Below are 144179 nucleotides of genomic sequence, written 5' to 3'. Positions count from 1 at the left end.
AGGTGTTACCAGAGGCAAGGCTGCAGGTCATCCCTTTAAGCAAATTACATCCACAGACTCTTTTACGCAGAGCTCCCTGTTGAAAATATACTGTGCATAGGGGAGTGAGACATCGTTTCATGCCGTATGTAAATTATACCTTAAGTAAATCATCCTTAAAAGCTTTTGCTATACTTTACAATGTTATTAAAATTTTGTATGTTATACAATCTACATCAACTGTCTTCTTGCAACAAATCAACATATTCTCACAATTTTATTGCCTTTGCTGTCATTAACTTCAGGGTTAGATAGCATATTATAGATGGTGATTTGATGGTGTCTATTAGTGACAAGCAGATTAATACTGTAGTATTCACAGTCACAAAAATAATTGAATCAGTCAGTAAGCCTGGATACATATTAAAGTGTGTTAATGTGAATAACTGTCTAATATGTTCAACCAACTTTACTCACTATTCTTGCCATGCCTTCTTCAGCAGAAGAATACTATTTAGAAAATTACTCCAGGATGAACTAAAATAGGGCAAACTCTTAATTTTTAAACAGAGAGCAAATTGCCATGAAATTATGAAGTTACTAATGAGCTTTTTCCACACATCATTTGAATAGGTGTACCTATCCCTATATACAGCTCTGGAATACATTAAGAGACCACTTCAGTTTCTGAATCAGTTTCTTTTATTTTATTTTACGGAAAACATTTCTCATAAATTCCAAATAAAAATATTGTAATTTTTTTTTTCTTTTTTTTTTTTTTGCAGAAAATGAGAAATGTATAAAATAACAAAAAAGATGCAGAGCTTTCAGACCTCAAATAATGCAAAGAAAACAAGTTTATATTCATAAAGATTTAAGAGTTTGATATTATATAGATCAATATTGGTGGAATAACCCTGGTTATTAATCACAGTGTTAATGCATCTTGGCATGTTCTCCTCCACCAGTCTTACACACTGCTTTTGGATAACTTGGATCATTTTGGATGCCACTCCTGGTGCAAACATTCAAGCAGTTCAGCTTGGTTTGATGGCTTGTGATCATCCATCTTCCTTTTGATTATATTCCAGATGTTTTCCAAAACTTATCCTTTTTTATTGGTTTTTATTTTTTTTCCAGAGCTGTATGGTAACCACAATCACCCAAAATCAAAATGTAGGCTTTTTTCTTTGCAATTCTTTCTCCTCATGAGAAAGTCATCCCTTTTTCTGTCTGTTATCAGGCTAAAAGTAAATGTTCTCACAAATAAATACAATAAAATCTTCTCCAAATAAACTCCAAACCCGCTACACACAGGCCTGCAGCTCTATTTCACTCAGGCGTTTGGGAAGTCCACCACATGACGTCACTCTGCCTGGGCGAAAAATCTCAGGAACTGCGTCCGTTATCTTTTCTTTCCCCACCTGTATTCCGGCTAATCCCGCCTCTACTGACCTACAATTGGCTGTCGTCGTCTCATATCTAACGCTAGGATTGGCTATTGGTAAACGCTTACAATCAGGTAGCCAATCAGAGAACGGGAGGCGAAGTTGACGGAATGCAGGCGGAGAGTGAAAGATGGAGACGGGAACAACAGTAAGTTGGGAGTAAGTTTATGGAATTTAAAGCTGAAATAGAGGAGTAAAACTGAGTCTGTGGATTACTGGAGCCCCTTTTAAACCTGATCAGTTAGTAGGATTTGGACATGCAGGTCCAGGAAAAGGCTGGATAGCGTATTATGAGGTCAGTTCAACCTTTAATACTAAACTTTCTAACTTTTTTATTTCTTTCTCCACCTTTCCAGCTAACGACTTAGCATTCAAGCTAACGTTTAAGCTAACTAGTTAGCTAAATATCTGTATAAGCTTAGTTAGCTAATTATAAATCTCTTGAGTCAAAAAAGCCCATAAAACAGTAAAGATGGGTTTAAATAAGCTGGTTCAACCTGTAGTTAACTTACTTACATCCGAGCTTAACTGTAATGTAATGATAAGTAGTCAACATAGATAACCTAGCTAAGTAACTGGTCAGTTACCCCTAGTTAACCCTGCCCACATTGCAAATGAAGCAAAATTAACATAGCTAACTTTTTTATTCCAGAATTTTGAACCCTCAGATCTCCAGCTGCTACAAACCCTGCATTTATTACAGTGTAATATGCTGTAAAGAACAATAATGACTTAATACATATGATAATATTAATAATAAGAAAAATAATAAAAACAATAGTACATTTTAGTGATTTAGCATCTTTCATGCATTAAGATGCAGCACAGTCCGGTGAACAGAACACAAGTAAAATTCACAAATTTACAAAATAGAAAAAAACAAGTAAGTTAAGAAATGTAATGTACAACTGCAATAAGAGCAAATAAGATAAGGTGAGAAAGGTAAGATTACAAAAGGTTGTAGCTATAAAATACAGCTCTGGAAAAAATTAAGAGACCACCTCAGTTTCTTAATCTTAATTTGCTATTTATAGGTAAATGTTTGAGTAAAATGAACATTGTTGTTTTATTCTATAAACTACAAACAACATTTCTCCCAAATACCTAATAAACATATTGTCATTTAGAGCATCTATTTACAGAAAATGAGAAATGGCTGAAATAACAAAAAATATGTAGAGCTTTCAGACCTCAGATAATGCAAAGAGAACAAGTTCACATTCATAAAGTTTTAAAAGTTCAGAAATCAATATTTGGTGGAATAACCCTGTTTTTTAATCACAGGTTTCATTCATCTTGGCATGTTCTCCTCCACCAGTCTTACACACTGCTTTTGGATAACCTAATGCCACTCCTGGTGCAAAAATTCAAGCAGTTCAGCTTGGTTTGATGGCTTGTGATCATCCATCTTAGTCTTGATTATATTACAGAGGTTTTTAATTTGGTAAAATTAAAGATTTTTTTTAATGAATCAGTTATTAAACTATGTCTATAGAAACTGCTTTTTAAAACTATTTAGTGATGCTGTTTGTCTGCTTGTTCTGTTAATTGCATAAAAAAACGAAAAGCTGCTTCCCACTTATTATTAACTTTAAGTACTTTAAGCAGACTTTTAAGCAGAGCTTTCTGTGCTGGATTTTAACATCCCAATATTTCCCTGATGTTCATGCATTAGTGAGAGTGTCAACCTGTAAAACTCTGTATAACATAATCTAGGCAGAGGCAGATTATATAAGATTATATATATCTATACCAGAGGTAGATTTTATCAGATTATATCTGCTAGATATCATTTATTATACTTGAATCTCAGAAACACGGAATTGATTATTAATATGAGAACAGGTTGGATTACCTTTTTGAAATCATGCAGTCCTACCTAAAATAAAATCTCTTAATATTGACTTTAATTTTTTTCCCTTTTTTTTATAACATTGACATTTTGGAAGCTTTTGTCTCTGCTTTAGAAGTGATCCATAATTTATTTTTCTTCTGAACAGCGGTTTCAGAATCAGAAATGACAGCACCCAGGCCACGGGCCTTCAGAGGCTTTGAGGATTGGTAGTTTGCCCTGCAATGCCTCCTAAAGTGACCAGCCAGGGTAAGGCAGAGGACACTGCTGTGCAGGTGGCAGTGCGAGTGCGCCCGCTGCTCCCCAAAGAGCTCCTGCACAACCATGAGAGCTGCATCACCACCTACTCGGAGGACAGAAGGGTTACTCTCGGCCATGATCGCCACTTCCACTGTGACTTTGTGTTTGAGGAAAGCTCAGCTCAGGACGAGGTGTATGTGGGATGTGTCCAGCCCCTTATTGAAGCCTTTTTTCAGGGTTTCAATGCCACCGTATTTGCTTACGGGCAGACAGGTTCTGGAAAAACTTACACGATTGGGGAAGCCAACATATGTAAGTTGTTGTTTGAATTTTATTCTACCGTATTGTTACTGCACTGTCCTGTCTGTTAAATTGTCTTGTTTTTTGTATTTTTTGTATTTACTGTAGTGTTATAGTTTTATGTTTTGTGCACTTTGTATGAACACAATGGCCAAATGGTTTATTCCCAATGTCAGTTCATTGCTCTTTTCAGTCTATTATCGCATGGCCTCTGCTCTATGACTCATCCAGCAAAAGACCACAGTGTAATGCACACAATAATATACACACAAACAAATAAGGGTGTTTCAAATGGACATTTAGTAACACAACTAAAGAACCGTGTTTCTATAGCAGGTCTAAAGAGCTTTGACTTGATGTACTGTAATGGTTCTTTACCAGTCAGCAGTCCTACACACTTATACGTCTATTTTAAATGGAGCCACAAGTGGAAGCATTTATAATCTTCATTTTATAAGCTTCATTTTTATCCATGTCTCATAAAAAAATAAAGTAATTCATGTCACTCTCACATATTGCTCAATCCTGTTTGACTATAATCGCAGGCTTTTATAAGTGGAGCGTGACGTGCCTGAAGGTGTTTTATCTTATTGTTGCTTGTCTTACCCTAATAAAGTTTCTCTTTTGACAGCTATAGATTTTCAGTGCTATATCAAGGCCAGTGAGGTTTTGCCTGCTTCTCGTTAAAAACCACCCTATGAGTTCACACACATTTGGGAAGCCAGCAACACTTCCCCCGGTTCAGCTGTCTCTGCTCGAAAAGCACAGCCCCTCTTGCCATCTGAGATCGTGCTTTTTTGGCATTTGGCTGTGGAGAGCTATTGCTAACCCACTGTTGCTTTTTGGCTGCAGCCTCCTTCAGAGATGATGAACAAGGGATCATTCCCAGAGCTGTGGCTGAGATCTTCAAACTACTGGACGAGAATGACCTCAGTGACTTCTCAGTCAGAGTGTCTTACCTCGAGGTTTACAAGGAGATCTTCAGAGATCTTCTGGAGGTTGAGACGGCCAGCAAAGACATTCATATCCGGGAAGATGACAAAGGGAACATAGGTGAGGAGCTTGAGTTTTTTTTCATATGGAGGTTATTTCACTTAGAAATGTCTTTTAGAAATTTTAGAAATTGTTTTTCATTTGTAAATACAAAAATATACTCAATAAAAATTATTGTCAAAATCAAATTAGTCCAGAAAACAAACAGCTACAATAATATATGAATATTTTATTAAGGTTAATATTATTGTGCTTAATATTTTGCGTTTATACTTTAATTATTTTTTTGTAACAATCACTGAAATTCAAGAATCTGATATAGTTCATACAGTGTAAAATAGAATGACGTAGTAACAAGCATCCACTATAGGCTTAATCACTGTCAGGGAAACTGCCCCTATATCTGCCCAATAATGTTAATTTTACTCCAATATTACACACACATAGTGAATTATTCATTTTATGACATGTTGGACTCTGTAAAATCTTGTAAAAAAAATCCCTGTATGTTTCAGTATGCAACACTGAAAAATATTGCACTGTCAATGATACAAATATATCACAGTATCTAAAGACATTTACACAAAACACAATCTATATCCTATTATAATAGTAATATTTTACAATTTCTAACAAATAATAAAACTACAACAATGACATTAGTCTGTATGGCCAGCCAGACACCTACATATTATTTATTGCTTCTTCCCGGGAATACAGCCAGTTGCATTCCTTCCAGGCTCCTCACCACCAACAGCACAGGAGACAGAAGGGATCCAGTCCAAGTTGCACTGTCCACTCTGAAGGCCTTGAATAATTCTCATGTGAAAATGATCTTTCCTATTCTTTCCCATAGTTCTGTGTGGAGTGAAGGAGTGTGAAGTGGAGGGGCTCGATGAGGTGTTGAGTCTTTTAGAATCCGGGAACACGGCCCGACACACTGCAGCCACTCAGATGAATCCTTACTCCAGCCGTTCTCACACCATCTTCACTGTGCTCATGGAGCAGCGGCGCGGAGGCTTGCGGGCAACAGGAGGGAGCCTGCAGATCCTCTCCTCCAAGTTCCACTTTGTAGACCTTGCCGGATCTGAGCGCATCCTAAAAACTGGAAACGCTGGCGAGAGACTGAAGGAGAGCATTCAGATCAACAGTGGACTTCTTGCGCTGGGAAATGTGATCGGAGCACTGGGGGATCCCAAGAGGAAGGGCACACACATTCCTTATAGGGACTCCAAAATCACTAGGTATGAGATCTCATTTGGCTTAACCTTAAGGCTATTTGGGAAGAGAAAGCTGGGAATGGGGATAACTCACTTTGGGCTGCAGTTTGGACAGCTTCAGCTTTTTATATAGCTTAAGCTATCTCCTATAGTAAAGTCAGGAAGGAAATATTACAGAGATGAAGGGAAGAGATGGGTTGCAAAAACTTGTAATGACACGCGAGTTAAATCCATGAGATTTATAGGAAGAATTTATAGGATTCATTTCAGAGCAGCTTTGAAAACAAAAAAATCTTTAGGTAATCTTAATAGTAAAGGGGCTTCAGATTATTCTTTGTAGGCCTGTCATAATAAGCAACAATTTTTTTGATGATATATTGTCCAAGAAATAATTGTAATATTCAGTATTGTCATTTTAAGACTATTTCATTGCACTGATATAATGAAAATATGTTAGTGTTATAATGCATTTACTCATTGCTGTTTAAAGAACACTGACATTTTAATTATTAATAATACTTAGACACTGAAATTGAAATCAGAAATGTTGAAATAATCTCAATAAATAAAACAAATAAAATAAGAACATGCTTTATAAATAATTTAACACAATTGCTTAAGGATTTTGTGAGGTCTACAAAATGATGCTTTATTTAAAAATGCTCACATAGCATAAAAAAGATCAATTAGCATGCTTTGTTTAAGTTGTTCTACCTGATCTCTTTTTAGTACTCTTAGCTCTCTGTGTGATCTGAATGTATAATACAGTTGTTCTTTTCTCTGACTCTCAGGATCTTAAAAGACTCTCTTGGAGGCAATGCCAAAACCCTCATGATTGCCTGCATCAGTCCGTCATCTTCTGACTTTGATGAGAGCCTCAACACCCTCAATTATGCAAAACGAGCACGCAACATCCAGAACCGAGCCATGGTGAACTGTCGTGGTGAGCCTGACCGAGTTGAAGGCCTGGAGCTTCAGATTAAAGCTCTGAAGCGGGCTCTGGAGAACCGGCAGCGCTCAGAAACTCGAATCCTCGCACGTTCAGACACAGAGCGCCGCACACGGCCTCTTGAGCCGGATGTAAGTAAGCTGCAGGCGGAGAGCGCCCACTACAGGACATGCACAGACTCTGCCTACAGGCTGTTTGTGGAGCTACAGGGAGAAGGCACGCTGAACTCTGGGCAGCTGCTGCGGGTAAAGGAGTGGCTTTGTGCCGTGGAGGAGGAGCGCAGTGGACTGACCACAGCTTCAGGACTGGACAGTGGTATCGAAAGCAGTTCCACAGAGGATTCTGCCATGCTTAAAAAGGGACGAGCACTTCTAAAGGGTCAGGTGGGTCATTCAAAAGAATATTCAGTACTGCATGCTGCCACAAAGTAAGTATTTTGTTGTGTTGTGTACATAGAGATTTAACCAATAAATTAAAGTAGGATTGGGCGATGTGGTAAAAATATTGTATTACAATATTTAAATACACTATTTGACACACAATATTAATGACATTTATTTTGGCATAATTTTCAATTAAAGAAGACCCATTACACACTTTGTATTAAAATGCAGTAAGCCAGTTTTTTAAAGCAGTTATGATAGCCACAATATTATGAAAAATCTATATTGTGCATCACAATATCAAAATTCATCATGTTGCAATAAAAAAGTATTATGCCCACTCCAAAATTGTAGGAGTATTTCACCTCAATATGCTAAATGTAAGTATGTAAAGCTAGTAATTGCAAGTAATCATTTTTAAGGTATTAAAACTGGCAATAGAAAAAGGGCAATTCAAAATATGTAAACAGTAGTTCTAACTTGGATCATTTATTTTGTAATTTATAAGCACATCTCTTGTGTTTTAGGACCAAAATCATGTAAAAGACGATTGGAACAGAGAAAAGGAGGACTACATTTCCCAACTACAGGCCCAAATCCAAAAGTTAGAACAGGAAAACACAGACTTCCTCGCTGCCTTGGAAGATGCAATGGAACAGTACAAACAGCAAGTAAGAAAAATTCCTCATTTAGTTGCAATTGACATGGAGTTTAGAAAAATGTAAATGCTTATTCTGTTTCAGAGTGACAAGCTCCAAGAGCAGCAGGATCTCATCACAGAGTTACACAGTCTCCTGGCGCAACCAGGGGGGCTTGGGCTGCTGCACCTGAAAGAAAGACCCCACACAGCACCCATCAACTCAGTGCAGCAAGCAGCAGCAGGCCATTTAAACCATGTCTACAATGGAGACATAAGAGGAAGCCCTTCGCAACAGGTAAATATATTTATAAGACATTTGAAACCAACAATTGTTCTTTATACAATGTATACATTATTTGTGGTGAATGCATAAATATATACCATTAATGCCTTTTCTTGTAAAGTTGCTGTTTTAATATACTGCATATTGTAATATATTGCAAGTAGAAAACACTAACAGTCAAGTACAGATGAAGCTGTTTTCTCATGTCCTCTATCAAAATTAAAAATATATACTTTACCTTTTAATGCTAACATGCTGTGTATTCTTCGCTTTCAGATTGGCCTGGGTGCTTCCATAGATAGCTATTCATTTTCAGAGCATGTCCAGTGGGATTGTGGTCAAGGGGATCACGAGCAAGAGTCCCACAGTGGAGCAGAGGACAGAGATGGAGAAGAAACTCTCAGCAAAGGGAGCCGAGACAGACGGAAGTATGGATTAACTTTAACTTGCTTTACTTTGTTTTAATATTGAGATTGCCACCAATAATACTGTGTATTAAATACTTGGCATATTCTTCACATTTCTGGCGTGAAACAGTGTTCACAATAACACGTTAAAGCCAAGAGAGAAAAGAAGCCTACTGTGTACAGTTTATTATAGTAGCATATTCACATCATTGTAATTGACTCACAATGCAAGTCTTAACTAATCACACATAATCATTAAATTCCTAAATCAAACTGAATATTAGTCTGTATTAGATGCATTATAAAAAAAACATTGAACAGATGTACAGCCTGTGTTACCTAAGCATCTCTACATATTTATTCCTAAATTGTTCTGCTGTATTATTCATGATCCACCAATGCAAATATTGGTCATACTCAGTATAGGGTGATAGCTTTTTTTCCTGATTAAAATATCTGTATTGGGACAGTGCTAACTGTAATTACTGTAATTTTATGTACAAGCTGGTCCACAAATATTTTTGGTAGTTTAAAGGTTTTTTTTACAATGACTTTAAAAATTTTTTACTGTTTTTTTTTTTTTAGATGCATTAATACAACCTGGTCAAAGAAAGACGCACCATTTCAAGCCTTGTCTGGAAGGGCTAGAGCACCTTTGACTCAAGTGCTGGGACCAAGCCAGCCTTCAGTATTATGCAACAGGCGCACTTGTGAGTTACCATTAAAGCTTTACTTGTGATTTACTTTGTTGTTGTGTTTATTTAATCTATCAACAACAGCAGTTATATGTATTTAGAATTAGCACTTCTACATTTGTTGGTTTCCATCATCAGTATATTTCAGTGAAAAGTATTGAGTACTTTTTTACTTTTTCTTTTTAAACAGCTAACAGCAGTATAGGGGAGAGCTCAGTGCTGGAGAGCCTGAGGGGCTGTGTGATGGAACTGGGCTCAGAACGGGGGCTGTTCCTGGCCCAGCAGAAGATCAGGGAGCTCTCCATTACCATCCGCATGAAGGAGGAGCTCATCAAAGAGCTGGTGAAAACAGGTAATGGTGGTAGTAGATGTAAAAATTTGTGTATCAGTACCATACAAAAGTTAAATTCTTTTACGCACATCATAGGTGTTTATCTCAGCAATTAAAGAGATGTTTACAGTCAAAAACATCCAGATTACATTACAACAGATGCAGACAAATATAAATAAAGACAAAAAAATTAAGGAAGTAAATTAAATATTTTAAGCTGGTTAATTCACTTTTTATGAATTAATTGCTAGATCAGAGAAAAACAAAATGTGCAAAAGTGTCGGGAATGGGCTCAATAACGACAGTTAGAAAATAATCATTCCTAAATCACTGAAGTCTTTTTTTGTGTTTTTCTTTCTGTTTACTTTGTTGGTAGTAAATGTATACACTTGGTCTAGAATAGCATTTGCAGCTTTTTTTTGCTGTTTGCTTATAGTGTTTTGGGATCTTTTGGTCTGTTTGCAGGTAAAGATGCCCAGGCCATGAACAGACAGTACAGCCGGAAGGTAGCAGAGCTGGAGCAGGAGGCTGAGCAGGCCCGGGCCGAGCTCATTGAGGCCCAGAAACAGCTGCAGGACCTGGAGGTGCAAGGCAGCCGTGATGCTGCTGACCGCACCAAAGCACAGGAGTGCAGGAGGAAAATCGCTGCCGCACAGAGCAAAGTGCAGGTCAGCCTTTCATGTGTGCCAGTGTTTACTTTGCCACTGGCTATTGACTGGAAGGGTGTTTTAGTAAAGAACAGCTGGTGTGAGCATTAAATGCTTATTTGAATTCAACGTGTTGAAACCCATATTTGTTTGAGCTATGAGAATCACTGCGAGTCCTCCAAAGCTCTGTTAGAAGTAGTCAAAGTTCTGTTCGGATTGGATTTGTTTTACCAATGAGATGGGGTAATGTTTTTTTACCACAGGACTTCAGTAAAATTTATGACCAAATTGAAGGGGATAAGTTACAAGTCTGCATAAATGAGATGGTTGTGACTTCTTGATTTACACACTGATGCCAATATTATAACCCACTTATTATTATTATTATTATTATTATTATTATAACAATGAGATTTTAGTTTGAAAATTGGCAGCTACATGTTTATGACACATAGGTTATAGGCTACATTACTCAAAGACTTGCCTAAAGCTGCTAAACGTCAACAGGATGTCCAATAATAATTACTTTACCCAACCTCCCTAGATAAAACTAATCCCATCGGAAAAAGATTTAAGATTATCGAACCCCGGGGCTCCAAGTGGTCCAGTTGGCTACTTGCTACCACTATGATCAGAAGTGTGCCGGTTTAAATCCAGTTTATGTAGTTTTTATATCGTAACCGAATCACAGCGTTTTCCTCCGACCGCACTGTGATGCTCGGCAATGCTGCATCAGCAGCAGTTTGAAAAGAGGCGGAGTCTGAGTTCACATGTGTTGGAGGAGACGTGCTAGTCTTCACCCTCCTGGTGTTGGGGCATCACTAGTGATAAGAGGAGTCCTAATTGAGTAATTGGCTGTGTAAATTAAAAATATAAATGGTGGAAATTAATAAAAAAATATAATCAAACCAAAGAACACACAATTGCTCATTGTTTTATATAAATATATACTTCAGTGCAGTGACCTGAACTTCTGGTCTGTGTCGTATGTTTGCAGGTGTTGAAGCAGAGACAGCGGGACACTGCGCAGCTGGCTTCACTGTCAGTGCAGAGCGAGCGACGTGTGCAGGAGCTGGAGAGGAGCGTGCAGAGCCTGCGGCAGCAACAGGACCAGCTGCACCGACGCCTGCGAGAGGAGAGTCAACAGAAGAGGAGGTTGGAGAGTGAGATGCAGCGGGGGAAACACAGAGTCAAGGTGAGCACAAGCTTCAGGACTCTGCCTACGCTGTTTTAAATGTTGTTATAATAAATTCTTATACTCCAAAATTAATACAGTTAAATTTACACTTTGGTGATTATAGCATCAAAATGTAACATTTATATTACTGTAAATAAATACAAATTCATTGTGTTCATTTGTGAAATCTGTTAAGGAGCTGGAGATAAAGAATGAGCAACAGCAGAAGATCCTGCGGATTAAAACAGAGGAAATTGCTGCCTTCCAGAGGCAGAGGAGAAGTGGCAGTAATGGTTCAGTCGTCTCACTCGAGGAGCAGCAGGTACAGTCCTGGAGAAGAATACCAGAGACATGAAATATGTTAACATGCCTTGTATTTTGTTGCTGATTACGACACGCCAAGTCTGACAGCTGCTGTTTTTCTCTGTGGTTTCTATGCTTTATAATTGGTAGACTGGGTATTTGTTGCTTGGGGGCATCTTATGACTTGTTTCTGCAGGTTGTAAGATCACACCCTGCACCTGTATTCCCTTGTGACCTGGTATTTGGGTTTTATATAAAGGTGTTGTGGTGAACATGTTTTATTATGTTTCAAAATGTAAACTTCTGCTACACTAGTGGAGAACTGCACATCAAAATGAAACTAAGATTTCATTCTGTTCACCTGTTCTCAAGAGCTCTCAAGAGAACTGTTTCTGATCACTTTTTTTTCCTTCTGTGCAGAAAATTGAAGAGCAAAAACGCTGGCTGGATGAGGAGATGGAGAAGGTTCTGGAACAGAGGAGAAGTCTGGATGACCTGGAGGGGGAGCTGAATAAGAGAGAAGATATCCTGGCAAAAAAAGAGGCGTTGCTGGTAGAGCGCAGTGGCCTAGAGACCAAACGACTCCGCTCTAGCCAGGTCTGTGTGACCAGTACTGTCCAGCATTGTTTTATAATATTTATTGTGTATAAAAGATTGCTTTTATTCACATTGCAGTTGCTGTAATTGTACAAAATCCACACTTATTTCCAACCAAAGAACTTGTTCTTTTCTGAGGGTGTTTTCACACCTGTAGTTTGTTTCTGCTGATTCAAATCGGTTAATGAGTTTAGAAACTTGGAGCATTTTCCAGTTGGACAGGAAAAATCCACCAAAATGCATCACAACAAACTAGATCTAGAAAATGAATAGAGGAAGAAGGTCCTGTGTTCTGGATTAGTACATATTTCTGAGCAGTCTTAACAGCAGAGATTGCATTTGTTCATAGGTGTGGTAATTATTCAAGGTTATACTGCGCCTTCAGAGACATTTAACTCAAACATGCAGAGTACCCCTGAAGGTGGATCAGATTGAGGTCAGATCATGTTCTCACCACAAGGGAAGTTTTTTCTCAACACCCATTGTTCAGTTGTTTGGGTCTGTCCAAATGAAATGAAAACGCCCAGAGTGTTCAGTCTGACAATTGCATTGACCATTTATCAATACAGTTATATGTCTAAAACATGCTTGTGTGTGGACAAATGATGTACTATCTGATGGACAAACACATTCTTGTCCTTGACAGGCTCTGAGTAAAGACCTGGTGACGTTGACGAGTCGCATTGAAACTCTGGAGCAAGAACTGAGTGAGAGGAACGGTCAGCTCCGCAGCAGCAGCGCCCAAGACTCACAGCAGATCCGGCAGGAGATCTCTAACCTCCGGCAAGAGAAAGAACAACTCCTCAAACAGAGAGTAGAGCTGGATGACAAACTGCGCCAGGGCAACCTGCTGTCTCCTGAGGTGGGTTTGAAGCACAGGTGGTCACACAGACAGAATTACATCCTTTTTTTTTTCTTGATTGATGGAGTACTTTTTTTTTTATCTGTGATGGAGCATTAGAGTGCTACATTAGCGCAAACCACTGGAGAGAACATAAAGATAATTGCATATTGTCACTGTCATGCCAAGAACTTGCTTTTACTTTTTGGCATAATGTAAATCCGGCCATGATTCTGTGCAGTATTCTTAATATTAAAGTTAGTTGTACTTATTATATTCTAACTTTTAGGAGGAGCGCACCCTGTTTCAGCTGGACGAGGCCATAGAAGCACTGGACGCTGCCATTGAGTACAAGAATGAGGCAATCACACAAAGGCAGAGGCAGCTGAGGGCATCAGGGAGCATGCTGACACAGTGGGAAATGAACCTGATGGCCAAGCTCACTTACCTCTCCGCCTACGAAACCCGTGCCCTGCTCTGCAAGTACTTTGATAAGGTCTGTTTGTCCAGTATGTTACTGGTCCTCACTTAAATTAAATGGCGCCAGTGGTGTAAGAAACTCTGGTTTTGAGTATTGTTTTGTGTGTGTTTTTGTGGGAAGGTGGTGTCCCTACGTGAGGAGGAGCGGAGGCTGCAGATGGCTCTGGCGGAGCTGGAGATGCGAGCAGGGGAGCAGCAGCAGCTGGTGCAGTGGTTGGAGGCAGCTCTGGAGCGGCAGCAGCTGGACACAGACCGGAGACTCACGCAGCAGCAGAAAGAACATGAAAGGAATGTGCAGCTCCTGTTGCAGCAGTGCAGAGGTAGGACAGCGTAACTTGTAAAGAACTAGAAACAACAGAGTTAGTTAGCACAGCTGATTAGCTAGCTTGATTTAGAAGAAAATTAATAAATAAAAATCTTGCCTCATCAGTCTTTGTCTTATTTATGTAAATTACAAAAATGTTTGCACAAAAATCCTGTATCCTTACAATAGTTATATTTTTGCAGATCAAATGGATGAAGGCCTTGCAGGACGACAGAGGCAGTATGAGGGCCTGATCCACAACCTCAGCAAAGAGCTTAACATGTGCAAAGCAGCCAATCAAGAGCTTAGCTTCAAAATAAGGGACATGTGTGGACCAATGGGCCAAGCTGGAGATCAGAGCAAAGGTGAGTGGTTAGATTAGATTAGAGTGGCACTGACTGCGATTTAGAATAATGTCATTGTCATATAAAAAAAAAATTCGATCTGCAATGTGAAAACTTTTACAGAAGAAGAAGAACTGTCTGTCAGACTATCAGACATTAGATATGTCAAAAAGTGGAGAGACCAGGTTTGTATTTCAATGACAAAATTATATCTTAATATATGTAATATTCCTCATACTTTTCTAATGCATTATCACTCAGTTTGTATTGTCCTTGTATCATTTTTATTACATTTTATTTACAGAACTTCCTTTTAATCAGCTGAATCATTTGACTTTTAGGTGCAGCAGACAGAATTCCAAGTCGAGGAGACGGCGTTAAATGTCCCCCAGAAGCGGACAGAGTTCAAAAATCCAGAGAGGAAATGCGGGAGTTAGTGCATGCACCCCTTCCCCCCACATGGAGGCGCTCTTCACTACCAACAGAGGACCAGCATGGCATGGAGGAGCTTCTACAAAGGGCAGCATGTGAGATTCCTGCCAACCGGATCGTTCAGCCCAGTATGAACACTGCACACTGGATTGGGGCTCCCTCGTTGCCTCTCAATAAACCACGGAGAGAATTCAGGAGATCAAGCCTAAACACAGGACCAATTGGATCAAATTCTTCAATTATTGATGTTCGGAAAAACCCAGTATAGGAAGTTCATCTTTTGGACATTATACATTTTTACTATTGCTTATTGACTCTGCATTTTTAGTGCTAAATTACATGAAACAACACATATTGAGATATTGTTTCATGCTTACATTTTATGTACAGTATAGTAGCACTTTTTTGGAGTGTCACACTTCTTTGACAAATTTTGTATTTTGATGTACCCCTTCTTGGATATGAGTAAACATCCTATGACTATTTTTGTATATTGAAAAATATATGTATAATAAGATGTTTAACATGTTTCAAGTTAGTTTGGAATTAGAATAAACTGGTTTTTACTTTACAGTTTATGTTCATAAGCATAATAAGCAATTTCTCATATCATATCATTCAACTATTATTCAACAGACCAGTGTCCTATTTCTCTGTAATTTTCTATGAAAATGTAATTACTTTTTTCATTCAAAAAATAATGGTAGCATCATGTTGGATCTAGCATTTTTCATTTGGCTGATAAAAGGGCTAGGAATGTGTTAAACTTTTTTTATTGTTTTTTAAAAACAAAACCTATTTCATGTATAACATATCATTGCTGTAAAACAAACCCCTTTTATCTCTTTTGCTTTTTTATGTTCACAGTCTGGCAGTTCTTTAAATTGTCATTAATTGTCTTACATTGTGATTCTCACAATGGGTGTACCAATACAAATGCTCCACAGTTACTTGGAATATTTATTTTATATTGACATCTATTGAAAAATTAGAGTTTTCAGTCTCTATTAAAATTGTCATTTTTAAGATTGATTCTATTTTGTAGGCGAACAGTGACAAAATGTAATTGTTTAAGTACATTTTGTGTAAAGTACCACTCTTACCTATCACACTACAGCCTCTGTCAGTGTAAAAAAAGCATGGAGTTGGTGGACAAAGTAGGTTGACTGGTGCTGTAGCGTCATATTACAGGATTTTACACAAACATAACTTGGGTTATGCAGTGTTGGAACGTGGGGAGAAGTCATGTGCTGCTTCACCAACAACTAAGAACCTTGCTGTATAATGTGTCAGAGGAAGCAGATCCTGAAGGATAAAAGTCCTCTGCAGCTATGGCTCTTGTCTTGTTTGTTACTTTGCACAAGATTGTGTAATTTTTTCAATATCAAACTTCAATAGATAAAAACCTGCCCATAAAAGACATAAAATAGTCAAATAGTCTCAATGTATAAAATCAAACCCCAACTATGCAATGTACAAAAAGTCTTAATGGATGAAGTCCCTTTGGGCAAAACAAGCCCTGCCCATATACAGCTCTGGAAAAAAAGAGATCACTGAAAAGTTTCTTTGATTTTACCAAATTGAAAACCTCTTATATAATCAAGAGGAAGATGGATGATCACAAGCCATCAGACCAAGCTGAACTGCAGCTAAAAGCAGTAAGACTGGTGAAAAACAGGTTTACTCCACCAAATATTGATTTCTGAATTCTTAAAACTTTATGAATATGAACTTGTTTTCTTTGCATTATTCGAGGTCTGAAAGTTTCTTTTTTTTTGTTATTTCAGCTATTTCTCATTTTTTGTAAATAGGTGCTCAATTTGACAATATTTTTATTTGGAATTTGGAAGAATTGTTGTCCGTAGTTTATAGAATAAAAAACGTTTATTTTACTCAAACATATACATATAAATAGCAAAATCAGAGAAACTGATTCAGAACGTGAAGTGGACTCCTAATTTTTTGCCGGAGCTGTATGATCCAACCAATCCCAGTGGAGAGAATCCATCCCGGTCCACACAAGATCTAAGATCCAAACAATAAAATTTAATAAAATTAAACCCCGCCCATACAGTATTAAGCGTCCCTTCTGGACCAGAGCCATAGAGACATCTTTCTACGGCTCTGTTCTGGACGAAACATGCCCTGTCTGATGGAACCAATGAACAAGTTCTAGCCCCGCCCACAGAACTTCCAACCAATCTGCATGAAGAAAATCCAACCAATCCCAATGCAGAAGACCCCAGCCCCGCCCATACAAGGTCCGACCACATTCAAGTCTTCCTCATGCAAGAAGACAAAGTTAACAAGTTAAAATGGTTCAGGACAAAGTACTGCCCATACAGTACCCCACCAATCACAATTAAATAAAACTAAAACCTTTCTCAAAAAAAAAAAAAATCGAGCCAGCCAGGAGTCGAACCTAGAATCTTCTGATCCGTAGTCAGACGCGTTATCCATTGCGCCACTGGCCCATGAAGCTACTGCATCGACACACTGGTTCATGAATCTACGTTGTACATTCGAGAAACACCATATATTAAACACATTGCTAAACTTAATCACGTTGTATTTATTTGTTTTAGTAAACTTCACGTTAGTTGTTAATATGTCTGAACTGCCGTCGTGAGGTGTTTTTCACAGATATTTTAGGTAGTTAACGTCAAACGTAAGTATGTTCAGTTCGTTTCATCAGCTAGTGTTGCGACTGTTTCACCAGCAGCTGAACTACAGCTAGTCTAGGTTAGTAGGTAACGTTAGATTGAGCAACCTTACAGTTTAAATACAATGAACCAATTTCTTGTGACATTTTAATAGTGTAGTACCAAATTATTGTGTTAGCTACTAGTTTTACAAGCTGTTCCTGTGCTCCTGAATCAAACTAGCTAACTACTACTTATGTCATGAATTTTAAGTCTGTTACTTACGTTTGCACAATCAGGCAAACATATAAGTTACTAGCTACAATTGTTTTAATAGTTTTAGCCTAAAATAACAAGTAGTGATAGCGTAACTCACTGATAAACAAATGAGTGTTGAAAAAAAAAAAATAATATATATATATATATATATATATATATATATATATATATATATATATATATATATATATATATATATATATAAAACACTCCGAGCCCTTAAGGTGAAAAACCAAAAGGGGGTTGGCCACAACTTATTAAAGCGTGCGAAACAGACCAGCCTGGGGACACATTTTTAAGATGTGGACATTTAAGTCATCGCCACCACTTAATTATCTAATTAGGATCTTGTTCCCACGCCTTATATCGTGGCCACACATTATTATTTTTTACATGATGCGCCCTTAGGGCCATTGTACATTTCAGACATCAGCTTTGAAATGTCTGAAGTATTACATTTTACCAGTAAAACTCCTATGCAAGATCACTGTAATGTAGTTTTAACTTGTATAAACTCTTAATTACAGGTATCAGCTATAAATTGTGTACTAGTAATAAAGATCTACAGAGTAAATTCATTGCTCATCTTATTAGGACATTTTGACATATGTTATCACTTGATTTTGATGAAATGTCTCACTAATCTAAATGATTTATAATTACATTTGCATGTGACTGACAAGGAACTGAGCATACATGTGTTGGGAGACATGCAATTCTAATTCTAAAACTTTTGAATTAAACTCTTAACAAATATAAAACCATAAACGACATGAATTGTGATCTAAAACCTTTTTATAATTATACAACCTCATATTGTTAGGCAAGATCTTAGCCTTGTTCCTCTACAGGGGAAATGCTCTTTAGCTCTTTACTAAAAACATGTTTTAAAAAAAGAACTAAATAAAGGCACCCCTGCTCTTCTATTAAACAAATACCAGAGACTGTCTTAACATCTTTCCATTCCAGATCATGAAATCTTTTGTCACCAAGTTTCTTTGTAAAGTTTTTTAAAAGTGAAAAAAAAAAAACTGCAGTAAAAATTATGTACTTTGTGTTGTGATCTAACTTCTGAATGTTCAATGTAAACAAACATACACCAAACAATGCTTTATGATGTTAGGCCACTTCTTCTTTTTTTTTTAATTTAAACCTTTATTTTACCAGGCAAATCTAACTTCTAACAAACAATGCCACTCAATCTTCTACCCAACATTGTATTAATAGTAAGCTTCACAACCAATAAATATATATACGGTGGTCCAGGATTTAGTACAGACTGTGAATTTGTCATATAAACTACTTTTTAATGTGGACATGAAAATAAATTAAGCAACGATTGTAAAGATTCTACGCAAAAGAACACAGCAATCATTTAGAGCCTGTGTCCAGTGCATGAACATTTTTCATCTGGACAGACAGGTAATCAAATGTCACACAGTGGTCTTGCAATTTTAACAACATGCAGAGGACGTGGATCATAGCACCAGCATAATCCTCATCATTAGAAATAAACAGTCTGAAGTGGTAAATCAGATATTGAAGAGGTTCAGGGATTCTGGGAAGTTATGAGGAAGGGTTGTGTGTTGATGGGGCAGCACTGCTGGATTTAGATGTATCACCCTGGACTGCAGTTTTGGATGACTGATTCTGTGTTTCTGTGGGCACACAATACAACAAAGACAAATATATGAAACTGTGTAGAGGTACAAAATACAACATATTTTGTCAAATACCAAACAGTGTTAGGTGTAGGATCTTGTCATTCTCATGTAGTTAAAAGATAAGTGAGAGAGAGAGAGAGAGAGACAGTAGAGCACAGGGGAAGGAACTGGCTGTGCCCCATGCATAACCATGGTTGGTAAATGCAGGATTTTGTCATCATTATATAATCATTATATAACTTACAGTGTACTGTACTTAAAATAAAATAAATAAATAAACATGGTAGTATGTAGGTAAATATTTCTATCTATCTACCAGAAAATGTAAAATATGGCAACATTTCAGGAGCGTTTATTGAATAATTTCATCTATTTGTTTAAGCTTACTAAAAAGAAATAAATCATGACGAGTCATCATTCTTACCTGTCTGAGGCTGATTTTCTAGCTGTGCCTCTGGCTGGTCCACCCACAGCTGATGTTTTGGATTGTTTGGAAACTTTCTGCTCAGTCCACAGCTTAGGCATCGTATAACAGTCACACACTGCCTTCTGCGACTCCCTGATATGTTCAGATGAGACAAATCCATGTAGGTATATTTTATCAAACCAACCCATTATTTTTTTATACATTACAAAAAAACTTGAGATAAATCACTGCCGGGATCAGCAGAAAGGAGAGGAGCAGAACATACTCTGTCTGGCAGTTGATGTAACTCCAGGAATCAGTAGAGAGCAGCATCTCTTACATAAGGTTCTTTTCACTGAGGGATCTCTGTAAGAAGGCACAGTACATCTTATACAAGCATCACAAGAGTTTCCAATGAATTACTGTTTTACAATAAACAACCCTGGGAGAATTTTTGCTTAGCTGGTTAATTTAAGTAATTCCCAGTCTAGCTATTGAACAACATAGGTTGTTTTGATGTGTTTTACCTGTTCAACCAGCAAGAACAGCCTATCCAGTGGACCATCAGAGTATCTTTATAGTCAGTTTATTAACCCATAAGAGAGGAGATAAATTCGCATTCATGGATTTTTCTTACTATTTTTGCCATATGACTGTAAAAATTTGGGTCACAATCATGATGTAATAAAGAGCAGAACAAATATTTATTATTAAAGTATTTGAATTGTTAAAATGATTGAAAAAAGCAGTAGAAGCCAAAGAAGGAGCTAGTTTTATCTCAAGCACTAACCCAACATTCCTACATTCTATAAATATAGTCAGATGGATGAACTACACAGATTCAAACAGTGTTATGTTGTGATGCTCTCAGGATGTTCAGTCTGTGTCACTTAGAGACTTACTGAATTAAAATGAAGGAACTCTACACAACTTTTTAAGGGTTTGTAACATGTCACCGTGGGCTCCTCTGGGTTAAAATCATTACCTGCATTACCTCCATTAAATTAAACTGTGTGTAGAAGTGACTGATACTCACTGTCTCAGCACCAGTCGTCTGGCTATTGTTTTTTGGGTGAAGCAGTAGAACCTCGCCAGTTCAATATTTTCTGGGTTTTGGGCTAAAACACAGTGAGCAGCCTGTATTTCAAATGTGGAAAAACGAGATTAGTTATTTAATTTAGCTATTTAGCTTAAGAAAGTTGAGTTTTCTCATCAGGTTACTTACTTGATAGAGGAAGTTCAGCCTCTGGAAAGCCTCTTTATCTTTTATTCCCGCCATGTGTCCAACACTATATTCTAGAGCCTTAATAATCCTTACTGGGAGAGTTTTAGACCAAACTCGACATACGTACACTCACGCTTGTGTTTACTCTCCTTTTCCTCGTTGTTTCTGGCAGACAGCAGCAATTAGTCGCACATCGCCACCTTTCTGTGGGAACTAGCAGTGGAGCGGTAAGATTCTTCTTGGTTAAAGCAGTGCTTCTGAAACTTCTAGACGCTGTGCAAACCCTTGATATAAATCATATAAACCCTCCAGGCACAGCCTACAAAAAACACAGGTCCTCTCTTTTTTCCAACACATTTTTCTCCAAAACTTTACAGATTGTTTAGAGTTAGCTTGCTGTTGCAATCTGCGAGCTAGCTAAGTCAGTACAGGATTCCTACCGAGATATTTCAGGAAGCTTGAGACAGAGGAAAACTGTGAAGTAATCTATGGTGAGTATATAGCATACCCTTGATCCCTATAGATAAATTATTCAGCACTTAAAAAATAGTGAATTATTTGGGAGCATTGTAATTGGTTTAGCATATTGTGTGGCTCTCCACAGGGTTATGTTGTAGGCCAGATGCTATTTCTGTAGAGAGTAAAGAACTTAACCCAAAAAAACCCATAATGACATAAATGTGTGTCAAAGACCATTTAAAAGCTTTGTAAAGTTCTTTGCAGCACTCTGCCCTTTATTTTGAGTCATTAAGTTCTTTATTGACATAAGAACAGTGTGTGAATCTGTTCATCTTATTTACAGGATACACAAGTGATTAAACTAAACTGGATTATGTATTATTTGCTTCTACGTGTATGTTCCAATCATTCAAATTCTTTGTTCTGACCTTATTTCTATAACAAAATGTTAATATTTATGAAATAGTTGTCATTTTATGTTACTTTGTGATTTTTTCTTTAAATATTTAGTCATGTGCCCACAATAAGAAAAACATAAATGAGCTGCTCACTGAATGTATCTTTTTTCATTTTGAAATTGGTGTCAATGTATAGAAATGAGTCTGGGTTCTTATAGGTGTGGGTGTTTATACAGGGTCTAATGGGTTAAGCACTTAATACACACCAATATAGGTTAACGTTACTAAAATTCACGTGGAAACTTTATAGCGTTAGATTTCAGTCCTCGACATTTTTGTGTATGCTGCCATCTGGTTATTAAAATCCTATATTCAAAAGAGAACGATGAATTTTTAGCTAAACAACCGAACTCGTGTTTATTATAATCAAACGTTAATTCACAGATAAGTGCAGTGTCCCCGAGAGGTAAAACAATGATGGCCCGTACGGGGATCGAACCCGCGACCTTGGCGTTATTAGCACCACGCTCTAACCAACTGAGCTAACCGGCCAAACTGTGACACTTCTATTTGTCACTTCACCTCAAAAAACAAAAAATCCCTATCAATCTTCATGAATCTTCTCTACATGGACAGAAGTATTGGAACACAGTTGCACATAATGAAGCGTCATCATGCAGCATGCCTTACAAACATTATAGAAAGAATGGGCGAGTCTAGAGCTCTCTAAATTTCAGCGTGGTGCTGCAATCAGCCACCAGAGCAACAGGTTGGTGTGGAATTAACAAACTAAGTATGGAATCCCATTTCCACCATATAAATAAAACATATTTTTTTCATTATTAAGTACATTGCTTCAATGAGTCATTATTGTGATATACTAGGATATACTATAGATAGCAAGATAGTGGCACAATCGACCAAAGAAACCCACAAATTTGAGTATTTTCCTCGTAATGATAACCATTATATTACTACAGTGTAATTTCAATGTTTTATAGTAATGGTAAAAACAGTTCAACTAACTTTCCAGTTCCACCTTGAATGGTGCAACAGATAACAGAGGCTGCAGTATTTAATGTGAAAAGGAACAATAAAATAAAAGCCAATTGCTCCCCATTACATGAAATAAGGAATGCACAATAATTAAGAAATAATAATAAATTACTGCATCACCTGCCCCCTTTTCGAAGACATACCATGAACGTTTTCAACAAATTAAAAAGTAATCTACCTTCTGAACTCACATGTCAACAGACTCTGTAATAAGTATAAATTATGGGAGGAAGTTCGGCCAAATTTGCATCAAGTAACATTTAGCTGTGCTCATTAATTAACACTAGGTATAACTACAAAGGGAACACCAATTTACTGCTCACAGATTTAAAATGTTATGTAATGAGAAACTCTCTGTAGGTGCCCCAAAACTTTAGTCTAAATAGTACATACAGGTGTACACACAATTGTTTTTTCTGTTGACACCATACATTCCCTTCTTGCATTTCTCCATATTCTTAAAATTTCAGTCTATTTTTGATGATAGATGTCGACTTTTGACTTGACACATAGGCCTACCTGAAGGTCCCGTACACACACTGTAGGCCAAGAATGTTTTTTTAAGCATCCGCTCCAGTCGCGTGGAAGCTTCTCAGCAGTATGCAGGTCAGGGTCAAAACATAGGACACTAAAGAATGTTCTCCTTTATATTTTTCAACTGCAGCAAAGACACACATGGCCCATCAACCTGTATCTAAACTTTACTTACAAAGAATCCAAAGGTAGTTGTGTGTGTTTTTGGTGAGGAGGTAAAAGGGTGCTGGCCCGTACGGGGATCGAACCCGCGACCTTGGCGTTATTAGCACCACGCTCTAACCAACTGAGCTACCCGGCCAAGCTGTCTGCACGGAAAAGGCAATTCTAGGAAAAAATGCAATACAGTGACCTGATTTCGTTTTTACAGTAATGTCCTACTTACAATAATGGCCAAACAATGTGAGACCCCTGCAGAAAACATTGAAAAACATTTTTGCAATTACAAAAGCTTTAAAATACATGTTCATATGTATCTATTGTTTGCAATGTAACAACTCAGATTATAAAATAGTCTCTAAATATTAGGTGTAAACCTTTTTTACTTACTTAAAGCTAATTAAGTTTTACATAAAATAGGTATTCTTTAGTTTGAGATTGACAGCTTTAAAGCTCATAATACCAAGCACACAGTCAGGGGCATCCACTGATTGTTAAACAACCCTTATTACAATGATACAATAATGCAAACAGTATTGCTTTACTCATAAAAGTTCATTGACATATAGAAAGTTTTCTTTACATTTATTTAGAAAAAACACCTTTATAAAGCAAGCAATAAACTAAAAGGAATTCTCCCTGTCGGGGAATTGAACCCCAGTCTCCCACATGACAAGTGGGGATACTCACCACTATACTAACGAGGAATGAGAGTTCAACTTGCCATGTACCCGTACAGTCTATCACCAAGATTAATCACATTTCCCTCCTGCTGAGAAAGCCTGATTTACAGCTGATTTACTATTTTTAGATCATGTAACCTAATAACATAAAATACCACCTGCTCTTGGAGAACTGCTGCCTTGCATTGCAACTCAATGTACAGTTAAAGCAGGCATGAGAACATTAAATTTGCTGCAGGCCTGTTGACAGACACATTTAGTAAGTGTAATTAAAAAAACAAAAAATAAATACAATAACACTGTCAAAAAATGTATAAAAGATACTCTAAAATGACTTCACTTACATTTAATCCAACGGTAGTTGTGTGTGTTTGGCGTGAGGGGGTAAAAGGCTGCTGGCCCGTACGGGGATCGAACCCGCGACCTTGGCGTTATTAGCACCACGCTCTAACCAACTGAGCTAACCGGCCAAACTGTCTACATGGAAAGGGCAACTTCAGGAAAAAAAAATAACTGCAATACGGTGACTTGATTCAGTTCATATGTATCTATTGTTTGCATTATAACAACACCAATTCTAAAATAGTATTTAAGTATGTAAACATAATTTTATTTAAAGCTAATTAAGTTTTACATAAAATAAGTTTTCTTCTACAGAGATTGACAGCTTTAGAGTTCATAATACCAAGCACACAGTCAGGGGCATCCACTGATTGTTAAACAACCGTAAAACATATTTGAAATTTTGAATCCAACCATATAGCTGTGTGTGTTTCAGACGAGAGGGGAAAAAGCTGCTGGCCCGTACGGGGATCGAACCCGCGACCTTGGCGTTATTAGCACCACGCTCTAACCAACTGAGCTAACCGGCCAAGCTGCTTGTAAAAAAAAAAAAAGGCAACTACAGGAAAGAATATAACTGCAATACAGTAACTCGATTCAGTTTTACAATGCTGTCCTACTTACAGCCATGGCCAAACAATGTGGGAGCCCTGCAGAAACATTGCAGAACATTGTTCCAATTACAAAAGCTTAAAGATACATGTTCATGTGTATCTGTTATTTGCATTGTAACAGCACCAATTATAAAATAGTCTCTAAATATTAGGTGTACATACTTTTTTTTTACTTAAAGCTAATTAAGTTTAGCATAAAATAAGTTTATTTCACAGTTTGAGACTGACAGCTATAGAGTTCATAATACCAAGCACACCGTCAGAGGCATTTAATGATTGTTAATATTTGGAATTTTGTTATTGTCCTCTACCAGTATTAAAACAGTCCAAAAAGTAACCAGTGCAACCTGTTGGACAATGCCAACATTATTGCTTTACTCATAAAACAAGTTAATGGACATACAGCAAGTTTTCTTCAGCTCATTTACTGTTTTTAGATCACAAAACCTAATAACATAAAATACCCCCTGCTCATGGTGCACTGTTGCCATGCAGGTGTGAGATCAGATGAGACTAACAGTAAAGTAGCTGCAGGCCTGTGGACAGACATATTTAGTAAGTGTAATTTAACTAAATAATAAAATAACAACACTTTGTCAAAAAAAATGTATAAAGGTACTCTAAACTTGCTAGGTGTTACTAAAAAGGCAGACTATGAATTTACTGCTTTCAAGTTCTATAATACTTCAGTCTGGCTCTTTTTCTCTATTTTGGGTATGATTAAAACTTGTGTGCTTACAGATGAGTATGATAAACATCAAGTACATAGAAACTAAAGGTAGTTGTGTGTGTCTGAAATGAGGGGTAAAAGGCTACTGGCCCGTACGGGGATCGAACCCGCGACCTTGGCGTTATTAGCACCACGCTCTAACCAACTGAGCTAACCGGCCAAAGTGTCCACAAGGAAAGGCAACTTCAGGAAAAAATAAATACAATACAGTGTCTTGATTCAGTTTTTACAGTGCTGTTCTACTTACAGTCATGGCCAAACAGTGTCGGACCCCTGCAAAAAACATTGCAGAACATTTTTGCATTACAAAATTTTTAGGATACATGTTCATATGTATCTATTGTTTGCATTGGAACAACACAGATTGTAAAACTGTCTCTAAATATTAGGTGTAAACATAATTTTTACTTAACTAAAGCTAATTAAGTTTTACATAAAATAATTCTTCACAGTTTGAGATTGACAGTTTTAGAGTTCATAATACCAAGCACACAGTCGGGGGCATACACAGATTGTTAAACACCCGTATAACATATTTAGAATTTTGATATTGTTTCCTACCAGTATTTTAAACAGTCCAACCACGTTACTCATAAAACAAGTTAATGGACATGTAGCAAGTTTTCTTCACATTTTTTTAGATGAACCAGCTTTATAAAGCAAGCAATAAACTAAAAGGCATTCTCCCGTCGGGGAATTGAATCCCGGTCTCCCGCGTGACAGGCGGGGATACTCACTACTATACTAACGAGGAGTGAGTGTTCAACTGGCCATGTACCAATACAGTCCATTGCTAAGGTTAATCATTATCCATCCTGTTGAAAAGGCCTGATTTACAGCTCATATACTATTTATAGATCACGTAATCTAGTAAAATAAAATACCCCCAGCTCTTGGAGCACTGGTGCCTTACATTACAATGCAATGAACAGTTGAAGCAGGTGTGAGATCAGATAAAAAAAAACTGTAAAGTAGCTGCAGGCCTGTGGACCGACACATTTAGTGAGTGTAAATTAAATAATAAACTAACAGCACTTTGTCAAAAAAGTATGAAGAGACACTTAACTTACTTACTAGGTGTTACTGAAAAGGCAAACCACAAAATTACTGCCTTCAAGTTCTAGCAAACCCCAATCTGGCTCTTTATGTTTTGTTATGTGTATGTTGCATACATAATGGTACAGTGGTTAACTAATTTTAATTTTTATAATTTAGATATTCAGGGTATGATTAATTCGTGTGTGCATATAGATGAGTGTGATAAACTCCACTTGCATAGAATCTAAAGGTAGTTGTGTTTATTTGGGGTGGGGGGAGGCTAGTGGCCCGTACGGGGATCGAACCCGCGACCTTGGCGTTATTAGCACCACGCTCTAACCAACTGAGCTAACCGGCCAAGTCTGTGTTAAATGGGTCATTTCAGAGAAAAGTATAACCACAAACCACTTGATTCAGATTTATAGTGCTGTCCTACTTACAGCCATGGCCAACAATGTGGCATTGAAAATATTGCAGAGACCTGTGAAAGACAATCATAATAAACAAAAAATCTGTCCCTCAAAGACCTGTTTTCCTCCTCTTAAAAGTCCATCTCCACTCCACTTATTATTCTAAAATAGAAGCACCTGTTTGAGGTCATAAACAGGTGTTTCATCTTAGGTGCATGTCCACTTATGTCTCATAAAAAAAAAAAAAAAAAAAAAAAAAAATGTGGTTTCTACATTTTTTTTTATGAGATATTGTGTCTCACACAGTGGACATGCACCCAAGATGAAAATGTCAGAACCCTCCATGATTTCTAAGTGGGAGAACTTGCAAAGTCACAGGGTGTTTAAATACTTATTTTCCTCACAGTAAGTACATAAAAGTTTACTGGCCCGTACGGGGATCGAACCCGCGACCTTGGCGTTATTAGCACCACGCTCTAACCAACTGAGCTAACCGGCCAAACTGTCACAAAACCCTTGACCACCCCAGGAAAATCGTCATCTTACAATAGCTTTACAGACAACTAAATGACAAACCCTGGCGAGAGATGATACATTAGATGTACTTTAATAAGCTACTTTAGGTACACAAAATAAGTTTTCTTTTCAATTTGAGAGTCACAGCTTTTGAGTCCATAATACCAAGCACAAAAACAGGGACAGTCATTAATTGTATAAAAAAAAAAAAAGCATATTTAACCAACATTAAAACCATCCAAAAGTCAATTATCCTGTGCAAACTGTGGACAACTGTCAACCTTATTGTTTATTCTGTCATTTAGTCTTCTTTACATTTTTTTTAGATAAAGCAGCTATAGTAATGAATAAACTAAAAGATAAGCAATAAACTAGAAGACAATCTCTTTGCAAAACCCCGGCCCAAGATTAAATATTAGGTGTAAACACTATTGTTTTACTGAAATTAAGCTACTTTAGTTACATAAAATAGGTTTTCATTAAAACAGTGCAACATTAAAACAGCTTTCAAGCTTTGGTTCATCTAAGAAATAATTTTATAAAACAGTCCCCGCAGAGTTTAGGAGGAAAAAAGAAAAGAAAATTTTGCTCTCCCCGTCGGGGAATCGAACCCCGGTCTCCCGCGTGACAGGCGGGGATACTTACCACTATACTAACGAGGAGTGGTCACGACGTTTGCCAGTAGGCTATACAAAGCTGCAGTACAAGTGAAAACGTTCAAAAGGAACAAGAAAATTCACTGTATGAAACACTTCACCAGGATTGGCGTTTTAGTCATTGAAAGGATTGCTTTAAAATAAAGCATTAAAAAAAAAACAGAAAAAAAATAAACCGCGGTCACCCCATCTGCACTTAGAAAATGCTCGGTCGCGCTATCTACACCGAAAACTGGAGTGCGCGTCTAATCCGTGTTTTACTGTAGCAGCGTGTCCAGCGCACCCCGAGGAGCAGAGACTCGCGATTCTCCTGCAGAGATTTAAAATGGAACAGAAACTAGTACACACTCACGTACTGTCCCGCGACACTCACCTACTGTCCTGCGGAGCTCTTTAACTGGCCTGAGAAGCTCAACGACTGTCCTGCGAAGCTTTTTAACTGTACCGTGGAGCTTTTTAACTGTCCTGCGAAGCTTTTTAACTGTACCGTGGAGCTTTTTAACTGTCCTGCGAAGCTTTTTAACTGTCCTGTAGAACTTTTTAACTGTACCGTGGAGCTTTTTACTTGTCCTGTGGAGCTTTTTACAGTTAAAAACCTCCGCGGTACAGTTAAAGAGCTCTGCAGGACAGTAGGTGAGTTTTGCATAAACCACATTTCAAAGTCCTATAAACCAGCTTTTATAGGACTTTGAAATGTGGTTTATGCAAAAGCGAATAGACATTTTTCCTAAGTTTGGTATCCAATTTCTCCAAAATGATACAGCAAAATCACTTGACGTGCATGACATTAAGAGTATGGAATGTCTTTTTCAAGGATTTCATTGTCTGATATGATAACAATTAGATTTTTTTGCACTCCAAACAAATTTTTTCTACAAAACTGAATGGACATTTTTGGTATCCAATTACTCCAAAATGATACAGTAATATCACTTCAAACATATATCTGGGATACGTGAGAATAAGATCTCTAAGAATTTAGTGCTGTGATATGATAACAATTTGATTTGCCTATTTAATAGCTCTCCAAACATTTCCAAAACTTTACACTGTTCTACCGATAAGCAGTGTTCATTCTGGTGTATATTTGTGGATTAGATCTCGTTAAATCATGTTTATTTAGGTATAAAACTAGTTTCTGTTCCATTTTAAGTCTCTGCACGAGAAGCGCCAGTCTCTGCTCCTCCGGGTGCGCTGGACACGCTGCTACAGTAAAACACGGTTTAGACGCGCACTCCAGTTTTCGGTGTGGATAGCGCGACCGAGCGTTTTCTAAGTGCAGATGGCGTGACCGCGGTGAAATAAGGGGAAATAAAAGAGTACTCTCCCCGTCGGGGAATCGAACCCCGGTCTCCCGCGTGACAGGCGGGGATACTTACCACTATACTAACGAGGAGTGAGTGTCATGTCTTCCACTAAACCTGAAAAAACTGTTCATTTCAATGACCTGTGCAACAAAACAATACAGAAATCTATATAAATGTAAAAGAGAAAAATCATAATAACAACGTGTTTAAATGTCTTATCAGGTACTTCGTTCACCAAAGCAGTGAGAGGAGACGTTCCCATGGTTCGCAAGAAGTCAATACAAGGAAGCTTGTGGACTGTGATTTCATAAACTGAAGGAAAAAAAAGGAAAATAAATATTTGATTAACTTTTGCAGCACATAATCGGACTGAGATATCAAAAAATCTTAACTCAGGAGGGGGTTTAAGAAAAAATGTGATGCATTGGCCGGGAATCGAACCCGGGCCTCCCGCGTGGCAGGCGAGAATTCTACCACTGAACCACCAATGCTTCCACGCACAAAGCTATTGGTTGGTGCCACTTCACGATACTTTACGAGACTGAGCTTATACAGCACAGAAATGTTAAGAGGCTTTTGCTGTCATTTTATCAATGCATTAGTATTGCATACAAATGTACCAACACAGAGAAAAACGTCAAGGTAGGACTGGGATTAACAAATGCTTTATGATTTTATCTACCAGGTTAGTGAGGATACGAAAGAAACGAACAAAAATGACAACCCTTTGAAAAGCCATGTGACCACACTACCACCAGGTGGCATAATTTCTTTTCAGATTAAACCCTGCTCCTAGAGCGCCATCTACTTCTCTCCAGATTTCAGTAAAAATACTTTCTTTAACAAAGAACAAGCTAATAAAAATAATATAATATAATATATTATTTTACATATAATTTCTAAATAAAACCGTATATTCTTTGCAACACAACTCAAATTAAACAGTTTCAGACCTTTGCCAGAATTCACCTTAATTCACCAACTTTACATACCGTATATATAACGGTGTATACTTTATATAACTGTATTTTCCTATAAAATGCAATTCAAAAGGTCTAGATAACATTTATTTAACCTCCCTCTGTTGCAAATAACTAACGTTACAAAGATTAGATCACGTTTATTTTACACAGAAGTAAAGTAAAATAACCTGACTAAAACGAAACCACAAACACACAAAGAACATATAACTTAAAAGTAGCTAGAAGCTGACTGCACAGTAATATTCCATAATTAAGCTATTTAGTTAAGTAGATAAGATAGCAACATTATTAAAAACGTTTAATGTCCGAACTCCATTCCATTGGCTAATCTAGGTTAGTTAGCATAAAGGTAAACCTAGCTAAACTAGCGTTAACTAGCTATTCGGACTAACGTTACATTTATAACGACCACTGTGTGTTGTAAACAACTAGAATAGCTTAGATCTCACTCATTTAGGTAATATACACGGAAATAAACGACAATTATTGTTAAAAGAGCAGACAAACAACACTTTAGCCTTTAACAGTTCAGTAGCTAGTTAGCTGGCTAGCTTAACTAGTCGGCTAGGCTAGCTAACTCACAGTAACTGCAGGTTGTCGAAACATGGGCCTCCTTCATGAAAACTCGACGATAAACACATTTCCTTCGATTAGAATTCTGCTAATACGTTACTAAAGTTGTTCGTTTGCTTTGCTTTCGTCCATTCTGTTCGATAAATCCGAAAAAACTGCATTAAATAACATACAGATTAACGTTAACAAAAAAATCGTGGTTTTCCTCCGTTAAATGTTCCTTAACCGACGAACTGACTAGTTAATCAGCTGCGGAGAACAGTGAACGTCCCTGATTGGCTTCTTCTTCTTCTTCTTCTTTCCAATTTTATGGCGGTTGGCAGGCCAATTACTGGCGCATTACCGCCATCTACTAGGCTGGAGGGTGAATCAAGACTTCAGGACAGTGACTACATTGTGAAAGAAAAAAAAAAAAAAAAAAAAAAAAAAAAACTAAATTAAATTATACAACCCAATAGACTTCAAGAACAACAAAACATATTTGTGCACTAATCCCATCCCTGACCCATATATAAGTAAACCCTTTAAAGAAAAATCCTTGTGACCCTTCACTCTGAGTGTGTCAAATAATAACTGTCTCTGCTCAGAATATTCTTTACAGTGTAATATCACGTGCTCTGGTGTTTCCCTTTGTGTGCAGTATCTACATAGCCCCGTGTCATGCTTCTGAATCAGCTGTAAGGAAGAATTCAGTAAAGTGTGACCTATACGAAGACGAGCCAACACCACTTCATTTCTTCTACCCGACCCTCCCATTGAACTCGAACCAACCCCAGGCTGAATGTTAAAAAGATGTCTGCCCTTAGATTGTTGTGTCCATTCATTCTGCCATACTGCCCGAACATGCCTCTTAATAAGAACTTGAATCTCTCCTTTCCTTAGAGGGATGACAAGGTCACACTCCTGGTGATTTAAACATTGTTTAGCTATCCCATCTGCCATTTCATTCCCCTCCACTCCTACATGTGCTGGTATCCACAAAAAGCTGACATGTATGCGCTGCATTTGGAGTCTAAACAACGATTGGCATATTTCTAGAAGTAGGTCTGGCCTACAGGAGGACCTTCCAGTACGTAGACTCTGGAGAGCTGATAAAGAGTCAGAACATATGACCAGACTCAAAGGGCAAATTTCCTCAACCCACTGCAAGGCCAGCACGATAGCCACAAGCTCTGTTGCAAACACTGACAAATTATCAGACAACCTCCTACCAATAGTAACTTGAAAGTCTGGAACAAAGACAGCTGCCGCTGTAATTCCTGATATAGGTTGTTTAGATCCATCTGTGTAAACTTGCAAAACATTAAAATAAGACTGTGCCAAATATCTTCGAACCACAATAGAATACACAGACCTGTCAACATCTGCAGACAGCTGGTCGTGTATAGACAAATCAACAACAGGTTCTGGAAACAGCCAAGGAGGAATTACTGGCCTAGGTACTGTTGTACACAGCGTCAAGTTCCTTAAACCCATACCCTCAGCCTCTCCAGTACCCAGGCATCCAAAACTCCTAGAGATCCCATGCATGTCGTCTACACAGTCATGAATAACCGTAGACATTGGATGACTGCGCTCATGTCCTCTTACATTGACCCAGTAAACAGTGGATAAAGCCAACCTCCGTAACTGCAAGGGCATCTCCCCAGTCTCCACCTGCAAAGATACCACAGGGGACGATTTCACTGCTCCACTGCATAATCTTAATGCCTGAGCTTGAATCAGGTCCAGTTTTTTAAGAGTGTTTGTAGATGCAGACCTATACGCCACACAACCATAATCAAAAACTGATCTCATCAGTGCTCTGTACATATAAAGGAGTGATGATCGGTCAGCCCCCCAGTCACATCCAGATAGGCATTTAAGAACATTAAGAGCACTTTTACATTTGTCCATTATTTTACTGATATGAGTTTTCCATGTCAGTTTAGTGTCCATCCACATACCTAAAAATCTGACTACCTTAACTTCCTCTATCTCCAAATCATATAAGCGTAGACCCAAAGAAGTAGATTTTTTTCGGTTGGAAAAACACATAGCCTGTGTTTTTGACACAGACAGCTTAAAACCCCAATCATTAGCCCAGCACTCCACCCTCATTAATGCCTCCTGCATCTGTTTCAAAACAAAAGGGAGATTTCTACCCCTTTTCCACAGAGCCCCATCATCTGCATAAAGAGATTTTGCAATTCCTGCGCCCACAGATGAAAAAATGTCATTTATCATGACGTTGAACAACAGAGGGCTACAAACGCTACCCTGAGGAGTTCCATTTTCTATGCGATAGACTTTAGACAATGCATTTCCCACCCTTATCTGTATCGCCCTTTCACTCAAAAAATCTAATACCCAATTATACACCCTTCCCCCAATTCCTATCTTACCCAATTTTATCATTAAACCCTCTGTCCACAGCATGTCATAAGCTTTTTCAATATCTAAAAACACAGCCACCACCACTTCTTTGTAAAATTGTGCTTTTCGTACATCTGATTCTAAACATAATACAGGATCCATGGTCATCCTTCCTTGACGAAAGCCACTCTGATAATATGCTAAACTACGTCGGCTCTCAAGATGGAAAGTGAGTCTGTCAGTTACCATACGCTCCATCAACTTGCTCAAATGCGACGTAAGAGAGATGGGCCTATATCCTGTGGGACTAGAGAGGTCCTTGCCAGGTTTGCCAATAGGTACCACTACCGCCAATTTCCATGCCGAGGGAATTTTACCCAGCATCCACAGATTGTTATAAAATTCAAGAATTACAGAAAGGGAAGAGTCTGATAAATGTCTAAACATATCATAACATATGTCATCCTTTCCCGGAGATGTCTGACCAGATTTGTCAATAGCCACCTTTAATTCTCTTAAAGAAAACGCAGAGTCCAAAACACTGCCAAATACTTCTCTCCGACACAATGCCCCAGGATTCTGCAGCCGAATTCTCTTCCTGCACAGTAGCATAGTTTCACTTAAGTTAGCGGAGCTGTGCACTTTGGTAAACTCCTGGGCTAACATCTCTGCCTTTTCAGTGTCAGTAACTGCCTCCTTGCCCCCATCTTGCAACACAGGTATTAGAGTCCCTTTCCTTATTCCTTTCATTTTTTTAATCATGTGCCATACATCCCCCACATGTATGTCAGGCCCGATCATACTACAAAATGACCTCCAGTAGGCTCTCTTTGTTATTTTAACTGTTCTTCGAACTACTGCCTGCGCCCTTCTGTAATCCAGCAAATCACTAAACAGTAAAGTTTTCCGTACCTTTTGGAGTGCTCTATTGCGTATTTTCACTACCTTAGAGCATTCCTCCGTCCACCAAGGAACTGCCTTTTTCTTCTGATGAGGCATTTTAATCGGAATAGCTTCTTCAGCAGTACTATATAAAATATCACACAATTTTTTATTACATTCATCAACATCTCCAGAAACTGTCAAATTCTGTAGCCTCAGATCACAAAGTTCAGAAAACTTCTCCCAATTTGCTTTATCAAAATTCCACCTTCTCAAAAATTCCCCCCTCATTCTGTTTACCTCCATACCAAAAACACAGACAACAGGAAAATGATCACTACCTATAGACGTAGACTGACATACACCCCAACTGCTCATCCCTGCTAAAGCAGCAGAAGAAAAAGTCAAGTCCAAAACTGACATTGTATTATTTACTATATTCAACCTTGTACCACTACCATCATTTAGACATACAAGACCATTGTCCATCATAAAATCCTCCAACACCTGGCCATTACTATCTGTGAATGAGCTGCCCCACAATGTATTATGTGCATTAAAATCTCCACACCACACCACTTTACGATATCCCAAACCAGTAATTCTATTTAACATCTCCACAGTGATTTTCTCGCATGGATTATAAAAATTCACCAATGTGAACTTTCCACATTTGCTCCATATCTCCACCATAAGAGATTCGTGATTCCCACTAATAGGGAGAGATCGGAATACTATTCCTTCCTTTAAAAAGATCGCTACACCTCCTCCATTACTATGAGCCCTATCCCTCCGCACCATAGTATATCCACAAAGTGTAAAACTTAAGTGGGGTTTCAGCCACGTTTCCTGTATACAGATCACATCAGGCACCGGTTGACTATGAGCCACATAATGCTTAAACTCCTGTCCATTAGCAATAAGACTCCTAGCATTCCACTGTAAAATCACCAAACCATCACTAGTCATCACCTAGCTGGGAGGAAACTACTTTCCCAGCCAGGCCCTCACTGACTGACTCCCAAGTCAAACCCCTAATATCCAAATAACGTTCTGCAGATCGAACAATGATCTTAATTTTTTCAGTTCTACTACCTGTCTGGGCCGTACAATTAACTACTTCTGCTATAAACATAATGAACTTTGCCTTTTCAACAATCATCATGTCTGGTGTATTAACACTGCGGGCCTGCCGGTTCATAGCTGATCTATCACGGTCTGCTGTCCTTAGAACCTGACTCGGGGGACTCGACTCCATACTTCTTCCCTTTTCCACTTCTTTCAACGCTTCAGCATACGACAACCCCCTTACAGCTCTAACATTCTGGACTTCCATAGCCTTCTTCTTCTGTTCACAGCCCCCATACGCTGCCTTGTGATCTCCTCCGCAATTACAGCACTTAGGCTTAACACCCTCTCCACATTGCCCATATTCGTGTTCACCGCCACAAACCCCACATCTCTTTCGTGACCTACACACAGAGGCTATATGCCCATACCTCTGGCAATTATAGCATCTCACCGGTGGAGGGACATATATCCTCACCGGGAAGCTAATGTATCCCAGAAATACTCTCGCCGGTAAAGAATTTCCTTCGAACTGAATCATTACCGACAAGCTTTCTGACTGTGCTCCATCTCTGAACCCCTTTAATCTGACAGCTTCAATCACAGTACCACCAGTCAGGGTTTTCTTAATCTGCTCCATTGTTAAATCAAGTGGAACTCCAGTTATTACTCCTCTCATCCTCGTCCTCTCCCTAAACAAACTTGTCGTAATCTTCCTACCTCCCAAGCTCTTAAGTTTCAAGGCTTTGTCTCGTTGCCGGTCATCCTTACAGGTAATCAGAATCTGCCCCCCCCTCAGAACCTTAGCTCCAGCCAGGTCACCTAAAGCTTTCTTTAACTCAGTAGTCAATCTAATTGGATTTAGCGGAGTCCCAGAGTCAGTATCAAATTTTATAAGCACCAAATACTCCTCCTTCCGACGCTTAACCTGCTCAGCACCATTCTCATTTCCAGCTGATTCTCTATCATCTGACAGACGCCTACCTTTTTTTTTCTGAACAGTTTGCCACGGTCCTCCACCACCCCAATTCCCGCTCCTACTCCCTAACCAGTCCGACTCACTCCCCTCTCCTGCGTCACTTCCGTCCATCTCTCCTCCCTCCAGCCTCTTGCCTCCCTGATTGGCTTGTTTAACAAGGCTAATTTAAATAACTAAAATCTAAACTCTGATTGGATGCCCCTTGATGGCGTGATATATTATGGAGCCATTCAGGTGATAGAAAGTGGGAAAAAATTGAATTGATATAACCAAGTCAAAGTTTATATTAAATCTATTAGAACAATACTTTATTAAAATACACATGGTGGAGCTGAGGTAATTACTCTACAGCTGAATACTATGAAATTAGCTAATTATTCATATGTACAGTCCTGCACATTTTCAAATTTTTGCCCAGTGCATCTCATAATACAAGCCAAGTAAACTGAATCAGGCCAGCATTAATTTTAATGCATATGAAACATTTATACATGCATATTGTTGCTGTCCAGTGAAAACAAGTGTATCCATTTTTCTTGATTTATGTGCCTCTTACACTGACAAAAAATTGTAATGAATAGACCAGTAGACATTTTCCATTGCTTCAACCGGTCTAAATCAGTTAAAGCTACCAACAAAGATGGACTCTGTTAACCAGTTTAAGAAGCTTGAGCAACTTAAGTTGACCAGCTGTTTTTCCCCCATTAGAGATAACTTTAGCTGGTATAGCTTACGTTTTAGATTAAACCAGCTGGCAAATATGGTGAATGTTATGTATAGGTGTTAATAACTTATATCTAATAGGTGTTAATATAATAAGCCAAATAAACATCAGTACAACAAAACAAAAGTGAATGGCAACATGTGAATGAATGAAGACCATGCCATTTTATTACAACTAAATTGAGCTCCTGTCAGTTAAAGGCAGGTAAACCATACATAATGTCAAACATTTGCTATAAATAACAATCTGGTAATAAGGTAAGTACAATGACAAGTAAGTACATTCCACAAAGAAACATATTCATAAGTCAAACTATTGCAATTAAAAGAGAGAGAGGAGGACTGTTGAGGCATGAGTGCAACTATCCCCTCCAACTATAAAACCACTAAAATCCATTAATAAGGTAAACAGTCTTTCAAAGTCTATAAAAAGGTGATGAATAACAAAAAATAGTGGATGGAAAAGTCTTCTGGCCTGGAACTTTACTTCACATGTAGCTTGATTTAAAAGGAGGCTCAAATGAAGGGACACAGTAGGATGAAAATAGAGAACAGACTAATTATTGAAGACTTACATATTAAAGATCATACAGTATGTGCCTGTATTAACTTTAAGATTATTCATGATTTATTTAATTAATATTAATAATAATATAAAATATTAGGTTAAAGCTCTACTTAACACTTGTGAAATGATTCGATTGCTGTTCCAGCTGTGGTTTAACATCTATTTCTATAGTTTACTTTTTTCCATAACTGTCCCTGAATCTTTCCAGAAGATAGTCCAGAGCATTCACTGGAGGGTATTTGTTTGATCCATCACAGCAAGTGATCATGGCCTCGTTGTCCGGCTGCACAAAGAAAACCAAACTCTGCCGTATCCCTGAGTCACCTGGAGGAGGGAGCAGAACCCTGTGGACCTAATGGGGTAAAGAAGATGATTAAACTAAACCGTAATTTAACTTAATGTTTGCTTACATAACTGAATTACTGGGAATACTTACAGCTGATACAAACACATCACTGGTCCACCTCTGCATCAAGTCAGCAATGTTCACCAAAACAGTTCCAGGAATGTATGGGGCTAAGATAAACTCCTTGTTACGATTTCGAACCTAAAGGGTGACACACATAGTGTCCTGACATTACTGCTATGAACTATATTACATGAGAATCCTACTGAAAACCAGCTACTCTACTGTCTCACCTGCAGGCCAGCCTGAGGACTTTGGAAAACAAGGGTGATGCTACCATAGTCAGAGTGTTCACCACAGCGGATCTGATCTTTCTTAACATTATCACTCTTCACCAAAGGGTAATACAGGGAGCGCAGAGTACTGTCATTCTCATCACCTTAAATTCAACAAAAACTTCAGAATCAGTTCTCAAGATAGAAAATATATTCAAAATGAAACAAGTGTAAAAATTAAACAGTGTAAAAATGCTAACTTTATCACTCGTATGCCCCCGGAGTCTGTGCAACATACTCTTCAGTGTATTTCAGTGCAATGCAAATGAAAAAAATGAAGAATGATTAGATAAATAAATATAGTGCAGTGATTGGTAATGTTTAGTATAAGTTTTAAGTTTCATATTTTAACAACATATTTTAGGTGTTAATTTTTAAGACACTAAAAATGCTGTGAAACATGATTTAAATGTTAATGCAACTCAGGGTGCATTTACAGGGCAGACAGATAAGTACCTACAAATAAAAGCATAGATGAAAAACCTGGAAATATACACACAACCTCGAGAAGTTATTATGAAAGTCTTTAAAAATAGTGTAATAAACAATACAGTTTTTTTAAGTAACATGCAAAATATTAGCTTTCAAAATAAGAACTTAGTATTACTTATCCTTCAATCAAACTAGCAAACCACAAGTGCAAAGAATATCACCACATTAAATATCATTCTACTCACTTCCAATTAGTTTGTGGGCTTTGATAAAGACACTGGGGTCTAGACCAAGGCCGATAGCCATCACTCTCAGCACACGGAGAGAGAGCTCCTTACATCGCAGAAAGAACTTCTCTTGGATTCCATGAAACCCATCGACACCTTCTGTAGGCCACTCCTAATCAAATCGACAGTGGGAATAGTTTGGCAGAAATATATTAAACATGCAGTTTATGCTTTAGCTGGTAGCAGCTTTAGATAACCTAAGATGGTTTTCGACAAGAGGTGCCCATTCCTGACCAGCATGGTCATGCTGATAAAAAAGTTTGGACAATGATCATATGCTGGTCAAGGGCTGAGATTTATAAAACAAAAAGTGTAATTACTTTTGCACTCAGAGATGTTACATTAAAGGCTTCCTTCAAGTCTCCAGGACAGCGAGGATTCAAACTGTTAAATAAAAGTGAAAGTTAGACCATTTTATGTAGGTGACCATAACCAAGAAGAAGACTCAATCGTATGGAGGCTACCTCTCCTGTTCTAATGAGATCCAGCCATGGTTCCCATTAGGAAAGGTTCCCCGACTGAATGGTCTCTTCTTCTCTTCAGGGAGGAGGAAAAACTTCTCGGTAATGGACATCACATTGGTCACCTACAAAAGTCACATAGTTTGTTTTAATTGCACAAAAATTGTAAGTAAGTCAAGTCAATTACACCAGCAATCCTCTTTATAATACAGTTAACACGCATAAACTATCATTTCAGATATCAGTTACTAGTAATATTATGAGATCTAATAATATCAGAATAATAATACCATTCTTACCACAAATATTACCAGGAGCCACAAACACTTATACTCTTTAACTAATTGACATGACATTTCGTTTTTATTTATAATTAAATTTTATTAGTAAAATCTCCAGTTACAGATATGTACAATAACCTTCTTATCAGTATAAACTGTAATTCCTATTGATCCATACTGTCATCCTTACCAGTAAAAATGCCAGTTTTAAATTAGAATTATATAATTACTAGTAGTCTAAACTACCCAAATTAGATATCTAAAGTTATATTACATAGATCTAAAACTGCACATATCCTAATTTTAGATTAAAACAAGTAAAACCTACATTTTATCTTTTGCTTTAGCATTTATACTAGTCATTTTTTATTTAAAGATATGTGGTCCTGGCCTTTGTGACAATTATACAGTAGATATCTGGAAATTATACTGGTAAAAAAAAGTAATTAAAGATTTCTGTAGACTTCTACTAGAAAAAAAAACTTTTGATGAGATTCTGTGTAAATCACTGTTATTAAAAATATTATTAAAAGTATAAGAATATGTTCTCCTGATAATGTGTCTGATAAAAATGTCTTTATTAATCTGAAACTTTGATATCATTATTAGTACAAAGTTCATAGTTGATATCCAAAATGGGAAGTAAAAATGCATTACAGAGATATGTAATTAGAGTTTACTAGTAAAAACTAGTGTAAAAAAAGGACTAAATATAGTGTTTTTTTTTTACCTCATTATCTTCGATTCCTGAATTCCTCAGGTAAACAAACCCCACTCCGGTAAAAGCAGCTTTGATTTCTTCTCCAAGCTTCACCAGTTTATTGTCAGGGACATTATTAACGCCGAGATTGTACGCATTAAAGTCGACAACGGGTATTGTGTCCATTGTGTTCCACGGTTTGAGCAGAAAAACTAAGAATCAGGAGAACTTATCTAGCTTAATGGACTTCGGCCTGTTTAGGGTAACGCTCCTTTCCCCGCCCAAGGCTAAACGTCACCAGAGTAAAGTCACGCCCCCATATGAAAAAATCACAGAAGTGAATATAAAATAGTGAAGTTTAAATATAAATGATTGAGTAATTACAGGTCACTGTGTCTTACAACAGCATAATCGTCAGCATCAACTTTTAAAAATACACTTTCACCTAAAGAAAGGGTCATTTATATAATGTACATAAACTAAATGAATTTCTGACCCCGAACAGTGTGGAAAACATCTCCCAGATAGCAAAATAAAGTTAAATCATAGTTCATCTCTAATGCATTGACACATCAAAGTTTTATATGTATGGTGTGTATGGTATGGAATATAATAAAGAGGAAGATGGATGATCACAAGCCATCAAACCAAGCTAAACTGCTTGAATTCTTGCACCAGGAGTGGCATAAAGTTATCCAAAAGCAGTGTGTAAGACTGGTGGAGGAGAACATGCCAAGATGCATGAAAACTGTGATTAAAAACCAGGGTTATTCCACCAAATATTGATTTTCGAACTCTTTAGCATTTCAGCCATTTCTCATTTTCTAATGTTTGTTTTACTCACACATATACCTATATAGTTAAATCAGAGAAACTGAAGTGGTCTCTTATTTTTTTCCAGAGCTGTATATATATAGATCTTGTATGTCATTATTTATAGCCTGTACTGTGATCTTGCACCATAGAAAGGGACATTTATATAATAATTATTGATATTAATGATAATTACTTAAAAGCATGAGTGTAGATTCAGAGCCCCAGCCATGCAAAATCTTTAAATAAATGTTGATTTGATGTCAGAATATCAACATTAACCGATGCCTATTAGGCAATATTAAATAATGATTCTTTTAAGGTTATTTAATTAAATATGTAAAAGATGTAATGCAACCAAAAATGTGTTTTATTTAATTTTTTTTTTCTATCAGGGCTGTTTCTGTAAATGAAAAAAAAAAAAAAAAACAGCATCGCCAGCTCAAGCTGGTTAAGCTGGTTGATTTTGACAGGGTATGCTTTTCTTTGAGTTTGATAGTTTAGCTGGTCAACAAGCAGGATCAAACTGACTAAATAGCCAGTATGACCACATTTAAACATGCTGGATGACTGGCATGACCAGCAAAACCAAGTTGGTTGACCAAAATCAAATATACATACAAACATACACTGTGCTGGTCAAGCAGGTTAACATTTTTACATTAGTAAGCAAATATTAAATGAGACACTCTACACTCCATTCAAGACCTTCAGAAACTGATCTGAACTTTACTGCACATGTTCAGGCCCAAAACAGACTAGATTTCTCTTACTGTACAAGAAAAAAAGTACTGAAAGACTGAAATGAACAAAATATTATTTGTATTAATACTAGTTTTTACTGCAAACACCACCACTTTTACTATGTACGCTTTACATTTTTATTTTTTTTATTAATATCTACTCTCACCAGTATAAGCTCATCAAAAAATATAGTTATTTATTTTTTAAAGGAACAATAACATTAGGCTAAATTGATATTAGTCTGTTGGTTTGCCTCCTAAAACAATCCAGTGAATCATGTGGCCCCTTGGGAAAAATAATTGCCCACTCCAATCTAAGCCCATGATTTTTAAATAGTACTGAAAGGTAAAAAGTATTTAGGCATAAACATTTTCCCCCAGACACTGTTGCCCTAGACTCCCTCTCCTCTTCTTAGCTTTGGACCCTGATTATCACACTGCTCTTATATTTATTACTGGAGATCCATACAGTACTCATCATTGCATGTTATGTAAGTGGGACAATTCTCTCTATATGTAAAAAGAAGAAAAACACACTGGTTAATGTTTATCTATAAGCCTCTCATCAGTCAGTAAAAAGAGTACATCAACTCCATGCTTATTGTGAATGGTAATCACTTTTTGTTAATCAAGTTTTTGTTGAGATACTAAAAAAATGCTGTTAGTGGAACAGAGCTGGAACAATTTTTTTTTACTCTTTATTTTGTAACTGCTTTAGATAATTATTTTCTTTTATCTCTGTTTTCCTATTTTACTTGTTTTTCTTATTTTAGAATACTAATCATCTAAACCTATTGCACTACTACAGGCACATGAGGGCTCTACATTCTTTCATGCACACTCTGGTACGCCACTCCAACAGGATAATGCACATCTGCATACCTCTGCTGTGTTAAGAATACATTTTAATAATTATTGCCGGTATAATTTTTTTTATCATTTATTGTTTCTGGTAACTTTTATCTTCCATCTGAATAGCACTGCAATCTGACACTTCATTTGGGTACAACTTTTGATGAGGAATGTGTAAGGGGCTGCCCGCGCCGTGGTCTTCCCACCACTAGAGGGAGGCCACGCTCTAAGCCAAGTGGTAATCAGCGCGATTAACAACAGCTGGTGTCACTACCTTATAAGGGCTTCCTTCCGGTTCCTCGGCGCAGAGTCTTGAGTATTCCTGTCAGAAAGCAAGACCACGCCGGTTTTCCTAGCGATCTCCTTAGAGTTGCCAAGTGGCTCTCTTTTTCTCTTCACCTCTATGAGAACAGTGTATACTGGGCTCAGTTCAGAGAGGTTCTCTTTATTCCTTCTTTTTCTCTTCACCTCTATGGGAACAGTGTATACTGGGCTCAGTTCACAGAGGTTCTCTTTATTTCTTTCGGAGCTACCTGCTTCGCTTTAATCCCTCCACCTCGTTGGTCGTGTCACCACGAGGCTGTCTTTCTTCTTTTCTCTCTCTCACTTTCGTCACAAAAAAAAAAAAAAAAAAAAAAAACTTTCTATCGTTTCTAGCGACCAGAGGGGGAAACCTCTTCCCTTCTAACTTCGCTTACCTTTTTATCTAGCCTTTATTGGTTGGTTCTCACAGTTTACAAATCATTAATCCTGCTATAATTATTATTATTTTTTTCTTTCACTTCGTTTACTTTGCTCGCGCTCCCGCTTGCCGCGAGTCATTTAGTTCTTTCCAGCGCTGACGTCATCGGCTCGTCCCCGGTGGCGCAGTGTGTAGGCAGCGGTCGCTGCGCCTCAGAACCCATTCTCGCGGGTGTTCAAACCCCGCTCTCCGCTATTTTTATTTTGACCTTATACTGTCGCTTTGTGTCTTCTTTTCTTTCATTTCGCCACAGTAAAACAGTTCTTTCTACTCTTACACTTTAGTTTGTTTAATTATTCGGTGTTCTATACCCTGCCCCCAGTGTTAAAGCACCCACAGTCACTAATCACTCATATCCCTCTATAGTGTTGTGGTCTACTCATTGGCCCTTCACACAAACGGTCTGGGTTCAAACCCAGCTCAATGCAGTTCTGCCATATTTGCTTTTGAGTTCATCCTGGTGCTACATTTCACCAGGTTAAATACAATCTGAGACAGCTATCTGGATCTTACCTTTAGGGCAGCTGTCTCATTACAGAATGTATATTTTGTACCCTATATTTTACTTATTTTGTAACATTGTGTTATTGTTGTACTTTTTTACCATTACTAAACTAAAAGTATTTTTTTTTTACTTTATCTCCTTGTATTATTATTTGTTTGAGCCATTTTAATTTGTTGTGTTTTTCTTTTTACACAAGCTCTCTGCTACATTGTAAATCGATGATGACCTATCAATACAGAAACTGTTTGGCACTAAGCAGCACTATTGATTTTCACCATCTATTACATCCTGCAACTTGGATCTTTCTTAAAATTAAACCAAATGTAAACAGGTACATGTTACTGTTTATCAAATGATCTTTAGACCAGGAGCAAATGGTTTATTATTGTGGCTAAAACAACACCACAGTCAACACAGCCATGTTCAGATACAGAGGGACATACTGATGACTAGCTTTGCTGACTAACAGTGTGCTTCAGTAAATATGGCACTTAACACAGAACTGGGTTTCAGATCATTCAGAATAATAATAAAAAAAAAGCTAAAACTGCACAAAATCTCTCTTGGAGACATACGAAACACCTTTAGTTGATGTTGCAAAATGCAGACAGACTCAAAACATGAAAATGTTTGTCTGTTCTGCCATTTTCACTTATTAACAGCTACAGTTACCTTATTATAAAGAAATGTTAGTTACTACAAAAAAACAAACAAAAAACAGTATTCATATTCACAAACATACACAAACAATGTAGTCTAAAAGTGTGAAAATAGACGTCATGCTTCTTTAAATATATAACATACATAATTCATCCCATTCATGAATGGTTTCACTGATGTTAGAAAATACAGTAACAGAAACAGTCCTATTTGTACCAGTATACAATGGTTCATGCTTGAAAAACAAAACGGATAACGAACCACAGCACAAACTGTTTATGCTGGTTTTAAAAAGGTGCCCTCCACGTGTATCAGAGTGAATAAGAATTAGAGGGCACAGTAGAGACACAGTTGAAGGTCATGACTCCTTCTACAGAAATGTAACAAAAAAACACCCCGAATGCATTTTAAATACTTTTCCCCTCAAGTGACAAATGCATCAGTTCTCCTCCATTTGATAGTCAGGTGAGCATAAATGGAGAAAAAAAAAAACACTGAAGTTCTGTGCAGCATAAAACCATGTAGGAAATGCTACAACGGCCTAGAAGAAACAAAATACTTCATACATCCACCTTTATGTTCCCTCAGTCTTAAATGCTTGTTGAAATGTTTTGGCAATACTGTCTGGCTTGTTGGCACAGTGGTAAGAGCTGTGGTACACGGAGTCCGTTCAGCGGTGTGTTTGTTGGGTTCTGCAGCATGGCTTGTCTGAGGAAGACCTAGCGGTTGTTCTTCATGGCGTCCTTGGCAGCCAGAATGAGCGGTGTGAGGCTGGACAGAGGCTTCGCCAGCTTCAGGAAAGGATGCTACAGAAAAAGGAAACAGAAAGCATTCAAATGTAGCAAACTAAGGATACTTCAAAGTACATGTCTGCATTATCCTGATGTATCAGTACTTGGAAATACACTGAACAAAAATATAAACAACACTTTTAGATTTGCTCCCATTTTTCATGAGCTGGAGTTCTCCTGTCAAATGTTGTTCACAATTGGGTCTAAATCCAAGTTAATAAACATTTCTTCTTTGCTGAGATTAAACCAACCACCAGTCACAGGTGTGGCATATCAAGATGCTGATTAGACACAGTGATTTCACACAGGTGTGCATTGGGCTGGCCACAATAAAAAACCTCTGTAAAATGTGCAGTTTCACAGTACATTTTAGAGTGGTCTTCTATTGTGGCCAAGTGTTGCGTTTACATTTTTTTGTTCAGTGTCTAACAGGACAGATTCAGCATAACTATTATTTTCAGTACTGCTAAGCATATCAATAATTATATAAGTACATCTATAACAATGAAGTTTTACAAACATTAGGTCCCTTTATACATTTTTTGTCTTAGTAAACCACTTGTTTTGCTGGTTAACCAGCTTGATATTGAGTAAACTAGCTGAAAATCAGTCAAACTAATCAGACTAGAGGTGCTGAAAGCGATATTTGTGTTTATTTGTTCCTTTGATTCATTTGCTTCTCCAGCTAAACTAAACTGCTACACACATGCAGTTTCTTCCATAAAACCTTGAAGTTTTGCTCATTTGATCATTTTAAATACCTGCAAGAGTTCTTTGCTGCTGCCTCTCTTTTCTACATCCATCTCCAAACACCGAGCCAGAAAGTCACGGAAAATAGGCGACAGCTTCTCAGGACTTTGTAGCTCCGGAGTTCCATTTGTGGCAATAAGATAAAGTGCCTACAACAAAAGAGAGAAAAGCACTAAATAATTATCCACACCAATGTCTTTTGCTTTTCTGCAAAAAACACTAGATTCAGCTGTGTAGATAGGTACTAGGTTTATTTACAGTGTACATCAAACTGTGAGTGTGAAGCTGAGTACGATGCAGAAACTTACCCTCAGAGGATTCTCATTGAGATATGGAGGCTCGCCCTCCACCATCTCGATAGCCATGATGCCTAGAGACCAGATGTCCACTTTGGGCCCGTAAGCTTTACGTGTAACGACTTCGGGGGCCATCCAGTACGGTGTGCCCACCATAGTGCTGCGCTTACTTTGCTCCGGTGTGATCTGAGCACAGAAGCCAAAGTCCGCTACGCAACAGAGGAGGAAAGAAATGAAAATTGAGGGGAAAAAGCAGAAAGAACATTCGTAAGTATATTAAAATTTATAAGTAATCATAACAAATAAAAGTCAAATGCTTTAACAACTCTACAAAATTACTAGTAATGACTAGCAGGGCTAGAGATATGTATGTATATGATATGTATTGGGTATTGTAAATATAGGTGTTACATGACACATACAGGTGTTACAACTGTATTATAACTGTTCAGTCATGCTTGGATTACAGGTTTTTTTAATTATTATCGCTGCACGTTATACAGCAACCCTTCACCGGACATAAACCTGCCTTAACCCTGCTGTCTGCTTGATGGTGGTGTCCATTCATGGTTTCTTTGTTGCCAATGTTGCCTTATTAGTTTGTATGAATAAATTACAATTGAAGTGAGTCTTACACTACTTCAGAAGTCAGGGTTCAAATAAAATATAAAAGAACCACTGTCTACTTACCAATCATTGCATGTAAACTTTTCATAAAAATTTATATAAAAAATATACTGTGTTTTATTAAGTAATGACCAATAAACCAAATGAGTAATAAGAACGTTTCCAATTAGGGCGGACTAGGCAGTATACGTACTGAGTTTGACAGAACCATCCATTCCCAACAGAACGTTGTCACTCTTAATGTCTCGGTGGATGACCTGGTTTGCATGAAGGAATTCTAGCGCTTGTAAACACTGCAACATAATAATGAGGGAAAAACAAGCAGTTGAGCCAGAATTCAAACATCTTAGCATAAGCAGCAATTTTCTGAGATGCTGACTTTTGGGTTTTCATTAGTTGCAAGCTATATTTGTCAACATTACAAGAAACAAACGTGTACAAAGTACAGGTGTACATGTGAGTGAAACACTTGGGTGCAGGTTCCCACAATTGTGCAGAGAACATTATTTAAAACAAGTAGTGTTGTTTAAAACAATGTTTTTTGTGAAATACATTTTTTAGTGATGTTCTAATTTTCGTCAACATAAGTTTTTTCTACTTGGCCAACCCTAAAGGCTTAACAGGTAACATGAAAATGCTGTACAAGCACCGATAAGGGGCCCACTGTCACCCATTATTGGAAGATAGCTACACTGCCCTAGTGCAAAGTTCACCAGTCTTATCCACAAGGAGCCGGTGTAACTGCAGGTTTTCATTCCAGTCAAGAAGAAACAGATCTAATTCCACTTGTTTAAACAGTTGGTCTTTAAACAGCTGATTAGGTATGACCTATAAAACCGCTTTAAGATATGAACTCAGGTCTAGACATTATCTGGAGTTGCCCTTTCACACATGTAGTTTTCTACTCAGATATGTTCCTACTTCACACTGCAAAAAATCCATTGGCAAAAACTAGACAAAATATATGCAAATTAAGACAAATATATGTATATTAAGCAAAAAAGTCCGCGAATGGGGTAAGCAAAATCAGAAAATAACTTGATTGCTGCTTGATTGTGCTTATTTTGAGTTCCAATTACTTAAAATAAGGTACAAATTCTAAGTAAGAATGACTAAGATAATTATCCCTAAAATAAGCAAAATAATCGAACACCTACAATGCTTAGTAAGACAAAGTTTTATCAGAGAAGAAAATAAGATTTATTACCTTAAATCTAGAAAATTTCACTTGCTAACTTTAGTTTTTTGCAGTGCAGAGGCAAGGTAAAATGACCTGCTTTATTCACACATGGGCTAATATGGACATTACCTACACTTAGTACTAATGTCCAGATATTTCTGGGTTACTCTGCATGTTTCAATGGGGATTAACACACAAAAACACCAATACTTTATGGAGAAAGTTGTTGAAAGCGAGGAACACAGTAAACTGTGCAGAATCCTGAAAATCAAGACTAAAGACAAATACAGAGTGATTATTATATACACACCTCTCGGCAAACCGCAGCAATCTGAGCCTCATCCATACACGTCTCCGTCACTACATCAGTCAGTGAGCCACCAGCTAAGTACTCCATCACCACAAACAGCTCCTCTCCAACCAGAAAACTACACAACACACAAAGAGCACAGAACTTAAGGTCCTACCATCAAATCTTAATATTAAATGCAGACTGTTACATGTGTGAATATGTAACGTTTCTTTTTTTTGACAGAATAGGAGAACGGTACCTGTCTAAAAAGTTCACAATGTTGGGGTTTTTCAATTCCTTCATTACAAGAATTTCATTAATGATTAGCTCCTTCTTGGGTTGCTTCTGCAGGTTGATCTGCTTGATGGCCACCTAAGAAATGCAAGGAAAAAGTATGACATGGTACTTCACTTTATTCACTGGCAATTCTAGTAAAATATGAGCAGCAAGCTCTCTGAAAAATAAGAACAAAAATTTAAAAGGGTACTTTATTCATTTTCATTTTGTTTGATTTGGACAATTACGATGCAACCCTAGTAAATATTCACACACTACTGAAATATATGATTTTAAATAATTAAATCAGCTTCATTTACTCACCTCTTGTCCAGTTGCCACATCAATGGCTGTGTACACTGTCCCTGATGCTCTGTGGAAAGGAAAATATATGTTAATGTTTATACTATTTGTTTATGGGTTTTAATACAAATGAAGGCCTAAGACCACAACTCACCCTTGTCCAATCTTCTCATATCTTGTGTACTTCTTTTTAGGATCTCCAATACTAACTATGGTTCCTGAAATGACAGAATGACATGCTGAGTTGGGTGATAATTTAAAAAGAAGAAGGAGAAGTGAAACACACACAGGGAATTGCTCATGGGTTGTGGGTACCCAGTTTCTCAACATCTCCTTGATTAGGCTCAGTTTTTCTCTTTCACGTCCTAAGGAACATCATTTAACAGAAAATGTTGACCCTATAGTAGCATCTTTACTTGGTTTAGGCAGCAGTTTAAAGCAGGTTCCTAATGCTGTTCTGCTGTTCTTCTGATGTGAATTTTGCAATTGTTAAAAATGGTTTGAAATAGTTTTTTCCTTCTCCTGTAAAGCCTCAATTGCATTTTTTGTGAGACAGCAATAATGTCTTGCTGATCATACTGCTAATACTGATTCATAAAAGTACATTTTCATACAGTACCACATACCAGAAGGGTGATCTGTACGACATATATAAGAAGTGGAACAGACTGTAACTTGCACAGCTGTCATTTTATGTTATTCTTACATTATTTTAAATATGATTTCATTGTATATAAACAGACTGTATTTGCACGCTCATACTTAATTTATCCATGATCTCCTCATCAGTCATTTTGCCCTTTTTGGGTTTCTGCTTGTCAGCAGCCTTGCTGGCCACATCTCCATCTGTGGTGCAGACTGGAGGAGGTATGGGATCCAGCACTGACCGTGTATTTGCCTGAAGGACAAGCAGAAAAACATGGAGATATGATTATTTAACAGCTAGAAAGATATAAATAAGTACAATAATACATTTATTTTAGATAATTCTGTAGGGTTCCGTAAGTTTCACACTGTGAAATACATAGTATAGTCATATTAAGGCTTAGTACTGATTTTAGACATAAAAGGTACAAATATGACACAAATAAACATTTAAATTAAATGTTATGTTTTCCATAGGGGCCCTTATTTTGCTGATGGCACTAAATGAACACTAACAGATATAGATTAAAATTAACAATAAATCAATATGGTGAGCTGAACAAAAAGTATACTAATTCATTCTAACTAAAGGTTTTTGTGCATTGTGGCTTTTCTTACCCCTTTAGTGTGCTCCGGCCGTGGTGCAACAACAGGTGGGGGAGCCTCTTCATCGTCATCTTCATCATCGTCATCGTCTATGCTTTTAACATTTGGCGAGGGTGGTTCTGTGCCCTTTTTGGCAGGCTGTGCAGTTTTGGAAAACAAGATTGTGGAACATTGTGATCTTTTAAAGAAATAAAAACATATGATGTTCTGGAAATTATCTATCAAAAGCACTTACTGAATGTTCTCCTGAGGGGAATCCATCCTTCTCTAATTGGGAGAATAAAATGAAAGACAGAATGAAACATTCACTTGTGACACAACTAAAAGATATCATAAGACAATCTGTCACTGTATTTGTGTTAAACCACATAATGACAGCAGGAAATGGTGTTTTTGCACACTCAAACATACAGATGCTTCAGGTGTTGTTTGAGTAATTCCACAGAAGAACAACTTCTTTGAAGTTTGTAATGGAAATGTGTGCGAGTGTGATTAACTTTTTCAAACTGGTAAAGAACCTTTACACCAAGTGACCTTTAAATGATTCTTCACACTCACAAGTCTCTGTAACAAATATACTAACTCACCAACTTAGCTTTCATTAAGATTTTAAAATGTAATAGCACTTACTTATTCAGGATTTGTTCAGTTTACAAGGACAACAAAGTCAAGCATTATAAGAGCATAGCTGTAAACAACTGTACAGTATAAAACATCACACATCTGACAAAGACTTCTTCTTAGGACATTTTCCAAACAACCAATTCAAGTCTTAGAAAGATATTGGTGAAAGTGGAAACCAAATTCTTTGTGGAAACAAAATACTTTTTATATTGCATAATTCAATTATTTTGCACGACTGTCTGTTGAGACCCTAACCTTAAGGGGGGTTGGTGTTCATGTAAAATTACGTTATTATATTATTGTATATTTGAAATATAAGGTTAACCTAAGCATCTATGCACCCTTTAAAGGTTTTTTTATGAACCTATTTCTGTTACAAATATGGGGTCTTTGTCACCAGTGTTTGATATTTACTGTTGCTTTCTTATTTAGGATTGGTTCAATTTATAAGGACACTGGAATCAATTATCGCAGGAGCAGAGCTACAAACAATTCTGCAATTTATCATCCATCAATATGCTTCTAATGCCTATGGCATTATTCAGAAAATCACAAAGAAACCTTTATTTGATGTATTTATTTTTGAATAGATGCTGAGTTAGTGCACACAATTCAGATCGAACACCAAATTAAGAACTTGGAGCTTGGTTTGCTCGGAGATCAAGCTTAATCTATCTGCACAAACAGTTCTATCTATACTACAACATACCTAAAATTCCCTCCAACCAACAAATACACAGTCTCTCTAACCTTCTCTCTAGAAACAAACAGCTCACCTGAGGAGAAGCTGAGGTACTTCTGTCTGCCGTTGCCTGTGGAATCGTAGAACTTGAGGACATCTAGCACAGCTTGAGGGTTCTTCTTTTGTTCGTACTTGGTGATGTTGGAGGTCTGCAGTAATCGTGCCCACTGCTCTGGCATTCCCTGTGATGCAAAGCAAAGTGTGAGTTCCAGATTAACAAAAAAAAAGAGCAGGAGCACTGGGTACCAAACAAAGCAATAAAATCAAGAAATCACTTTTTGACAATGTAAATCTGTCAGTCTTTCTTTGCACTGTCAAGTGTTCTGAAATAGCTTGAAATATTTGTGTATTTTTTGCATTGACTCCCACCGAAAATTAAAAGTAAAGATACTTTTGGAGATACAAGTTTCTGTATGGCAGCAGTGATAAACTATATTTATTGTAAAAATAAATAAAAGTGCCAGTAATTGTAACTTATAGCTCTCCATTATCTCTAACACTGAGCATATATCCATCACCTACTCTCACGCATAACTCGAAACCTGTTTTACATTAGCTATAGCTCCACATTATACATTATGTGCCCATCACCTACTCACACTCATAACTCTCATGATGTTGCTATACTAGCTGTAGCTCTTTATTATCTCTCTGTTTTGTTGTTTTAGTTCTTTTATTTGTCTGTACTGTCCGGGGCGACCAGAGTCTTGGCTCCTCCTAAAGTTTCTTTTTCTTAGTATGAGGAAGTTTTTCCTTGCCACCTTTCCATCACTGTGGTGCTGCTCATAAGAGGCTTGGACCATTTTCTCTATAAAGCTGCTTTGTGACAACTTTTGTTGTAAAAAGCGTTGCTTAAACAAAACTGAATTGAACAACTTGCTGCCACACTTTTGCTCTGACTGAAACTTGATGCTGCAGTGTGAAAGTGTCAGTAATGCAGAAGCTAATCATGGTTTTAACAGATCTGCACTCTGCAACATATTCAGCCGAGGAACAGGAAACATTGTAGGCTTATAAGATGTATAACAAGTTAACCATGTAACAAGTCACGGATGCACTTATTTGCAAAGAGTAAAAAGTATGAGGCTGCTGGAATTAGCAAACGTCTCACACTTTTTTTATTTTGACATAGCGTATATTGTGAACTTATTTCAAAATGCAGAACAGCAAGATTATCGGATAGCACTGATATTGTGGAACATCTTCTAAAAGTAAAAGCACATACTTAACAGAAGATAAAATTTTGATGCTGGAGGGAACACAGACCCACAAACTTTGGTCTTTGCCTTACTAGAAGATTCCTGATTTGAGGAAAGTGATCTGGTTTCATGCAGAGCTGTGCTGGTAATTGAGATGTATGAGTGTGACAAACACTGAGATGCCAGTGAAGCAAAAGTGTTAAAGAACTTGCTCAAGCCTGGGTATTGATCACACACCCCTGTCATCAATAATCAAACCAACCACTCAGACGCCACTGCCCAAGCACACTATACAGTCATGCACTGCAGTAGAATGATATTCAGTTGAATAAATATAAATTAAGTGAATTGAGAGTTAGGTGCCATGATCAAGGTCTGAACCATGACTACCTGGGGATTGAACAAGCAACTGAACTTTCCAATCTATAAACCACTTCTGTAACTTTTAGGACATGGAGGAATGAAAATAGTTTTTACGGCATGGCTCAATGAACTGTTGTTTTCAAGAGCTTGTAGCTGAGCAAGTGATAAGTTATATTAATATTACACAATGTGGCAGCTCGTTGCAGATCTAATAATTAGCACTTCTTACCTGTTATAGTAAACTATAATTTAAAATATATAAACATATAAAAATATAATGTATAATATTTAGAACATCAGTGCATTTTGGCCTCTGACTCACCGTGAACTCTCCAGTGACAGCATCAAAGCCAACATGAATAGTGTGCTCGAAGTCTGAGGGAGGCGAGATCTCAGGCCGCTCCCTGTCCCGGTCCTTCCTTCTTCCACCTAAGGGGCAAGTCATCACATTTTAATATCATCATCAGTCTACAGCATGATCAACTCATCAAAACATTTCCTGCTACTAAATGTCACGCAAAATAAACAGGAACTGAAAACTGCTATCTTAAAATATCTTAAGGCCGAAACCCAAGATTTCAAAATCACTTGTATCTGGGCCTAGATATTTTAAACAAAATGTCTTTATATAGAGCCTTTGTACTGTATAGCTAATGATGAACGGTTTAGAAAATGTTAAGACAAAATCAATTAAAATAATTTAGAGTGGGGTCTGTTTTTGAACTTCTCTATTCTACAGAATCTGAATCAGAAATGTTCACAGTGGTGATAGACTGATTCATACATCTGAAGAGATATAAATAGTTATACAAAAAATACAAATAAAAAAAAATATTGTTTGACCATAGTCAATAGTCAAACAAACGTATAAATGCAGAGTGTTCAAAGTCAAAATACCCTCTTAAAAAAACATTTTTTTAGATTTACCACTATTCACACAAAATTTAGACTCAGTTGGTAGGTTTCTTAACCATGAACCTTTTCCTCACAAAACACCACTCTGAATCACTATGTTTATATCTCCAAAAATAAATGTCAAATTTCACAATGTTTACTAGTAACTGAATTGTATCCTCATAAGCTTAGAGCCATATGTATTTATACTTGATAGTCAATGTGTCTCCATTTTGCCATACTTAAATCTGATTGCTGTGCATAAAAAAAGCAAATCCAATCAATGACAAGAATTTATAACAGGTGTTTTAGTTGTTGAATGCATTTTGGATGTGTTTATGCTACTATAACGTGGCTGTGGCACAAATGCATCTTAGATCACCTCCTGAAGTGATTTATTTGAGTGAACAGATTTGTATCTGTTTTAAAAGCATCTAGGGTGCGTTTTCAATTGCATTTTAAATGGTTTGGTCTTATTCAGATACAATTCTGTTTCTGAAGACACATGGTTCTGATCTAAATGAGGTCATACTATCACTCTCTCACATGTACACACCTTTCTCAACCCCTGAGAAGATGGAGATAATTTTGTTTCGAGGCTTTCGCTCTTCAGGCACCGAGGGGAGGGGCTTGGAGCTGTGATTGGCCAGAAGTGTGTGGTCCTTCCCGCCGCCACTGAAGATTGTGCTGCTCATCCTCACAGGTGGGGCAGGTGGCTTGTCCTCATGGTCGCCATTGTCGCACATGATTCAAGAGAAAGGGTGGAAAAAAAAACGCAGGAAAAAGGAATAACAGGAGGTACGGATTTGTGGGGGGGTGGGAGTGTATGGAAAAATGCAGTAGGAGATAAGAACCAGAGGAATAAGAACTGGAGAAGAGAGTGAGTGAAGGGAGGTACACACAGAAAGACAGAATGGTCACAAATGTGTGTCTATGTGCACAGAAGCATATGGAACTGGATTTAAGGGAAGTTACAGAACTTACTTCCTCTAATTTCACTGCCCTGCATTCAGCATGATAAACTTTATACATTCTCTATATATACACATATGCTATAGTCAGCAGTCAGCGACTGTTTACCTATAAAACTTGATATAACATTAAGATTAACGCAAATAAATATAGACGTATACATGTAAAACTCTACGTAATATTAATATCTACATAATAATACATTACATAATTGTTACCATCACTATAAATTCAAATAAATTGGACAGTGCCCAACTTCAGAATAAAATTACGTAAACAATCACAATAATTTCTCAGACAATAGATCATCCACAAAAATAAATTACCGTGACAGACCTACCACAAAGATTTGTTAAACTGTTTGTTAATTCAACTCTTAACATCAAATTGGTACTACAAAAATATGATATTTAGTTGGAAATTTGAAGTGAATTGGAAATACACACATCTATATTCTGAGTAATATTATATTTCAGTAGTTTATCCTAAACTATCAGCTAATTTCAGGCACTGTTCCAAACCCTTCGCTAGTTTGTTTATTGTGTATTAACAGGTGCCATACTGTACTCCACATACAGTGTATGGGTAATGAGGTGATAACTGTATTAGCTTACTAGCTATGAAGTTATATGGAGTACAATACAATAATCTGAACTAATGTAGGTTAGCTAAAATCTGAAAAGTGAGACCAATTTAGCTTTCTAAAGCATAGGTTTCAGTCTCATCTGCTGATGTGGGTAAGTTAATGGCTTTTTATAATACAAGAAGCCATAGAGCAACTCAATGCTAAGCTCTTTTTAAGCAAACAATGTAGTTAGTCGGCTTTTTGTTTTTATATTCAGCTAAAATGCAGGAGACTTGATTGTGTAGTCTCTTAACACCCCTCTAACTCCACCAGCCAGAAACTATCAGCAGTATGATCCAGGCAGGCGATAAAAGTGCTGAAAAATAAGCTGCTTGCTAACTAGGTTAGCTAGCTAGGTTAGCTCGCTACTCCCTAACTTGGCTGTAGTACATTTTCTCAGCTTCAGTAAAAGGCTGCTGTTAATGTATCTAGATTAACTCCACTCCCTACAAATCTCTATTGAGTAAATTCAGCTCATTTAATCCACCAGAACAGACAATCTCACCAAGTTAGAAACTCACCTGTGCAGCCCCACTCTGCAAAGTTCCACGAAACTTGGCTAGTAGGCAAGCCAGCACTAACCCAGCTTTCCCCACAAAACTCCTCTTTTCTTCAGCCAGAACGAGCCCGAAAACACCCCGCGCTCTCAGAGCAGCGAATAAAAGTGTCTAAACTCAACAGAAGCCAAATCAGCGCCTTTTTCTGCACTAATAACAAAGCTGCACACTTTTCAGTCTTTGTGATTTTTCGGCGGTGTCCCAAACACAATCCTATCTCCCCTCACTCACTCGAACTGCTCACTCCACTGCCACACCGCGGCTTCCGGGACAACACCCGACAAGTTTAAAGTCCCCCTCAAATTGAACAGATAGAAATTTAACATTTAAAAAAATTTATTTTTATTTGAACATTTAGCCCAAAAGAACCGATGGTGACGTATGTGTCACATATCTTTAAAACAGGAGTTCTTATTAACTGTTCTCAACCCGGGACCCACATTTTCTCATGGTCATTAAGTCACGACCAACTTTTATATTTTTAATTTTTGAGAAATAACTTTCAAAATCCCCTTTAAACATACATATGCATGCAAAGTGAATTTAAGAACATTTTATTTAAGAAACTGAGGAGATACATTATGTCCACGACCCACCAGTTGAGAATCGCTGCAACAAAAAATATAAAAAAGTTTCTTAAAGCACTTTCTCAGTCATTTTAACTCATGAATGTGTATTTGTTGGGCTAGCTTATTTTAAGAGTGTATTTTTTATTCTGCAGCTTTATTGTGTTCCAACCATTTTACCATTCAAATAATTTAACTAACTGCTTTACTTCCCATTTAACTAGTTCCTGATTTCTATAACTAAATGTTAAAGAGTAATTTATTTGATATTGTGTTGTTTGTGTTACATCAGGATTTAAACCCTAAAATATGTACAGTCATGTGGCCACAATACTACAAAAAATAGGTCTGGGCTCTTATGGGTTACCAAATATAAACTGCTTCCTTCATTTAACAAACAGTATTTTTTTAGCTTTTAACTATAATCTTTACAGAAGAAAGTGTTAAATAAAAGAAACAGACTTTTAAATAAAGGGAACCGTTTTTTAAACTCAATAATTTAGGGGCTGTGTAAGTGTCTTCTTTACATATTGGGAATAGTTTATTAAATTGAGAAAACATTTGAAACCTCTAAATATACATGTTTTTTTATTTTAAAACTTCAGGGACTCTGACTGAATTTTATTTCTGAAAGTCTGTAAGCATGCAAACACAGATAAGGTAGAACCTCCATGTATTTTAGCTTTTTTAATGATTTTTTCCTTAGTGTATATTGGTATTCTGTAAAGACCTAGATATAATTAGTGATTAATTCTTCTTTTTGTGGTTTATTTAAATATGTTAAGCAGGTGACAGAATCTAGATTGTTTTGGGGTTGGTTACTGACCTTTGGGGTTTTATTGTTTTATTATGGACCAAAATTTCAGTTCCTATGCTTACAGATGCGGGATATACTGCAAGTAAATTACTTTTGGAGTTTGGAGCACTTACTTCTGTATGTTTTTACTTGGTCTTTTTATTTACTGCAAATAGTCTGACACAGCATTAATGCAAACAGCAACTGAAAAAAGTACAGTACACAGTAGACTTTTAGTTTGCATAGTCAAGCAATTATATTAGAAAAAATATACATGTTAAAAAATGTAATGCTATAAAACAATACAAAAGGAATACAATATTCTACATGTGATGTAATAACACTATAAATATGAGCATTGGTCATGTCCAATACTGATACCCACAATAAGGAATAATACATCAAACTTAGCCTCCACCCAAAACAGGCAAAGGGCCATGACTTTTTTCTAGTTTTTTGTTTAGATATAGTTTGGACAATGGCTTTCAAAAATGTTTAGCAGACAAAGACTTTCATTTCTTGTTAGCTACATCAACCTCCAAATTCAATGCAAACCTGAAGAACTGACCTTCAGACACTAAACATGCATTGGTTTCTTGACTGAATTGGAAATAAAGGGAAAACCTGTAAATTAACATAATCAGCAAATCGTTCCCTGAAAACCTTTTTCTCCCCACATATTCATATTTTTACTCAAATTTTAGAAGATGCCATGCTTCCAGACAGATCTGAAAAGAAGAGCACAACACAACAGGGTTGCCAGAACTGTCCCTGCACAGACTGGACCAGCCAAAGACAAATTCCCCACTGGAAGCTTTAGACTCACTGAGTCTGATACCTATAAAATAGACACATGTGGAAGAGTAAATTAAAATAGTTAGAACAATATGACTTTAAAATAATCAAAGTAAAATTAATAAAAAAAAGTAAATGATATAACGCAGAACTCTAAATAATAACACACATATACACCATTAAATGTAAATCAGATAGTTCTGTGTTACCAGTGATGTCTGGATCTCCAGCCAGGAGCACAGACTCTGGTTACGGACAGTGCAGGGGGCTTTAACAACCCTGTGAGGAAGATCGGTGGGTAGTGTTTTTGTTTCATCTGCCACAAAAAAAAAACAAAAAAAAAAACAATATAGTTACTGAAACATTTACAATCTTCAACAATTCTGCATATTTCAGTCATTGTCAGTGCCTCACTTTGTCCTGTATATTATAAGAAACGATAAGTGTCCCAATATTTTTGTCCATATAATGTATTTACAACAATTTAAATTTTACAGAACACTGTAAATCATTTTCTGAATTATTATTTACACCAATTATTTATACCAAAATTACAATTTTAAGGCTATAAATACCCACACTTTTCAGGACGAAGCAACAGTTTTGGCCCCTCAATGGTAACTTTTTCCCAACCACCTGAATTGGATGGCCTGTGGTATCGTCCGTGGATGGGAACTGCAGCCTGTAGAACTCTTTCAGCTGGCCTGAGATAAACCAATGCAGAGAAACCAGGGGAGACATAGGCTGGATCTTCAAGATTAACAGAGGAGTCCAGAAGCACCTATCACACACACACACACACCTGTTAAATATGCTGTGTTGATAACAAGTCTGGATGATTAAACTGCTATAAAAAAGAATGAATGCACCCAGAATGAAAGTGTTGCACCATATGGGTAAAATTCTTAAACATATCACACTTAATATTGTTCTTTTTTAAATACAATGAAATATTTTATTAATTCTGAGTAGGACACTACTGTCTTTTGAAATGTTGCAAAACTAATTCTTAATCCAAATGTAGCACAAAACAAAAACATGTAACAACAATAAAGTAATGCAACAACTAAAATATAAAGTGTAAACAAGCAAGTAAAAGTAAATAGCAAAATAAATACAAAATGCTTAAAAGAATATAACTATTATCACAATACAGATTAATGTACTGTGGTTTAGAATGTATTAACACATGACAGTAGTACATTTTACTTTAATGAAGAAGAAGATACTATTGTTGTAATTATTTTACCTCTAATCCTGTGTCCTCCTTTAAAGATGCAAGCTGATATTGGTCCATGTAAACTCCACTGGGCAATCTCTGAATCAGTAAAGTCTTTATAACATGGGGTGTAGGGTCGTGCTTAACCTCATACAACAGCTCCCTAAAGGACAGATAGGAGAATAACTTTTAACATATACACTAATGAAACGCTTCTAACAGTTACATTTCTTTATAAAAGTATAAAAGCACTGACTGAGGGACAAGTACTGTTACCTGTGGAATCCTTTTTTGTCAATGTTCACTGACAAGACCACGGACTCCAACCATGAAGATGCAAGTCCACAGATGACCTCATCTTAAAGAAACACAGGGAAATGTTCAATATATTCACCAACACACTTACTTTCTTACAAGTGTCTCTATGCCTATATGGAATCATTAGTTAAATTACTACTATCTCTACTACTCCTAGTAATAATAGTTGTATAATAATAGTTAATTAAGAGGCAAGAAATACAAACAATTAATCCTTGACGAGACACATCTTGACGAGAAAAACTAGCCAAAATGTGCAAAGCTGTCATCTAAGCAAGAGGTTAGTTTTTCCTTATAGTTTTGATGACTTTAGTATTATTGTACAATGCAGAAAATAAAAATAAAAAAAACATGTATAAAAAAATATTTTTTTCTAAATCGATTCACTTTTACAACCCTTAATACAAGACTTCACCATTCCCCCCCCCCCCCCCCCCCTTTTTTACATTTATTGTTTACTTTTTTTGTTAAGCCTTTCAGACCTGAATTATCTCCAGTGATGGAACAAATGTAAGAATGCCTTTTTCTGTATGTAATGTGCAGAAAAAAAACTCTAATATTCTACTAGGAAATTTACATAACACATAACTATACAGTTAACTAAACTATTTAATTTGTATTTTTCGCATTGGATCATTTTACTTTGGAAGCCTGTGTGTATTATGTTATAGATTTTACACTTGTATTTCATAAACCATCCCTATATAGTAAAAAAAAACTTGAGAAAGTATTCTAAATTACATTAAATTAGTAAATGATCTGTTACTTTGCCTCAATGGCTCTAATACTACTGTTTCCAGTGCAGAGGACGGGGCAAAGTTGGTATTATAAACTCGGACTTTTATTATGAAGAATAAGCGACCTCAATCCGTTTAGTACGCTATTTATATAATAAGAGTCCAGTATTAAAATATGTTTTCACAAATTACATTTCCAAAATCTAAGTAGAAATCAAGAGTACTGCTAAACCCATAGAAACGCATAAATAAAGCAGCAGAAAGAGGGAAACAGTTACTTAGCTGTAGTTAGATAGCTTTCTAACCTAGGTAACGCTTAGCTGACTAGCTGACAACGACAGGGCCGAATAAGACAAAGCTAGCCAAGCTAGCGTTAAGTATTTCAGCTTTACCTATCAGTCCTGTAGATTATTATTACCTTTCTGTGAGTGCTCGCAATGTATTAAACAAAACACAATAAGGAAAAAATATAGAATAATCATTCTCAGATCTCATGCTGCGAAGCCTGTTCACAACACTGTGAACAAGTTTCCGTGTCCGGTGTTCTGTCGAATTGTGCTACCTTGTCAAACTGTGCTACCCTAGTACCATTTTATTTTTAAAAAGTTAAAACAGCTAAAAACAAACAAAAAAACACCATATTAGAAACCTTATTAGACAATACTCTCATCAGAAGCCCAGGTAGGATGTGTGGATAGGCTAAATCACTGTATTAGATGAAGTTAAAAAGATAATTGCATATATGCGTGATTAGAAATGGTATAGTTTATTATTATTATTTGAATATATATATATATATATATTTAATATTTATTTACAGTGTTTTTACAGTGTTTTTACAGTGTTGTTTAGTGCTTCCAATAAAAACTTAAGGAATTATCATAGAAAACATGAAAACATATTTAAAAATGTTGGTCGGCGCATGCGCAGTGTCGTAAAGAAGCACTTATCGTTGTGTGGCAAAACTCGACAGAACACCGCGCGGGAGCTGGGCGACAGCGGGCGCTCGTACGACCGAGGGACTGCTGTAAGAAGAAGACACGAAAAAGATGCGAGAATAACCCCCTTATTAAGCTTTTATTCTACATAAATGAACAGTCTGTGCTGCGGGTTCCTTTAACTATGATGAACTGAAGGTATGTAAGATTGATAAATATAAACACGTGACTGTTATTATGAGTTTTAACCGTTGCCTAGATACCGATAGAGACGCGCAGTGTGATCTCCAGCACAGCAGCAATATGGGCTTTAAACAATTAAGTTCAGTAGACTCTGTTTATTAATGCAATTTAAATATACAGATCTGAAAAAATAAGAGACCACTTAAAAAATATGAGTTTCTTTGATTTTACCAAATTAAAAGCCTTTGGAAAATAATCAAGAGGAATATGGATGATCACAAGCCACCAAACCAAGCTGAACTGCTTAAATTGTTGCACAAGGAGAAGCATAAAATTATCCAAACCAGTGTGTAGGACTGGTGGAGGAGATGCATGAAAATTGTGATTAAAAAATAGGATTATTCCACCAAATATTAATTTCGGAACTCTTAACACCTTATGAAGATGAACTTTTTTTTGCACTATTTGAGGTCTAAAAGCTCTGCATCTTTTTTGTTATCTCAGCCATTTCTCGTTTTCTGCAAATAAATGCTCTGTATGTCAATATTTTTATTTGGAATTTGGGATAAATGTTGTCCATAGTTTATAGAATAAAACAAAAATGGTTAATTTTACTCAAAAATATACCTATAAACAGCAAAATCAGAGAAATTGATTCACAACTGGATGGGTCTCTTAATTTATTTCAGAGCTGTATATCAAATTAACTTATCAAATTGAGATTGTAATGCATAATGTATAATTTTGGGACAAACGTTGCAGTTTTTAATAATCCTCATAAAAATATAAAATAAAAATTCTTGATTAATCCCACAGCAGTGAAATTTGCAATATTACAGAAATGAAAAGTACATCGCAGACATTTTAGTTTATATAACCCTTCATTTGTCTAAATGCACAACAATAAAAGAAAGCAGGGACAGCACCATTCAAAAGTTTGGACAGCTTAATTCAGAGTTTTTGTTAAGTTTTCTTGTAGATTGTTTTTATTTTTTTAACTACTTGAATGTCTTGCTTTATTATATGTGTTTGAGAGCATCAGTTGTGAAGAAATGAAAGTCAATCAAACTTTGAAAGTATCCTCAGTTGCGGTCGGTGATAAAGTGATAGTCGGTGATAAAAAACAGTAAGTAGTTATACTGTGTAAATGCATTCATTTATCAGATTTTGGTGGGTGTTGTCTACTGAGGGAAGGAAGGCCATGCGCTTTCCTTCACACACTGTGGGCACAGCAGCTTGTTGCTGAAGGATAATATAAGATGTATTTAATTCTGTATAATAATTACTTCTATAACAAACTATTGCATTTCACTTTCCTATAGTATTCCTATATTCCTGTCTGTGTGATGTCCTCTACTAAACTAGCCAATTGCTATAGTAAAGTACAGCCTTCTTTTTTTACCACCTTCTTTTCTCTTACAGATAACTTCACTTAAATGACACATAATGTCAATAAAGGCAAAGAAATGTGGAGTGACATTTGCGCCACCGTCAATTATTGTCATATATGAAAGTGAAGATACAAAGAAGATGCGCAAAAGAGTAATACCAGTGAGGAACTTCTTTCAGTTTTCAGGTTTGTTGTTCTCATATTGCTAGACACTGAACCCAGTCACATTTTAGTGTTTCTATTGCTGTAACATGCCCATTTTAATCGTTAAGTTTTAAAATAAGTTATTCAAAAATCTTTTCAGATAAACATATGAAGTAGGACTTGTTCAATTGTTGTGATAAGAAGCAATATCGTGTATATGTGTATATTGCCTTTAGAAAAAAATAGACCGACTTAAGACATAATTTAAATGCTGTACAGCAAAAAATATATATTTATTACTATTTTACTACAATCATTACATAAAATCTGAAACTCTGTATTTGTGCTGCAGTCACGGTGACCCATAAAAGAAATATAATGAGATTCATGTGTTTGTAATTCAGTGAATTCTTCATTAGCTAAAATACACCAACATGCCAAAAGTCATGGGATCACAGTATTTACATTGATCATGAAATCTTACCTCAGGGGCTCAGCTTATGTAGGCTGCACACACATATCCCATTAGCAGTATTTAGCGTTTATGGGATGTTGCAAACTTTATGGGACCCTATCCTATTTCTTGTCCCATGACTTCTAGCATATGTGTATAAATCAAAAAAATTCACTTTGATTAACTTTTCTCCTCAGACTGTGGCAGAGCAGCTGAGAGACTGAAGCACCATGCCCGTCACAGTCTGTACCTGGAATCTGTCCCTTTGGCTCAGCTGGAGAGACTACACACAGTCCTTCGTGACCACCTGCGGGGTCTCACCTTGGAGGAGAGTCTGGCTGCACAGCGGGGCCCTGACCCAAATGACGAAGACCTCAACAAGCTCAGTGATGAAGCGCTGAACCGCAGGAAGGCACAGATGGACATCGTCTTTGAACGCAACCGGCGCCACAAGGACGATCCAGACTTTGTGTACGACCTTGAGGTTGAATTTCCTCAGAACAGTGTACGAGAAACCTGTAGCTGGGATGAGGACCGGTCAGATGAGGAGTTTTAAAGGGCTACAGACTAAACACATAAAGCTACACTCACAGATGCCTTTTGGGCTCATTACAGATCCTCCAACATAAACTAGCTTTAGCAAGGACATCATTACATGCATAGTGACAAAGTAACAATACTATGGTATGCTACCTAGTGGAACTGGTTACATTGATTAGGTGACCTGGTAAGGAGAAAAGCATCTCAGAATGCACAAGATGTCCAACGTTGAGGAGATTGGACTACAACAGAAGTCCTTCTCTGGTTCCAGAATTCACCTTCTGTCAGACACAAGAAAACTGGACAGAAAAACACAGCCTGGTCTGATGACTCTTAATTTCTGCTGAGGTACAGTCAGAATGTAGATCCAACAGCATGAATTATTGAACTCAACCTGCCTTGTGTCAACAGTTCAGGCTGGTGAATATGGTTTAATGGTGTGGGACAATTTTCTTGTTACACATTGGGCTGTTAATACCATCCAGTCATCGCTTGAATGCCACAGCCTATATTGCTGGCCAGGCACATCCCTGTAAGGTGACAAATTGTCAATTTATATTCTAATGGTGACTTCCAGTATGACAATGAGAATGTATTAAAGCAAGTTGAACACAGCCAGTTCCACTCATGCCTATTGTCTGGAATCAGTTTCTCAGAGCATCTTAATGAAAAGTTTTCTCTGCTGGTTAAGACTTGTTCTAACATAAACACAACAAGCAATTAAAGGATTAAACCTAGTTCCAGGACTAGGCTTAATTCTTATTTGAGAAACCACCCCTATGAACTAAATATAGACAGCATTATCACCAAAACAGTTGATCCTCACACTTGAATTTAAAGAAGACACTGAACATCTTGCAGGAATATTGCTAAATATTTATTTTTTTGTTTTTATGAAAATCTGTACGGAACAACTAGCCCACATAACAAGGAACATTGTTTATATATATTAAATCATTTCACAGTAGATGTTTGGTTCTCCGCAAGACTTTCATGTTGTAATGAACCAGAAGAAAAATAGCAAAAAGAATAGTTTTGATTGTCATACATTTCTATCTACCTGCTTATTGAAAATGCATTTTGAAAGGTAGCTTCAGTAATATGTTTGTGTATAGTTGGAAGGAGAGCCATGCAAGACCAGCAGTAATGCAGTTTGTAGTACAATATAAATGTAATTCAACATTTATCATCACAATAAAAATCAGGCATTACATGATAATATAACAGCAGTGTAGCGTACATCAGTGCCAACACCACTTAATCTCACTTTGGTAGATCCACTAGTATGTTTTGCTGCCTCTTAATCGCATTTTTCAACATAACAGCAACTGGTCACAAATGGCATGAGATTCCTGTTCTCCTGAATCCAATCAAAAGCACTCTGGACCACTTGATCCAAACTCCAATTGCTGTGATCACAGAATTCATAAAGCATCTCAGAATGGTAGTAGTGATCAAGGATCTACTTACACTCTTAAAAATAAAGGTACAATGATATAGCTGGAATATATGGAAACATTCACAAAAAACAATATATATATATATATATATATATATATATATATATATATATATATATATATATATATATATATATATATATATATATATATATATATATATATATATATATATATATTAATTTATATAAAAGATATAAAATAAAATGAAAGATATAAAAAATGCCCATGATGGATGTCTGTACCTACAAACTTCTGAAAAATGAATTTAACTTTTGGAGATGCGCTCTCTAATGAACATCAGTCAAAAATGTGAAATATCAGAATTGTGTTTAAAAATCACTGTTACTGGAACATGTATTGTCAAAACCTGTACAACAGGTTCTTTGTGCATTTCCAAAAAAGAAGCATTTGTGTAAAAAGCATAATTTTCCAAAAATCTTTTTTTTTTTTTGATGTTTAACTAACCAAAATGATTCTTCTACAAAATCACTTAAACATTACATTGTAGCCCCTTTATTTTTAAGAATGTACATCATTAATCTAAACTGACCAAAGTCTTATCAAACACCAGAAAATACCAGATCACCAGATTCCATAATAAAATCAGCCAAAGCAAATCAAATCTTGATTTCATGCGGATTCCCCGTCTTTGGTGTTTTAGTTTTGGTCCTTAGTTTCATTGAAGACTACTTTACCAATCTCAAACTAATATAATGATATGGCAATAGGAGAATAATTTTAACTAACATGATTGTAGGGAAGGGCAGCTGTGATCAGTCATCACACCCACTCTGAGATACTATGAATACAGGCCTTGCTTGTGGTGCGAACCAGAATCAATCATTCTACTAAAAGTGCATCGAAGCTGATCGAGAAAGTGGCAGATACTGCCAAAACATCATTATTACTATTAACATACATTCAAAGATAAAGAGACAAAGGCTTATAAGTTAGCAAAAATGTCATGGATCACGAGCTGCTGTTCATCTGGACGGAGTTACAGAAGTAGTCACTTCATAGTGCAAGTAAAAGTTTTTTTTTCTTAAAAAACAAATAATAAACTTTATATCCAGCAGGACAGCTGCACTTGGCATCTTTGACATTTCCTTAAACTAAACGCAAGACATCTCTCAGTCTTGCTGCGAATGTTCTATGCAGCAGTAATAACACAAATAACGTAAATATATATATATATTTATCAAATAAACATAATATAAAGAGTAATGGTTTTGGTGCTTGAAGTTCATATAGCAAGGAAATCTACCCTACCTTTTCAGTAGAAGGGAGTATACATATACGATAAGCTCTGACTTCTCATGTTCTTATCTCGTCATAAAAGTAAATGCATAAAATACCAGATTACTTTCAGCACAAGAATAATCAGCTTTTGAATTAACAAAAATGGACACTTTTCAAGTACATAAAAAACTAAAATGGTTTCATTGTGACCCTCTTTTCCTTTATCATAGTCATATAGAAAGTATAATATATATTTATACTGTACATATCCTATTTTACCACATAGACAAAATACATATATATATATATATATATATATATATATATATATATATATATATATATATATATATATATATATATATATATATATTCTTATGTATAAAAGTAATAGAAATCTTATTTCTTCTTCCGATCCTGGGTGCACCGTGGACAAAACCTAAACATTAAAAAAAGTATGTTAGTATCAGTGTACAGATGTGCTTCTTTTTAGATTTAAGCTATTTGGTTCTCTGTCTTATCAGAATTAACTACACATATAAATGACCTACCATTTCCCTTTGGGTTTGGTTGTGAGATCCACACAAGCAAAGTGAAACCACTCAATTGGACACTATTTACAAAAGAAAAGGAGGTAAATTGATATGGACTGATGTAAAGTAAAAACAATATATATATACACTATATAAATATGTATTTTGCTTCTGAATAGTACATATGCTTTTAATGAAACAAAAATAGCACATTTCCATGGGTCTTATTACTAAATAGTAATAATACATTTTATTTAAACCACAAACAGAGAGAAGTAATATATTAGGCTTACGTCTGGGTTGTCACAGCCGATCATTTCTCCATATGAGACTTGGTGGCACAGACAGTATGTGGGCTCATTGGGATCCACTGGCATGTCCAGAACATCGGATGGGTGTACTGGTAAGAGCGAGTCTGAGAATTCATTACTGAGAAAAAAAGAAATGAAACATAAGACTTATTAATATTTACCACAGCTTTAGAAAATGTGACTTCATGATGAATGTGTAAGATAAAAAAAAAGAAACTTCAAACTGTGATAGATACACAGTTACCACAGTAACTAAACAACACTAGGCAATGAATCTGAAAATATTTAAATTAAACTTTTATTTATCAACTTTTATTTTATAAATAAAAATAATAACCTGTTTTTCATTTTCTTCTTTCTGGGTGAGTCATCATCCGAGCATTTTCTTCCTCTGCCTTTGGGTCCTCGTTTTTCTTTAAGTCCCCGCCCACCTCCTTCTGTAAAATAAGAAAAAAAAGAAGAATTCCATTTCGATGAAATACATTAATACATTTACTTGTTTGTTTAAAGCAATCATTAAATAATAATAATGTTTTTTTTAAGATATTGGAGAGGCAGACACAATCTGGTTCAGCAATATTACATCAGACTGAGATAAAACGACAGAGCATGCTACCCAGTCATTTGTGGTTTCAAAAAATGCATCTCTAAAGGCCTTGCTTTGCAGAAATCTAACTTCCATGGAATTATTTTTAGTGTCACAACTAGGATAGATAATCCTGATCCTAGTTTCTGCAATCAGGAAGGAACATGTCCAGTTTACAATGTTTTATAGTCACTGTACCAACTACTTACTTTTGAGTGCTCTAGTATCTGGACTCTCATAGCCCCCGACATCCAGCTTCTCCTTCAGCTCATTCTCAAAGCGTGCCAGGTCTGCGTCTAGTCTCCGAATGTGCTTGTCAACCTAGAAAGCATTAGTATTGATTAATATATAAAATACAGCTGTTGATTTTGTTGCTTTGGAAGACAGAAATCAATATGCAGTCACTTACCATTTCATATGTCTGCATAGCAAGCTGCACTTTGTCATCGCTGAATTCTTTACATTTGCTGTAAGCATTTTGGATTTTCTGCAGGTGCTCCACCCTCTGCTCGGATGCGAGGTTCCGTACATTTTTTATATACTCTTCTGCAAGCTTATCGATCTCTCCTTTCTTTTCTAAAATGAAAAAGAGAAAACAAAACATGCTTAAACTAAATTATAAAAGCCGTATTCAGGACTGAACAACACTGTGCTCAGACAACATGAGCACTGCATGACTGCAGACTTTATAGTACAATATATTTTTATTAATTTTGGCTGATAAGACATAATTCCAATATTGATATGAACAATAGAAAAAAGCACAGAACAAAAGTCAAATTTGTGTAATGCTGTCTGTAATGAACACCAGCCAATAACACATGCTGAAAATAATAATAAATTACACAATGAAATATTGGAAATGTGTATTTAAAAAAAAAAAAAAAGTTATGATTGTTATTAAGACATTTCTATCACAATACATACAGTCCCCTCAAAAAGTATTGGAACAGTAGAGTTGATCCATTTATTATTGCTGTAAACTGAAAATATTTGGGTTTGACATTAAAAGATGAATGAGAAAAAATATATAAATTTCAGTTTTTATATCTGGAACTGAAAGATGTTATGGAGGTTATGTCGTGGCTTGGGCTTGCATGGCCTCCTCTATGAGAGGCTTATTAATCGTCATTGATATCAAGGCAATCAGGTTAAGGGACTTTTATTGTCATTAAATCCAAGTACACGTACACAGTGTAATGAAATTACGTTCCCCTGGAACCATAGTGCAACATGGAAACAATACAATAGACTAACAAAGTGCAAAAGTGTAACATTACAATAAATACAAGAAATACAACAGATGAGACAATTTAACAGACAGGACAGTGCTGTACTGTTAACTCAGAAGTCTACAGAAACATGTATCTGTTATTTGAAGAAAAATAAAACCAAACTGATGGGGAGATTGTTCATCATGCAACAACAAAAACAGACTGTCTGGAAAAGCATCACAAAAATAGAAAGCAAAGGTTTAGTGATATCAATGGGACACAGACCTGATGCAATTATTGCAACCAAAGGATTTGCAACTAAATATAAAAACGTATTCACTATAGTTTAATTTTGTCTGTTGGTGTCAAATGGTGGGTTCAGATAAACGGTGCCATCTTCTGAACAATTTATCAGATCCAGATGTAAATACCTGGAAATAAAAGCTGAAATAATGATATTTTTTCTTAGTTGTTTTTTGTCAAACCCAAACGTTTTCAGTCTACAGCAATATAAATGGGTTGGTCTTACTTTTCCAATACTTTTGGAGGTAACTGTACATATTGATACTGATTTATAGATCAGCCCTATTTAGACTTACCCTCTGTCCTGTTGTCCAGCTCCCTCATGAGTGTAAAATTTCTCTGCAGTTCACATGGCAAATTCTCAATGCCTGAAATAACAGATATTGTTTTTAAAATAAAGTAATATATCCTATATAATATGCACATCATGAAATGACATGAAATTTTCCTCATTGGCAAAGCAAACTTACAGAGGTGGGCAGTACCTAATAATTAATTTGCTCACACAAACATTCAAATACATTTTTGACTGCTTTTTAAACTTTGTGGGGTAATCTTTTTATTTAATTTTATTTGAGAAATGTAGTCAAGATTATTTAGATACTTTTAAAGACAAAAATGTGTAGCTAAAAATCCCTTTTCTTTTGAATGTTATTATTAAAGAAACAATACATCAGTGCTGCTTTAAGACTTCAAAAATACTCATTCGTATTTTAGACAAAAATAAAAGTTCTATTAAAAAAGACTTTGAAGCATTGCTGTAAAAAAATGAATGGCAAACATAGGTTCATGTTTATCTGTTCCAGAAAGTTCTATTCTATTGGCAGTACTTTCCCCACATAAAATAGAAAAGCTATGTATGTGGGTGCATTTGCACATTTGTGACAGCAATGGGCAACAAGAAACTAAAAGTAGCCGAATGTTTTATTAGCTAGCTAATTAGAAGAGATGTTTATAAACAGTAGTATACTTACTAATATGGCTGGGTAATATATATCAAGTTTTAAGGATCACTAATATTGTTGACAGAGACCACTTCAGTATCTGAATCAGTTTCTATGATTTTGCTATTTATATGTATATGGTTGAGGAAAATGAACATTGTTGTTTTATTCTATAAACTACAGACAATATTTCTCCCAAATTCCAAATAAAAATATTGACATTTAGAGCATGTATTTGGAGAAAATGAGAAATGGCTGAAATAACAAAAAATATGCACAGCTTTCAGACCTCAAATAATGCAAAGAGCACAAGTTCATATTCATAAAGTTTTAAGAGTTTAGAAATCAATATTTGGTGGAATAACCCCCCCTTTAAATCACAGTTTTCATGCATCTTGGCATGTTCTTCTTCACCAGTCTTACACACTGCTTTTAAATAACTTTATGCCACTCCTGGTGCAAAAATGTAAGCATTTCAGTTTGGTTTGATGACTTGTGATCATCCATCTTCCTCTTGATAATATGTCAGAGGTTTTCAATTTGGTAAAATCAAAGAAACTCATCATTTGTAAGCAGTCTTGGGTTTTTCCAGAGCTGTATAAGATGAAACATATCGTTTATATATCGATATAGAATATGTTATGTTCTAACTAGCTCTAACAGTTTGCCTCTCTTCTTCCAGTTCCCAGTATGGTTATGGATACATAACCAATTGATCTTTCCATCTCTAGAGTATATCTCATGTTCACTCTACAGCTGAATTTTAAAGTGCATGTATAAAATTTGGAACATGTAACGTTAGTTTTGTCTCAAAGATTCTTTTTGTTATTACCATATGGAAAGGAAATATATCGAGGTATATAACGTTATCGTATAGCGACTTTCTGGTAAAAAAAAATATCGCGATAACATTTTTAATCCATATCGCCCAGCCCTACTTACTAACTAAACTAACGCTAACTAGTGTATGTCAATATCAATGATCAATAAAAATTTTCACATAACTGCGTCAACAGTGCTGATTATCGTTAGTGGACGCAGAACAGATATACTAGCCAGATTAACCGTGTTACAGTGAATGCGGTAACTAGGTTATTTATTAAACTTAAATTTAGGGAAAACGTAAACATATGAGTCCTGCCTAAAGTTTCAGGCACGGCTGCCAAACTTTCGCCATAGCTAGCTAACCTAGGCCGGCCCATGCTAACGCGGCTAAAGCTAAACTAGCGGGTAAAATCCCCCACTGTACATTTAATCCGCTTCACTTTAATCTAAAATATAACTTGTAGACAAACAAGTCGGTCACTGGTCTTAAAGCTGTAGGAAATATCCAGAAACTGCTTATAGTTTCCCTGTTTTCGTACCAAGACTTTAGCGATCTGAGATTAGCTTAGCCACATTAGCTCGGTTATCTCGCTTACGCCACAAGCAGCAGCAGCAGCAGCTCGCTGGGCCGCCAAAAACAGCGCAGCCTCAGACATTTAAACATCTAACCATAATAACCACACGGTTTCATTTATACTTACTGTCCAGGTAGTGTTCGAGGTAAATAGCTGTCGCCATTATTCCAACCCTTTAAAAGAATACAGAGATTTAATGTTTTTCTCAACGCGTGATCCAGAACAACATTGGCATCTTATTAATAATTCATGACCCGCATCGTTCCCATTGGTTGAGACGTTGTGGTTTTGCATTCTTTCCTCTGATTGGATACTTTTGGGGTTTGGCTTATTACGTTATTTTAAATGATTATTATATTAAAAATATTTATTTTTAATTGATTTAATAAATACATTTATGTATGTATATGCATATACACATGTAATGAACCATAGAGGAATAAGATATTTGTTTAAAAAATAAACTTTAATAAACTTAAATACTTTAAAATACTTAAAAAAACTGATTTAAACCACTTAACTAAAAAACTCAAATCATCCTTTCAAAAGATTTGTATCAATTAAAAAATAATAATTTTAAATCTATAAGAAGACCAATTGCAGCCAGTAACCTTTCTATGGCTCAGGACATAACAGAGAGGGTAATACATGTATTTGATTAATTTAAAATGTTTATTTAAAGCTAGCTAGAGTACTGATGAGAGTGAAGAGTCATTGCAAATGGTAAACATTGTATTGCTTAATTATCAAGGTTATTTTTATTAATCAAATTACGGGTTTAAAATAATTTTAAAATGAGGTATTTATTATTGTACATCTATAGACATATATATCCTGCCATGGGGAATCTCAGTAGATTGTGCTTCTTTCAGAAACCTGTGAAGAACTTTTATGTAGCAGTGATTTTTATGTTTTGACTGATATAAGGTGGTTGTTTTTGCACCTTGTTCAGTATAAAAGCTGCTTGGACGGTTGAAGGGAGCTACTTTGTTTTATATAGAATTTTTATTGCAAAATAAAATCCCTTTGGTAGCTCTAAATCGTGTTTGCGTCTATTTTGGCACATCTGCAAATAAAAAAATAATAAAACTACAAAACTTTAATTGTAATAAAGAATTGCTCATGTATGTGTTGTTATGTATATAATATTTCAGCTCTACAACACACAGAACAGACGAGAATAAACAGGGCGGAGTGATGTACAGTGATTGACAGCTTTCTCCACCTATAGGGACCGAGGCAGTCAAACTTAAGTGTTTAGGTTTCTCCATTCATTTTTGTGGAACATATAACGTATAACGTACTTATATACGACAGGAAATTGTAGAGTAACAAAATAATTACGTATATAGAAAATTCTACATAACTCGCGCTTTAATGGCCATTTGACAGAGCTCGTGTTTGACCCCGGAAATAATCTCCTCTGCTAACTCTGTGCAGCGAGAGAACTACAGTAAAGGTTCAGGAGTGTGAGAGGAGAGTGTGTGAGAGAGTGTTTGCTGTGTGTGACTGGATTCATTTACAGATATGTGTGTTAAATAAATGGACACAGGCGTGGAGAACTCGAGTGACCTGCAGTCTCAGGTAGGCAGGAGTTTGTATAATCTCTCTGTGTTTAGTTATGTGTGTGTGGAGGAGGCTGTGAGAAGTTGGGGTTTGTATGAAAGCTTGTGTTCTGCGTTTTTGATATAAAGTTATTTCCACAGGTTGAAGAGATCGAAGCACTTTCCTCCATATACGGTGATGAATGGTGTGTGATTGATGAGGCTTCGAGAATATTCTGCATCAAAATATCAGATGATATTTATGAGCCCAGGTGGTCTGTTTGTCTGCAGGTACAACGTTAATCTTTCTTTTATTTACTTTTGTACTTAGATATTATTATAATTATAACTAAGTTTATTATTATTATTATTATTATTATTATTATTATTATTATTATTATTATTATTATTACAATACCACACCTTAAATTCAGCATTGCACATTGATACTAAAGTCATCCAAACTATGAAGGAAAACATATGGAATTATTTAGTAAACAAAAACGTTTTAAACACACAAATATGTTTTGTATGTTAGATTCTTCAAAATACCTTTTGCTTAGCTTTTCACATCTTGGCTGTATTTTCTCAGGCAATTTTATGACGTAGAGTTACCTGGAAATGGCCTTCCTTGCTGTGTTAATTAAATGGCCATCCCTGCTGTGTTAATTAATTAATTACTTGAATTTCGCGCATCAATTGTTTTGTGAAGAGTAATGTTATATTGCAAGAGCTGCTACTCAAGAAAAGTAAAGAACTGAAGGTCAGTCAATACAAAATTATACTGCCCCAGAAAAGGAAGAGTAAGATTTTCCTTTGTTGTACAGGATCAGTTCATCAGAGTTGTCAAACGTCAGAAATTGCAAGTAACACTTATGTTTTCTTTCATAGTACAGAAATAGAGTTAGTAAGTGGTGTTATTAGTAGTATTGCAATATTAGTAGTAGTGGTAGCACTATTGGCATTATGCTAATTCATAGTAATATTAATAGTATATTTTTATGATTAAAATTAGGATTAGTTGCAACAGCAAATTTAAGCTCTTTAGTTTATTTTTGATCATTATGTTAAATCTCAAGTGAGACTTTTTATGAAGAATATATATGATAGTTTAATAGATATTAATGCAGTTACACCCTTTTAATACGCAATGACCTTTTAATGAATATTTGTTGTGTGGGGTTTTCTGTTATGGATGAAGTGGTCAATTTGTGACTGGGTACAATTTGGTGAAGTTTATTTGTATTTAATCAACTATGAAGGTAAATGACTGAGGTCATGTACATGGATTGTTTAAAATGTCCGTAATGTGATTTTTTGTTACTGGTGTAATAATATAAACTTATTTGAAAGTCATGAAACACATATTGTTTTTCTTTTGTAAGATCATACTCCCAGAAGACTACCCAAGCTCAGCACCTCCAATATACCAGATAAAGTAAGTGCAGTGTGTTTGTGTGAGAGGATGATGATCTAGCTTTATGAGTTTATTTACATATCAGTGATCACTGATTGTGAAACGACAATGCATGCAACATAAAGACAAATAGATAAACATCTGAACACATAGAGAACATAAAACACAATCTAGTGGCTCTTTTGTGCTGTTCTGTGCAGTATTGCAAATCTGTTTATAATGTTAATGTGCATCTGACTGACACATTCTCAAACACAGTGTGTTGTGAGTCACAGGTGGAAAAAAATAGGAGAGTTGTGTGTGTGTGAGAGTGGACTGTGACTTGAGATACATTGACCCTGCCTGTGTGTCCTTGGCCACCAGACTTAATGCAGTGGGGGAAAAGCTGTGTTTGAAGCGACTGTGCACTGATTCAGTCTGACAATAAGAAGGAACAGTAATATATTTGGCTTCTCACAGGCTGCCATGTGTATGATTCACTTTATTAGCACTTATTTGCTGGTGTGGTGCAGGTGTTTGTCTTCATGGTCAGTATTTTTTTCTTTGCTGGGAGATTAGATGTGGAAATGTAGACAGAATTGAAGTAGCAGCTGGACTTGTCAAGTGTTGATTTAATCATGTTTGTCTTATTTGTTCAAATTTGACCAAAATAAGCAACTATTTGCTTTCATAGTAGTGCAAATATGTAGTTGGCCAGTGTTCTTTAACGTAGCATTATGTAGCATTTTTCGCTTAAAATATCAGCTTTGAAATCATTGTGATGCTTAACTGACTGTATAATGTAGTCTATAGTATTAGAATAGAAAATATTAGGTGAATCAAACAGGAGAATGCTTGAAAGAACTGTGTAACACTGCACAATCTATGTAATAAATCTGTGTAAAATCCTATAATATTCCTGTACTGCTATAGTCCACAAGCTTCGTTCGCTTCATTTACCAGTTCTTTATCTCTTAGCTTGTCCAGAAATGCATGTGTAAAGCATTCTTCTTCCTGACTGTAGGGGAATCTCGTGTAAAAAATACCCAATTCTCACATAATGCTCTATTATATAGTGAAGATTTTAAGATTATGTTCAACATGAACCACTTCAATCATAAATATCATTATTTTGGCCAGCTCTAGTTCTAACTGTTCTTCATTACTAACACATTACCTGACAGTTAAGCCCTAACATTTGTTTGTTTGATTTATTTTCCAGTGCAGGATGGCTAAGAGGACCAGACAGAGTCAAAATCTGCAACAGCCTGGAAGAACTGTATCTGTAAGCATCTCCCAAATCTCTTACTCTGTATTCAGTAACATTTATATTTACAGCATTTTTCTGATGCTCTTCTCTATTGCTCACATATTTGTGCAAGGCTAAAAGCTAATGTTCTACAGTTTGTCCAACTAACTTATGTCAAAGTTTGGGGAGGTATTGGCAAAGGTATCTGGTATCTGTATGGTAATAAATTTTCTTGTTTCAGTGCTAAAAACAAAGGAATGCTAAGCTAAGCCATGATGTGTGGTTGTGGGCCTTCCTCGAGCCCTCTGTAAAAGAAAACTCTGCATGTTTCCTTTTAAAGCAAAATAGGCTTGTAAAGCTTCATGTTAGCATTTTCACCCCAACCAAAGTCATATACATAAACAATTTTATTAATTCAAGAAAATACCCAGTGCCCAATATGTGCATTCTGTGGCACCTGTAGACATTCTAGTGGTTTTCATTAATTCCCCCACTTTTTTCACTATTGGGGAAAAAAAAAAAAAAAGCCTAGTATTTAAAGGAAAGCTATTACAAAATTACAATTTACACTGAACATTTTTAGTGTTCCATCAGACACACCAGTAAAGCACATTATTGTGTTTCCACAGCATTATTGTGTTTCCACAGTTGTGGCCTGCTGCTGCAGTTGGGGATGGTTGGGTGTTGGTGGTGCAAAGTGGGAACCTTCTGTCACTGCTAAAAAAGGTTCTAGAGGAAACACTGCAATATGACTTGAAATATATTAGTTATTGTTTGATCTTTACCCGAATAATTTCAGATGCTGAATATTTGGTGCCTACTTAATGTAGACTTAAGAACCCTTGAATAACTTGAATATTTCTTAGGAGTGAGTACTCGTACATTAATGATGTAATAATAATGACCATGCCATGTGTGTATAAATAGAGTGCCTTTATATGTTGTATTGTTTATGTTTTATCATTACAGGGAAAATGTTGGAGAGAGCATTCTTTACCTCTGGGTGGAGAAAATCAGAGAATTCCTGATAGAACGGTTGCAGCGAGCAGATGCAGGTAAAAGCTCAGAGTCAGAGTGTGTCACTGGACTCATTACGGCATATCAAATTATGCACCAGGTTATTTGCAGATCAAAATTGCTCTCCACCACAGGCACCAAACACTCTAGTTGAGTAATCGGCGTCTCCTTTCAGATTCATTCAGGTGTGGAGCACCATTACGGCATGAGAGCTTCTGCCACAGCAACAGTCGATTATGAGGGAAATAGAGCTGATGATAATATGAATGTCTTATGTCTCACATATTGTAGATGTGGAGATTAAAATTTAAATGCAGTAAATTAATCCTGAAGTAAAGTTCTCCACTGGGGTGCCACTGAGGATATTATCTGAGTCACTGGATTCACTTGAGTGATGAGTGATTATGATTGAGGAGCAGCTTATTTATCAGGTAATTGCAGACCTGTCTCTGTTGTTGTTGCTGGAAGCTTTTTAAGTTTTTTATTTTTTATTTTGGTCATACAGTAAATAGCTTAAATAAAAAAGTAAGACGAATTTAACACAAATTAAGAAACTCGCACATTTGTGACCGTGGACTGCTGAATTGTTTTGAGATTTTTTTTAAATCCCTTTACAGAGTTCTCTGCCTCTACAGTCTTCTTTTTGAAGGTCTCCGTTAGCTCTTTGGATCTGGGCATGGTGATCCACTCACTTCAACAACCAAAAGAAAACCTAGTTTGGCTTTGGGTTTAAATAAGACAGGCTTCTCCAGAATCCTCTCCAACCATGTTGTAAATATCTGCAGTTGAATTGTTGCACCTGATTCTGTTCACTAGCATTAAGGAAAAAACTACAGGGTTTGGTGCTTCAGGGTATATTTGTAGGTCACTAGGTGTCAGTGTTTCTTAGGAAATCCGCCTCCCACCTGGATTGTCTTTCACCTGTGGGGCATCACATGTTCCCAGTTTTCTAAAACTTGTGGAGATGAGCTGCTATTCAGTCTGCTGCTCTCCTGAAAATGTTTAGCAGGCTCTGCCAGTGCTTTGGACGTGAACTGACATGATTATGGTAAATGGCCTGGCCTTGCTTCCTCCCTGGCCTTGTTTTCCTGCTGTTGCTGCTAAGTATGAGCTATCCTGCTTATTTTTCTCAATTTTTTCCCCATTTTCTCCATAATTTACACGGCGTTTTACCTAACCCACTCATTAGGACTCCCCCTATCCCTAGTAATGCCCCAATACCAGGAGGGTGAAGACTAGCACATGCCTTCTCCGATACATGTGAAGTCAGCCACCACCTCTTTTCCAATTGCTGCTGATGCAGCATTGCCGAGTAGTTCTGATACATCAGCTCCCAGACGCCTTGTGCTGATCAGCATCACCTTTTAAAGTGATGTGGGGAGAAAGCACCATCTACCCACCCAGAGAGTGCAAGGCCAATTGGGCTCTCTCAGGGCTCCGGTAGCCGATGGCAAGCTACATAAACAGGATTCTAACCGACGATCTCCTAATCATAATGGCAGCGCTTAGCCTGCTGGACCACACAGACCACTCATTCATTTTCAATTATTGTTAATTTTTAAATGAATGAGTTAATATTTTTAGTATTACATTGCATTATATGTATTGTAAGTATTGGGACAAATTATTATTCAATGTTTCTTCCAAAATCAACAGTGTTATTGGCTTTATCATTTTTTTTCTTGGAGTAAATGTCTCTGCTTTTAAGGGCAGAATTTCTACTGTATTTCAGAGCATTTCTCTAAGCATTTGACTGCATTTAGTGATGAAAACATTAGTGAGATCAGGATGTTTGATAATTACCACCCCACCTCTCCCCCAAATCCTCAACTTATCTTTCCCAAAAGTATAGGATGGAGCACCATAATTCCAAGAATTCCACAGCTTAATGCTACTAGGTGTTTTACCCCTCTAGCCCATACCTGGAATTAAGCATGGTGGCAGGAGGTATATTTAATCTGTTTCAAAGAGTCCTATTATATTGGCAGTAATTCTTGACAGGGATTAGACAAGCTGTGTGTGCACATTGGCACATCTGTGTCTATAGTGCGAGCAATATAAATCAGCTGATTGCATTCATTAGATTGATTGTATGCAACATATAGTGGAAATACAGCCCTGTAAAAACTTGAGACCACTTCAGTTTCTGAATCAGTTTCTCTGATTTTGAGTAAAATAAACATTGTTGTTTTATTCTATAAACTACGGACAACATTTCTCCCGAATTACAAATAAAAATATTGTTATTTAGAACATTTATTTGCAGAAAATGAGAAATAAAAAAGATGAAGAGTTTTTAGACCTCAAATAATGCAAAGAAAACAAGTTCATATTCATAACGTCTTAAGAGTTCAGAAATCAGTATTTGGTGGAATACCCCGGGTTCTTAAATCACAGTTTTCAAGCATTTGGCATGTTCTCCTCCACCAGTCTTACACACTGCTTTTGGAAAAAAACAATTCAAGGTTCTGGTTCAACAATTCAAGCAGTTCAGGTTGGTTTGATGGCTTGTGATCATCCATCTTCCTCTTGATTATGTTCCAGAGGTTTTCAAAATCAAAGAAACTCATAATTTTTAAGTGGTCTCTTATATCCCCAGCTCCGACACATCAGCAAGCAGATGTCTGTGCTGACTAGCATCAACCCACCCCTGAGAGACTACAGACAATTGTGCTCTCTCCGACTCTGGCTGCTGATGGCAAGCAGCATACATGATCCAGGATTCGAACCAGCAATCCTCTGTGTACTATTGTAGATAATTGATCAGGTCCTCAATGCTTAGAATCTGGCTTGAAAGGCTAAAACAAGCCACTTCCATAGTAATGGCACTATTCTACATTATAGGTACTGAAATATAGAAACTCTAATGCTTAAGATTGCTGTCATAGTTCTGATAAAATCAAAATAATTTATTCTGTCCTGGCTGGTAGCTGGAACAGACTGCATCCCACAACAAAGACAGCCGGCAGGGTCTGTGTAGTCTAGTCTGTTGTTTGGATAACACCGTAGCACACAGAAAGCTGGGTTTTTGTCTGTACGCTGGGAAGCTCTGATGGCAGAAATGCACCTGCGCTGGCGCCACTGAGAGCAGCTCAATTTCTCTGATCTTATATAAGGTCTGTAGGCCCACTAAATCACTGCTGTCATCTGTAAGCCTGGTGATTTGGTTTCTTTTATCACAGGTGACACTGTTACTAATGCTAGAATACTGACCAGGCTGGCCTGCTTTTAGAGGTCGGGCCCTGCTTTAAAAGCTGTACCTGACTTTGGAAATTTTTTTTTGTCCTCCAGGGTGTGAGAGAAGGAGACCTTTTCTGAACCGGAATCATCAAAAAAATTTTCAGAAAAGTATTTATAGTTTTTATAAACCACAGTGTTTACTTAACCTTATGACCCTTTATTAAATGTAATGTTGTCATTAGGGCTGGCCCGAATAGCGTTTTTTGAGCTCCGGATATTCGGCACTGATTCGAAGCGAATATTCGAATATTCGTTTTTAAAAAAAGAGGTAAAAAAAAAAAAAAAAAAGCAAATCACGGCCCCTTTAATCCACTGAAAAATGTTCAATTTGCTCTGACCGACGAGACATATTCACATTTTTGGTGTTTTTATCCCGGATTTTTGTGTTTTCACCCCATATTTTTTCTGTTTTTAGCCCAGATTTCTTTGTGTTTTCATCCCGGAATTTCTGCTGCCCCACATAATTATTACAGTTACAGTTAACTATTTATTAATTTGCTCCCGCATCGTCTGGATTAAACTCCCGCTCCAGCCAATAACAGTTCAGTTCTGTCCCGCGCGCAAGATATTCTGACGGGACCCGCGAGAACAGAAGTGGTTAGAGTGAGGTGGAACTCTGGAAAGGAGGAAAAAAACGAATATCCGAATACCAAAATTAAAAACCGAATACCTACTCAACGAACGAATATCCGAATACCCGAATATTCGGGTCCAGCCCTAGTTGTCATTCCTTCATTTTTTCATTAATTTTAAAATATCTAGTTGTGGTCTCTCTAGTGTGAATGACTGTCCTGTGAGCTGGTTTGAGGCTGCTTTAGTCCGGTGGAGGAATGATTAATTAAGGATTAATCCTGTGTCCAGTGTCATTTGGCATGTCATTGTTATTATGTACTTCATGGTTACGTGCAAGAAGTACAGTTTTGTGACACAGATCAGAGTTTAGCATTATGAGTCTTATCTAGCCATTAATCATCAATAATCTACATAATCTTTTTCTTTACGACCAAGGTATATGATTCTATCAGGATATTGTACTTTTTCCCTTTTGCAATTGGTGCAGTTTACTGCATGACAATTACTTTCATTGTTGTTCTCTAGTGTGAAAAGCTCTTTTTATGTTGCTTTTTCTCTGTGGTTGTTGCACATTCTCTGTGATTTCGCTGTGCAGAAACCTTTCTATATTATTATCTGTAATTTGACCATAAAAAGGCAACAAATGATAAAGAGCTCATAATAATAGTAATAAAGAACAGAACCATGCATGTCTTTCTGTCTTTACCATCTGAGCTCATTTGGACAATAACCACCTTTGTTCTGCAGTTTACTTCATGTTCACGCTCATAACTTTCAGCATGGTAAAAAAAATAAAATAATTGAACTGGTTGAGCTTGAAAAACCAAATATCTCATTGATGAACGTTGTGGCATCATAGGGCTGGACGTTAGAACCAAATACTTGTATCATGTGTTTATGAGAAATGACGATATGTGATTTGATATGAATAACTGCATATATATGATGTATAATAAACACAACAGTTGCACTTTTTTGTGGCATTTCACTGGCTTAGCAAACTGCACTGTGATATAAAGATATAGTTAATTTTATATATTGTTTAAACTAGTGCTCTCAATGTTAACACATGCAATTAATCTGGAAACTTTAATATATTCATTTTTTAACACAAATTATCATTTGATTAATTTACAGAGTCTGGTAATGTATAAGCGACTTTATCACTACCCCCTCTCTCTTTTGTTTAATAAAAATGTTTACTCAGCACATTGAAATGTTTTCTTGTAAAAAGCATTAAAGCTACATGAAATAATATAATTAGGTATGACAAAACACACTACACAGTTCATCTTGTCTCCTTCTCAAAAATACTGGAAAATACAAACATTATTTTTTTTTTTATCAGGATTTTATTCACAAATAACCCAAGGATATCGTTTTGATTAATATGAATCCTTTTTTTTAGGTGATTGTCACCAATTATCTAAGTATAAATATTATACGTGTAGACTGTTACATTCATTCTTTTATTTGCATTAAAGTATCCATTATAAAATGCTTATGTTTTATGCAGTACAAGAAGTACAAGCGCTTATATAGAGTGTCCACATCAGAAGCCTTTAGAGACTGAGGTCAGCTAATTTTTCATCATTCCACCTTACATTCAGGCACCCTTACAGTCTCATTATTTGTGGAGGAATGGCTTATTCAGTAGAACTTTGAACTTGAAGTTAGCCTCTCTTTTCTCTCCTGTGTGTGTTTTTAAAACCAGGAAAATGTTTAGGTTATAGATGGCCGGCGAGTCCCAGCTCTTGCTAAAGTTTATCACCCGTGTTTCGCAGATTAATGAAAATTCAGTTTAATCCATCACGGCCTCTGACAGAAGAAGTTGAATAACTTGAACTTTTGACTGGGTGATCTGCTGACTTCTGCAATAGTGATCTACTGTAAACCCTGCATTAATGCATCATCAGTTTACATCTGGCAGTTATGCTGTACATGGTGTCAATATTTCATGATGAATGGACCAACAGGAATGCTTCATAAAGAATTTTTATCAATGACTTGCAACTTTCTCGTCTTCAGTGAACCATGTTTTATATACAATGACATGGCAGAGTCATGGAACAGGAACTAATACTGTGTCCCATTACTTTTAACATATCCAAAGAAAGCTAAAGTACGCTGCAGTGGCCTGTGGGATCTGCTTGTGTAGTCTATTTCTAGCCAGATGTCGCTAGTCACAATCATTACAATCCTCTTCACTGTCCACTTTCAGTGGTAAAGCCTTATATGAGGAATTCCTGATTTACATGTGATAAATAAATGTTACACTGTGGATTGAGGAATATTAAATCCCAACACAAATGGAAATGGAATGTCTCATCCATCTGGCACCCACTGTCAGGCCTGTGTTTAGGCTCACTTAATTTGAGAACCAATATACTTCACTGCAGGTTTACTCTATTCATTTGATTAGCCCTGCATTGTGAAGTGATGAAGCACTAACTTAAGTAAGTCAAATTGGGGGGGAAGTCTTAGGTAGTTTAGAGTGACTGTGTTTTAATAAAATTATTGAAATTTGACCTTATGTAAATGATACGATATATCACTCCACTCTAACCCCTGTACTTCTGTCACTCTGGATTTGATGAGGTCGATGTTTGTCGTGCTGTTAATGATGATGCTTAAGCATTCAGACTGAGATGCATCTGTACAAACCCGATTGTAATCGAATTTCAAACCCCCTCCATACGTGTTTTGGATCTCATTTGCACAAATGCGATTTCATGTGGTTTCAAAAATCAACCTAAATTCAGTCCAGATCTGATGTGGGCTCACAGTCTGAGCACCTTTTTATCGTCTTTGTTGTTAAGACTGTAGGTTATTGTTTATAGGCATGCCTTTTATAATTCTCACTACATTAATGTTTTGCATGTTGTATGTTCCAAGATTAAACATCAATATGTGGCATTTTGGAATAACGCCTGCAAAGAGACACAGAGACGGTCCCTCATGTTGTGAACAATGCTCCATTGATCTTTCCTCTTCTGGTCAGGAGGATAATACTTAGCTTATCAAAATAATGCTGGACACTGATGGAGTAGCAGAGGGATCAAAGTGGTCAGTGTCATGAGCATCAACCTCTCTTATCCCTGGAAGCACTGAGGTGTCTCCAGAAGCTAACCTTATCTTTGAGAAAGAACACAGATGGTCTTTGTGTGTGTGTGTCCTGTATATGTGCCCACACCGATTCCCATGGCAGTAAATTAAACCCACCACATGTTTTGTTATTTCAGCATATTTCCATATTCTGTTTGGTTTCACACCAGTGTTTCAATGTTTTATAATTAATAAATTATAGTGGGGTTATTTGGTTCCTCAGACTTTGTATCATTTGTTCCATTGGGCAAAAACAGACAGTATTCAGCCATAAAAGAAGATATATAGAAAGGAGTCCAATTGAAATGTAATAAATTATAAAAAAAAATAAAGAAACAGATAATATGCAACCAGAGAAGAAAATAAGCAGGAGGGCACTTGTATAACAATAAAATATTAATTTAATTCCTAGACAAAAAGCACAGATGCAAAACGCATTTGAAGGTCTTTCAGTTGATGTATGTTGTTTTTTTTATTTACCAGATAAAAGGGTTTTCATAACAGCATAACTCATAAAAACATATAATGGAATAAATATTCCACTATATTCCACTATAAAAACATATAGTGGAATCGTGGCTGAACGACAACATTCCGGACAGCGCCATTCACCTAGCCGGGCTAACCGCGTTCAGAGCGGATAGGAGCGCGGCTCTATCCGGGAAGACCCGCGGTGGAGGCGTGTGTGTTTACATCAACACGGAATGGTGTAACAACGCTGTGACTGTCGCCAAACACTGCTCTCCGCTGGTGGAGTTCCTGATAGTCAAGTGCAGACCTTTTTATTTAGTACGGGAGTTTTCCGCCGTGCTAATAGCTGCTGTCTACATCCCACCCAGCGCTAGCATTGGTGCTAATGCTAAAGAGGCTCTGTGTGAACTCTATCGGTCTATCAGCGATCTGCAGAACAAACACCCAGACGGACTGTTTATTATCGCCGGAGATTTCAACCACGCAAATCTCAAGTCAGTGCTCCCTAAATTCCATCAACATGTGGACTTTGCAACGAGAGGAGCGAGCGCGCTGGATCTTGTTTACACAAACATCCCCAGCGCGTACCGGGCGGAGCCCCGCCCCCACCTTGCTTTCTCGGACCACATGTGTGTTTAGCTGACTCCAACATACACACCACTCATCAGACGCTCCAGACCAGTTCAGAAGCAGGTGAAAACCTGCCCTTCAGGACTGTTTTGAGTGCACTGCATGGGACATGTTTAGGGAGGCTGCTACTGAAGGCGATTCTGTTGATTTGGAGGAGTATGCAGCATCAGTCACTGGCTACATCAGCAAGTGTATTGATGATGTCACTGTCTCCAAGACCATCACTACACGCCCAAACCAGAAGCCTTGGATGACTGCTGAGGTACGTGCGCTGCTGAGGACCCGCGACTCCGCCTTCAGAGTGGGTGACAAGGTGGCCCTGAGGAAAGCGAGAGCCGACCTGTCAAGAGCCATCAGAGAGGCAAAGCGCGCACACGCCCAGAGAATCCACAGCCACTTCAAGGACACGGGTGACGCGCGGCGTATGTGGCAGGGCATCCAGGCAACCACCAACTACAGGACAATGCCACCGTCCTGTGAACGTGATGCCTCCCTCCCTGATGCCCTGAACAACTTTTATGCACGGTTTGAGGCACAAAACAACACGATGGTGAGAAAGACCATGCCCAAGCCGGACGAGCAGGTGTTGTGCCTGACTGCAGTGGATGTGAGGAACACTCTGCGCAGAGTCAACCCACGAAAAGCTGCAGGACCAGACAACATCCCCGGCAGAGTGCTCAGGGAGTGCGCAGACCAGCTGACAGATGTTCTCACGGACATCTTCAACATCTCCCTGTGCAGCGCCACTGTCCCAACGTGCCTCAAGTCCACCACCATCGTTCCCGTGCCGAAGAAGTCCACAGTGTCCTGCCTCAATGACTACCGTCCCGTTGCCCTTACACCCATCATCATGAAGTGCTTCGAGAGGCTAGTCATGAGGAACATCAAGACACGACTGCCCTCTTCACTGGACCCCCTGCAGTTTGCGTATCGTCCCAATCGCTCCACGGACGATGCCATCACCACCACCCTTCATCTCTCCCTCACCCACCTGGAGAAGAAGGACACTTACGTCAGAATGCTGTTTATAGACTTCAGTTCAGCATTCAACACCATCATCACAGAACCTCATCAGGAAGCTAAGCTCGCTCGGCCTCAACACCCCCCTCTGCAACTGGATCCTGGACTTTCTGACGGGGAGACCCCAGTCAGTCCGGTTCGGGGGCAGCACCTCCAGCACCATCACACTGAACACTGGGGCCCCCCAGGGCAGTGTCCTGAGTCCTCTGCTGTTCACCCTGCTGACTCATGACTGTGCTGCAAAATACAGTTCACAGCAAAGCAACCAGCATTGTGAATGACCCCACCCATCCTTCACACAGACTGTTCTCCCTCCTGCCTTCGGGAAGAAGGTACCGCAGCATCCGGTCCAGCACGACCAGATTCTGCAACAGCTTCTACCCCCAAGCCATCAGACTCCTCAACTGCAGAGACTGAACTGATGGTTTTTCTGTACATGCACACACTGTCACTCTTACCCCACTTAGCCCAGAAAATGGAAAGCACTAAAAACCCTACTACCTCACTGGACTCTATTGCACACTGTGTAATAGAGGTAATTACTACCTCACTGGTCTTTTTTGCACACTTTTTGCACACTGCATAATTTGCACACTGTCTTGTTATTTATTATTCTTTGTTTGTATTGTGTTGTATTGTCTGTCTGCACTTTTGTACTGTTGCACTATTGTTCTGTCTACACTGTGTTTATGTGCACCATGGTCCCTGGAGGAACGTTGTTTCGTTTCACTGTGTACTCTGTATATAGCTGAAATGACAATAAAAACCACTTTGACTTTGACTTTGACATAGCTTCTTGTAACAGTGACCCCCACTCTTTAAAATAAGGCTGCTACCAGTGGTTCTTTGATCAGTGCTAAGGAAGAAATTTAGGTTCTAAACAGAATAATTTATGTAAGAAGTCTATAGATCATATAGGTTTATCACACTCTTAACATCCCCATTACAAAAGTGATTCTTCTTTAGCATTTCTTAAAGACCCTTTTGTAGTACCCTCACTTTTAAGAGTTTAAATATACTGAGTTATCTTCCATTATGTGACCAGTTATCCATTATTTTCACACCTGCACCTTTTCGTTTGGACAATTATTACAGTTAATTACCCTTAGTGTGAATCGTTTGAGCAGGTGTGAATACATACATTTAATTACATTTGGATGTGGATCTAAACAACCACACAGACGCTTGAGGGCAAGTGGTTTCAGTCCATTCACAAATTAATTCAGGGGTCAGAACGTGCTCTGACCTCAATTTGACCCAAATATGAGAAATCCTCTTCAAGTTTGAGTTAAATGGCTTTGCAGGTGTAGTTTATTCTGGAACATTGGTGAGATAATTACTGCAGCTATTAATAAATGTCATCTCCGCTGAAGCTTAATGTCAAACAGCACAGAAATACGCACTAGTCCAGAACTCGGGACCCTCTTCCTGTATTTACTTTCTTGCTCCCACCCCAGACAGGTCTGACCAATAAGCAGAGAGAAAGCTATCATGTTGAATATTATGATGCATTTGTGTGCACTAGGTTTTCTTTTTTTTGGTAAAAATAAAACAAAAGGTTAAACCAAACCAATGTCAAATCACACTGAATAACTTTTACATGTATTATAAATACATTAGCATTTTTATTTATGAATAAAATAAAATAATAGAAATTGTAGACATACTGGTCACTGCTAGACTCCTAGTCCATACATGGAAATAATGCTAAATAAAGTTCACAAATTTGTAAAACAATTTTCAAAATTCATGAGAGATTGCAGGTCTCAGCCTTGACCTCGGATTGGCCATAACCACTTCAGCAAGACTTGAGTCTTGAGTTATTCTAGTTTATTCAGTTTGGCCATGCAATAAACATTTGCTTGCTTTTTTCACCATCAGAAAAGACTGATTTATATAGAATTGTCAGAACTGGTTCGAATCCTGTTTATGTAGCTTGCCATCAGCTACCAGAGCCCAGAGAGAGCATAATTGGCCTTGCTCTCTCTGGAAAGGAAGATGGCGCTATTTCGCTATATCACTCAAAAGGTTGATCAGCACAAGGCATCTGTGAGCTGATGTATCAGAACCGAGTTGCTGCGCTTTCCTCCAAGCATGTTATGATGCTACTCAGCAGCAGCAGTTCGAAAAGAGTTCTTCACTCTCCTGGTGTGTTGGGGCATCACTAGTGATAGGGGGAGTACTAATCAGTGGGTTGGGTAATTCGCCATGTTAATTGGGAGAAAATAGGATAACAATTAGAAATACATTTTTATGAAGAAAAAAAAAAAGAACAGTCAGAACTGTTGAAAACCCATACACTGATGAAGTATGTGCTGTGGGGTTTAGCTTCAGTCTCAGGCCAACAAGCAGCAAAAATAGTAGGGATCTCTTCTAGTAGGTAGTGCAGTCTCTTCCTGACCCATTTGTTCTGATTATTTCTCTTAAATCTCTCCTACCTTTGAACATAATGTTCTCCAGAATTATTGTATGCAGGATATTGGATAGGAGGCTTTGATCTTGCGGTCTTGATAAAGTTGGTTGGGATGAAATGAAAAGAGTGAGTTGCTGTGGTGCAGGTGGGTGGAAGTGCAATATCGTTTCAGGCCCCAGCTCTCTCCGAACACCGACCAGATCTAATCGGGATCTGTGAAAGGCCTTGACAGAGCCAGTTAATCTTTTTCAGTGCAGCTCTAATAGAGTCCATGAGATGGGTGGCGAGTTCGGACTCAGCCTGGGTCCGTTTACTGCTCTGCTTTCCTTTTCACCTGTCTTTTGTCACCAGATAAAATCCTATGTAGGCTTTGTTCAGTTCTACAGTGGGATGGGGTTTTTGGATTGTAACCTTTACACAGTGCCCTCTGAGTTGGATGATTTGATGGAAAGTCAAGATTCTGAATTTCAATCCATAAGTAATTTGTCTTTGTAATTACACCCTTAAAGGCAGTGGTTATCTATAGAATTAGGGCTGTTTATTGGCAAGAACTTGGCGATACGATAATCAGCTCCAAATTATGCATCCAGTGCTAAATGCAAACATCTGTGGTAGTAAGAAGGAGCATGTTGGAAACAGACAGGCTCGTATCACAGAATTTTTAAGACATCTGCTCAAGAAGAAGACCTACTATCACGGACTTGCTTGTCACTTTCTTTGCTTGCAGTCCACTTTCTGATGGACTTATAAAAAAAGAAAACTGAAAAATAAGAACCTTCCTATAGCAACCCCCTAGCGTCAGCGTAGCTGCTGCTTGGAAATATAATCCGCTATAGCTGCACAACCATTTTGTGTTTCCTTCAGGAAAGGTACTTTTCTGGTTGATTTTTTTTTATTATTTATATATATATATATATATATATATATATATATATATATATATATATATATATATATATATACTGTTACTGGGTGCTGTTACCATGGCAACCTGGTTGACCAACACTAGTTCAAAAATATACCCCCACTCTACCGATTAGGGGCATGACATGTGGGGTAGAGAGGGATCTGGCAGACTGAGGATTAAATTGTGTAGGAAATTGGCAAAATATACATTTTTCAAAAACTATAGTAGTATAAATAGACTGCTAATCACAAGACTTGCAGTTGGTATAAGAATGTTTTGGCTCATTGATACTGATAGGTCAACGTGTGTGTATGTGTATGATAGTGCTGAGCTTTTTAAATCGGTTAATATGAATTACTGAAATATGAGAAAAAGCAATGTTAAATAGCTCTAAATGGTGCTGTTTGTTACTATTGTGGAATATTTACAAACCAAAAAATAATGGAACTATATTTTCTGTTCTGTAAGATCTAAAAAAAATAAATAAATAAAAAAAACGCTATATTTGACAAATATTGAGATTTTTACTTTCAATTTTCTGATACTTTTGTTGTAGTAGTTGTATTATAGGAATTCAGGCACTACCTCAAAATCATATGAATTGTAATTCCCAGCTCTGCTCCCAGTTTCTAAGGGTTAAATGCTTTGTGTAGAACTGAGGCCGCGTTGCATTTTATGCCACTAGCACACATACAATAGCCGTTATTTCCGAAGCAAAAGAACAGCTATTTCCCTTCTGAACTGGACTTCACAGCTAAATTGAATGACTTTGATTTGTGCACAGTACTTTGTTGTGAGAAACATGGCACATTTAGCTGGTATAACCAAGCCCTTACATATTGCACACAGCGGTCCATCTGCTCATCACTGTTGACGGCTGTTTCATCAGAATGCCTCGGCTGCTCTACCCCTTGCGTTCCCAGCGTGTTATTTGCACTGGTTTTCACCACGTTTGTTATTACAGGCTTTCACCTGACCGTGGTCAGTCTATACTTGGAGGTAGCAGTGTGAGGATTCGCCCAGTATTAGTGAAGGCTTTTCTCCTTTATTCCTGTCATTGCTTGTAATTAAGTGTCACAGGAATAATATACGTACCATTTTATTATGCACATTAATTTGTATAAAGGGGCGCTGAAGATCAAAATGGCTTTTGAAGGGAATGGAAGATGAACATCACTGAAGAGGCTTGACATGAGGCAGGCTGCCCAATTCATAAGGCGAATTAATCCTGTTAATTATTTAAACCTTTACTAATAGGTTGGCAAGCTTCTCAGTCTTGTTATCTCAGCTACACTATATGTACAAAAGTATTGGGACACCTGCCTTATTCTGGAATCATTACTTAATGTTCCTGCAATTTTATTCAGCATCTATTCATCCATCCACCCAACCAATCATCTGTCTATCCTGTTCCATCCAGCCACACAGCCAACTAACATTTTTCCCAATGACCCCATCAAGAGTGTTAAAGAGTTTATCCTGCTTTAGTTTTTTTTTTTTAGACACTAATGGTTCTCCTTTCCAGGCAAAGCTACTAAATTCTACAGTTATCATTGCTATGAACTTAAAAATATTGGACGTATCAGCATCATTCTGACAAAATAACGTGCTAAAAAAAAGTTCATGGTAATCTGCTTAAAATAAAAAAAAAGCTATTTGCACATCTGTGTCTGCAATGGGTTTCATTTAGAGCATTTTATTGTGTTTTCTTAGCCTGTTAAAAATATCCTTTTTTAAGCATATCAAGATATCATCAGTGCTTAAAGAACACTTAACCAACTGTACATTTCATTACAGAGTGTGTACAAAGTCCTGTTACACTGTGATGTGCAGAAAGTTGAGTAGAAATCACTGTACTTTGCATGATAGAGTATTTGAAAGATAAACTGAAAGCAGAGGCATTTCTGAGTGGAGAAGGGACAGAATATTGTGTTTAATGGTACCAGTGTGCTGGAACGACCATTTCTGCTAGGTCTAATATATTCATTCTAAAAACAGGGGTGTCGGGTTGCTTTTCAGAGGAGTTCTCCTGGCCACGTCAAACGTCTTTAGGTACTTACGCCACATGTACAGCCTCTAAAAGAGGATCCAGCTCAGTTTTACTGAACGTGAAATGCTGGTGGAGCAATGGAGACTTCAGAAGGGGAAACTTAAAGCTCAGTAGCTCATTCACTCATAGTAAAACCAATGGAACAAAGGAGTGAGGTTTTTTGACTAAGCGCACTCTCTCTCTCTCTCTGACTGAACATAACCTGGAATCGGATTCATCCTCATTAAAAGCAGACCTCATCACACCCGCCCAGTTTAAAATTATTGTTGCACATGCTCGGTGCAATTACCAGATTCTCACCAGAGAGGGCCTTAAATCCCAAAACTTACTATTAGCTTTAAGAATCTTCTGCATGTCAAATTACTATACCATAATTATTCTACAATTATTTTACCATATCGACCAGCTCTGGTTTCTTGCAACTTATAGTATCTGAATGCATTCACTAGTAGGGGTGTCTAAAAACATTTGGAGGTATAGTGTGTGTTCTGATATGGTCAGACTGGAGAGTACAGAAATCTTTAGTAGACTTGGGTGGTCTCAGGTTCAAAGCAGAATTTATGAGGGATAGTTTCACACTCCTAAAAAAAATAAATGTACCTCAGATGTTTTTTGCTCAATAACACACAAGAACCACTTTTGATTCTTCTTTTGAGAAATGTCTTTGGCAGAATCTCCACCTTATAGGTTTAAAAGACTCTAGATTACAAAATTTTAAAAATATTCTGTATGTAAATAAAAGTGGTTCTTGAATTTCCGGTTCTAGACTTTTAATGATTGTCTTGCCCACCAAGGATCACAAAATACATAACTAGAAACAGGATTTAAATGGTACTGTCCTGTTCTATAGAATTGAACGATTTGAACTACTTATAAACACAGAAAGATGTTTTGTAGACTAATATTCAGGGAAATGCAGACAACCAGTGTCAAACATCAAATGCTCTGCTGTGTTTACATGTTGTGCTTCTGTGAGAACATCATTCCGTGTTGAACAGCAGTGTGTAAGTGTTGCCATAGTGATAAGGTTGTGATGTCTTGTGCTTGTGTGTCAGGAAAGGTTAGGAAAATTGCGGTCTTCAGCTCCAGTGAGGTTCTATTGGCCGTGATGGTGCACGGCCATTAACAGTGATCGAATTCTATTGTCTCTATTGAAGAACATTGTAGTATTTTATTTTGCCACCTACCGTTTACTACCATAATGTGTAGCCAGTTGTTTAATATTTAACACTGGTGCAGGCACACATTCAAGTTGTAAGTGTGTAAAATAGGTTAATATATATTTAACGTCTGTATGACACTTTTTTTAAAGAACCCTGACAGAGAGATAACATTGCTGTTTTCCAGTTATAACATTATTTCAACTCAATAAATGCAGCACACTGAGTGCTCCATACTGCGTCAAGCCAGTGAAGGGTCTGTTATCAATGATTTGTTTGCATTGAAGATGTTCCTGTGTAGAAGGTGAGAACATTTCATGGAGTCTAGATTATTTATTATTCAGTGTTTTCAGTTCTCATCAAACTCCCACATGGGTAAGTTGTACAGTTATGATGTACAGAGCTGAGTCAGACTACTCAGAGTGAAAAAAAAAAAAAGTTTCCTTTTAAATACATAAATTTCATATATATTTTAAGTCATGGGTTGTATATTATAGTTTTGTGGTTAAGTTTTGATTTTATTGTAATGTAATAATGATGAAATGCTGCATGGTGCACTGTGTCAATAAGATATTGAACAATTAATGTAATGCTAGTGCGCCAGTGTGTGTATCTGAGTTAGAAATAAAATTTTTAATTTTTTAGAGCACTGTGCATTCAGTGTTTGACTACCTTAAAATCTAGTTGAACTACCACGATATTCAGCTATGACATATCTACAACTGTCATGAAATTAGTCCTATCCACCTGAAACAATATGGAGTTCCAACATTATTATGACACATTCAAGCTTCTGTCAATTTCCTGAAGGGTTTGCATGGACAATTTTCTGTTGGATATTTCAAGACTTCAACAAGTCTGATGATTCTGAAACACAGAAATCATTGGTGTGAAGGTGGAAAAGGCCTTTAGGCTTCTCCAAACAATGCAAAACAATGCATCTAAACTGGAACTGCTCACATAAAAAGAGTTTTTAATTAGTTAATATGATATGGCTTTTAAATGAATCAATAAATCAAAAAGTAATTAACAGGTTAGTCAATCAATTTGCTGCAGCCTCAGAGCGAACTACATTTACATCAAATTAGTATTAAAATGATGTTCATGGGAGGAAGGTGTGGGCAGAAAGGATGACAGAAAGACAAGAGGTGTGAAGATAGTGACGGGAGGGATGAATTTAAATGTTCATGTCTGACTGATGCTGTGTTTACTGCTGGGTTTTGTAGGGACATTTCAAGGTGAATGTCGGTTATCAAATGAAAATGAGAATTATTGATGTCTGCTTTACAAGAGTTTTAGTCACATTTTTGTGGTCTGTGCTTTTAGAGCACATGTGTCAAACACAAGGCCCGCGGGCCAAATGTGGCCCGCCACGTCTTTTTATGTGGCCCGCGAGAGCTTGTAAAATCTTAGTGTCTATAATAAATAGGTCAGAAGCGTTCTTTGACCAAAAAATACATTTCCCACAATGCTTGTCGATTGTATTACCCGCAAAGTTACGGCTTACTGCCACTACACGGCAGTGTAGTCATTGATGTGGAAACCCTGCCGGAGGGAAGGTGTAACTTCGCGGGTGGAATTGAGACATGTTTATCCCGTAATATCCAGAAAAAGAAAAGTTGATGCAGACGGACGGCTGTGCTTCAAGGCGAAAGACCGGTATGCCTTTTGTGTTACTGACCAAAATAAACGCTTTTTAGAAGAGATATAAATTATGTGTAAATATTTATAAGACAATAGCTGATAAAATCTGTTTTAATGAGGTTAATAAACATCACTGTGACATCGCTAGTCGCAGTTTCACCTCAGCAAAGGACGAGGAGGTGAATCACTTATCTAACCAGCCTTTACTGATTTCTGCCCGCAATAACCCTTTCAATAACCTCCAATAGCCTTTAATAGTCTCCAGTAGCCTTCAACAGTCTAACCTTGCAGCCGTGGTGTGTTCTAAACTCCGTAGTTATAAACATCCTGAGGTTAGCAGCGCGCTAACTGACCTGTTTATAATGTAATCCGAGCAGTGACTCCGGGATGGCTGCTCTAAACTGCTGCTGTTAGCTGCTTGGGCTGAAATATGAACTGTAGAGAGCTGTATTATCCGGTTAGTGGGGTTATTTTATTTCATACACAGAAGAACTTAAAATCCTGTAGCCCGTGGCTGGGCTGTAGCTCTGACTCAGTAAAGACTGTGGGCTTGTGCTGCTGCAGCTCCCACTAGTGGTTGGATGAGGAAATGCTAAATCTGTCACAGCTCACAATTTTTGATTTTATATTTATTAAGCCTCTTTTCAGTATCAAACGTTTTGATCAAAGTTAATATAACTTGTATTTTATGTCATTTCTATTCACTTGTATAGTTTCGTTCTTGATTGATGGAGTTTTTGGATTTCATAACAGGATTTATGTTAATAGAGCAACAAGCAAACATTTTTTCCATGCAACTGTAATATTTGATTGAATAAATAATATATTGAGAGTTATTTAACATTAAGGAGTAATTACATTCATTTACATATATTACATTTGGTTACATTTTCTTATATTTATAAGTTACATCTGGCCCTCGGAGGACAGCCAATATGCCAATGTGGCCCTCGGCCAAAATGAGTTTGACACCCCTGTTTTAGAGGAATCCAGGGGTTTGCACAGTAGCTTAGTTTTTAGGATCGGGTTTGGCAGTTTCTTTTATTGTTAAATATTACTTGTGTTTGCTTTCATTTGTTCTGTAAGAATGATCATCACTGGACTTCTGCAAGTTCAGTGGTTTTTGAAACCCTGTTTTTTATATATAAATATAAAAAAACCCTGTTCCATTAAATTGCGTGAAGTGTCCAGTTTGGCTCATAACATTCATCATAATATTGTACCGCAAAATTGGACCTAGGGCTTTAGTTACAACCATAAATCACCAAAAATGACAAAGTAAAATATTATTAAGCTAGTTAAGTGTGACCTTGTCGTATTTCTTTCTAGCACTGTTTTTTTAACCACTGGCAATGGTGGTAAAGAAAAACTCCCTCACACTAAGGAAGTGACCTTGGGAGGAGCCAGGTTTCTGGATAGTGGTGTTAAAAGTCTTTTCCTATATATTTTATGCACTTAGGAGATTTTGCGACCACGATTGAAGTCCATATTGCTATTTTGCAGATGAATGAGGAACTGAAGGATCCTGTGATCTGGCAAAATATTGATCATATGGTCTGAGCAGCTGTCAGTATTGGCTATTGCTGATTGTATATTTGTGACAATTGCTCTGACAAATCTCTTTTCGTTGGTTTTAAATGAGGCCCTTTGAGCCTCAGTGCTGCTGCTGTTGTTTTCCATTTCTGAAACTGACTGGTTTGTTGGCACTATTAATGTTATTCACATTAGCGATGCATTTATGACTTCCACAGGGCCTAAAGTGACATCTCTTGAAATTGGTCCATCCCACCTGAAATTAAATTGTGATTATTTCTTTCGAGAGGAAATCTAGCTCTAAATGCATTAACAGATTTTATATGGTATGCAACAGATTGATCTCTGCTCAACCTCTTTCTCCAAATCCCTTAGTGCCATGTGGAAAAAGAAAATACTTTGCTTTGCCTATTGAAGAAGTACAGGCTAAGCACATCCGGCCACGTACTGTGAAAAGTGTTTTGAAAAGTCTTCTGTCCTGTTCCTGAAGGCCATGCCAGTTGGAAATATTTTTTTTTCTATATTTGACTGAATACACAGGGAAGCAATCCTACTTGAATGATTTTCTGTCTTAATTTCTTTTTTTAAGCAGATCTTACTAAGGAAAGAAGAGGTTGAAGGTGTAAAAGACCTTTTAGTTTCCTTCCCACTCAAACATGACACATTTGAACTGCTCATAAACAAACAGCTAACGGCTCATAAAAAAGGAAGACAACATAAACATGCCTTGCCAACAGCGCCTAAAATTAATCTATGTGACAAGACATTTAAATCAATCGATTAATCAAAAAAAATAATTAACAGATTAGTCAGTCAGTTTGTGGCAGCCTCAGAGCAGACTTCATCAGATTAGACAGGCATTTAATTAGTATTCAAATGGATATGAATGTTCATGGGAAGAGGATGTGGGCAGGAATGGTGAGAGAAAGAAAAGAGGTGTGTGTGTGTGAAGAGAGAGTAGAGAAGAGAGATCTTAATTGTGATGTCTCGCTGGTGCTGTGTACACTGCTGTGTTTTGTTTCTTCCTTTTTTCATGGACACCTGCAATTCAAGGTGAATGGCAGTAATCAAAAGAAAATAAGCGTGACTGATTTCAGGTTTACAGTTTTTTACAGTCGAATGTTTGATGCCTGCAGAATAAACCCCTGGCTATGACGTGCAAACACAGCGTTGATTATTTGACATTTTCTTCTCTTAAACTGTAATAATGACCGAGGCATGATGAAGTAAAATGATATCGTTTTTTTCTGATTTTAAAATCAGTCTACTTTCTTGGTCTCATTGGCGGATGTGATGAGGACTGAGGTTTCTGTGGCTGCCAAGAACATCACTGTGAACGTAGGGGTTAGCAGAAACCTACTCGTCTGCCCCTTTTGCTGTGTCATTTACTAGTCATTTCCTCTGTATGTCAGTGCAGTGCAGTCACGTATCCGAGCTGATTCAGTCTGGGCTGAAGTCTGAAAGTATGCTAAATATCAAATATGGTAACTTGTGCCCTAAGTTAAGTCTGCCCTACAAATTGTGCTTTATAGATGAAGACACAAACATGAGCTCCAATTGGGGTCTGCCTGCATTGGCTAAATATCCTTTTATGAGTCATAGCAGTGTGCTAGCATAGTGAATAACACCATGAAGGCAGGAACAGGAACCCACCTCTTGTGGCATCAACATTCACTTGGATTCAGTGGCCAATGTGATGTAATTGTGGAATAAACAAACAAGTGCAGATGTCGTGCAAGGCTTTGCTTGTCTTGTGTCTGTAAAAGTTGGTTGAAAACCCTACGCAACAATGCCTTTGATTGGACATAAAAAGAGGCGTGCAGTTATGAAGTGTACACATTAGGCAAAGGTGCATTTTGCTTCATGCTGTGCTCACAAGCTTCGTTTCGCAGTGGGTATGCGGTAGTCGTCTGAATGCTACCATTGTAAACCAGTTTTCACAAGACAAATAGCATCACCACACTGATTAAAATTGTACTGATAAAACACAGATAATACCATAATTATTATTATTATTATTTGTGTTATGCAATTTGCTCCCTAATGTACCTGAAAGAAATGAACCAACCCACTTACTAAGGGTCCTGTTTTAGCGATGCATAGATAAGCCGTCAATCGCACACTTGCGGCTTGGTTTAGGATGTATCATGAGGATGCAAAAAAACATGCCTTCTGCGGCATGCAGTTATTCACACAAAAATGCATGCAGTAATTCTCTTTATAAATCATGGGTTTGTTTTGGGCGTAAAGTGAAATAAACCAATCGCCAACTTGCGCTCTGTGGATTGGTATCTTAACGGTGCAGCGCTTCTGTGCTTCTTAGGTGCATGAGCATATCAATTATGAGAATAGCCCTTCTTTTATTTAATAATCTGTATTATTTAGTGTGTGTGTGTGTGTGTGTGTGTGTGCAAGCTGAGGGTGTATGCCTGCTAAGCACCTGCCTAGCTAAGATTGCTGTAGTTGTCTGACGGTGGACTGTTGTCGGAGTTTTAAACAGTCAGTGGCGCACCTGTGTTTTCTGCTGCCAAGATAGCATTGCGCCAGAACTTTACCTGAACACACCTCACTTACACACCCCCACATCAGCATAAATATATTCACAACCTCTGAAGCTAATTAAATGGCACAGGCGCAAGGCGTGAAAATAGACTCTTCGCAGGGTTTAAAATGGGGTCAACTTACTAATGCTTCTGACACCAGGTAGACACTTGGTAGACGAGAACAAGTGCATGTCTTCTTCTCTGATATGCAGAAATGCCGCTACAGTTTTAACTGCCACTAATGCAGCATTGCAAGGCATCTTTCTTGCTCGGAGGAAAGTGCTGGATCTACAGGTCCGATACATCAGAAGCCCCAGTCAGGATCTGGCTGCTGATGTCAAAGCAGAATGCCCCAGGATTTAAACTGGCGATCCTCAGGCCTCAGTGTCAACAACTTACTCTTCTAAACCACTAGAAGCCCGGCTTAATCATTCTTGTAAATGTATAAAATAATAAGGATTTCTGTGAGACTCTCTGGAGCTCTTAAATGGAGTTACAACTGTGTGGTTCACTGCAGTTATATTAGCAAACAAGCTTCTACACTTGTACGCTGAATATTGGGGTTCAAATGCCTAGCAAAAGCCAGCAGTTTTTGGCTGCCTCGGGGGAAACTCTCAGCACTATGTTTGGATTGAGAACACAATTGCACTGTCTCTCTTGATTAGAGTGATTGCGATATGCTGTAAATTAAATTAGGTTTAATTTGCGTTCAAATTGCCCCTTGTTTCTTTTGGGTCCCTGTCTCAAATAATGCTGTGCACTGGGCTGGAAGAAAGAGAAAAAGACAAAGCTCTCTGTGAGCTATTCAGCTGGAACTCAAAGAGTTTGGTGTAACAGCTTTGGATGTTAGCTTATAGTTGCAATTATGTTCTCCTTTATCTGATACAACTCAAGACTGTCCAACTTAGGTCTGACTTGTATCAAATATATTGCTCTGTTTCGCCTGATCTGGGCAAACTGGGCACACCTGCAGTTGTCTTGGGTAGCTTATCTGCATCACATGATTCATTAAACTTTCTGACTGTTGCTGTTGTTTTTGATCATGGTTGAATGTAAACTGCATCATTTGATGTTTTATGTCATTATCAGTGGTTGTTAGCTTGGCTTTGTTATAATGTTCACTTCTGTACTCTTCTGAGTGATTTACTCGCAAAAGGTGTATCCAGTAGTGGTGTTAAAAGCTTTAGTCTGTTTACTTTATGACTTTATGTTTTACAGTTTTACAGTATATTTTTACATTCTATATTGAGTTCAACACTGGCTTTAATGAGTGTCTGCAGCCATGCACAAACTCCATAATTCCATTTACTTGTTGAACAAAAAAGTGCAGGGTCATGTGACCACAGAGCTTCATGCAGGGTTGCTGTAGTAACTTACTTACAAATATGATCTGATCATCTCACATTAGAGCAATTTTAGCCCATCGCATAAATTTTGGCTGAAATTATACAAACAAATGCATTCCTGATCGATTTTTAAATTTCCTAAATTAACCTTGCTTAAAGGTGGGAATTTAGAGCTTGGAATTAAGTATTTTTGACTTCTGCATTTATGATGTACAAAGTGACACATTAAAACTGTTACCTAGTCATCACAATTTGGCCCAAATAAAAGTTACAGGCTGTGTCCCAATTGCACATTAATAGGATATATAGTAACTCATTTTTGAGCAATCTGTAACATACAGTGGTTTATATTTATGCGCACTAATAATTTTGTTTTTGTTTTTTTTATGCTTTCAGAAACTTTGATAGCAAAATATAAATACTGATTTCATTTATTAAGGGACAAAATCTATTCAAACCAACCTGGCCATATGTAAAAAAAAAAAAAAAAAAAAGCCCCCTAAATCTAATAACTTGGCTGTGCCACCCTTGGCAGCAAAAACTGCAATCAAGCATTGGCAATAACTGGCAAAAAGTCTTTCACATCCCTGTGGAGGAATTTTGGCCCACTATTTTATGCAGAATTGTTTTAATTCAGCCACAAATACTTTGTCATGGCACTGCAGATAAAAGTGGAAAAGTTATACTTTGAGTGTATTTAGATATCCGTTGTACATACTTGGAAATGCTGGGATAGTTAAGTTATTTAAACATTTTTAAAGATTTTTGTGTACTAACCTGCCAAACTACCATTTCAACTTTTATTGTTAGTATAGACTATATCTTTTTTATACTGTGTTCTAAAGAGTAGGCTATAGTCGAGTCGAGGTAGGTTTGGTCCTTGAATGTACTGTCCTGATTGTACTTGTACTGTCCTGTACTGTACACTTTTTCTTTACTCTACATGTTGTATGTGTGCAGTGAATCGTGAGTCTATGAGGGCCATGAAGAATACATCAGTCACGTCCTTCAGATTGCTCCAAACGTCAACTGCATTTCTGACTGTATACAGTACGGATCTACACTGTACACAGGTCATTTATTTTGGGACAGCCTTCAATTGCATTGCAGCCAAGACATGCAGCCCATCTTGGCTGCAGCTTAGGCTTTGGAACACAACTATCTTTTTATTGTGCTGTGGGCAATTGGAAAGCAGCCTTAGATTTTCACGCTTGCCCGTTTTAATTGCTTCCAACCCATCAACTTCTAGAACTGCCTGTTCACTTGATGCCTAATATATCCACCTCCCGACAGCTTCCAATGAAAGCAGATAATCAATGTTCTTCCCATCACCTTTTTTGGCCTGTTTTGGCTGATCGCTGTATAGTCCCACAGGCATTCATGTAGCTCCTGAAATCCACTTCCTTTTCAATCAAGCCTCCCCCCTGCAGCTTTCCCTCTCTGTCAAAGCTAAAAAACGACTTCCTGTGCTTCCAGCAGGAGAGCAGGCTTTGCTGCTTGCACACATTTTGGATTCGGGATATATATATATATATATTGACGTATGACATCTATGTGTTTATTAGCAAGACCCTCATTAATTAATGTCTCTCTCTGTCTCTTGTGCATATAATTAACATTAAGCATTAAATGTCTGTAATCGAAAGATGTTCAGCTTCCTTTGATGTATTTTTTCTGTGATCCCTGGTAAGAACATATTATACTGTCATGAGAAGTGCCACCCTTGCTTTCCACACAGCAACCATCAATTTTTTCAGTCATTAGACTAATGAGATGCCCGTAACAGCAGGCCATTCCTCGAAGCCTTCTCCAAGAGATCAAAAGGGAATTTTAGTAAGGCCATGAATATTCAGATGAGCTGCTGGCAGGAGTGGGTGAGGTTAGGAAATGAGGAAATGGTCAGGGGTTACTAAAACGTGGATCTGACAACCCATGATTAACTGCTGAAATTGGTTTGCTCTGGCCTGGTTTATGTGATTAAATCCATATTTATATTATATAACAAGTGTTTTACCTTACCTTTAATATTCTCCTCGTTCTCTAACACATCACCCGTTTTTAAATTTTAATCACCTTTGAGGTCCAAATAGAAGATCCTGACCCCTGCAGACCTTGCCAGTCTTAAAACAGCATATTAAATACGATATTAGGTGATTAGCTTTTGTTCTTTTTCTTCTTTGAAGTAAGGGCAGAAGCTAAGTTCAGTATCAAGCCAGTCAAGAGTGGTGCTTTTGGGCTGATTAGTGCAGGTCCGTTGATGGCAGAATATTCAAATTGTTCCAGCTGGCTCAACGGGCACAGGTCTCTGAACTTTTCTGCCTCTTGCCGTTCTCTCCTGATTGTAAGCATTGATTGCAGTACGCCAATTACATGCTTTAGGAAGACACACCTCGTCATTACTTAAGAAAATCTGTATGTAAAAGATGTAAAATTTTTTCGTGCTCTGTTTTAGTTAGAAAGAAAATACTGTATTATGTTTCTATTTTAAAGCAAGAATCTGTAGGTTTCGGGAATATAGTGACCTCTCTGGTGAGAATCTGTAATTGCGCAGAGCATGTGGAAGAGTACTTTTAATGCAGATTGTTGAGAGTAAATTGTCTTCAATTCTGTTGTGTTTTTGACTATATTGTTTTGTTTATTTTGTTAGTTTTTGGAATACTGTCATGTAGTAATGATTAGTTAAAGTAATTGTATTATAAAGATTTGTCGTCTCTGAATTTCATTGTCGACTAATTGTTGGTTTGTACAAAGTGCTGGGGACAGAAACCCAGTAGTGGTGGGTTAAGGGCTGATCTCTCACTCAGTTCACACTCAGCTTGGACACCAAAAGTGCTCAAACCCCACAGATAACATACTGTATTTTCTCACTTAATATCAGCACATTCCATATTGAAATGTCTTCTGGCTTTTTAAAAAAGGGAATTCAAATCCTGCATTTAGCTCTTTTTATCTTTGTGAAGTGATATAGAAAGCTAGGAGCTGTTCCCACAGCAGTAGTAAGTGATTTTTCAAAACAGATTAATGAACCACCAAAAGAAACATTAGTTGCAGTCCTACTGTCAAAATGTAGAGTGCAATTACATCCATCTCTCTCACACACACACACACACAAACACACACACACAAACACACACAGACATATACACATACACAATACATATATAAAACATTACAGCAATAGTCATGCCACTACACTTAGACTTACATACCATTATTTATATAATAAGATACAACACTTTATTGTATCCTGTGTCTTTATATTTGTATGATTTGTGTAAATTATATAAATGTTTCTATTCTTTTAGCTGCATACTCTGGGTCAGAGAATAACACAATTTCAATTCTCAGTTTGGCCTGTACATATTGCATTTTTGGCACAGATAAAGTCTTTAAGAGTTTTTCTTTTAAATTCTTTCCTTTAAAGACTGCTGCTTTTGGCATTACATTCCGCAATCTTATTCACAGTTAATGTATAATATTGTGTGTTCTGTTTCTGTTATTAGCAGAAGAACCAGAGACGGGCAGAGCAGTGGCGACTGAGGAAGAGGATGAAGATTGGGGTGATGTCCCCGACTACAGCGCTCTGAAACTCAACACAGAGCAGGTGCACCTGTTCTCCAGCTCACCAGCAGGCAAGTGATACCGAGTTAAACCGGTGTTCTCCATTTCTTTGTTTTTCATTTCCAGCCTTGACATCTAATCAAGTGTAATCCGATTTAAAATTTGTCGCAGCTCCAAAGTAATTTGGTTGAAATTACCTAGGCATTTTTTTTGGCAAGGAATTGGATTGAGGTGGCATGTCCTTGTCTGCCTTGTAATCTCCTAGCTTGTGATTTTGTGAACCGTGAGAAAATATACGGTGTGTGTTTGGCATCTTTTCAGACGAGGAGTTGCCGCCAATTAAACACGGGGAAGCAGTCACAGACAGACGCAGCAACTTCCAGCCTCATTTAGCCCCTGTAGTGACACCTAAACAGGTATGAATCATATCTTAGTCTGTTAGTAAGTTCCCTTTTTCCTAGCCTGTCTGTCAGTCTGTCTTTTTTTCTGTCTGTATCCCTGTCTGGCTAGCTGTCGTTCTTAATATGCTTATTTTTCATATATATTTCACTCAGCAAATATTTTATTAGAAACGCCTGAACACCTACTCATTCATGCAATTATTTTACCAGTCAGTCAAGTGGCAGAAGTGCAGTGCAGTGCATAAAATCATGCAGATATGGCGCAGCAGCTTTCGCACTATATGGCGCACTTAAAATCCTTTAATTTCCCAAAAATGATCAGTGTGCCTTAATATCCGACGTGCCTTATATATAAATTTTACCTGACGGGTATTATGGAGGAGTGAAGCCATTCCGCTGAAGTACAGTGTTATAAAGGAGTTTAATTTTAGTTCTCCAGCAGTATTAGCATTAGCCCCTAACCGCAGGGCTAGCTCTTTGGCAGTTCAGAGGTGATTATTATCTGCCTGTAGTCTGCTGAGAACCCCAGCTAGCACTGCCGGAGCAGCATTAGCATTATCTGCTAAACATGCTTGCTCTTTCGCTGTTCAGAGCTATATCGGACTGTAGCCTGCGTGTTTATCTCTTACGAGGGGGAGACCGCTAGCTAATATTACCCTGGCTTTCCGAAACACTTAGGGTTCCTCAGTGTAGAGCTGTCGGGCTAATGCTAATGATCTAGCTTTAGTGGAAATCTGGAAATGTATGCTTACTATAAATAAACTGAAGTGCTTTACTCAGCCAAATAAACAGTACTCGGGAGAGAAATCTGCGTAGATTAACATCCAGTGCTCATTTGTTTACATAGCTTAGCTTTACAGGACCTGCTGAATTAGAAGGAAAACATGGCGACACCCCTGTTCCTTACAAGTGTCGCATAAAATGCGCCTTGTAATCCGGTGTGCTTTATAGTGCGAAAAATACGACAACATTCACATCATCCACCAGGAGTGGGGAATGTTTTCAACAAGATAAGGCAAGATTACCATATAAACAGAACTTGATGGAACGTATCCTCTGCCTTTAACCCATCCATGCAGTGAATACACACAGTAGTGAGCACACTTAAAAGACACACTCAGTGAGCAGTGAGCACACATGCCTGGAGTGGTGGGCAGCCAGCTTCAGTACCCAGGTAATAGTAAAGATTTAATGCCTTGCTCAAGGGCCCTATTATCAATAACTGCTCCCCCAACCTCTTGTGAAACCAATGCAATAAGGATCTGAGTCAAAGCAAGGTTATAGTCAGTAGTGTGTACAAATCTAACTTGGGTCACCTCTTGCAGTTGTAAGGGCAGGTGCATCAGCCTGAAAATTGACCTAATTATTCTGTGGTTTGGACCAGGCATTAACATTAACATACACTATAGAGCCCCAAGCACCTAGGTATACAACTGCTTCTACAAATATTTGTGAAAGAGCGATTTGTGGACGCTGCTAGGAGCTCAGACAATTCCAGTATGCCACCGTAATAGGATGCCACCTGTGGATGAATATAGGATGGGTCAAATGTCCAAACATTCCCATAAACACACTCCTAATCCTTGTGCATAGCCTTACCAGAGGAGTTAAAATCGTTATAGCTGCAAAGGGTGGACCGACATCATATTAAACCCTATGGAAACACCTATGGATTGGGATTGGGATGTCACTTGAGTTCATATGCCTGCAAAGGCAGACGAGGGAATACTTTTGGCAATATGATGTAGCTTCCTAACACATCTCACAAAAGGCTTGATTGTTACCTCATTGTTGCTGTAAAACATTGAAACTCATAAATGTGCAATGCATTACATCCCTCAGACTGGGATTTAGCTCCATTGGGTAAATCTCACTCCTAGACTTAAAAGGTTTACATCAATGGCATATCTCTAGTGACTGTAAAGGCTTAAAGTGTTTGTGGTGAACCAACCGCTTATGTCTTTAAAAGGTAGGGAACCAGCACTGGATGTCTCAAAGGCATATTTCACACACCTGTCCTCACCAATAAACGTTCCTAGCTCTCAATGCTTGTCAGAAAAGTGATCCGACACATTGTTTGATGCCTGTTTTTAGACATTTGTGTCGATTGTGCCCTCAAGTGCATATTCATAATTCTGAAAATGTCTCAACTTGTCACTTTTGGAATGTCTGGCTTTCAAACCCCCGCACACACGCGCTCCCCCGCTGCAGCACAAAGAGCCTCGCAGCTGTCACTACTGCCTTCCCCGGCGAGCTCTGAGGCAGATGACTCATTCACACCTGCCCGGCGGATCACGGCTGTTTCGCTGTTCAGAACCCGTGTTTAGCCTTCTGTTCTCCGTCTCCGAGGAGCACCCAACATCTCCACTTCGCTGAAATATCAATAGTTCTCTGTCGGTCACTTGTTTGACAGCTTGCTTAGAGAGAAGCACACACCTTGCAGTAACCTGAGAGTAGAAGCAACACCTGCCTACCCACAGGGTCTCTTGTATTTATTGCTTTCAGCACCAGAGAGAGAACTCGAAAAAATGCTCCAGCGTTTTCCCAGCTTAATCTCCTTCTGGCTCCTCTGAATCCGTGTGGACGATTACCCCTGACATATTTATAATTGATGCTTCAGGACATCGTATTGATATTATGATTGGAGATTACAGTCTTGTGTCTACCTTTTTTACAGTTTTTCCTTTTTTAGAGATAATGTACAATCCCAATTATAAAATGAGTGTAGAGTGTAAATGAATATAAATAAAAATAGAATGCAGTATATAGCACATGTCATAAACTCACATTTTGTTCACAATAGAATAAAAACGAATAAAAAAATGACTTATGTAAAACTTGATGGCAGCAATGAATCTCAAAATTTGAAAATAGTCTAACAGGAAGTGATATTAACAAAAAAGACATCCACAATAGGAGCAGTTTACATGACTGGGTATAAAAAGTATGTTAGACCTTGGATATTCCACCATCTGCAGTACATAAGATCACAAAAGATTCAAAGAATCTGTGGAAAATCCTGTGTGCAAGGGACAAGACCAACAGTTAATACTGGATACTAGTGATCTTCGGGCCCTCAGGTGGCACTGCATTGTTCTGTACTGGAAATCACAGCATGGGCTCAGGAACACTACCATAAATCACTTTCTGTGAACTCAGTTCTCTGTGCGCTTTATGAGTGACATTATCAGCCGGTAATGCACTGTAACCGAAGCTCTCCTTGTATTACTTCGCCACATACAGGTTACCTAGCAACAATGCAGCGCTTACAATCCAAACATCGCAGCTACAAACAGAGTTTTTAAACTAAACAGATCATATTTTCTCGGCCCTTTTTTAAAACTCTTTCAATAAACAGCGATAATGGAACTGTGGTATAATTGCAATAATACATTCGAGGTTCGTGCTATAATGTGTAATATTGGCACTCCTGTGCTGATCTACAGTACTCAGCCTGCGGCCTTGTGCCTACAACTGCAGCACAGCAGTGCCAATATTACACATTATAGCAAATTATTGAATTCTGTAAATGTAAATCTGGTAGTCGTTCTTATCGTTGAAGCACAGTTTCATTGCTCTAAAACGGTGTGATGGCAACTATGTTTTACATGCAGGAGATATACTCTAGCTTGAAATAACCTGAAGTATTCCTTTAAATCCCAGTCGAGTGTTCACTTACCTGCTCTGTTAGTGAGACAGCCACTTCATGCATCATTGCAGTTCTGAGTACCATTAGCCGTTTCAAGAGAGGCGACCCCCTGCTCCTGAAACCCTCAAGCAGCTGGCCTATTGCTAGAAAGCAAAAAAAATAAATATGCTTTGAAATGTAAGCACTTTAATTATTCGAACTTAAGAGTTATTACTTTTGTTTTGATGTAATAATCAATTGTAATTATAAAGCAATTAACTGCGTAGTGAGTAAAGCAATAAATCACAATTATCCTCACCCTCACTCATCATTCTGCATCCAAAGGTTCCCATCTACATCTCTGACTGTTTATAAACTGTTTTAACGGCAAGAATTGGAGGATTTTGGATCTTAAGAAACTAAATTAAACGAGCCAGCATGGGCTGAATAATATTAAGCCTAAAAATGTGCAAAATCTCAGTATGATTAGGTCGTGCTGGAAATCTTTCAGCAGTCTGTGAGAAGTACAACTCTGAGAAAATGAACATTTCTGCATTTAAAGTAAGGTTTAGCTGATCAAACAAGAAAAAAAATAGTATTGAGATCAACCATGTTTCTAATGAAGCGTTTTTTCTTTTGTTTTCTCTACTAAAAGACTCTAGACAGCGACTTCTGAACTTCTCAAATTAAACTCATAATAAACTGCATTATTTGTCAATTATGCGATTGATGGTTTAGAAGTTACTTTAATTACTTTATTGAACATAATTATGAAGGATTATTATTTACTTTTATGATACTTTTGTTATCTGCGGCAACAGATGACACGTCTAAGGGATACACTCTGTGCTTATTGTTGTGTTAATCTCCTAAGAAATGAAAGCAGTAGGCTAAGAGAGGACTGACTGCATTAATCTGATTTTATTCTTGTTATGCTAAACTTCTTATTGGATACCGTGTAAATCAGATTCCACCTGGGGTAAAATTACTGTAATGCACAGCTGTGAGTGAATTTAAATAACAGTAAGAGTAATGTAAATGTGTTTTATGCAGAACTCTTTACCTAAAAAGTAGTTTTACAAATAAAAATAGCACAGTAATAATGATTCTAATTTCTTATGGAACCTAGGTTTTCACTTCATCTGTCAATATGCATTTGATTGCATTTATAAGTTTCAGAACACACCCATTTTTTTTCTGATTATTTTTGCAATGTAAGTTTGTCAGGTCCAGTGAATGTTAAATAAAGTAAAGGTTATCATTAAACTGCCATGGCTTTTAAGAGAAAATCCTTTTTTTATTGTAAATTGCAAAAGTAAAATTGTTATTAAAAGTTATATAAAGTTATTTAGAATGATTATTTGTTAATTATAGTAATAGTTAAAGTTATATATAAAAACAAAGCTTTGCAGCATTTTAAAATAAGATAACGTAAAACAAAGCAAAACATAGTTAAACAAGTTAATAGAAATAAAATAAAAAAGCCCAAGTTCCATACACTTTCTATAAATGAAACTAAAATAATAGATAAAAGCAAAAAAAAAACTTCCAAGCTTTGTACTTGAAAGGAGCAGTAGTTGAAACTGAATTTTTGATTGTGTTAATTATTTATGTTTCATGAGATGTCAGTCTGAATTACAGACATAAAAGAGCTCTTAATAAACTGTGAAGGTCTTGCATTACAATGTCTTTTGAGTTGTGTGATGCTGTAGGATCAACCTGTCCAACAAGGTTGATCTAATTTTAATCCCATTCATTACAAATTTTCATCGAGTTTCCTGATGTGGCTGTCGCAAGCTTTGCTGTTCTGTTTAAAGTCGCCAAACAAGAGTCTAATAAGCTGCATTTGAATAAGCCTGGCTGATGAGTGTTCCTCCAGTTAATCCAATATTAGCCCAAGATCTTCTACTGGCAATCTTTTTATCTGCAGTGAAAACATCCTCTGGTTTCAGAGAAAATAATCATCTGGAACTCACACGAGATGACAGATATTTGCTTTTCTTAAAAATAAAGAAAAGTGGCGTAGATAGAGTGTGCTGTACTGCAGCCTGTAATTTGCTATGTGTACTTTAATCGCTCTAAAAATCAGTGCTGGACCTTTAATTTAATATAAATGCAGGCTAGCCTCAAGGCTTGCGATTAAAATTTGTAGGTTGTTGGAGTTAGAGTGGTTTTGAAGCTGTAGTTATCTATCTCTGCTCTGATGGCACTCTAAATAAAACGCTTCAAAAAAGCGTCCCTTAAATACACAGATCAGCCATAACATTAAAACAACCCCTTTTTTTCTACAATCCCTTTTATAATCACTTTTTTCAGTTTTTTTCTGTTGAGCATATATGATCACTTTGTAGTTGTATAATTATGGTTGCGGATTGCAAAGCAATGTACGGTTTTCGTACAATTGTCGTACGATTTTGCCCCAGAGAAATGAGTGGAAGTCCCAAAATTCCAGCAGCACTGCTGTGTCTGATCCACTCGTACCAGAACCAAACCACACACTAACACACAACACCACCATGTCAGTATTACTGCAGTGCTGAGAATAAATGACCAACCAACCAAATAATGCATGCTCTGTGGTGGTCCTGTGGGATCCTGACCATTAAAGAACAGTGTAAAAGGAGAATAATAATAATAATAAAGTATGCAGAGAAACAGAAGGAATACAGTCAGAAACAAGGAAATGTGCTAATGTTATGAAAGGTTGGTGTATGTCCTCCATATGTGCTTCCTTTTAATTTTAATAGATTACGGTTATTGCTCTTGTCACCATATGGAGTCTCAAAAAAAGTGAGGAAAGAATTAAAAACGGAAAACAACCTTTCCTGCCAGAGTTATCCAGCCAAGGTTAGTGAATGCAAGATTAGTGGAGGTGTTGTTTGTGTTGAATTTCCACCCAGAACAAGTAGCAGGCTGAAGACTTGGAACTCGTTGTGCTGGTGGCCTGGGTCCAAGTCCGCTTCCATTATAAGCAACAGTGTCATCATTGGGAACTGGCAAAGGGAGACACAACATTTTAAGATGCAATTTTTCACACTAAAGAAAATAAACTACCAGCTCACCAAGAACGTATACAGCTCTGTGTTATGAAGCTGCATTAAAGTGAAACTTGGGTAAAAGACAGTTTTAACCTTAACCCAGATGCAGAAGATCAGCCAAGACAGAATTTAGTTTAAAGACTTTAGTGAAACTATGAAGCTATAAGGAATTATATAAACAATGTAAACATGTTTAGTTGGTTTAAGCTGGTTGACTAGCTTGCAAAGGGTTTTTTTTTAGTTAAAAAAAAGCATTGCTATGCTTTAACTGCTATTTACATGTTTTTTTTTTTAACATTCAAGCAGAGTGTTTAATGTTCCCAATAAAAACATAAGAAATATTATCATGAAAAACATGAAAACATACAAAAAAACTGTTGGTTGGTGAATGTTCAAAGTTGTAAAGAAGCACATATCAATGGGTAGCATAATTTGACAAAACACCGGTTCCCTCGAGCAGCGCACACAGACCCCAGACTACACAGCTGATTTAAACAGCCCCTCCCGCTAACCGTAATAAACACTGCATGGAGAAATTCAGCTGCGCTGCCATGGAGAACAAGACTCAATTATTTTTTTTAATTCAGACAATTAGTTTTTTTCCCCCCTGTGTATCATTTGTTACTCAGTACACTGTTAATCAGTAAATTACTTATTCTTATCAAAATTAACTAAAGTTCAGAAGTAAAATTACCTATTTAAAAAAAAATTGCAAATTACTCATAAAATCTACTCAATTACAGTAATGTGAGTAAATGTAATTAGTTACTTTCCACCTCTGGACTTGGCAAATGCACATCACAATATGTGGGTCACATCCACAGCAGGAAATGAGACTGCTCTCTCTCTCTGGGATAAATACAAGCAGACAGGTGGCCACAGCAGCACTGCAGTGGTAGTAGTAGGCCAAGCTGCCGCCCAAAGGGTTTAAGAAATTGGATTCAGTCCATCTGTAACTGTATCTCTAACGCAAACTGCTCCAGCCTGTGCGTGAAGTGCTTTCTCACTCTATTTCTCACCCCGAGGTTACACTATCACAGTTGATATCACGCTGAAGTCCATATGCAGTACTGCCTACTGAACATTACTGACTTAAGGCTTTAGACAAGCCCCTAAAGCATTAAATCAGTGTATACTACTATTTTTTATGATTAATTTTTACAAATGAATTAGAGTATTTAATTTAAAGTGGGGGGGGATTGTTGTTATTGTCCTCTAAATAATTTAAAGATGCCTGCTGCTGTTTACAGTGTGTGAAAATCTCCACTAATGTACCAATAATGGGTCAAAGTTCATTTAAATATGTTTAAATTACCTAGCATTTTTTATTTTGAGATCAATGATTTGAGTGTGTTTTCTAGGTTGTTACCTCTTATTTGTCTTCCGAATATAACAGCAATTACCTCTCTGTAGTTGTTCTGTGATTAGGGCATCTAATCAGTATTGCAGATAACATCCATGATAAAAAATTGACACAAGGGGCTTAAAGAATCACTATTAGTCTAGTTCATGATTCGTTTCTGATTGGTGGCTCAGTGGTTGGACCAATAGATCAATAGTAAGTGAGCGAGAAATCGAGTGAAGAACAACTCACCCACAGGCTTATTGATCACAAGGTTGTGGGTTCGATACCCAGGCTTACTAATCTGGCACTGCTAAGCCTTTGAGCAAGGCCGTTAACCCTCTCTGTACCAGAGGTGCTGTATCTTGGCTCGAATTAATATTTATTGCATTTTATTGTACTGTATTAAACTGTTAACATTTTTATTTTTTATGGCAGTTTATTCATCTTACACAGAGTGATCCAGAGCAACTTATCCAGAGCGACTTACGAGGTTATTATAGTATTAGGAGTCTTGCCCAAGGACTCTTATTGGTGTAGCACAGTATAGTTACCCAGACCTGGAATTGAACCCCAGTCTCCCACATGGTAGCTCACTGGCAGGTGGTGGTGTTATCCATATACAGCTCTGTAAAAAATTAAGAGATTCCTTCAGTTTCTGAATCAGTTTCTCTGATTTTGCTATTTATAGGTATTTGAGTAAAATGAACATTGTTGTTTTATTTTACGGACAACTACGGACAACATTTCTCCCAAATTCCAAATAAAAATATTGTCATTTAGAGCATTTATTTGCAGAAAATGAGAAATGGCTGAAATAACATAATTGCTAGCTAGCTAGCCAAGTTGGCAACACTGAGGCTAAGGTAGTTAGCTCAGCTATTGTTACTGTAGTAGATCCAGCTGTACAACATCTAGTTTGTGAAGCAATAGTAAACGAATACCAAGTGTGATAAATTATGTTGATCACTTTTTTCTAATTTATGTGTGTAGAGCATAAAAATGAACTTAAACCTGCCGTTTTACCCTGTTTGCTGGCTTGCAGACGGCACTTGTGAGAGCAGTGCTATGGGAGGGGGGTAGTTGGGGGTAATGTGGGCATGCTGCCACTGCAATAATGAATTACTAATAATAAGGTGTCATTGTTTGTTATAAAGTTGGACGTTTAAAGATGATCAGGTACCATTGTAATTTGTAGTCATTGTTAACCACATCTATTTTCTGTGGTACTGTATTCATTTGCTAGTATATGTGCTGGTGTTGTGAGTTTTTTCTCTCTTTTTTTTGGCAGAATACAGAAGCATATGGTTGCCAAATATTTGGAGCGTCCCTAATAGAAATGCCCCAATGGACTGCATTCTGCAAGCCTGAGCTTAGTAAAGAGTTTCAAAGTGTGCATATCTGATCTGCATTCTCACAGAGACATTCCGAAGTTTGCGAGAGCATTTCTTCTGATATTGACTCAAAGCCACAAGCTACAAGTATTTTAATACATGCCATTGAAATCAGCTGAAAGGAGGCTTTGTTCCAGACTGTGGTGTCATATTGATCTATTCTAAGATGTATTGTGGACCGAAAGCAATACCTGTAGTCTAATTTGTTATTCTGAGTATGTGTGGAGCTGCTATGACGAGAGAGGAAATTGGTGCAGGCACAGCAATAATTCCTGCTTCCACCCATCCTTACTTTTGGATCAGTGTCTTTCATTAGGTTCATTACGTTGCATAAACACAGACTTCATTACTTCGCTGCAGCAGAGCAGAGGCTATTAACACAGACACATGGTCACACACGCACACACACAGCCTTTCATTCCATCACACTGTGGCAAAATAGACAAGTGTGTGTGTGGATAGTATAACGGACCAAAATGTGTTTTATGTTATTGTGAAGTGTTTCATTCTTCATTCTGGACCAAAATGTGAACCTTTTACATTCACTTGAATGAAATTCACACGTTTTAAGGAGTCTCTGTGACTTGCGATGTATCAGACTTGTCTTCTGCTGTTTCTCTTACAGGTTCAGAGGGTGATAGACAAACTATACGAAAACAAGAAAATTGCAAGTGCCACTCACAACATCTATGCGTACAGGTATTTGCAGCCACATAATTATCAGCTTGCATTCTGTCAATGCATAGACGTGCATGTGCTGGCAAACAGAGATGTTTGTGTGTGTGTGTGTGTGTGTACACAAGAAAGAGAGCAAGAGAGAGAGACAGGCTGTGTTTGTTTGTTTATGTCTGCTTGTGTCTATTAGAGCTGAAAGATATTGGGTGAGCAGGGTCACATTAATATGTACACAGCCCATATTGTGCAAAACAGAATTTCCATAGGCAAATGCCAAAAGTCGTGGGATATCAGTATGTAAATTGATCGTAAAGGATAATCGGATGGGGCTGCATGGGAATGCCCACACACTGGTCAACGTACTTATGGCAAGGTGACGTGAATTTTGGGAGTTTTGGGAGCGAGGCCATATAGTGGATGCCAGATGGATGGGGCATATCAGTAATAAAAAGGAAATACTACCTACAGTGGACAGCATAGTTAATGATCGTGACTGGCAGCATCTGGTTAAAATGGTCCATGCAAACAGAAGCAGACATGCAAGTGATTTTTTAATGGAGGAGTCCCCACAGGCAGAGATTTACAGCTCTGGAAAAAAATAAGAAAGCACTTCAGTTTCTGAATCAGTTTTTTCTGATTTTGCTATTTATAGGTATATGTTTTATTGTTTTTTTTTCTATAAACTACAGACAGCATTTCTCCCAAATTCCAAATAAAAATATGTAGAGCATTTATTTGCAGAAAATCAGCAAAAATATCAGCACTTACAATCTGAATTATGGTTGAAACCATCATATTAGCATAACAGATAACATCAATAATAAATCACAGTCAACAAGGATTCACAATTAGTTTAGGGGGATGACTCCATTATTAGACCAATAGATCAATATGACACCACAGTCTGTGTGAGAATTAGAGTGAGAGAGCCCTTCATGCACAGGCTTGGGCAGTTTGCTTCAGTGATGTAGTTGCAGAGTTAAACATTGGTTTATTGACCACAGGGATTGTAGATTTGATACCATGGTCCACTTAACTGCAGGTTTAGGGACCTTCAGCAAGACCTGTGACCTTCTCTGAGGATTAGTAGCAAGGCTGACTTTTTAAATTTCAGTTTTGAATTTATTGTTAATGTGATGCAAAAAAAATATTTGTCACAACACTTTTGGGCACACTGATTTTTTTTTCTTCTTCTATGGTTCCATGGTTGATGATGGCCTGTGTCAACTTCCAGTTATTGGTCCGAAAGCCTGAACCATCTCAAAATGCATTTTCATTATTGAGTAGATCCAGACTAAAGTCACCTCTTTTAATTGGACCAAATGTTGATGCTTTGTTCTGATTCACACCTGTTATTTTGGTTTGAATCAAACTGAAATAAAGTTCATAGGTCCAGACAAAACAAGGTAACCATTAAAACATTGCAATCTGTACATGACAAACTATTGGAACCTTAACACAAGTCTGGGCCAAACAGTGATATTTGCCATGGCTAGTCCTTGAACCCAATTGAAAAAGGGTTAAAGGCACCGCTACAATAACAGACAGTTTAATTCTGCACAGTAGAGAGAGGTTGGAATGTGGTCATGTACAAATAAATGACTGTGTAAACACCATTTAAAGACCTTAACAGCAATAAGGGGGGAAAATTGCAAACAGTGTAGAGGGTGTGAGCCCTTTAACAGATAAAATAGGAATTAAATATTTGCCCAGGTGACCTTTCACCAAATGAAGCCAATCTTTATCACCATCACATCAACGATTTCTTTTAGAGGGAAGATAAATGCTGTAGTTTAGTATTCTGGTTACCGGCGCACAACACAATGATTGCTTTTAGAGGGCAGATTAATGCAGTAGTTCAGTATTCTGTCTACGGGTGCACAATGTGGGCAAAATACCATATTGCACCCAGACAAGTGCATTTCCTGAAGGAAACGCAGAATGGTTGCACAGTTAAATGGATGAGGAAAAGATAAACAGATGAGTGTGGGTCACAATGGCTGATTTAGTTGATTAGAGCTACAGGTCCTTTCTAAAGGAGTACATGTAGTTTAGTGGCTGTCGGGCGAATTAAACTCCAGGGCTTGGGTGTGGATGAAAATGAATGGGAGTAAATGGAAGGACAGAGTTATGAAAAAGTTTAAATTTGTAAGTGTGGGTTAATATGGTGTAAATAAGAGCTCAGTTACCTGCCCTGAGGAAGTTCATGAAGTTGGGTACTGGGTTTGGCAACCCATACCTAAAGCCATCTCTAGTTTCTGGGTGAGGTTTTTTTTTTATTTTGAAATAAAATGAGGGATGAATTCAGTATCACAGCACGTGCAGTAACATAATAACCTGTGGGTAGACGGTGTTCTTTTAGATTGTTTGTTCTGGACTGGGTGCTGTGGTACCACCTGCCAGATGACCGTGTAAAGAACAGACCGTGTGCTGGGTGAATACTGCCTGACCTGCTTTTGAGGTGCTTCCTCAGGCATGACTGATAGATGTTTTGTGAGGCTGGGATTTGACTGCCTTCTCCTGCCTATGATGAATTCTTCTCTCCTCACCACTCTCTGAAGAGTGTGGTGGTCACAAGCAGGGCAGACACCTTTTCTGACAGTGATGCAGCCCGTGAGGGTGCTCTGGATGGTGTATCTGCAGGAGATGGTGAGGATGCTAGGAGACAGACCAAAATGCTTGAGTCTACAGAGACAGAAGAGGTACTGATGAGAGCAAATCTCATAAATGTGTTTGTATGGAGGAACTATGTGAGGTTTCCGATTTACGATCGGCAAAAATTGCATTTCCGACCTATATATATATATATAGGTAGTTATAAATAATTCAGTTCATGTGAATATTGATTTATTCATTCAGGTTGAATCAGAATGTTCCCATCCCACACATCATTGTTCATTATTTGAATAGAGCCTTATTTGCACATTATTTCATAATTTTTTTTATTTATTCTTATCCCTCCTCGACTCATCCCCAACTCCTCGACTCATCCCCAACTCCTCGACTCATCCCCAACTCCTCGACTCATCCCCAACTCCTCAACTCATCCCCAACTCCTCAACTCATCCCCAATTCCTCAACTCATCCCCAACTCCTCAACTCATCCCCAACTCCTCAACTCATCCCCAATTCCTCAACTCATCCCCAACTCCTCACCTCATCCCCAACTCCTCAACTCATCCCCAATTCCTCAACTCATCCCCAACTCCTCAACTCATCCCCAATTCCTCAACTCATCCCCAACTCCTCAACTCATCCCCAACTCCTCAACTCATCATATCATTTTTTTTTTCGATTACACAAGATGATGGAGGTTAGTTGTTTTGAATTTTACTTTTGATTAACTTTTAACTAATTGCATAGCCATATCTATAACCCACGCCTGACATTTAGAAGACATGGTGCCAATAAGTTTGTTTATCTGCACCTGAGAGTTCTATTCTTTTGATATACTTTCCTACAGGGACTGTACAAGCTGTGTGTACTTTTGGACATCACTAATGGGCACAACTTAAATGGTTTACAGAGGCTAGACAAGCTAGCTATGTCTGTCTTTGCACATCTGTGTCAAAGGGGGCAACTTAAAATAGTAGCTAAATGCATTTTCAAACATTTGGACATGTACTGTAGTGTATAGTGATGTTCTGAAACAAGATGTCACGACACTGATTAAAAATCTAATCGTCTAGCACTAGTCTGTGTGTGTCTGTGTCTGTGTGTGATGTAGTAGCTGTATGGGCAGGGTGGGGGGGGGGTCTTTGAGTACAAGGCTAATGATATACTGTAGACAAGAGGCAGCTGTCATCCGTCGGAGATTAACCTACAGGTGATATTGACATTCAGAATTTTGGTAATGCTCTAATTATGTTGTGCTGAATAGCTGATTGAGCCCTGCCACTGTCCTCTGCCCACTTCATCTTCAAACACTGATGCAGCTCAAGTAGTATCTCTCATTTCTGTCGTGTCGTGTCCTGTCTGCTGTGCTGTGCTGTGCTTTAGATTGTCCTACATATAACGACTCTCCTTTTTTCTCCTAAATCAAGTTGCTTTATCACTTTGTTCATTTTATGTTCTTTTTTTACCTACTGAACACCTGTTGTGTAACTGGGGCATCTGTAGACCACCACAGTGGACCTGAAATTATTATTTATACAATTAATACAGAATGTTAGTTAAGTGTAGACTTTTAGTATTACGTCAGTGGGCTTAACAGAAATGCTGCCTTGACTGTTTAACAATTATAGAGTTCCATCATTTTCATTGGCTCTGAAGGAACGCTACTTCCCTGTCTGTAGTATTGGTGTAAAATATTAATATTAATTAGCGATATACTGTGATATAATGTTTTGCAGTAATGTATTGACTCCGGACAGCACAATAAATAACAAAACAACAAGTATAACTGGAATACCTGGACAGATAATTAGGATTTATGTCTACCATAAGAGTAGGTTATGAATTATGAGATTGTGAGTTATTATTTGGATGCAGTGTTAAGGTGAAAGTTCCTGCAGGTTATACAGCACAACAGTGGGCAGCAGTGCGGTGAATAGTAAGGTCAGATACCACCAAGACAAAACAGGGCATCTCAAATTATGCAAAAGTGGAAGAAAAAAATAAAGGGTAAGGAGTATTGTGTAAAACTGTGGGAAATTCACACAGCAGGATAGCTTCAGATCCCACTGTTATAATTGGATAAAAATAAGTTTTCTTTTATGTCTTTTATTCAGATCATATACTTAATACATTTTTTTTTCTAAATTTGGATTTCAAAATACATATCACCTTGATAACAGTATTGCAGTATATATACAAAATGTACCAAATTGTAACCACTGTATTGTGATATATCACATTGCCAGGTTAATGCCAATACTTGTGTACTGATCATATACTGATTATAATGCACTTATTTCTACCTAGCATACCAAATCAATAACCTGTTAATCACACTAGTGAATGGCCAACTGATTTACCTACCAAACTACCTCCATACCGACCTACCGATTCCCCAAACTACTAATCAGTCGCACTACTGAATGGCCAACCAACCTACCTACTGAACTACTGAATTACCTACATACCTCTCTAACAATTAACCAAACTACTTACCAAATTACATTCCTACCAAACTAACTACTGACTTACCAAACTACCTGTCTACCAAATTAACTGTCTCACTTCTGACTGTCTGGACTACTTAAAAAACAGTGGCGGATGCTGGTCTTTCAAGGAGGGGAAGCTCAATTTCGGCCTACATCTTAACATATGTAGTTTTATTTATACGTAAATTCTACTCTGCCTCTTTTTTTTGTAAAAAAAGGCATTATTTTCAAGTTTTCACTACACAACAAAAAGGTACCCATTCTTTACACTGAACAATTACATAAAAAAGACGCTGTGACAGGAATAAACATAAAATGATCAGCAAAAAAAAACATTACGCAAAATCTTTAAAGTTGGTAAAGGAAAAAATGCAGGTAAATTTATTTCCTTTTTGGACAGTTTTAATTTCCCTAAATAATCCCTTTATTAATTTAAATTATTTAAATTAAAATTTTATTTTATTAACACAATACTTACTACTGGCCCCTGTTCATTTATGTCCTGAGATAGTTTCATCAAGGGGAATGGCCATCAGTACATTTTATTTGTTACAGCACTTCCAGTCAGCCAGCTCACTTTATCACACCAGAACAGCTGAAAATACCTGTTACTTTTCCCACCTTTTACACAAAATTAATCTGAGCAGTTGATCTGCCCCGCTGTTTAACTCTAAGTTTTTCTTCGTAAGGAAGACTATCAAATGGATTTTTACACTAAAAGATCGCTGATTCGCTCATTTCGCTGTCAATCAAAAAGGGACTCAGACAGATCATCCAATCATCACGCAGAAGCTGAGTGTCCGGGCCGGCAGAGGCCAGCCCACTGCTCCATAGACCCCCAGAGACGCTGAGCGTCCGATGGGCGGGACAAAGCCCAGCATTTATCCAATGACTCGTCTCGTTTCGCTGCGCGCTTTCCTCCGCTATTGAAGTCTGTGGACGCTCAGCGTCCGCACTGTTTAAAGCAGCGCTGTATAGCTGCGGGAATGAGTGAGAGGAAAGCCGCGGCGTTACCAGTGATAAGAAGCTGATTCTGAACTAAGTTCAGCGCGGTGTAGCGCATATTTAATCAGTGACATGTACACACAACAGTATATATTTAATCACTTATTTGTTTACATTTTAGGGGAAGCTGAGCTTCCCTTGCAGTCTTAGAGCAATCGCCACTGTTAGAAAACTATCCAATCTAACCAACTAAACTGCCAAAAGAGCTACTGACCACGGTTAGCTACCAAAGAAAGTATTGGGCACCCTTCTTATTCATTTTTCTTCAAGAGAGAAATCAAGAGTATTAATAAATAGAGTTGTCCTTCTGTTTCTGAATCTTCTGCCCAATTAAGGCTTCTTTCTAATGTTTTTTTTAGCATTGCTGTGAGGATCTGATTTTATTCAATGACGAGAGATTTTGCAGGGTCAGGATGATTGATGATTACCTTACTTCATCCCACAAATAATCCCAAATGGATTGGATGGATCACCGTCGTTTCAAAAACACATTTCCACTGCTCCACAGCTCAATTGTGGGGGGCTTTATACCTCTCTAGCCCATATCTGGCATCACACATGGGGCCAAAAGTTTAATGTATATCTGCTTATAAGAGTCCTGTTCTATTGGCAGTACTTTTGCTGCAATATTGACAATTTAAGGTGGCAAAATTAGTTCCACAGAGGTGTCCACAAATATTTGTTTATATACTTTATAGTGACCTGTTCATTTGCTCCCGCATACCGTTCTGTTTTTACACAATGCTACTGTTTGCCCGTCTGGTCTATCTAGATTTTGTTGCCTTGTCCTTGTGCTGTGTCTGTTTGTCTGTCTGTAAGGATTCTTTTTAATACATGGACATAGACTCTGAAAGCTCTTCCTCCTTTGAGATGCTTTGTATAGCCGTTACAGCAGCCACCTTCAGTTCTGCTTGTTCGCGGTTCTTCAGTTTTGTGAAAAGCTGCACAGCTGGGTTGAGGTCAGGTGACTGACCTGACATGTAAGAACATTCCATTTCTTGGCCTTGAAAAGCTCTCGAGTTGCTTTGGGTCATTATCTGTCTGTACTGTGGAGCGCTCTCCTGTCAGGTTTGAAGCATTTGACTGAATCTGAGCAAAAAAGTGAAGGTCTGCACTCTTCAGAGTTTATTCTGCTGCTGCTTCTATTAAATTGAAGGTTTATATGGGATTTAGACAATGTCAGGACACAGGCCATTCATGCTTTGATATAGTATGCTTGTGGTGATGCTCAGGACTTTTCTTTACAGCAGAATATATAGCATGAAATGTATTCAAATATTCATAAAAGATTCCTTTGTATGGAGCTATATGAATGACAGCTTGGGCTTGGCTCAAGTCTGACGTTAAATTATGTTTAAGGGATAACTTTACTTAGCACTCAGTGCTATATCTTTATAACTAAAGCTGTATCTCTGAAAACATTTCGTCCATTGAGTTTTAGTGCTGTAAAATTGACTGGGGCGGGTGGGGGGGGTGGTAGGCGTTCTCTGCTGCAGTGCTGTTAGCCAATCAGAGGTGATATATTTGCATCTATGAATATTCATGAGCAAAAGCCAAAACCTTCTCCAGAGACCTGTTATTCAGTGGTCTAAAGCAGTGGTTAATAGACACACCTAAGCACTTTTTTCCACAAAAAATGGCTCACTTTATTGATATTAGAGACCACAAATAGAATGTTTAAAATGAATGAAAAAACGATGGAATAAGACCTTGAAATTAAAAATATATACAAATTTTGCTGTGTATATCAGGTTGCATTTGTTCAATTGCCAGATAGGATCAGTTTCAAATAATACATATACAAATAGTACAAAGCAAATACAAAGAAATAACATAAGCCAATATAAACAGTGCAGTAACAAAGTATTTTTAAATTACCTCAATTTAGATTGGTCGAAACGCCTCCTAAATATTTTTACTTCTGCATCTCAGTATGGTCCACAATATACAATAGGTTGAGCCTTAAAACATTAGTTAAAGAGCAGCAGCTCAAATTGAAAATCATAATTGAATACTGTGCAAGATATATAATTTAGTCTGTGGCAGCCTATTCTTTATTCCTCGTTGCAGGTTAGAAACTCTCCATCACATGCCGGGGACCTTCTTAATTCTTAACGCCCATGATCTTATGATCTCCTGTCTCCTACCAAACACGCAGTTAGACAGTTGCACCACCCTAGAGCTGTGAAACCATGATCATCTTCCTTTGAATTAGCATCTGATAGTTCCCATTGTTGCTAGCTCTGAGTTCCTGATGGATATCTTAGCATATCCTAACGGTGAATGAAAGCCTCAGTTCTCCTTGTCTGAGGATGTTGTGGGGATAAGATATTAACACAGATCAAGGCATTGTTCAACTTCGAACTTCAGTAATCTATTGACAGGGGGGGATCGTGAAATTCGCTTAATTAAGTCAGTTATTAATGCATGCTTGTGGTCAGAACAGAAGGTGAAACTAATTAGCTTTTCCCATAGGAATACATAAAACAAAAGCACAACTAGAGCACAACCAGATGGATCAATCTCTCTCGTTTCTTCCTGTCTCCGATAGGATATACTGTGAAGACAAAAGCACATTCCTTCAGGACTGTGAGGATGATGGAGAGACGGCTGCTGGTGGGAGGCTGCTGCATCTTCTGCAGGTGTGTGTGAGCTTGTGTGTGTAAGGGGTCAATATTTGAAGCTGAATCGTGGTTTAGCACACTTCTATCATATTTATGAAGATTTTGAAGTAAAAGGGCATTGAGTTGTTTTTTCGTCCTTTTGGCAGTGTCTCATTCTGATGGGCAATGATAATCTGTTCACGTGTGTGAAAGCTAGATAAGACCAGATTATCCTTTACCATCTTGTCTGTGCACACATAGGATTTATTGGAACTGGGCTGCCCACCCTGCTCACTAGATGTACTGGGAGGTTTAATTCCAGCTGTAATGTAACACACCATATCCTTCGAAACAGAGTCTTGAGGAGCATCTGAGTATTGGAGAAAAGTGGATTAAATCAGGGCCATTGCTAAACGCCATTGGCGCAGACTGGAGCAGGCATGCTTTAGAATGTTAACTAATGCCGAGCACAGGGTTTGCTGTAATTTGCTGTCATTAATCAGGAGTAATTGCTACATGTCCAGGTGTCACTGCTTTTTGATAATTATGGCTTTATTTAGGTCTGTTCTCAGTTGAATTCCTGATTAATTGAACCTGAATGTACAGTGGTATGGTGCAGAGAACAGCGAGAACAAAAAGGAACTGCATCTCTATGGACAAATGTCTCTTCTGTCAAAATGTCATCCAGTGTTTCGGGTGCAGTTGGGAAGAAAACATGCTGAAAGATTTTTTTCTATTGTTTTTGTGTTGTTGTTATTATGTGTTATGTACCCAGTAATTACCAGATAATAACATGTAATTATATCAAGCCTTTCAAATACACAATCCTTTACACTTAGCTTTCAACCAGCGCATACTGGTGAGAAGCAGCAGTCAAGTGTTCTCAGTGTATTCCCAACCAGAAATGCCCGTCCACTTAAAGGACTGCGTCGGCCAATAAGGTTTACCTTACCCAGGAGAGAATGCAAATCCATACCTGGGCATCCAGACACACACACGTTGAAACACATGCATACACACATGCATACACACCCTCTCATTTAAACACACACCAGGACAATCTCTGTGGAACTATGGGAGAAAACCAGTCCCTAGGCAAAGCCTACGTGGTTAGAGGGAGCATAGAAGCTCCACCCACATAGGGACTAAAGGGAACTAAAGACTCTGAAAGACTGAAGAGTGCTGAGACCTGAACATGCTGATCACCAGGCTTCTTCTTCCTATTTATTAAATTAGAAGCAGTAGTGTTCCTGTGTTAGGTTTATTTTAATAACACGCATCACTGAGTATATCTTTTGTTCTTTTATGAAATAAATAGTCAAAAACACAGATTTGCACCAGAATGGGTCTCTAAAACTCCAAATACCCAAAACATACAGACCGTCACTTTAAGCTTCGTTTTCATGTTTTTATTTATAAATACGGACTGTCAAGTTTTAAGTAACAGCAAGAAAACAACGCAAGTAAACTACAAAAAAAGCTTAAGATCCACATTAAAATGGTGCTGCTGTTACTTTTCTTAACTTCTGTACCATTAAAGGTGGCAAACATTCTGAAATCATTACATTACATTACATTACATTACATTTGGCAGACACTTTTGTCCAAAGCGACTTACAATAGTGAAGTACAAAGGTAATAGAAGTTAAAGGTAAAAACATCTTTAGATAGGGCCTAAAGGACGTCAAAGGGAAATAATAGGATAGAGGCATGAAGGAGGGGAGGAAGGAAATGAGGTTAGAAGTAGTTAGTGTGTTAGAGGTGTTAGGAGAGTAAGTGCTCTTTGAAGAGCTCTGTCTTCAGGAGTTTCTTAAAGATAGCGAGAGATTCTCCTGATCTGGTAGTGGAGGGTAGTTTGTTCCACCATTGGGGAACTCTGTATGAGAACAGTCTGGATTTGTGCTTTGTGTGAATGTTTGTTTAGCAAAGCGAGGCGACGTTCATTGGAGGAGCGCAGCGGCCGGGAGGTAGCGTAAGACTTCAGGAGCGAGTGCAGGTAGGAAGGAGCTGTTCTGTCATCACCTTGTAGGCGATTGTAAGAGCTTTGAATTTAATGCGAGCAGCAACTGGTAGCCAATGGAGCTCAATGAGCAGCGGGGTGACATGTGCCCGTTTTGGCTGGTTGAAGACCAGATGTGCTGCTGCGTTCTGGATCATTTGGAGTGGTTTTACTACACAGGCCGGGAGGCCGGTTAGCAGGGCATTGCAGTAGTCGAGGCGTGAGATGACCACAGCTTGTACCAGGAGTTGGGCGGCCTAATGCGTCAGAAACTGTTGAATTTTTCTGATGTTATAAAGTGCGGAGCGGCAGGATCGAGCAACTGAGGCCACATAGTGCGTGAAGGAGAGCTGGTCATCAACCATAACACCCAGGTTCCTAGGTGTTATCACTTTGTCGGTGATAAACCAGTAGGATAAACCAATAGACCAAGAATAAGAAAAGGAAAAAATAAGCATCTTTTTAGCAAGGAGAATTAACAATGTAAAGATGATGCATATTGAGTCTTAATTTACATCAGTTTCATCAGATTTGGCTGGGTTTTAGGATGCGCTGTATGTTGTGGAAGACCAATCGACAGACAGATTTGATGCTCTAGCAAAATCTATGCTGCATCGTGTTCAAAGCAGAATGTTCTGTGCCACATGCCTGAATCCCACAGATAACACCATACTTGTAAAAGGGTTTATCTGTAAATGTTTGAATATATTTATAATTTCTGCTTTCTTATTTCTAATGTCTAAACCCAGAGTTGAATTACAATTTAATGTATTTTATCCATTTGTCTGAGCAATGCTTCTCCAACAAATGCAATGTTTCTTTGTAACTATTAGACAGGTTTTATAGAATCCCACTGAAACTAATGAGAAGCCAGTTTATTTAGTTCTGAAACAGATTTGTGGAAAAGAGCGGATTTGTAGGCGGAGCTGACTGAACCTAAAGTCTACAATAAACCCTTTTGAAGCCTCGATTAAGCCCGGTTGAAACAACCTGCCTCCGGGTCCAGTTTAGGTGTGTGTCTGTGTCTATTTCCAGCAGACTTTAGAGGATAAAGTGTGTTAACCTCTGAAGCATCTCGGAGACAGCTAAAGACTATCTTCGCACTTTCCCACTTTACACTTCTCAGTCTCAGACATGGGCCCGCCATTCATCCATAAACTCCCGCCTTATCTCCCCTCGCTCTCTGTGTACTCATCCAAACCCTGCAAGGCACCATGTGAAATCGATGGACCATTTTAATCAAAACCCAATTTCACTTTCAATCATGGAAGGTTGTGAGAACCCCACCATTAAAACTTGTCCAGGCCTGGGAGCTTTCACACTGCTCACAGTTCAACAACCTTGACCTATTAAATGCAAAATGAACACATGCAAATTAGTGTATTACTATTAATGATCCTGTGATGATAGCATTGGAATGCTGCTGTCCATAAAATAAAAAAACGTTATTGCATTAACCCTTAGAAGACTCAGGTATGGCTGGTAATAAAGAGGGCAGTTCTGTTAATTTGATATGAATAATTTCAGACTATTCTACCAGAAAGCTGTGTTCCATATTATTGATGAGGAAATATTTAGTTGTGATTGGAATTGATTTTGATAAATAATCTAATATAATATATAATATAATATAATATAATATAATATAATGTAATATACCTTTTAATTTTATTTAATATAGTATATTGTATTGTTTTTTACATTTAACATTACATGAGTGTATATAATATAAAAATAAATGCTGTTCTATTTATACTTACACCAAAGGAATGGGACTTTTGTGTGTGTATATATATATATATATATATATATATATATATATATATATATATATATATATATATATATTATAATTTTTTTTCCCCAATTGCTTAATTGTTGCTAAAGTACTTTTGCTTTTTTGCTTAGAATTTGTGGCTGGACGTTGATTATCTGATGATCTCATTTTCCAATCACTATAATAAGAATCTCATGAGGCCACAATTAAATTAATGAAGTAGTAAAAAGAGAACAACCATCTTTAACCTTTTTATATCTTTTAGAATGAACCAGATTTTATTTGTTATTGTGAGAATAACCTCCCTACTGTCAGCTGTCTAAAGCTTATTGTAAGGTCACTGTAAGTGGGTGAGGCTAAAGGTATATACTGAATAGATGGATATATGTTAATGTGTTTTTTTAAGCTTTATTTATAAGCAATATTTTTGAGTTTTTTAGTCGATTAAAAAAAAAACAGATTAATCACAACACAATCACAACATTCTGCATTCACAACATTATATTACATATTTCAGCATGAATAAATATTTTTTATCTTCGGAACTCAACCACAGTGACGATGTGTTCATGTTGCTAAATGAAGCCCGCTAATGCTTCACCAGGCTTTGTAAAAAGCGTAATTACGGGAAGAAACTGGCACAAAACTTTGTACAATGATTAAATCATGTTTAAAAAAATTCATAATGAGTAAAGGTTTCCAGATTTATCGTACATGTTATCATTGGTAGCACTAATGTAATCATGGCGTTGCATTTAAACAGTATAGCAAAATATTGAAAGAAGCTCTGGACTTCTAAGATTTAACTTCATAAACTTCGCATCACTTCCATTTCCCCTTATTTGAGCAATTCCGGCAAAGCATACAAACCATTTTCTATATGTAATCCATTTAACTTCATCGTCATTCTAAAACGTTTCCTGGCCTGAACTTCCTCTCACACCCTCTCCATTTTTAATCGCACTCCGTCCGTTTATGGAGCTGAATATGCCGCCACATATACCACACAAATGAGTAGGCTATTATTAGCTTATGCAGATGGCTCAGACCCCCCACCATACAGGCAGTTTGCCAACTACGCCCCTGTGGCGTTTTAAAAAATGTGATTGACAGCCGGCACAAGCAGTTGACATCGTATTTTTTATATTTTTCCTCGCAAAGTAGCATTGTGTGTGTGTTTTTAATTTTCCTCTCAGGTCCGGGTTTCGACACCCTGCCTACATCATTAGTAATATAGAGCACAGTTAAAATCGTTTACCGTGAAATCATTACTTGGGCATTGCTGATTCTGTGTGAATGCGGACATGTTGACTGGAAAACTAAGATGAAAATGTCTTCAGTATGATGGACCATCATGTCTACTTGAAATGGATTTGAGCTCCTTTATCATTTTGATTCCGTTCGACTGTGGCAAATATGCCTTTCTCCGAAGTTCAAAGGATTTTCTCTTGGTTATTGAGTTTTATTTTTGTTGATGTGCTTCATTTTTTTCACTTCAGTGACATCTTTTGATTTAAACATTTCTTGATCTTGCTCGTGCTGTGAAAGACTTCAGAGCCGGAGAAGTTTTCAGCTCCCGGGAGCAGCTGAGTTCAACTAAAGACCCTAGAGCTGTTTAGGGAGCAAATGAGGATCCAAGTTTAATTTAGTCAAACTAAAAAAGCAGCGAAACTCTGCACTAATAATATTATCATTCAGTTAGAGTCTGTGTTGGACAACAAGTCGCAAGTGTTGTTAGTCCCGCCATTATGATCGTTCCCTAAATGAATGTATTCGTAACTTTAAACTAATTAGCGTAATGCTAAAAAGCTTTAGCGTGACAAACTGCTTTTCCTTGCACCGTAGATCCTTTTAGCATAGCTAATTACATCTTTAAGATTGAAAGAAACGATTGTTGTGACTGGAATAGATCCCTGTTCGCGTTTTACGACGCTGTTACACACGTCATTCATTTCCGAATCACAAATTGTAATTGCGGTGGGATTTTGGGGGGCACTACAAAACTCCCACGGTCTACTCTAAAATGTAGATCACTACACCAGCTGAACGTACAGCAAAGTGTATCGCGAGTCTCTTGTTACCAAGCAACCGACAGAAGAGCGTTAGCTAATGTTAATGGTAGCCGCTGAGCCGCTGTAAATAAAGTCAGACTCTCTCGACTCTCTGTGGTAAAAAAAAAAAAACAGTAGCACAGTTTTAAAAAAGGTCCCTAATGTCTTTACAGCCTGCTGCTCAGCATACAGCACGAACACAGAGCGGAAAACTGCAGTTACTGCAGTAATGGACCGAGAATTGAATGTAGCCTGGTTCTGCACACCCACACTGAGCACACTGAGCACAGAGTGTGGGTGAAGGGAAATATAGTTAATTTTAAATATGCTATAAAATGCATTTCATTAGAATATAATTTGTTGTTTGGTGTGTAAATTGTCAGTATATGGTCCTGGTTGGGATTAAAAGAAGCTCAAATTATGTTTAACAAGCATACAAAATTTACCACACTGTTATTTTACCTCAGAATAAAGCTGAAGCTAATGCTAATTTTCCATTTTAGAGAAAACTATGCTCTGTTTGACAGGTTTACAGAGCTGGCAACAACTTACATAACCCACATATTATATCATATATACTGGCATATATATATAAGGTGATTTGATTAGAAGATGAAGTGTTCTTTAAGCTCCACGCTTAAGTGGAAGTACTTAAGTATTATATACTAAAGTAATAAACTATTTTTGTACTTAAGTATTGCAAGTAGTTTATTCTACAATGTACTACTCAAGTACTGAAAGTAAAGTACAGTTCTGTGTTATGTACAGGTGCATCTCACAAAATTAGTATATCATTAAAAAGTTAATTTATTTCAGTATTTAATTTTAAAATTTTAAAGTTATCTATTTTAGAGATGTATTACACAGAGTGATCTATTTAAGCACTTATTTATTTTATTGTTGATAATTATGGTTTACAGCCAATGAAAACTCAAAAATTAGTATCTCAGAAAATTAATATATTATTAAGACCAATCGGTACTTTTGGCAGTGTGGGCAGAGTGCCAAGTCCTGCTGGAAAATGAAATCCGCATCTCCATAAAGGTTATAAGCAGAGGGAAGCACGAAGTGCTATACGATTTTTTGAAAAAAAAAAAAAAAGGCTCTCCAAACCATCACTGATATTGTTACTCGTTAAACTTTACTCACTGGTGTCAGTCATTTTAAACTGTTAATTTCTAACCACTTCCATCCACCAGCACTGCATTGTAAATAAGGATCACCCTTAATGTATTCTGAGTTTAAATAAAGATTGATTGATTGGTTGATTGGTTGGTTTTGGCACAGTGATTAAATGCAATGAATTCACTTGATATGTGCATTAGACAGACAGACAGACAGATACTTTATTTATCCCGAAGGAAATTTAGGCATCCAGCAGCAACAACACAATAAGAATAAGAAACATAAACTTAAACATAAATTAAAACACAGAAGAGTAGAAAAAAATAGTTATTAGTTATTAGTTGTTATCCACACCATCATTAGTACACACTTGATCGTGTGATGGTTTTAATTATGTAGAAATGAGAAAGTAAATGAAGTTAGTTCAGTGCACCACTGTTTTCCTCTGTGTATGAGGTCCAGCATGACCAGTGGTGACACTGTTGTTTTGTACCGTGCTCCCCAGCTAGTCTCCCTGCTGAGTGAGGAGCCCCACTCTAATATAGCACACCTGATCCACTTCGCCACAGTTCAGCTGTTTGATCTTCTTATAGGCCAAAGCTCTGCTGCTCAAACATTTATGCACCAGGGAAAATTGGAATTAAAAAGGGATAGTTCTTATTTGGTCAGCCTTTTGGTGTCCCGTATCTTCTGGCATAAATTCTTCTTTTTAATCACTTTTTATGTCTTCATAAAAATGCTTGCGTTCACCCTATCGTGGCAAGCTTCAGGGCAGGGTGGACAACTTTGCTGAAAATTGGATTTGCAAACCATTTGAATTGATAATGATAACTGTTCTTTTTTTAAAGACTAAAATAATTTTAAATACCTTGATATTTTACCATGACAGGGTGTAGAGTTTAAGCTTTACTACAGAGAAAAATACAAGAAAAATGTAGTAAAATATTATATTATTAATTGCTGAACATGCAGCAATTGTCTTCTGTCCCTTGAAAAGAAAACAGTGTGAAGGGGGATTTTAACATTTCTCTGTATTTTAATGATATGTTCATTCAGGGCAAACTTTTATTTTTTATTATTAATAATATTTATTATTATTATTATTAATTATTTAATTACTGTGTTGATTAAAACATCTTTAATGCTCTCCTCGTGGGAGGATTGGTAAATTGTAATAAATCGAACGAGCTGGTGATGAAATAAAATATATTTGTATTTTTAAATACAAATATAAAATGTATGTATTTTTAATCTATCATACATAAACTCTACTACTTTCTTCAGTCTGTAAAAAATGTCCATATTGACTGTTGCCTGATGTTAAAAAACAAGTGTCCACACACCCACAGTCTGTACTGTAAACACAAGGTGCACTTCTGTAGTCCTCAGAATCAGAATCAGATTTTATTGGCCGAGTATGCACAGTACACGTACAAGGAATTTGTGTTTGGTTAGAGTGGCTCACAGTGCACAATAACTGACAAATTTTCGCTGTAACAAATACACTCATCCTACCCATCCTAGACACACACACACGCACACACAAAACACAAACACACCTGTATGTACAGTAAAGTCCTGAGTGCAGCAATAAAGGATGTAGTTCAGACTGAATGAAATAAGGCCTGTAAATATAGAGAACAGCGCAGTACAGAAGATTAGAGTGAACAGAGTGAGAGAGGACCTCCTGGACATGGACTGTATGAAGTAGCCATATATGTAATAGACTGTATACAGAATGTTGTGTTTTAGTACTCAATACAACAAGATGGTTTGTTGGAAGCTTTTCTGTAGTCTGGTGGTCTTTATCCTCAACTGGCTAAAACACTGGTCTGCAGAAACAGGTGATGACCAAGGTGTGAAGGATCAGAGACAATTTCCTCTGCACGCTTCCTGGTGTGCAGATCCGGCATCACTCTGATGGTCCTCTCTGTAGACCTGATGATGCGTGTTTGTACAATAGTGTTGTAGTCAAGACCACTAGAGCCGAGTCCAAGTCAAGACTGAGACCGGGAGGTGTCAACTCTGATTCAAGACCAAGACTTTTAGTAGTTGAGTCTGAGTCAAGAGACTGGGAAAAACCGAGACCAAGACCAGATTAAGATTTAAAAATAAAACATTAAAGTATCTTCTCTATTTATCAAAATAATGCTTCTAATGCTGTGTCTCTCCTAAAACCACATGAAGTCAACTGAATCAAATTCTGTTCTTTTTTGTTATAAAATGTTTTTAGCTTGTCGCTAAGGTTAGCTAGCTTGTCACTAAGGTCAGAGCTCTCCCTGATAACATTACTATGTTAGCTATTTAGCTGCTAACATTAGTTATCTCGCTAGTTTTTACTTATCTCTCCTTTTCTTCTAAATGTTTGGAAAAATTAGTCATGGTCCCTGAGGTCTCTTATCGAAATGTGGCAGAATTTAAATTCTGCTGAATGTTTCTTCTTTCAGGAAGTCCTGCATACAACTTCACAATGATTCACATAACCAAAGAGTACAACTCCAGCAAGCCGGTGAAAAAGAGCACATTTAACTTAACGTCAGACTATTCAAAATAAAAGTGCATTGATTGGATACTGAACGAAAGTGTAAGTCTGTGGGCACACAGAAAAAGGACTGATTCGGTTTGTTTGAATTAATTGTTGATGTTCAGTAACGATTGAAAAAGGTTCAGTTTCTAATGAACTTTACCTCAGACAGCGGACTCGGATTCAGCAGGTCTCGTCCACAGTCTCCGAGTCCACCTCACCCCGAGACCGAGACAAGACTGATTCCAAACAAGGTTGAGTCCGAGACGAGACGAAGACCACTCGTTTTTGGTCTCGAGACTGAGACCGGTCTCGAGTACTACAACACTAGTATTTCATCAGGTGTTTTCTGATTAAAATGCCATTGAGTGTGGATAGGAGGTTGCCGTGCCTAATAATCCAGCAGCCCACTGATCAGTACTCGATGTTTTTGTCTCCAGATTCTAGATGTACGGAACGTGCTGGTGGTGGTGTCGCGATGGTACGGTGGGATCCTCCTCGGCCCTGATCGCTTCAAACATATCAACAACTGTGCCAGGAATATCCTCGTCCAGGAGGGCTATACGGAAACGATGGTGAGAGAGGACGTTTCATTATATGCTTATTGACATGCTTGCTGTAAAATAAATGCCAGGTGTGACATAATTAGGTTTACACAGGTGTTGTTAGAATTGGATATAGATGTGTAGATTAGTGTACATGTATGTGCGCACACACACACACACACACACACACACACACACCTCCATGGAAAAAACATTGCTGGTATAACAGAATGTTCTGGAGCTGCCGCGAGCACAAGATCCCATGAGACTAAGAACACCGTGCCCAATCCTAAGCATGATCTACTGAGGTATCAAAACACCAAGCATCAGCATTGGGCTCTCAGTCACATTGGATTGAGTGTAGTCAAATCCACCAAATTGCAATGTTCCAGCATCTAGCGTAAAGCCTTCTCAATAGAGTAGATGCTGTTACTGCAGCAAAGATGGACAAATTCTCTGTTAATACTAGGGCTGATATTATTGATATATCAAAGTATTCATTCTCAAAACTCTATTTTAAATTAATTAAATTATTTTTACTCCCTTTTGTTCCCAATTTAGCTTATCCCATTCACACTAGGATTCCCATTATCATTATCTTTTAATTACAAGTGATAGGAGGGCTGCATGTCGACAAGAACATGGTAATAAGATATACACTCATCTTCAAAGTAATAGTTCAAATATATTTATGCACCAGTGAAAAGGCTAGTTCTTATGTGGTCAGCTTTTTGGTGTCCCATAACTTCTGGCATAAATTCTTCTTTTGACTATTTAAGACGGAAATCATATTTCCCCAAATGAATCACTTTTTATTTCTTGTTAAGCTTGCGTTAACCCTATCATAGCAAGCTACACGACAGGGTGAACATCTTTTGATGTTTTTTTTTTCTATCACTATGTTGATTAAAACCTCTCCAATGCTCTCCTAATAAGAGGATTGGTAAATTTATAATAAATCAGATGAGCTGGTGATGGAATTAAATATATCAGTTATAACTGACTGGGGGTGTTTAGTAGAAACTGTATTCTTCAATCTATCGTACATAATCTCAACTGCTTTCTGCAGTCTGGAAACCCCAAGCATCAGCTTTGGGCTGTGGAGCAGTGGAACTGTGTTCTATGGATTTATGAAGCTGCAGCCAGATGCTTTAGACTGAGGTTTAGCTTCAGAACCTGACTTCAGATGCTCTCAGTTACACTGGATTGAGTGCAGTCAAATATTAATATAGTCAAAACTCTATTTTAAATTAATTAAATTAATTGTACTCCATTTTGTCCCCAATTTCGCTTATCCTATTCACACTAGGACTCCCATTATCACCTTCAATTGCAAGTGGTAGGAGGGTTGCATGTCGGCAAGAAAATGGCCGTACGATATACTCTTATCTTCAAAGAAATAGCTGCAGAAATGGTTGCATTCAGAACAAAGTGTTGGATTGCAATGCTACTTGGAAGGAAAATTAATGTTCCCAGGAAAATTGTATTTCTTGCTAAAGATGACCTTTATAAATTCATATATTTTTTTTTTTTTTCCGATGATATATTTCGGTGAAATATTAAACAATGCAGGGCCCATGACGTCACCAGCCTGTCTCTCCCCCGGACCGATCAATGGCTGAATCGGCTCCAGGCACTTAAGACCCAAGACAAAACAGCAAAACAACATTAATCGGCCCTTTAATCAGACATTTAAATGGCTTTTTGAAAGGTAAATAAGTTTGTTTTTCTAGGATTAAAAGCATGAATTCAACTGTAACTGGAAATATCTGTGCAAAACTGTGCTGGACTGAGGTGCACAGCTTTTGACTGGTGTGTTTACAAGCACGTGCCCAACCATGTGAATGGAGGCCATGTTGTTACCTCGTGTTTTCTCGTGCTCCCCCTCCCCTCGCTCTTCTCGCGCAGGCAGCAGGAGCCTGTCACTCACACAGACACAGAGACGACACTGTGTATCTACTTTTTGTGTCAAGAATCAAAACATTGCAACATGACATGTTTAATTTAATTGCCTTAAGTGATATCGCACGTCCTGCGATGTGACTATTGCGCATGCACACATTGCGATGGCGATGCTTAGACGATATATCGTGCAGGCCTAATGCAGTTCCAGGACTTGGGTCATATAAAATTGCACCTCACACCATAATACCAGACCTTCTGTATGTGAGGGTTGACAAGTTGAAGCTGATTTGTCCCTGAAAAAAACCTACTGCCATTCAGAGACTCTCCACGGAAGTCTGACAGAAAGTTTCTTTGACAGTGAGAGCATAATTAATACCCTTTATTTTATTAGGACTGTATAAAAATGAATGAAATGTTTGAGGAGCAGGTGTCCTCAAACATTTTGGACTACACATTTCTGTTAACCCGTTCATTCTAAAATGGAATGGAACTGTGGCTCATGACGATGCTGTGGCCATTCCTGTTGTACAGAGCACTTGCCTGAGCCCTCAGATGCCTATACCCTCTCTCTCTTTCATTAAGATTTGTTTTGTTGCCGCTTTGGAAAACAAAACGTTCCTCCTCTCTCATTCTGTAATTGGTATGGAAATATTTATTCAGCAGGTCACCTCTCGAGCCCGAAACCCCTGTGCTAAAGCGGAGGGTGAGAACAAGGTTACGCACATCATGAAATTGAGGTTTGGAGAAGGCTTGGCGATGGCTTACACGAAGAGACGCCGACTTCTGCCGGCGGATTTGTTTATTTGTTGTTTTCTTTCCTTTCATTTCTGTGCAAATAAGGACATGTGAGCAGCTGCGGGATCGTCATGGTTACAAGGGTGGTGGGGGTACTCTGGATTTTCAGTGGGTTCGCCCAGATCTTTACCCTAAGCTTCTGCAGGGTATTGATCTTCTCGCTCCTTGTAGTCCACACACACACACACACACACAAATGCTCATGTCTTGTGTATACACACACACACACACACACACACACACAATGCAATTTAGAATGCCTGGGTTCTGTGTAATTCCCCTTCTAATGAGGGAAGGAGTGTTCCAGTCTGTTCTAGTCATGGACTTTGATGGAAAATTAGGACTGACGGGGGAATTTTCATTACCGAGACGTCACAAACTTCCCTCAACAGCTACTGAGCCTGGCATCTGAGCCCCTAAAAAAGCGCAAATGACAACAGGCCAAATTATTTAAAAGGATTTTGATTTATTTGAAGTGTCTTAATTCATTAGGGATCACAAGTGTGATCTCTGGTGATGCTACAGCCATTTGTTTTCAAGTATAAAGAGTACAATTGGACTATGTGTGTAGGAAGACCTCCTCAGACATCTGTTATAACAGTAACAGGTTTAGCAGGTAGCACATCTTCTTCTTGTGTGCTTAGATGTTAAATGATGTTACGTTAGCAATATTGCATACGTCATAACCTATCAATCATCAGCTTAGCTTCATGAGTTTTCAAATTAAGACAATTAAAGACATTTTCTTGTGTAGCTGTGTGTAGCAAAGCCTTTTTTTTAATTTACAGCTTAATAAATTATTCAGTAATTCTTTGTTAATTTAAATTTGTCACATACATCATCAGACATGCTAAAACTCTTTCTTAATCAGTGCAATATGTCATTACATAAATAGAAATATATACAAATGTAAGATGAAAAAAGAATTAAAATATATTAACATTGAAGCACAATATAAACACACCGCAAATTTACACTATATAGAAAGAAAGAAATAGAAAGTGTACAGTGTAAACCTGTATAAACATAAAAATTGTGGAAATGTTGAGTCTAAAATGTGCAAATAGTGGAGTACATCATAAAGCTGTGCAGTGAGAGGGAGATAAAAAATGTAATAATCTCTAAAGTGTACCAGTGTGTGATGTGTGTACATGAGGTAGTGTTAGTTAGTGTCCTGGTTTAGGGTTCAGATGGCTTGTGGGAAGAAACTCTTCCTCATCCTTTTTATTGTTGGGATGGTAAAAGTCTCTCACCGTCTTCCTGGCCTTGGTCCAGCACCACTTGCTGTAGATGTTCTGCAGGTCAGAAAGCTCAATTCAAATGATGCACCACTCTCTCTCTCTCTCTCTCTGGAGGGCCCATCTGTCCTGATTGGTGATGCTACTAATTCAGGCTGTGAAGTTTCCCGCCAGGATGCTTTTAGTGGTGCAGGTTTAGAGGGTCTGTAGTACCTTGTGGGACAGTCTGAAGTCCCTTAAGCATTGGAGGTGGTAGTAAAGATGCTGACAAGCCTTTTCAAGACTGTGATAGATCCTTCGAGATGTGAAAAACAAGGTACTCTAAACTGTCTACTCTGTTCACTGCAGCTCTGTTTGATTCAAACAGGATTGTGGCTCATTCTCTCCTGCTTCTCTGTGCAGCAGTTACTGACACTGAGGAGGAAATTATTATCCTGACACCAGTTCTCCAGATGTTGTCAGGGACTAGCAAGAGTGTAGAACTTTCGGTATTAGGCAGTGAGGCCCTTCTTACCCTTCAGAGAAGGGGTGACAATAGGTGCATGTAAATCGTTACATAATATTTAATCAGGAAATATATATTATAATTATTGTAAACTATAAGCATATATTTTATAAATTAACTAAAATAAAAAAACAGCAGCTAATTCAAAGCATTAGTCTATGTTTTTCAGTTGCTATGGGACTCTTATCTGACTGACAGCAGTTCTAACCCATCAAAGCTTTTTAAAATGGCTTTTGCCCACGTGTCTGCGTGACCCTTTTGATTTTTTGAAGGGTGTAGCAATTTGTCTATTAGCATAGGCGCAGGACCATCTAACCAATCAGATTCATGATTTTCACTCCTGGGGCGGGGCCATGGCTGTATTACCCGCATTGCTTAGTGTAAAATGGTGCTCATGCTGGACTAGTTTAATAGTTAACTAACTATCATGGAATTGCAATGATAAATGAGACACATATTGTGTCATATCATATTAAACAGTCTTTTTAAAGGCTGCCCTTCAATGTGAAACTAATTCACCATAATAGGCCGTCTGACTGGTGAGTTTATGTGTGTACTTAATGTTTTGGCTGACCTGGCGTCTTGTAGGCAAACATATGAGTGATCTTCGTTGGCCGGCTGTGCTTGTAGGAAAATTAAGCATTGATTTTGTCGTTTGTAGCTGTTGTATTTTTGGGCTGTTAGTGTGCATTAAGCTCATATAACTAAGTCGAAACAGAGAATATGTAGTTCTAATATAAATCTATGTTTAGGTTGGAGGGTGGAGGAGAGGTGTGTTGCAGAAGGGGTACCCACTATATTAACTGCATGCCACTGAAAGTGGCCCCACAGTCATAAGTGTACATAATGATTTATAACACTGAGCACAGTGGGTGCAAAGTAATTGGACCATAGTGTCTTTTTTGAGGCACTATTGTGAATGCTACCCCTGGTCACAGAAAGCCCACACACTATGAGTTCCATTACTCTGCACTTCCATTGGTCCGTGAACAGAACTAGTAGCAACACAAATTAAACTGCATTTTCAGTAAATAGATGCACCACCGTGGTCACTTTTCTAACAACAGTTCACAACACAGAACAGCACAGTGGTGTAGTGTACCAGAGTACAGCTGGAGCCCACAGCTACTGTAAATCAGAGGGACAAGTTCAAATCATGGCCCCGCTGCACACTGTTCCCCTGAAAGCACCAGCGAGGCCTGTGTGCTTTTATTTGCATATCATAAGTAAAATTTGAATAGCGGCCCCAGATTGAGGGGAGTTCAGGTGTTATGCCTGCGGGCCAGTAACCTGTGGTTTTCTGAGCAGGAGATGAAGGTCTATTGAAATGCAAAATGTAATTAGAAAGTGAGTGGGGAGTTCTAGTGACTGGCTTTACACCAAATATAAACAGCCACAAGGACGCTGAAATGGAAAAGCAGTGTATTTCAAAACTTCAAGATTTGAAACATGCTCAATCTGTTCAGTCTGTCAGTGTGTAAATATACTGGATAATACAAACAGAAAGCAGAGGTTTAAGAAAGGAAAAAAAATGATTCAATAGAAATTGAATAGTGAGGTTAGTCATTAAGTGTCAAGTTTTTGATTTTTACAATATATATATATATATTTACAGTACTTATTATCATCCAGTGTATAATTCAGAGTTTCATAAAGGTAGGACTCATCGTAGTGTTGTGAGTCTTATTGGTGGAATGTGAGGATGTACTTGCCTTTCCCTGGGAATTATAGATTTATTGGTTCACACTCATTGGTTGCTGGAGCTGGTGCAAATTGGTCCCATAAATGCTTAATTTGTAATAAATCTGGCAACCAGGCAGGTTAGAGAAGTGTGAAACCCTTGCTGTGTGGGGATAAACAGTCTCCTGCTGAAAATTGCTAGTTAGCGGTAACGCTGAATTTGACCTCGAATTTTAATTTATTTTGCCTCTAGGAAATAGGTGGTTTTAAGCCAATATGCTACACCTACCACTTACAGCTGGACAGTCCTAATTCTCATCCAGTAGTTTATATATATATATATAAATATTGCTAAGTTTTTTTTTGTATACTTTACATAAAGCATCATTATGAATAAAGTCCTTAAATATTTCAAATGAAATCACTGAAGGCAAGGGAACAAATGTAAAAAAAAATGTAAAACCGATTAGATTACTTGTATCTTAACCCTTTCAGACCTGAATTATCTCCAGTGATGAAAAAAATTATAAGAATGCTGCTTTCTGTCTGTAATGCACAGACAATAAGACTCTAATATTGTACTACAACATTTGTATAGCAAATAAATCCAATTGCCTAAAATTTTCAGTCGTTTTTTTTTATTTACATTGCATTGGAAGCATGCATGTAATATTTTATGTTTTATAAAATTAGCTGTTACTTTGCCTCAATGGCTCTAGTACCACTGTTTTTCCAGTGCAGTGAATGGATGGAACCTAGATACTGTTTCACTGGTCTAAAAACTTGTTCATTGGCTGATTCATGGTCTATTCTGATGGATAACAGCTCTCAAAGAGTGTTATGTGCAACAAAACATTTAAACATAAAGAAAATACGTGATGTCTGTTGTAATTTATATACAGACACAAATAAATACAATTAAATAATAATATATGTTTCCAAGTGGGTTTTTCTTTCACAGTATATCTATTAATGTTTTCTATATGATGAGCGGTTATGGTTTCAGACTCATTAGTGGGATCTGTAAGATGCTGCTGATGATGATAATAATGATGGCACGCTGCATGTGTCCATGTTTTCATCCACATATAAAATGCATACGGCGCTCTTCCTGTGAGATACCGGACTCTGAATGTCATTACTGCCCTGCTGCTGTACGCTGCGCTGTGCCATGCTGGGTGAGATAACTGAGTGACTCGTCTCCTCCAGCAAGGCACAGATCTGATGAACAAACAAGTTGTGTTAATGACCTGCAGAATGTGGCCATTTTTTTTTTTCCTCGCTGATGACATTCATCGGGATAGCGTTTAGTCTCCGAGGGAGTAATTAAAGAAGCTGCTCGGGGAGAGAGTTTGGCTTGGCACTGCTACTAATTGCCATCTTTGCCCCTTTAAATTCATTTGTGGCAGAATTAGCCACAGTATATTAATGGGATCACCTGGGTGTGTTGCTCTACTGACCTGTAATCAGCTGGTCTGTTCAGGGTTGGGGAGAGAGCATGGGTGGAATACAGCTCAGTCGATTTCTCACAGGAAATGATGTAAATGCTGATGCTACTGTCAGTCAGGTCCGTATTGATGATAAATGCTCCCGGTGTGGTTGACTCAGTGTCTCGTGGACACATTTACATTAAGTTGAACTGGTAATGTAGAGGCACTGAGATATGTGGAGCTGAAATGAGCAAAACAGTCTGTGGTAAAATATAAAATTCTATTTGTGTCAAAAAAAATTTTTTTAAATTAAAACAATATTCTATGTTTAATCATGATTAATAATGCCTCATATTTTTAGGAGTAAATAAGACCTTCAAGGTGCACTATAGAATAGATATTCTGGCCCGATGTTGCAGGAGGTTATTTGTAGTCACACTCTGTTTGTAGTTCCTCGGCATGTGGCCACTTATTTCAGCTCACACTCATCCTATTGGATCCTTTTTCTCCTCCTTTCCTCTTCTCCCTCAGGATGAAGCATCAAAACCAGTGGGGAAGAGCAGAAAGCCCAAAAACAAGAAGATGAAGTAAAGCCACCTGCGCGTTTCTCAGCGCTCGTTTCTCTCTGAACCGCCGGTCTCTGGGGAGAAAATGTCAACAGGCCCGCCTTTTTTGATGGATAAGGAGGTAAAGATTTACAGAGCAGAAAAAACACAAGCATCCATTGATGCAGAGAGCTGCTACAAGGACCTCAACAGTGTTTACAATGTTAATAAAGATCAAACAACTAAAAAAACCTATTGAGTAAAAAAAAAGAAATGAACGATTTTATCATCTCGATTGTAATGATCCTAATGAATTTACATGACTTTTATTTTTAACATTGAATAAAAGCCAACACCTGTTCCTAAAAGCTCCTCGAGTTCACGATTTGTGATTTGCACCCTGATTTGCAAATCAAGTGCAGAATGTCATTAATGTGTCTCAAGATAGCCTGGAGCTGTGACGCACTGTTGGCAGTATGAGGAGTGGCGTGAGTTTGTCTGCAGGGTAAAGTGTCAGAGCTTTGCTGTAATATATTTTTAAAAGGGAAAATATGTTTGTTATTAATGCTACAATGCCTCCTTGCAGATTACTCACATCACTCGGTATAAAAAGAACCTCTCAGAAGGAAATATGATCAGAGGTTCACTAATCTACGTAAAACTGTGTCTAAACTCTTTGGAACAAATTAATAAATGTATTAAATGTTCCTGAGCATAGAGCTGTAACATTATAAAGGAAGATGATAAATCCTGCACCTAACAACTGGGGTTATGCATAGAGCTCAGCCATGTATTATTATTCACCAAACTAACAACAACAACGATGACCACTATAATCTGATATATAAAAAAAAACACCATCTACAGGACATTAAAATCATCAGAAGACTCGGAGACTCTGGAGAAATCGCTGTGCACAAGTGACAGATCGGACAGTTAGTGTTGGTTGCTGTAAAGATCAAACAATTCAAACATATTGGGCTAAAAATGAACAGTTAACACTTAACAAAAAGGGTTCAAATAGGGACAAACAGTACTTACTGCAGTAATAAACATTGTTAAAATGTTCAGTAATGTTTTAACTAATTATTAATTGACACTAGTAAAGACATTATTAAACATATCTAAATGTTAATGCTTAAGAATGCTGTAAACAATAATGAATTGAGACATTAGTTAATGGTTAATGTTGTAACTAGTGTAAATTATTCTGTTACGAATACTGTTAATTATTGTACCCTTATTGAAAATGTATCTCAATTCTAATATATATATATATATATATATATATATATATATATATATATATATATATATATATATAAGAGAATAATAAAATAAGAGACCACTTAGAAATGTTTCTTTGATTTTACAAAACTAAAAACCTCTGGAATATAATAAAGAGGAAGATGGATGATCACAAGCCATCAAACCAAGCTAAACTGCTTGAATTTTTGCACCAGTGGTGGCATAAAGTTATCCAAAAGCAGTGTGTAAGACTGGTGGAGTAGAGCATGCCAAGATGCATGAAAACTGTGATTAAAAACCAGGGTTATTCCACCAAATATTGATTTCTAAATTTATGAGGTCTTAAAGTTCTGCATCTTTTTGTTATTTCAGCCATTTCTCTGCTAATATTCTGCAAATAAAAGCCAACAGTTGTTTGTTAAAGCTCCTTAAGTTTATGATTTGTGATTTGCACCCTGATTTGTAAATCCAGTGCAGAACATCATTAATATGTCTCAGATAGCCCAGAGCTCTGACACACTGCTGGCAGTATGAAGAGTGTAGTGATTTTGGCTGCAGGGTGATTATGTGCCAGAGCTTTGCTGTATTATATTATATTTATTCATACCAACACTGTGTAGTGTAACTATACACATTTTCCAAGAAATACTCTGAATAAACACAATATTACACAAAATGGATTATTAATCTTCACTTTACAGTACTTTTTGTACATTTTTAAAAGTTCTTTGTTTCTGAGAATTTAAATCTTAAATCATTTTCACAGTTATGAAGGCCAGAAGGCACAATATTTCGTTTATTGTCACATTTTAATAGGGAAAAGCAGTTGTTACTAATGCTAATATCCCTCAAGGCTAGTCTTGCGTGAGTTGGGTAGTTTCAAAATCAGCATGCCACGCAACACACTGTGCTACCATTATCACTCGCTGGGGCTGCCAAACACCATGCGTGAAGTGTTAAATTTAATTGTCGCTTCCAACAGTGGTTTCTTTCCAGTGGTCTGCTTTGCATTTGCCCACCACTTTCACTTATTTTGCTATATTTATCCGTTCCAGCAGCGTTATGTAATTAGTTATTTTTAGGCTACTCTTTGAAGAACCAGCTCTGATATTGCTCTTATCTTAGACGTAGAGCTGCTCCACTGTGATCTGCA

The 144179-nt window shown here is 37.5% G+C and overlaps 8 protein-coding genes and 4 non-coding genes across 16 annotated transcripts; 3 read left to right on the top strand and 9 right to left on the bottom strand.

Moving 5' to 3' along the window:
- The first annotated feature begins 1498 nt into the window (after positions 1 to 1498).
- Positions 1499 to 15795, top strand: kif7 (kinesin family member 7). 2 transcript variants are annotated; one of them, XM_007246153.4, is made up of 19 exons: positions 1499 to 1575; positions 3428 to 3831; positions 4672 to 4872; positions 5669 to 6056; positions 6824 to 7364; positions 7892 to 8035; positions 8108 to 8299; positions 8564 to 8715; positions 9280 to 9404; positions 9580 to 9741; positions 10186 to 10388; positions 11365 to 11562; positions 11741 to 11866; positions 12268 to 12444; positions 13091 to 13306; positions 13575 to 13781; positions 13887 to 14085; positions 14273 to 14434; positions 14755 to 15795. In XM_007246153.4, the coding sequence occupies exons 2-19, from the start codon at positions 3504 to 3506 to the stop codon at positions 15111 to 15113; spliced, it is 4080 nt and encodes a 1359-aa protein (XP_007246215.3). In that variant the 5' UTR covers positions 1499 to 1575; positions 3428 to 3503; the 3' UTR covers positions 15114 to 15795. The 2 variants fall into 2 exon arrangements, with proteins under 2 accessions (XP_007246215.3, XP_007246214.3); XM_007246152.4 differs by having other exon boundaries at positions 1533 to 1722.
- Positions 15796 to 17246: 1451 nt separating this feature from the next.
- Positions 17247 to 17319, bottom strand: trnar-acg (transfer RNA arginine (anticodon ACG)). The gene has a single exon. It is a non-coding gene; the product is annotated as a tRNA-Arg (tRNA).
- Positions 17320 to 18871: 1552 nt separating this feature from the next.
- On the bottom strand, positions 18872 to 21587 carry LOC103021828 (ribonuclease P 21 subunit). Its single transcript, XM_007246154.4, has 5 exons — positions 21062 to 21587; positions 20873 to 20973; positions 20123 to 20202; positions 19855 to 19989; positions 18872 to 19424 (listed from the first exon to the last, which is right to left on the bottom strand). Exons 1-5 carry the CDS (start codon positions 21113 to 21115, stop codon positions 19333 to 19335), a joined length of 462 nt encoding a protein of 153 aa, XP_007246216.1. The 5' UTR covers positions 21116 to 21587; the 3' UTR covers positions 18872 to 19332.
- A 7003-nt stretch (positions 21588 to 28590) lies between these two features.
- On the bottom strand, positions 28591 to 28662 carry trnad-guc (transfer RNA aspartic acid (anticodon GUC)). Its single transcript has one exon. It is a non-coding gene; the product is annotated as a tRNA-Asp (tRNA).
- A 1318-nt stretch (positions 28663 to 29980) lies between these two features.
- On the bottom strand, positions 29981 to 30052 carry trnad-guc (transfer RNA aspartic acid (anticodon GUC)). The gene has a single exon. It is a non-coding gene; the product is annotated as a tRNA-Asp (tRNA).
- Positions 30053 to 30383: 331 nt separating this feature from the next.
- Positions 30384 to 30454, bottom strand: trnag-gcc (transfer RNA glycine (anticodon GCC)). Its single transcript has one exon. It is a non-coding gene; the product is annotated as a tRNA-Gly (tRNA).
- Positions 30455 to 37672: 7218 nt separating this feature from the next.
- si:dkey-10o6.2 (isopenicillin N synthase family oxygenase) lies at positions 37673 to 41206 on the bottom strand. The gene is made up of 7 exons (XM_015605014.3): positions 40967 to 41206; positions 39959 to 40080; positions 39815 to 39878; positions 39453 to 39606; positions 38734 to 38879; positions 38531 to 38641; positions 37673 to 38446 (listed from the first exon to the last, which is right to left on the bottom strand). Exons 1-7 carry the CDS (start codon positions 41120 to 41122, stop codon positions 38267 to 38269), a joined length of 933 nt encoding a protein of 310 aa, XP_015460500.2. The 5' UTR covers positions 41123 to 41206; the 3' UTR covers positions 37673 to 38266.
- Positions 41207 to 44949: 3743 nt separating this feature from the next.
- On the bottom strand, positions 44950 to 57237 carry pak2b (p21 protein (Cdc42/Rac)-activated kinase 2b). 2 transcript variants are annotated; one of them, XM_007246157.4, is made up of 15 exons: positions 56958 to 57237; positions 55396 to 55707; positions 54268 to 54374; positions 52418 to 52565; positions 51253 to 51284; positions 51030 to 51155; positions 50529 to 50664; positions 49921 to 49984; positions 49788 to 49836; positions 49447 to 49559; positions 49206 to 49323; positions 47909 to 48008; positions 47101 to 47297; positions 46804 to 46941; positions 44950 to 46057 (listed from the first exon to the last, which is right to left on the bottom strand). In XM_007246157.4, the coding sequence occupies exons 2-15, from the start codon at positions 55583 to 55585 to the stop codon at positions 45971 to 45973; spliced, it is 1605 nt and encodes a 534-aa protein (XP_007246219.3). In that variant the 5' UTR covers positions 55586 to 55707; positions 56958 to 57237; the 3' UTR covers positions 44950 to 45970. The 2 variants fall into 2 exon arrangements, with proteins under 2 accessions (XP_007246219.3, XP_049321801.1); XM_049465844.1 differs by having other exon boundaries at positions 55396 to 55561.
- Positions 57238 to 58583: 1346 nt separating this feature from the next.
- pigx (phosphatidylinositol glycan anchor biosynthesis, class X) lies at positions 58584 to 61984 on the bottom strand. Its single transcript, XM_015605048.3, has 6 exons — positions 61843 to 61984; positions 60646 to 60727; positions 60400 to 60532; positions 59730 to 59931; positions 59360 to 59466; positions 58584 to 59193 (listed from the first exon to the last, which is right to left on the bottom strand). Exons 1-6 carry the CDS (start codon positions 61904 to 61906, stop codon positions 59056 to 59058), a joined length of 726 nt encoding a protein of 241 aa, XP_015460534.3. The 5' UTR covers positions 61907 to 61984; the 3' UTR covers positions 58584 to 59055.
- Positions 61985 to 62385: 401 nt separating this feature from the next.
- cep19 (centrosomal protein 19) lies at positions 62386 to 65687 on the top strand. Its single transcript, XM_007246159.4, has 3 exons — positions 62386 to 62560; positions 63968 to 64121; positions 64731 to 65687. Exons 2-3 carry the CDS (start codon positions 63992 to 63994, stop codon positions 65087 to 65089), a joined length of 489 nt encoding a protein of 162 aa, XP_007246221.3. The 5' UTR covers positions 62386 to 62560; positions 63968 to 63991; the 3' UTR covers positions 65090 to 65687.
- Positions 65688 to 67717: 2030 nt separating this feature from the next.
- ing5a (inhibitor of growth family, member 5a) lies at positions 67718 to 73330 on the bottom strand. Its single transcript, XM_007246163.4, has 8 exons — positions 73193 to 73330; positions 71019 to 71090; positions 69615 to 69781; positions 69415 to 69526; positions 68957 to 69056; positions 68602 to 68737; positions 68327 to 68388; positions 67718 to 68214 (listed from the first exon to the last, which is right to left on the bottom strand). Exons 1-8 carry the CDS (start codon positions 73227 to 73229, stop codon positions 68175 to 68177), a joined length of 726 nt encoding a protein of 241 aa, XP_007246225.1. The 5' UTR covers positions 73230 to 73330; the 3' UTR covers positions 67718 to 68174.
- Positions 73331 to 74344: 1014 nt separating this feature from the next.
- impact (impact RWD domain protein) lies at positions 74345 to 142146 on the top strand. 3 transcript variants are annotated; one of them, XM_049465845.1, is made up of 11 exons: positions 74345 to 74650; positions 74773 to 74901; positions 75996 to 76048; positions 77229 to 77291; positions 78225 to 78310; positions 104414 to 104539; positions 104790 to 104884; positions 114897 to 114970; positions 123608 to 123698; positions 133576 to 133710; positions 141765 to 142146. In XM_049465845.1, the coding sequence occupies exons 1-11, from the start codon at positions 74609 to 74611 to the stop codon at positions 141822 to 141824; spliced, it is 954 nt and encodes a 317-aa protein (XP_049321802.1). In that variant the 5' UTR covers positions 74345 to 74608; the 3' UTR covers positions 141825 to 142146. The 3 variants fall into 3 exon arrangements, with proteins under 3 accessions (XP_049321802.1, XP_007246228.2, XP_007246226.2); XM_007246164.4 differs by having other exon boundaries at positions 74347 to 74650; positions 104411 to 104539; XM_007246166.4 differs by lacking the exons at positions 114897 to 114970; positions 123608 to 123698 and having other exon boundaries at positions 74346 to 74650; positions 104411 to 104539.
- Positions 142147 to 144179: the final 2033 nt, after the last annotated feature.

This window comes from Astyanax mexicanus, chromosome 16 (assembly GCF_023375975.1).
Source record: "Astyanax mexicanus isolate ESR-SI-001 chromosome 16, AstMex3_surface, whole genome shotgun sequence".
Taxonomy (NCBI): Eukaryota; Metazoa; Chordata; class Actinopteri; order Characiformes; family Acestrorhamphidae; genus Astyanax; species Astyanax mexicanus.
The sequence above is the reverse complement of the archived record's forward strand: the minus strand, read 5'-3'. Positions and strand labels throughout refer to the sequence as shown.

What these genes read in the sequence shown, in the direction of transcription:
- kif7 (XM_007246153.4), top strand. Translation starts at nt 3,504, where the DNA reads ATGCCTCCTAAAGTGACCAGCCAGGGTAAGGCAGAGGACACTGCTGTG. An exon ending in AGATGACAAAGGGAACATAG is followed by an intron (nt 4,873 to 5,668) that starts GTGAGGAGCTTG and finishes TCTTTCCCATAG; the next exon opens with TTCTGTGTGGAGTGAAGGAG. An exon ending in CAAAGAGCTGGTGAAAACAG is followed by an intron (nt 9,742 to 10,185) that starts GTAATGGTGGTA and finishes GTCTGTTTGCAG; the next exon opens with GTAAAGATGCCCAGGCCATG.
- LOC103021828 (XM_007246154.4), bottom strand. Translation starts at nt 21,115, where the DNA reads ATGGCGGGAATAAAAGATAAAGAGGCTTTCCAGAGGCTGAACTTCCTC. An exon ending in GGCTGAACTTCCTCTATCAA is followed by an intron (nt 20,974 to 21,061) that starts GTAAGTAACCTG and finishes TTTGAAATACAG; the next exon opens with GCTGCTCACTGTGTTTTAGC. An exon ending in AGACGACTGGTGCTGAGACA is followed by an intron (nt 20,203 to 20,872) that starts GTGAGTATCAGT and finishes GCCTTCTTACAG; the next exon opens with AGATCCCTCAGTGAAAAGAA.
- si:dkey-10o6.2 (XM_015605014.3), bottom strand. Translation starts at nt 41,122, where the DNA reads ATGGACACAATACCCGTTGTCGACTTTAATGCGTACAATCTCGGCGTT. An exon ending in AGCCCACAAACTAATTGGAA is followed by an intron (nt 38,880 to 39,452) that starts GTGAGTAGAATG and finishes GTTGAATTTAAG; the next exon opens with GTGATGAGAATGACAGTACT. An exon ending in GTGATGTGTTTGTATCAGCT is followed by an intron (nt 38,447 to 38,530) that starts GTAAGTATTCCC and finishes TTACCCCATTAG; the next exon opens with GTCCACAGGGTTCTGCTCCC.
- pak2b (XM_007246157.4), bottom strand. Translation starts at nt 55,585, where the DNA reads ATGTGCGACAATGGCGACCATGAGGACAAGCCACCTGCCCCACCTGTG. An exon ending in TCCCCTCAGGAGAACATTCA is followed by an intron (nt 51,156 to 51,252) that starts GTAAGTGCTTTT and finishes AAAACTGCACAG; the next exon opens with CCTGCCAAAAAGGGCACAGA. An exon ending in ATTGTGAACTTTTTAGACAG is followed by an intron (nt 49,324 to 49,446) that starts GTACCGTTCTCC and finishes TGTGTTGTGTAG; the next exon opens with TTTTCTGGTTGGAGAGGAGC.
- pigx (XM_015605048.3), bottom strand. Translation starts at nt 61,906, where the DNA reads ATGATTATTCTATATTTTTTCCTTATTGTGTTTTGTTTAATACATTGC. An exon ending in TTGCGAGCACTCACAGAAAG is followed by an intron (nt 60,728 to 61,842) that starts GTAATAATAATC and finishes TGTTTCTTTAAG; the next exon opens with ATGAGGTCATCTGTGGACTT. An exon ending in AGGAGGACACAGGATTAGAG is followed by an intron (nt 59,932 to 60,399) that starts GTAAAATAATTA and finishes TGTGTGTGATAG; the next exon opens with GTGCTTCTGGACTCCTCTGT.
- cep19 (XM_007246159.4), top strand. Translation starts at nt 63,992, where the DNA reads ATGTCAATAAAGGCAAAGAAATGTGGAGTGACATTTGCGCCACCGTCA. An exon ending in GAACTTCTTTCAGTTTTCAG is followed by an intron (nt 64,122 to 64,730) that starts GTTTGTTGTTCT and finishes TTTTCTCCTCAG; the next exon opens with ACTGTGGCAGAGCAGCTGAG.
- ing5a (XM_007246163.4), bottom strand. Translation starts at nt 73,229, where the DNA reads ATGGCGACAGCTATTTACCTCGAACACTACCTGGACA. An exon ending in CTATGCAGACATATGAAATG is followed by an intron (nt 69,527 to 69,614) that starts GTAAGTGACTGC and finishes AATGCTTTCTAG; the next exon opens with GTTGACAAGCACATTCGGAG. An exon ending in TCGGCTGTGACAACCCAGAC is followed by an intron (nt 68,389 to 68,601) that starts GTAAGCCTAATA and finishes TTTTGTAAATAG; the next exon opens with TGTCCAATTGAGTGGTTTCA.
- impact (XM_007246164.4), top strand. Translation starts at nt 74,609, where the DNA reads ATGGACACAGGCGTGGAGAACTCGAGTGACCTGCAGTCTCAG. An exon ending in CCTCCAATATACCAGATAAA is followed by an intron (nt 76,049 to 77,228) that starts GTAAGTGCAGTG and finishes TTTATTTTCCAG; the next exon opens with TGCAGGATGGCTAAGAGGAC. An exon ending in GTTGCAGCGAGCAGATGCAG is followed by an intron (nt 78,311 to 104,410) that starts GTAAAAGCTCAG and finishes TTCTGTTATTAG; the next exon opens with CAGAAGAACCAGAGACGGGC.